The 144,179-nt window shown below is 38.8% G+C and overlaps 3 protein-coding genes, 1 long non-coding RNA gene and 1 pseudogene across 9 annotated transcripts in view; 3 read left to right on the plus strand and 2 right to left on the minus strand.

The window, feature by feature from the left end:
- Positions 1-19,061: 19,061 nt before the first annotated feature.
- LOC127500304 (neprilysin-like) lies at positions 19,062-86,828 on the minus strand. 2 transcript variants are annotated; one of them, XM_051871396.1, is made up of 24 exons: positions 86,680-86,828; positions 82,857-82,982; positions 70,220-70,390; positions 67,436-67,471; positions 65,896-66,057; positions 35,452-35,532; positions 35,124-35,219; positions 34,912-35,030; positions 34,505-34,570; positions 33,413-33,547; positions 31,312-31,413; positions 31,006-31,142; positions 27,106-27,199; positions 26,874-27,002; positions 24,290-24,388; positions 24,060-24,137; positions 23,326-23,429; positions 23,130-23,188; positions 22,901-23,020; positions 22,678-22,811; positions 22,146-22,211; positions 21,486-21,581; positions 20,887-20,963; positions 19,062-20,775 (listed from the first exon to the last, which is right to left on the minus strand). In XM_051871396.1, the coding sequence occupies exons 2-24, from the start codon at positions 82,915-82,917 to the stop codon at positions 20,676-20,678; spliced, it is 2,322 nt and encodes a 773-aa protein (XP_051727356.1). In that variant the 5' UTR covers positions 82,918-82,982; positions 86,680-86,828; the 3' UTR covers positions 19,062-20,675. The 2 variants fall into 2 exon arrangements, with proteins under 2 accessions (XP_051727356.1, XP_051727357.1); XM_051871397.1 differs by lacking the exons at positions 82,857-82,982; positions 86,680-86,828 and adding an exon at positions 70,517-70,680.
- Positions 86,829-87,025: 197 nt separating this feature from the next.
- On the plus strand, positions 87,026-99,572 carry LOC127500354 (uncharacterized). Of its 3 annotated transcripts, none has more exons than XR_007926313.1 (4): positions 87,026-87,375; positions 94,308-94,505; positions 95,467-95,560; positions 96,495-99,572. It is a non-coding gene; the product is annotated as an uncharacterized LOC127500354 (long non-coding RNA). The 3 variants fall into 3 exon arrangements; XR_007926312.1 differs by having other exon boundaries at positions 87,236-87,375; positions 95,477-95,560; XR_007926311.1 differs by having other exon boundaries at positions 94,308-95,560.
- An 8,755-nt stretch (positions 99,573-108,327) lies between these two features.
- LOC127500306 (probable G-protein coupled receptor 149) lies at positions 108,328-137,367 on the plus strand. Of its 3 annotated transcripts, none has more exons than XM_051871402.1 (4): positions 108,328-110,187; positions 115,211-115,394; positions 115,614-116,053; positions 132,885-137,367. In XM_051871402.1, the coding sequence occupies exons 2-4, from the start codon at positions 115,241-115,243 to the stop codon at positions 133,479-133,481; spliced, it is 1,191 nt and encodes a 396-aa protein (XP_051727362.1). In that variant the 5' UTR covers positions 108,328-110,187; positions 115,211-115,240; the 3' UTR covers positions 133,482-137,367. The 3 variants fall into 3 exon arrangements, with proteins under 3 accessions (XP_051727362.1, XP_051727360.1, XP_051727359.1); XM_051871400.1 differs by lacking the exon at positions 108,328-110,187 and adding an exon at positions 110,206-114,142 and having other exon boundaries at positions 115,750-116,053; positions 132,885-133,072; XM_051871399.1 differs by lacking the exon at positions 108,328-110,187 and adding an exon at positions 110,212-114,142.
- On the minus strand, positions 122,255-122,371 carry LOC127500370 (uncharacterized; annotated as a pseudogene).
- Positions 137,368-142,163: 4,796 nt separating the features above from the next.
- The window catches only part of dhx36 (DEAH (Asp-Glu-Ala-His) box polypeptide 36), a 45,140-nt gene continuing 43,124 nt past the window's right edge, over positions 142,164-144,179 (plus strand). The window contains exons 1-4 of the mRNA XM_051871374.1: positions 142,164-142,650; positions 143,118-143,257; positions 143,340-143,571; positions 143,670-143,708. Of these exons, the coding sequence (XP_051727334.1) occupies positions 142,354-142,650; positions 143,118-143,257; positions 143,340-143,571; positions 143,670-143,708 (708 nt within the window). The 5' untranslated portion in view covers positions 142,164-142,353. The remainder of the gene's footprint in view (positions 142,651-143,117; positions 143,258-143,339; positions 143,572-143,669; positions 143,709-144,179) is intronic.

Consider the following 144,179-nt stretch of genomic DNA (forward strand, 5'->3'; position numbering starts at 1 on the left):
TGACCTGCCGTGGCCGCCCAAGCCACCTGACCTGCCGTGGCCGCCCAAGCCACCTGACCTGCCGTGGTTGCCCAAGCCACCTGACCCGCCGTGGCCTCCCGACACTCCTGACCTGCCGTGGTTGCCCAAGCCACCTGACCCGCCGTGGCCTCCCGACACTCCTGACCCGCCGTGGCTGTCCGTGGCACCTGACCCGCCATGGCTGTCCGTGGAACCTGACCCGCCGTGGCTGCCCTTGGAACCTGACCCACCATGGCTATCCGTGGCACCTGACCCGCCGTGGCTGCCCGTGGCACCTGACCCCCCGTGGCTGCCCGAGTTCCTGGACCTGCATTGGAGACCCCGTTCCCGTCTGCCAACAGGTCTCCAATGCACCCACCCCCCCTCCCTATCTGTGCCATTTACGCCGCGAGGACGCGCCTTCCGGAAGGGGGCGTTATGTCACGATCACTGTCTGTATTGACTGATGAAACGTGAAGACAATGCGACAAGATATGGTTTGTGTGTTTTTCAAGCCATCTCAAGGTATTTATCGACAGTAAAGTATATAAATAATGCAGTGCTAATTGACAACCTTTTTAATGTTTTTGAAAAAAGTCTCTTATGCTCGCCAAGGCTGCCATTATTTAATAAAAAAATACAGTAAAAACAGTATTATTACAAATTAAAATAGATGTTTTCTATATGAATATATAGTGAACTGTAATTTATTCCTGTGATCAAAGCTGAATCAGCATCATTGCTCAGTCTTCAGTGTCACATGATCCTTCAGAAATCATTCTAATATGATGATTTGCTGCGAAACATTTCTGATTATTATCTGTGTTGAAAACAGTTGCTTAAAATTGTCGTGGAAACTATGATACATTTATTTTTTCTGGATTCTTTGATGAATAGAATGTTCAACGAACAGCATTTATTTGCATTTATTGTCACTGTCATTTTTTGATTTAATGCATCCCTGATGAATAAAAGTATTAATTTCTTTCTTTTTTTTAATCTTACCACAAATGTTTTAATGGTATCATGGTTTCCACAAAAATATGAAGCAGCACAACTATTTTCATTGATAATAATCAATGAACAATTGTAATGTTTCCAAACTTTTGAAAGATACTGTACTATATCTGCTTTATTCTGTGATCTTTTTTTTTTTTTTAACATTGTATAAAATCCATGAGGACTTAATGCACAAGTGTTTGTAGTACATAAACCAATCATAAAATTGTCATAAAATATAGGGAAAATATTAGATACTGGTTATTGTTCAACAGTGTATTTGATTTCTTATTAAAGCAAATTGATTTCAAATTAAAAGATGAGATAAAAAAAAATAAAATAAAATCTATCAATTAGACCAAGGTCAGATAAAAACTGGTATCACACCCAACATTTCTGTCCCCCTCACTTCTGAAATGATGGCTACGCCCCTGGGGTTCTCTGCCTTTGTTTAGCTGTTGTTTAGAATTTACTGTGCCAGCCTGGAGTTACAGTTTTCTGCCTTTGTTTTACTGTCCATTAAAGTTTTCTGCATTTAGATTACAGTGTAACCTGTGTACTGTCATACATATGTCATTGAAGCACTTCTAACACATAGGGTAAACGTACCTATTAAGCTCAAGTACCCATTAAGCATACTACCGTCTTTGAGCTCAGATTATAAAAAGAAAAAATAATGTATTATCCAACTTAATGTCTTAACCAATTGATGTGTTTGTTACTACACACCTCCTGTAATTTCAAGAAAATCAGACCATTGCACACTGAGATATGGGTATTCATGTGTTCACACTGTCTGGTGGCCATTTTGAAAGCTGTCTGAAAACTTTCACCAGAAGAGTAGCCCCTTAAATGTGCATTTTTAAGGTGGTTAAGCCTTTATTTTGGGTAAGTATAACTACTTACTGCAAAATTAAGAGATTAATGTTTAGACTTTTGCATATTATAACCTGGAACCTGGATATGGGAAATAATTACAGTTAGATCCAAAAGATAGTTTTAGCAACATAGCGCAGATGCTACAGATCATTGTTAGCTTACTAGTTGTATAAGATTGTTTGCTACACTAATATATTACTTTACAGACATTACTGGCTTGTACTGTTAAATCCATAATATTATAAATTTACAGTTTATTGATGGTCTGTGGTTTTACAATGCTGCAATTTTTAAAGAAATAATATTATTGTCAGGTGAGCTTAAAGGGTGCACTACTATGAAAATCACACAGCTTCAGTGTGACATCAATAAGAAAAAGTATTATTTCATAGATATTGTCCATAATATTTGTTCATATTAAAATATGTATAAACTTAATACATGATCTAGATTATTTATTTTGCAAAATACTGTCCTTTAAATTTCATGTAATATCTATTCATTAAAAATTATTGCTGCTCCAATTAAGCTCGGTGTGCTCCCTTTAAGCTCATCCACATTGAATGTCTATGTAAATACTTCATAAACAGACTTTAAATATTAACTGATGGTTAATAAACAATATTAAGTGATGGTTGTCACTTTAAATTAATCTTTATAAAATGATTAATAACTTATTTTCATAGCCTTAAAGGGTTAGTTCACCCAAAAATAAAAATTACCCCATGATTTACTCACCATTAAGCCATTATAGGTGTATATGACTTTCTTCTTTTTAGACGAATACAATTAGTTCTATTAAATAATGCCCTAGATTTTCCAAGCTTTATAATGACAATAAATAGAGGATGAGATTTTAAAGCCCAAAAAAGTGCAACCATCCATAGTAAAAGATAACCACACGGCTTCGGGGGGTTAATAAAAGGCCTTCTGAAGCTAAGCGATGTATTTGTTTAAGAAAAATATCCATATTTAAAAATTTAAAAACTAAAATAACTAGCTTCTGACAGACGGCTGTACACATCAATTTACGGCGAAATAGTGAACTCTGACCTGACACATGACGTAATGACGAATGCGGAAACGCAAAGGATAGAGCAAAACAAAACATCGGTCATGAATTAGAAGTCTAAAACAAGAATTTTTAAAGAGAAATGTCTGAGGATTTTGATACAAGAGAAGAGGAGCTTGAGTTTGTTGCCCAGCCCTATTTGTTTGAACAGCGAAAGGCGTCAAAGCTTACGCTACTATTATTTGATTTTTGAATGTGTTACATAGATGAACAAGGACTAGTCTAGATGTTGCAATATGTTTGAATGACACTTCACTATGAATATATAACTGATCAAATTGAATGCCTTGTTGCTTGATTTTAGTGTTCTGTTTTGTTTTTTTGTGATTGACTCTGTACTTTCAAGTAAAACATTTTTCAATTCTTTAAAAAAGTTGTTTAAAATAACAAGAATTTTTAATAAAACATGTTGTGAGCTTAATGGCAACAGGGGTGTGCTTAAAGGGTACAAAAATGTACCCATTAAGCACAGCCAGACTTTTTGCATCTAATGATGTACATCTTAATTGAAATGCTTTTGTCATTTAAAATAAAATTAAATATTATTGTGTGAGAGATTAATATTTTATTTTAACATAACTTTTTGTACTGAAACCAATATCCTGTGCACTAAAAATGTCTCAATGTAGATTTTGGTGAGCTTAATAGGTACGTTTACTGTTACATCCCTCTATTAATGTTGTTTAAAGTATATAAAAGAGTATGTAACGTGAAGGGCTTTTCCCAGAGCCTACCTGAATAAAAGTGTAGGTAAAACAAATAGTTGAGTGGTTGTTTTTCTAATAGCGTTTAAGGGTGGCCCATTGCTCTTGAAGGAAAATGATGGTTGAGATAGCTTTGAAACGCAGACATCAAGGTCCAGGTAAGAAATTGTTTAACACAAAAGATACATTAGACAAACAAATTAGATTTAAATCTACTTCTTTTAGCTAGCTAGCAGCCTATAGCATAAATAGACTAGTCAGCTGTCCAATGAATAGGCTACAAAACTGCTCCATATAACAAAGCAATTGTAAATCATCCAAAATAAATGCCATGATCACTAGATTTTATACAGGTGTTACTATAATGATTTTGTAAATGGTGATCAGCAACCAAATATTGATAATGTGGGAGTTATCGTCTGCCATTTGCCTTGGTGTGGCTTCTCACTTTTTGCAGACAGTACAAAGGCAGAGTACACTACAGTAACTTTAAAAAAGTGGTGAAAGTCAAGTTTGATCTCGTTCTTTTATGTAGATAAGTTTCATTACTAAAACATGTAATTGCCAGATTTCCAGTGTCCTACCTATAATTAATTTGTGGCTGGACAACTAAAAATCTTTAAAGTAATTTTTCTCAGTTCCACACTCTAGTGAGTTAAGGTCTTTTGCCTTTGTAATGCAGATTTGATGTTAGATTAAAAGCTTGTCAGGCATTAATTTGAAAAAGTGCACATTTTATAGCATTGTATTTATCTGCAATAATTTCTACAGCCACAAGATGTCGTTGTATCATCCCGTGTTGTGTACCCAGCTAGTGCAATTACATTTAATCCAAAGAGATTTACAAATGAGAAGTACAAGAAATTTATCACTCAAGAGGTAATAATAATATTAACAGTACTAAATTACTAAGGTATTGCTGAGTAAACCAGAAGAGTAAACCTAAAGCAGAAGTGTAAATGTGGAGATATTATAATATATTATTACAGTTTTTAATTAATGAAAATACAAGTTTATTGTAATGTTTTTCCAACAGGTTTTGTTATATGGGTCATTGACAAATAAAGCTTCAAAAAAAGGTATTTTTAAAAAATCTTTTAAAAACTGATGAAATGCATATTTTTTGAGTCATGAACAATGTTTAAACAAGTTTTAGTTGTTACATAACATTTCAAAGTGTTTAAAATATTTTTTTTTTTTTTTTTTTTTTTGGTCAGGTGGTACAACCAAATATTTGTAAATATATATTACAGGAACCAACCTACCTATACTTGAAATTAGCAGTTTTTATCAGTATTTGAGAGAGATCTACAAACCTTTTTACTCTGCCACACTGATCTATTGATTTCCTCTTGATGTTGCATTATCGGGCTTAATGTTATTACCTTGTTAACTCATATTAAACAGCCATATTTGCAGTTGTTCCACCCTGACATTTGAGAATATACAAATTGGCATGCAAACGTTTTCAATTATCTCAACTGCTTTAAAACTACTGATATTTAGAAGAAAAAAAAAGAAAAAAATTATCTAAATTCAAACATAAAATTATGCCAAAGTATTTTATGTTGAATTTCTTATAAATAAAACGCCATTTCCTTGCTCTTAAACTTGCACCTCTTTATTTTCCCCTTCTCTTGCATATCCTTACTCTTTTATTGCTCTATGTATTACTTCCCCTTTCATGCTTTCCCTGTCCTGTTACATTATGCAATTGTGATAAAATGTGTAAACTGAAGGAGGAAAACTGAATTTCCTGTGTTATGTGTATTATTAACTAAGTAGTTATCATTTTGGGGCAAATTGAAAACATAAGTGCATTTGATAATAGGACAAATTCCAGAGTTTTGTTTATTGTGTTATTGCTCTTGATATTGTAATAACAAAATGGTTATTCACACTGGGAATAAATTATATAAAGAAAGCGAGCAAAGAGCAAGGTCCATGACTTAAGTCTAACACCGTGTCCTAACCAGACGAGACGTGACGCCGCGATAAAAGGTATCTTTTCCATGTTAATTATGGCGCGGACTCCGTGCCTAAATCAAGCGTCCGAACGTCCGACCGATCGATCGAACATCAAACCGAACGTCTATGCGAACGTCTTGTACTTTGAGCGTCTAACTGAGCGGGTGACCCACGTGACGACCTGACGTGACGTCAGCGTCTTGAAATTAACTGGCTTTTAACCACGTAAGGAGCCAAGCTGATGTGTAAAGACTATAAATGGACATTACAGGCACTAAATACAGATATTTTATACCTAAATATTTAATCATGGACATTACAGGCAATACACACCTAAAACAACACTAACATATTTTTTCCTGAATCCATGTGCTTGTGAGTGTTTTACTTTCAAAAAGCAGACTGTCCATACAGACATTCCATATTCGTAATTTGACCTATATTATCATTCTAACTTGTTTTTTATTGTTAATTTTATTGCCTGCTGTACAATGTTCACAGTCCATGCAAGACACTCCAAATTAATAAATTGTTAATTATTGTAATTGCCTACTATAGTATACCATCAGACCAGTCTCTTTATCCTTTTTCCCAGGAAATCAACAGAATATCCAGGTGATATCATGTGAAGCCTCAGGGGAGCCTTTAAAATGTTTTTGAATTAATGTTTGACATTAAAATTCCTTTAGTGGACAGTTGCTACCCTCATGGTCTTTGGGATCTGTTTCCTTCATCTCAGTTGAATGAGATTTTGTGACAAAATTATCTGTAATTATCTGTAAAATTATCTACACACACAAATAAAAACTGGGATTGATTTAGTTGTTTTAAAGGTTTGTACCCCTCAAAAGTCAATATTGAGGAATGCTTTTTAGAAAATATATTATCTATATAACTTATATTTTACATTCTGTAGTGTGTGTTGCTGTGTTTTTATTTTATTATCAGACATGACCTCAAAAAATACATACTTTACAGAAACAATTACCAATCAGAGGGTTGCTATGTATACATACAATTTTAGGTGTGCAGTTTTACAGTTTTTCTCAGTCGCTTTGGAGCATTTGACAACTGAAATTCTCAAAACTACTTGTTCAACCTCCACATCATCTAGTCTTGTGTAGGCTACATCATAAAAGCAATTCCTCATTCTGTTGAACAAATTGAAAAATGCTTTGGTACATTCATGCAATTGATTATGTAAGTGTCTGCTGTTTCCTAATTGATCAATTGCTTATGTCATGTTGATCAAAATATATGATATGGTTCCCTGTTGAATAGTCTTACCCCTCAAAACATCTAGGCATTAGTTCCTTGCATGAGTCATTAAATGCAAAATGGTTGCCATAAACTGTCAAGCATGTTTTCTATACAGTTCTATTAGACATTTTTTTTTGTAAATGTGTCATGAATTGAAGAATTGCAGAGGTGAATTTTGAATTTCACAAATGAAGGGAAATGTAAAGGGCTAGATCAGAACATGATAGACAGTCACTTTTTTAAATGAAAGATCAAAATGATAAACAACAGATTTTATTTCCACAGCCTTGAGTTTTTGAACGGATCTCTTGAATGAATGATACAATGATACATCAAATACATTTTATCAGACACTTGTCGCCACCTAGCGGAATAACATCATATCATTATTTCATTTCAGTGTCGGGGCCTGCCCAGTGACGAAATAGTTCGCAAACGTCTCGTCAATAGGGGGCATCGACACATACCCATGTTGGCTCAATCCCTCCACATCAGCGAAATTCGCCCGCTGGTGCAGATGAATACGAGCCGAACATGGGTTCTTCCATGCCTTCTTGATCTCCACACGAAGATCAGGAAGGAATGGAAGGCACACAGGGGCTGCTTTGTTATGGCCAGAAAGGAACCGCTCGTCAAGCCGTCCGCGTGCGGCCCCTCTCTTAACGCGCTCCCATGGCAGCTGCAGTGTGAAAAGAGAGGAACAGAAGTGTGTTCCATAACTTCAAGCAGCTCCGCATACACAGGGCAGGGAGGCTTTGAAGTTTCAGCAGGCTATCTTAATTTGTGTTCCGAAGATCAACGAAGGTCTTACGGGTGTAAAATGGCACAAGGGTGAGTAATTAATGACAGAATTTTCATTTTTGGGTGAACTAACCCTTTAACAGTTAACATGATTATACGGGTCAAATTAGCAATGTCTGTACAGTTACATGCTCTTAGTAAAACACATACTTTCAAGCACAGGATTCAGTATTTAGTATTTAGTTATAAAATATCTGTATTTAGTGCCTGTAATGTCCATTTATAGTCTTTACACATCAGCTTGGCTCATTACATGGTTAAAAAAACAGTTAATTTCAAGACGCTGGCATCACGTCAGGTCGTCACGTGGGTCACTCGCTCAGTTAGATGCTCAAAGTACAAGACGTTCGCATAGACGTTCGGTTTGATGTTCGATCAATCGGTCGGTCGTTCGGACGCTTGATTTTGGCACGGAGTCCGCGCCATAGTTAATCAAATTTTTTGTCCTAACCAGCCGCGACGGCGACATGCCAATATTCTATTTTAGAAACAGTTTCTATTTCTCCGCAACGTCGCGGCTGGAACAACACAAAGTATGGCAATGATAATATCAGGTACTGTTTATGCGCTTTATTTAATGTTAAAAGTGTCTCGTGGGTTTGAATATCGTTCTGTGTTCCCAGCTTTTTAGCTGTAATGAAAACAACACTGGCTAATTCACCTCAGATCTTGAAAATAAATAAATGGGCACAAGAACGTTCAAACTGTCAACTCAATGCGAACAAACAAGTGAATTCTATGACAAAGATTGGTTCAGTCTCTCCGTATGTACTTTAAATGTTTAAATTGTGAAATATTTAAGAATTTTACTAAGTACTTGCCCATTTCATTGTGTCCACTGTGCTCTTGCCGAGAGAGCCCGCCCACACTCTCTTCTGATTGGCTGTGGTTTTTGATTGATTTTATCGCTTCTCATTTTCGCGTTGTGTCTAGTGTGGACAGTCAAATTGCTCGTCGCTAGAATCTTATCGCATCGCATCTGGTTAGGACACAGTGTAATGTGAGTTATGCACTTTCGCAAAAAAACACCTGTTATAATCACTGAAGCTGTCTACACTGCGAAATGAATCTCTTACTTACATCTTTCTGCACTTTGTTATCTATGATGATGAGAGAATTTGTGAATGTAGATTCAGAATTCAAATTCAAATCAAAACGCCTCAACAGTAACATTTGTGATTGGGTATAATGATCAACCCTGCTGACCATGCGTAAAAAGAAATACGATGCAATGTGAGCAAATATACTGTAAATGCAGGGCTGCCAACTTTTGAGTTAAGGTTGGAGTGAGAATTATGGATGTGGAGGGGGGGTCGATTCATAAGCTTGTGATTCAATTCTGATCTTGATCATGTTAAAATTAACAACAAATTCTTATATAATATATATAATATAATGTAGTTTTTATAATAATGTTAAAATATTTTAATGATATAAGAGTAAAAATATAATACATGTAATATAGTGCATATATTTAGCAAAATGCTCCTCTCTACAGTTCATTTCTAGCCAACTAACATGCTATATGGTCATTTGATGGCTTGACGTGACATAAGCTGTTGTCCACAAGCTGTTTTATTTACGTCTTTCTGCGGTTGAAACACTCATTGAATGATTACTTGAGACATGATTCATTTCAGTAAGCATTACTGTATCTTTCAACATACCTTCTGATATTCGTTCATGTTTATTTGGAGCTAGTAATAAAGTGAAAGACAGATAATTTCACATGCTGCTTGATCTGAGACACTACAGCGATCTGTCACTCCACATTAAAGAGCTCCAAAACTGCATTTATTGTTTGAATTTTGTAATAAAATTGACATAATTTAAAAGCTGAGACTTTGTTTCATATCAAAAGTGACCTGCTCTGTCTTGTCAGTGTCCTCTTTGCTCTGCAATATATTTTTTTACTGTGTGAGAAAATGGATGTGTATGTGGCTTGAGAGCTTCAGAACAGTGTCAATTGTTCAATTGAGGGTGAGTAAGTCATGGGATAATTTTCATTTTTGGGTGAACTATCCCTTTAAGCTCAGAAATACAAACATGGGATAGTAAAGTGTCCATTGGATGCGCACTTCTCGCAGGAATTAATAGGTCATCTAGGTACTATTTGTCTACTGTTTTATAAATACTGTGAATTCTGACATACTACATTTTTCACATATGTATTTCATCTACCCTATAGTAGGGAAATACAGTATGCATATTCGGATGCAGCCATAGTCTGTGTGAAACTCATAAACTCATGGTGGTTTTAGATTAGTGTACTGTAATCAGCCTTCCTACACCCTTAAAATTTTAAGATTCTTTACTGGCATCAATCATTTCATAAAGAACATTCATTCATTCATTCATTCATCCATCCGGACAATGTGACTGCGTGTGTGAGTGTCTTAAATAGTGCTGGTGATGAGTGAGCTGATGAGATGCAGGTGGCGGTGATAAGTACTCAGGAGAAGCTGTGCGCTGTGATTGGTTGATGCTGGAGCCTGGCGTGTCTGTGACAGTACCCCCCCCCTCCACGGCCCACGCCTGAGGGCCGAGGACCCCGACGTCGTGGTGGTCTTCCTCTTCCACGAGGGGCAGGTCTGTTGGGATGAGCAGCGTGGAAGGTGTCTAGCAGGTTGGGATCGAGAATGTTGTTACGTGGAATCCAGGAATGCTCCTCAGGACCGTAACCCTCCCAGTCCACGAGATACTCGAGTTGACCACCACGGCGTCGGGAGTCCAAGATCTCTCGCACCTCATATGCAGCTCCGTTGTCCAGTATGAGTGGAAGGGGGGGCTCGGCTTCGGTCACACCAGGCTCTGTGGAGAGAGGAACAGAAGGGTGGTGAGGTTTTAGAAGTGACACATGGAATGTGGGGTGAATGTGATACTCAGGTGGTAACTGGAGCTTGTAGGTGACCGGGTTGACCTGAATGGGCCAGTGAACCTGGGACTCAGCTTACGGCATGGTAGGCGCAAACGGATGTCCCTGGTGGACAGCCAGACCTTCTGTCCCGGTTGGTATGCAGGAGCTTCGGATCGGCGAAGGTCTGCTGCCATCCTGCGCCTACGGAGAGCACGTTGCAGCTGGTGATGAGCTGAGTCCCAGACCCTCTCGCTCTCTCGGAACCAGTAGTCTACAGATGGTACGTCCGATGGTTCCCCGGTCCAGGGGAACAGTGGGGGTTGGTAACCGAGTACGCACTGGAAGGGTGTAAGTCCGGTGGTCGGCTGGCGAAGGGAGTTCTGTGCGTACTCGGCCCGAACCAGGTACTGGTTCCAAGAGTCCTGGTGGCCATGACAGAAGGTACGGAGGAAGCGACCAATCTCTTGAATCTTCCGTTCCGTCTGCCCGTTGACGGTCACACCTAGGAGCGAGAGGAAAGCCTTCCAAAATCGGGAGATGAACTGCTGAACAAATGGTTAAACATGATTTCAGCAGTTTCCATGGCAGTGGGGAGTCCTTTCAGAGGGATGAGACGACAGGATTTAGAGAACCTGTCCACCACAACGAGTATGCAGGTACATCTATTGGAGGCTGGGAGGTCTGTGACGAAATCAACTCCTAGGTGTGACCAGGGTCGATTAGGAACGGGCAGAGGAAGAAGCTTGCCGGATGGTAGATGGCGTGGGCTCTTCGAGATGGCGCATTCCTTGCATCCCTGCACGTACCTTCTGACATCGGCTGCCATGTTGGGCCACCAGAAGCGCTCCTTCAGCAGCGAGAGGGTTTCATTGACACCCGGGTGGCCAGTGCCGAGTGAAGAGTGGGCAGAGTGAATAAGTGGAGTGCGCCATGTCCTGGTGACATACTGCAAGCCCGGTGGGCAACCCGGCGGAGTGTTGGTGGAGACATTGGAGGAGGGAAGGGTCTCGGGGGACCAGGTGATGGGGCTGACAATTATTTGCTCAGGGAGAATGGATTCAGGTTCTTCTGTGTTTTCTTCTGGCGCATGAAGTCTTGATAAGGCATCTGCTTTGATGTTTCGGGAGCCAGGTCGGTAGGATATGGTGAAGTTAAAGCGTGTGAAGAACAGTGCCCAACGGGCCTGTCTTGGGTTGAGTCTTTTAGCAGCTCGGAGGTACTCCAGATTTTTATGGTCAGTTAGTACCATGAACGGGTGTCTGGCTCCCTCCAACCACTGTCTCCACTCCTCGAGGGCCAACTTGACAGCAAGAAGTTCTCGGTTGCCGATATCATAGTTAACTTCCGCCGGGTTGAGCTTGCGGGAGAAGAAGGCACATGGATGGAGGCGGCTCGGATTCCCTTTGCTGCTGTGAGAGCACCGCTGCTACTCCTGTGGTGGAGGCGTCCACCTCCACAATGAAGGGTTTGTCTGGGTCAGGATGGACAAGGAGAGGAGCGGTGGTGAAGGCCTTCTTGTTGAATGCTTCTGTGGCAGCTGGAGTCCAGGACAGAGACTTGTGTTTATTGCGGAGGAGGCTGGTAAGCGGGCTGGTGATGGAGCTGTAGTTCTGGATAAAGCGTCTGTAGAAATTGGCGAAGCCGAGGAAACGTTGGAGTTCCTTCGCTGTGGTGGGTGTGGGCCAGTTCTTGATGGCTGCCACCTTCCCCTCGTCCATCGGGATGCCACTGTGATCGATGTTATATCCAAGGAACTGCACTGAGGATTGGTGGAAGGAACATTTCTCGGCTTTGAGGAAGAGCTGGAATTCTCTCAGGCGTTGCAGGACCTCCGCAACGTGACAGCGATGGTCGGCCATGCTCCAGGAGTAGATCAAGATGTCGTCGATGTAGACCAGCACAAACTTGTGGAGGAACTCCCGGAGCACCTCATGGATGAAGTCCTGGAATACGGAGGGGGCGTTGACCAGGCCATAATGCATCACCAGGTATTCGTAGTGGCCGGTGGGCGTGATGAAGGCGGTCTTCCACTCGTCCCCCTCGCGTATCCGGATGAGGTTGTACGCGCTGCGGAGGTCCAACTTGGTGAACACAGTGGCACCACAGAGATGTTCCAGGGCCGCTGGGACGAGAGGAAGGGGGTACCTGAACTTGACGGTGATGGAATTGAGTGCCCTGTAATCAATACATGGCCGCAAGCCTCTGTCCTTTTTTGCCACAGAGAAGAAGCTGGAAGCAGCAGGGGAAGTAGATGGTCAGATATAGCCTTAAGCCAGAGCCTCCTCGATGTATTCCACCATGGCCTTCTCCTCCGGGATGGATAGGGGATAGATATTACCCCTTGGCACTGACGCACCCGGAAGCATGGAATCCCATGGCCGGTGTGGAGGCAGCTTGGAGGCTCTCTTGGGGCAGAAAACGTCGCTGAAGGGGGCGTAACATGCTGGAATGTCCACAGAGCGTTTCTCGAGGGGGCTTTCAATGGAAGTGGCGCAGACAGGGAGAGACTTGGAACTTGGAGATCGTGGAACTGGCAGTGCAGAGAAACAGTTGGGAAAACAGGTGTCGCCCCACTTCGGGACTTCTCCCGTCTTCCAAAGAGGATGGGGTTGTGCTGCTCCAACCACGGGAGCCCTAGTATCACGTCAGCGGTGGAACCCTCCAGAACCAGCAGATGAATGTTCTCGACATGAAGTAGTCCAACTTGAAGTAGCAGTGGTCCAATACTTCGACTGGCATGTCTTCTACTCACAGGTTTGCCAGTTATTGAGTGGATCTGGTAGGTTGACGGCGTGGTCTTGGTCTTGAGATGAAGTTTCCGGCTGACCCAGAATCGAGGAGTGCGGATACTGGAATGGAAACATCAGCAGCAGTAAGTGTTACAGTAGTGGTGAGTGGTTTCATTGTCTGGAGAGTAGAGATGATGGCTCTCACCATGGGGCGTGGAGGACGTGTTGGGCATGCGGAGATTACATGCCCAGGAGAGCCACAATATAAACATAGGTTCTGGGTCAGCCTTCTCTGCCGTTCAGCGGGTGTTAGACATGTAGATTCCACTTGCATGGGTTCGGTGGCTGGTTCTGGAGTGCTGATGGAGTCTGTCCGGCAGAGGAAGGTGTTGAGCTGTGACTGACCCTGGTGCTCTTCGAGACACGACTGCATACGAGTGGCGAAACGGATTGACAGCTGGATGAATCTTTCTAGGCCGATGGTATCCTCGTATGCAGCGAGATGCAACCGCACACGAGGATCCAATCCCTGGCGATAAGAAGTTAGTAGCGCTTGTTCATTCCATCCGCTTCTGGCAGCGAGGGTTCTGAAGTGAAGAGCATATTCGTTAACAGACATTTTCCCTTGTTTCAGATTATAGAGTTTCTCACCAATGGAAGAGTCCCATGAGGGTTTTCCAAACACTTCCTTGAAGTGTTCAACGAAGCCGGAATGTGTCTGGATCACAGGGTTGTTTTGGGACCAGATGGAATCGGCCCACTGGAGAGCTTTGCCTGATAAATGTGAAATTAAAAACGCTACCTTTGAAGTGCGGTTGCATCTCCAGGGTCAGGGAGCATTGCAGGAGGAATCCGTTGCAATCCTCCGCCGAACCAGAGTAGGGCGCCGGTTTGGCCATGGGACTGGCGGTGAAGAAGAAGTGGCGGTGGATGCGGAAGTGATGGCTGGTGCTGGTGCTGCCGCTGGCGGTGGTGGAGGAATGAAGAAAGTGCGGCGAAATGCATCCACTAAGTCCTGGAATGGATCAGAGTGACTCATGCTTGTGTCCCGCTGTTATGGTCCGGTCTTCTGTTATAATATGTACCAGTCGGAGGCAGAAGATAACAGTAAAAGTGGTTTATTGGACACAAGCAGAGGTAACAGTGACAACAGGTGAGTAGATAGTGGTTGTAAAGGTGAATGATGAATGAATGGGTGATAATACTGTCCTTTTGTGGTTTGCAGGTTGGTAACGGTAGCAGACTGGAGACAATGCTGGCGGATGACACTCACACACAGACTTGGAGCACACGAGGTAGCACGGAGACACAGGAGACAGGTAAGTAGCAATGGGAGTCCTTGAGGTAAGCATAGAGGTAAGTACCTTGATGCGAACGAGACCGGACAATGTGACTGCGTGTGTGAGTGTCTTAAATAGTGCTGGTGATGAGTGAGCTGATGAGATGCAGGTGGCGGTGATTAGTACTCAGGAGAAGGTGTGCGCTGTAATTGGTTGATGCTGGAGCCTGGCGTGTCTGTGACACCATCCATCCATTCATTCTATTCTTCACACTAAGACTCACTGAAAGCTTCTTTAGGGAACCTAAAAAGGCAGTTTTGTATGGGTTCATGGCATGTTGAATGTATTTTTTTCTTTCATTTTACTTTTTTTTTTAAACTCTGAATAGTAATGACACTGCATGGTAAAGCAAGTGAGCTTGAACCTATTACAGTTTTTTTTAATTGCTTTGGTGCAATTTTCACAAGCAATTGGTACATTTTCAAAACTCTTAGTACTAATATCACAACAGATCATCAAAAGTGCACTTATTTCAAACATTTCAGCATGTTTTCAATTGTGTTAGTACAATACACAAAATCACAAAGTATCATTTTAACTACACAAAATAAATGTTTCATCTATATAAATGTTTCATTCAAAGTAACTGCCTTTCATAATGCTATTACTATCAAACTTTTGATTTGCATCTCTTTTCATTTAGTTGAGTACATTTGTCTATTATTTAATGCAACTGAACTTAATGGTTAATCAATTAATCATTTGGTACACCTATAGATTTCTATAGATATTGATTCTAGGCATAGTTTCTATAGAACTTGTTTGCAATTTCTGATATGGATAACCAAATGTAATGAATTCTTTTTACATTATAAGCAATTTATCTTAGATGATAACCACAATTTTTAAAGTGTGATGTCCCCACAAGGATGGTAATACCAGTAATTTTAGACCTTGTGGGGATTTGTTTTTTTTTTTTTTTTTTTTTTGTTTTGTTTTTTGTTTATTTTGTCCCTATGAGGAAAACAGCTTATAAATCATACAAAATTATATTTTTATAAAAGGTAAAAATGCAGAGAGTTTTCTGTGATGGGTAGGTTTAGGGGTAGGGGATAGAATATACAGTTTATACAGTTAAAATGCCCATGTGAGAGAGAGAGAGAGATTTGAAATTTGTGAACACAGAGCAGGATAGAGTACAGGGAAAAGAAACTGAATAACATCATTGATCAGAAGAAGGGAGACAGATGGCATCAAATACTGCATTTTGCATTATACAGTTTTTTTAATTATTATTATTTGCTTTGGTACTATTTTCATAAGTAAGGTGTATATTTTCAAAACTCTTAGTACAAAACTCCAAACTGATTACACTTGTAACACAGCTAGTCATTCTGTCAAAACTTGATTTCATGCTTTCATTCTAGTTGTACATATTTTCATTCTACATAATCATTGTTTCAAAACACAAGATCATTGTGATATGTAATGAGAACATTTGGTTTAATCACTGAAACACAACAGTATGTTCTTCTTTCAGTTTAGTACTTTTAACAATCGGTTCATTCAATAGCAAACAATACAAGATATATGTTTCAAATCACCCTTGTTGCTGAAATAAATTACACAGGCTACAGATGGCACAATTAGAAAATACACTTGCATTACCTAAATTACATAATTGACATAAAATCCATAATGTTTGTAATAGTATTTATTCAGTGTGTTATCAAAAGGTGTAAATTATGACACAGTCATGAGGTTTGTGTAGAACAGTTTGCTGCCAATACAGTAAATGTTCTCACTGTACCATATGACTGCATCTATACTGTAGTTTACATTTATAAGGGTGAGTTACAGTAATGTGGCAGTCTCTACCATGGTAATACCTCTGTTTATCATATCACATGGCAGACTATAATGTAAAATGATGCCATCTGTCTCCCCTCTGATGCATCTTTGATCAATCTGATGTTATACAGTCATTGACTGTTTCTTTTCCCTTGTACTCTGTCCTGCTCTGTGTTCACAAATTTCAAATCTCTCTCTCTCTCTCTCTCTCTCTCTCTCTCTCTCTCTCTCTCACACACACACACACACACACACACACACGCACACACACACACACGTTGGTTTTCCATGTTTTATGGGGACTTTCCATAGACATAATGATTTTTATACAGTATAAAAGGTATATTCTATCCCCTTTACCCCTAAACCTACCCATCACAGAAAATGTTTAAATTTTATAAAAATATAATTCCGTATGATGTATAAGCTGTTTTCCTCATGGGGACCAAAAAAATGTCCAAACAAGGTCTAAAATTACTGGTATTACCATCCTTGTTGGGGCATTTGGTTCACAACGCAGTAGGACCACACACACACACACACACACACACACACACACAAACACTTTGAAAATTGTGGTTATCATCTAAGATAAATTGCTTATAACGCAATAAAATGCTTATTATTTACCAATTGCTTGTGAAAATTGCACCAAAGCAATAAAAAAAACTGTATATGCCATGTGACACTGTAGACAGAGGCATTACCATGGCAGAGACTGCTACATTATTGTAACTCACCCTTCATCTGTAAAGATCAACTACAGTATAGATTCAGTCATATGGTACAGTTAGAACATTTACTGTATTGGCAACAAACTCTGTTCTAGCACAAAACCTCATGACATTATGGCTTTTATGTCAATTATGTAATGTAGGTAATGCAAGTTTATTTTCTAATATGGCATCTATAGCCTGTGTAACTGTAATTAATCCAGCAACAAGGGTGATTTGAAACATGTATCTTGCATTGTTTGTATTAACTGAATGTTAAAAGTACTAAACTGAAAGAAGAACATACTGTTGTGTTTCGAGGATTAAACCAAATGCTCTCATTACATATCACAATGATCTTGTGTTTTCAAACAATGATTATGTAGAATGAAAACTTGTAAAACTAGAATGAAAGCAGAGGTCAGGTTTTGAAAGAGTGACTAGCTGTGTTACAGGTGTGATCAGTTTGGAGTTTTGTACTAAGAGTTTTGAAAATAGACACCTTGCTTGTGAAAATAGTATCAAAGCAAATAAAAAAACCTGTAATGACCTATAACCACAGGGGTGATGGGACCAGAGAAACCTGTAATGTCTGTGTATGTGAGATGGTGTACTGATTAGTGTACTGATTTTTAGCTTTGCTTGGCATCAAAACTTATGACCCAATTTCAGAGCCAGGTGGGCTAATAAAAGTGCAAGTAACTCCCCAGTATTAAGGGTGAAATGATAGTTAGAATCATTAAATAGTTTTCTCAACAAGAGAAATTATGTGTTATAGTCGTTAAATGATCTTCTGCGGTGCAGACATTGAGGAGACAGTATTAGGCCTGCTCATTCACAAGCAAACATTCATGGTACTGGCCAAAAAGAGAGATTGTGTGATCATTTCTTTGCTTCCAAGTAATAACAAATATTGCTTTAGACATAGTTTAGAAAAATTGGTGGTCATGTAAATCCCCATGCAGTCACAAGGTGGTACAATTATACTAAGCTACACTGTCCAACTGTAGCAAATTGAAAACAGCAGAGAAACAGGACAGCAAATTTATTCTGTTTCAAGGCTGAAAACAAATTAATTTTGAACTCAAAATAAGCCTGAATTTTCTTTGTAAAACACAAAACCAAAAAATACAAACTTCTTATTTGTTAGTGTTTGGTTTTGATTTTATACAGTATGTGTGTGGGGGTCAGGCGTTGCCTACATGGTTGGAAACAGCCAATGGTCCCCAAGAGAAAAACAGATTAATAAACTTACTGAATGTTTTAATAAGTGAGGGTTAAGTATAGTGGCTTTGTATGAAGACAGTGGAAGTCAATGTAAAGTCATTATGATAAACAAGCCCATCCCCCAACCCCCACCCAAGAAAAAAAAAAAAAAAAAACGTGTCAGAATCAAACATCAGTACACGCTGAAGAGTGATTAGGAGGAGGGTGTGAAGAGGGTATCTCAGGCCTGCAGTTCAAGTTTCAGCCCTCACTGCAACTTGTCACCAATGAGCCAACAAATCTGTCTTTAATCAGGGGGGTGGCAGCATGAGGTATATTTAACTCATCTGCAAAGAGGCTGTAAAGATAGTGGACAGGACCTACAGGACTAATATGATGAAGTAAAGAGCAGAAAATCACTATGGTGATGCTTTACAATGGTCAGAAGATTGGGAGTGCGCACTGCAAAGGACTGTACATTCTGACTTTTGCAAGCCCCACGTGGGAGCAAGTACCCCGATGGAATCTGACCCAATGCAGTGTGAAGGCATGACATAGGGAAAAATAACAGTGTTTCTTTTCACTGGGCCGCTGATATTGTGCATTACAGTCTCCCAGAGCTTGTTTGCCTGCCAAAGAAAATGCCAGAGAGGTTGTCTGTTATTGAGGCCTGTTTTTGTTCCCCATTCAATGCTTTTCATCAAAGAAGCAGAGACCCTGAGAGAACAAAATACACAACAAAGAGATTTTTACATTAATTTATTAATAAAACATATTTCTCTTCTGAAGATGCTTATTACAAAGTATCTAAATACAGGCATCTGAGGTATATTTGTCTGTGGATTGGTTGAGATGGATTTTGGTGAACAGTATTTTATCAGAGAGGGGGAAGCAGTGTCCAGAGATGTAAAATGGTAAACCATACTTAGAAGAAAGACCCTAAGGGAACAAATAGACAGAAAAGAACAAAAATGTAAAGAAAGAAGAAGAAGAAGAAGAAGAGGAGAAAAAAAACAGTAGCAGTTGATGTTTATGTCTTTGTTGACACAGAACAGAGGAGCTTTCGGACAAAATTCCTTTGCGTTTACCAATGCCCACAAAAAATAAATATATCTTATACAGCTTAGGTAAAATACAGTTACTAATCTGATCACTAACAATATTACACATATAATCTTTTACATTTCCAAAAATGTGAAACAGAAAAAACAAAAAGTATTTTAGCAGTTTGTGTCATTGCTTATGAGGATGTAATGTATATGTTGGGAACAGCATTTCAGAAGCAATTATATCAGATATATAGAATATTTTTAGATTAAAAAAAAAGCAAGGGTACTTGTAAAAATCTTTGGCATTAACACTGTGTGCATGGATTGGTCTCAGTATGACTCAGTTAGCCTTCTACATCATATGAAAATATTGATAGATGGTGAAAACAATAGAATTAAACATTTTAAGGCTTTAATTCAATGATGCTTGACAGACTAGAGATCGTTTGCCACATGCACACCCATTCATACAAGCAAATGTCAAGGCCAGCACAATGAAGGAAGAAAAACAACACAAACACACACCAAACACATTGAAATAATAAAACCTTTGCATTTTAATGCGTCTATCCGTCTTCTCATGTTTTAGATTTTCAGATCAAACATTTGGCGTCTGATTTACTGTCAATTTATATTGTCCCAGTTAATCGTTTATGATATTATGCAAGTTTCTATGGAAAATGTATTCATTGACAAATTACAAATGAATCTACATATTTAAATTTACAATGTGCTGTGTACAAATTAGATCATTTGCTATTCAAACAAAGGAATACAGAGTTTAACAATTTTCTTATTCTCTGAAATATCTATCAAATCTCATTGTACTATACATAATATTCTTGGCATATTTGGGTAGCTTTAAAGTTTAACCTACTGAATCTACTCAGATTCACCAGTGGCAGTATAAGCAGTAAATGTATACTAGTATTGCTACAAATATACATAATGCTATTGTTATCTCCAATTCACAGTTTTACTTGATATTAACATAATGTGATCATTTTTACAGTATCTATATAATCTTTACTTTAGATTTGACAGTGTATAAAACAGTAAGAGCCGTGGATTGAGTAATGATCTCACAAACTGTAATCAAATAGAGTGGTTGTTGCTTGCAGGAGTGTACTGAGACAGCTCCCCCTCTCTGTATATAGCTCAAATACACTGGTGGAGTTGAGCATAGTGGCCATAGCTTACAGTATTTCTCAGCATCTGCCATAGTGGTCTACGAGTCAGCAGAGAGGTGAGAGGGTCTATGGACCACAGGCCCTCAATATAACCCTCATCTTCTGTTCCTTGAATAATCACCACACCCTGCAAATCTTCTCAGGCACCATGTAGTCATTTTTATGGCACTGGAAGGCTTTGGCAAACTCTGGAAAGTTCTGTAATGACCCAAGAACTCTGCACAAAGAAAAATGACAAAGTAGAGATCACCAGACAATCTAACATGACTGTAACAGTCTAAATGTATAAAGACAGAAATACATCACTGTCAGTGAAAGGTTAACATACCTAAACTTCCCTGGACTGTGGACATCAGTTTTGATGGAGTTGACAGCATGCTCAGGTCTATGTGTTCCACACCAAACCTTGAAAGCAAAATACAAATATTCAAGAAGCTTCATTGAGACATTCATATTCATTAGATTGGTCCCATGCAGAAGTTCAATACATTCAGTACTGGCATAATGTTGATTTTTCACACAAAAAGAAACATGCAGATTAAAAGCAGATATGTGAAGCTTAAAATAAAACTGCGATGTATTTAAGATGTCGTTTAATTTTTATTTGGAATTATATGTTGTCATGGCAATGAAGTTGTAAAATTTTATGCAACTTTACACAGAAATGGTTAAGTAATTTTTTTTTTACACTACAGTCACACATTTTGTTCACGTCTTATGGCTAACAATGAGTAATTTAATATTTATGAACTGGCCCCATTCACTTGTAAGTGCCTCACTGTAAGCCAGGTTTTTTTAAGGAGGGAAAAGTAGGGGAAAATGTGGTCATCAACACAATGTCACAAAGTGGTGTCAATTGATCTTAACTTGTACTGAACATGGAATATCCCTTTATGTTCTTAGTTATAAGAACAAAAAGAGTTTCACCTGTGCAAAGTTAAGGAAAAAGAGTTGCTCATGATTGAGATCAATTCCAGGCAGAGGAGCTTCTTTTCCATGTTTTTTCACATAGTTCTGGTAGGCCTGAAAAAGTCATAGCACAGTGATACTGATGAATCTTTGGAAGCAGTTACTGGAAACAAATTCTTTTCTCTCTCTGATTTCTAAATAATAATTAACATCAGACATGAAGTTTCATCTTACAGCCAAATGCTTTCTGAAAACAATGTGAATCACATGTGACCTGTGAATCAGTGATAGATTTGTGATTGTATCGTATATACTATAGACCATATTTGATGGTTCAGTGAGACCTAGTATTAAACACACTAAACTGTAGTCCATAATCCATTTCCCCCCCTTCAGCTTTTTTAAGTCTAAACTATTAAGCCGATTCCCTGTCATCACAGTCTGACAGAAATCCATCCACAGTGAAACAAACTGAGTTGCTTTCTCTGCTCAGCACATGAGAATCTATCATCAATTTATTTTATTTTTTTTAACCTTCAAACTAACTCTTTCACATGGGCTCAAATTAGATTCACAGTACAAAGTGATTGAATTGTTGGACCATTTTGCAAGTGAGAAAGTTCTGGCTGTAAAAAGGGATGTCAAAAGAGCTGCCCTGTCAAGATGCCCTGTCCTTACTTGATAAGACTGGCGAATGCCCCCGTTGTCAGCAATGTTCTCCCCAAGGGTATTATTCCCATTTAGCTGTTCACACAGAAGACAGAAGAAAGAGAGAAAGAAGAAAGGGGATGGAAAATAAGACCGTAATTTAGATGTCTTTCTACATCTCTAGAAAATCACAGCTTATTCTAGTTCCAACTATTTGTGTACAATAAGGTTCACAGTGCTGTTGCCAGACAGCTGTGAATAACCCATGACAGAGGCATGAAAGTCTTATGTGCCACATACGATAAACAGCCTAGCACAGTAGGGTAGATAGAACTGTAGTATTTTCTGTTAAACAACATTTGTGTTGCATATCAGCTTGAATATATTCTCCTCATTATGCTACATTACCTCATTGTTATATATATATATATATATATATATATATATATATATATATATATATATAAAAGAAATGGAATTTAAACTATGATCATTGTCTGATTAGACAGTTGTTGACTCTGTGAATTAGTGTGAATCAATGTGAAGACATCAGATGTTATACATTTTGTCCATTTGCCAAATCCCAAGAGTAGCTTCCATATTGGTCTACAATGCATTTGGAAAGCTCATGGAATTTCTGAGTCGAAGATGGAGTCCACCAGTCTTTGAGGTCACCATCTTTATCAAAATTACGTCCTAAACAAGAAAGGAAATGCATGGAGATTAAGCTTAAAAAAGCATTATGTGAAGAATTATTTAAGGGAGGTCTGTATCTATTGTGATACCATTGTCATCAAAGCCATGTGTGATCTCATGTCCAATGACCATCCCAATGCCTCCATAGTTCAGGGACCAGGGCTGACCTTTACCAAAGAATGGGGGCTGAAGAATACCTGCAGGAAATACTGAGAAATAGCAGATAATTCCGATGTATTAATAATTAGTTAATTGATCAGACATGCCTGATTTGTTTTGTTCAGTTACTGCTACATTGTGTAAATGCGTTTCAAGTACCTATTTGGTTTCTGCTAGATGAGTAAAATGCATTGACCACAGCAGCTCCTGTGATCCACCTTGAATTAGAGATGCATATCACTTTAATATTTAATGACAGATCTTTATTCCTTGGGGTTTTATAGCAGTTACTAAACTGGGAAATGACAGCTATTTTAGAGCTATTTTGGGGGAAAATTGTGGAAAGAGGTCTTACTCTTCTTTGTTCACTTTGACACGCAGTTTCTTCAGGCGTTTCTTCTGACCAAACTCCAAGTTCTTCAGGATGTTCTCAAAGTATTTTTCTGCATTATAGCTTAACTAATAAAAAATAAAGGTTTACACAACAGATTGGTCTTAAATGGTTTAAATCAGGGGTGTCCAAACCTACTTATGGAGGGCCACTGTCCTGCAGAGTTTAGCTCCATCTTGCCTCAAACCACCTGTCTGGAAATTTCTAGCATGCCTAAGCAATACCTTGATTAGCTGGTTCAGGTATGTTTAATTATGGTTGAAACTAAGGGGCTGTTTACACGCCACCATTTTCAACTAAAAACGGAAAACTTTTTATGCGTTTACACGACAACAGCGTTTTGGTGGCCTGAAAATGCAAACTTTTGAAAACGGTTTCAAAGTGCAAATTTTTGAAAACAGTCTCCGTGTAAACAACAAAAACGAAAAGCCCAAACGATGACGTCATGTGAAAATGATGACGTCATACACATGCGCATTACATGTTCAGTCTATAGTGTTTCATCGCCATCTAATGGCCTGCCAGCAGAATACAGCGTTTTTAGTCTTTTTCACAAATTCATATGAATGGGGATCGTTTTGACAATGGTGTCGTCTGTACGAGGAAAACTCAAAGGATTGGACACCCCTTGTTTAAATTAAAATGATCTTTTTGAACTCCTGACTCCTCAGTCTACTCTTTATCTTGTAGCCACTCACATCTTGGTACTCCTGGTCCAGATATGTGTTGTTCATGATATTTTCTGAGAAACCAATTCTTTCTCTGATTGCTCGGGCCTGTAGTGAGGAAGAATAAAGAAATAGCCTTTATTTATTTATTTTATTTTATTAAGTAGCTAATATATTTATTGGATCTTTATTTGATCAGCAGTGATTATACAGTGTTATTAAGCTTAAAATTGAAACAGAGAAATGAAAATAAGCCTCACCTTCTCCTCTGCAGCTTTCTTAGTTTCAGCGTCCATCCAGGCTAGATCTTCCAGATTGCTCACAAATACCTCTCTTATGTTAGTGATCATCTCATCCATCTGAGCAAATCACAGAGAAGGACATCATGAGACACCATTTCTCCACAGAAATTCCATACATAGGTTGTGCTTGTATTGTTTTTTTTAGATCTGAGTAATACATGTGGGCAATTTAGATTGCATTAGTACATCCAAAGGATAAACAGGCACTATTCAGTAAGTCTAGTATAAAGGGGCAATAAGATGTCTATACAATAATAAATAGCAACCACCTTTTGTAGGCTTTTATGGAATTTAGTACAAGCCCAAGCTTTCATGCAGTTTAGACAGGTAGCTAGTATGCAGGCCAAGATCCACAATGAGTGTTGTGAAGTGGAGTTTAGTGAAAGGTCTAATCTATGAGGAGGAAAGCAAATGTATCCTAACATTACTCAAAATTATGAACTGTTTTATATTCTTTATCACCCATTTAAAGCCAATAACCTGTCTGTAAAAAACAACAAAAATGTGTATATATTCTGTTTATCTTTGTCAATGATAAAGTTATGGAAAAATGGAAGAAGAATCAGCTATATGTAATCCATTTTCACACTCTGCATGATGAATTTGTTTTAACTGGAACTTACAAGATATCTTGTTCTCTCATTTATAAAACTGGCAGACTGAGAGACCACTGATAGCTCACTGAATGTTGTTCTCATTACTGCTAGATAGACTCCTGGACAGATAGACAGTGCTGTATCAGGCTAATTTTTGGCATATACTTCATGTGCATATCTGTAACGTTATCCTGGTGACCTCACTGGCATGACATGGATGTGAGGAGTGATTTGTGGGAGGGACTTGTAGCGGTCACCTGATCAGGCACACGCACCCACAAGTCCACATGCTAACGGTTGCTGTTATGCATGTGCTTATGCAGAAGAGTACGGTCATAAAACCAAATGCTGCTGACATGTGCCAAAAAAACAAACGTCATCAAGCAAGCTGATATTTATCGATGTGCACAGCACATCCTGTACATAAAATTATCTTACATTTAAGGTTATTACATTTAAAAATAAGACATCATACAACATCACTTAGAGGAAATAATCGTTTACACTTATTTTGATGGTCCACTTTAGACATTCTGCAACACTTTATATTAAGGGCCAGATTTACTACACAGGGCAAATTAGCGTCAATTTGCCCTGTTTAGTAAATCTGGCCCTTAATAAATGAGAGCGCAATTCCAAAAAAGCGCCGATGGGAGTGGAAAGTTCTGCATGTGATCTACTGATGACGCACAAATTAAAGAACACAGACACAGCCGGAACATTTCCCTAGTGACTAACGCAATCTACCAAGAGCAGCGCAAATTAGCTGGTTTAAGACATGCTTTTTTGGGGGCATTAAATAATGGTGCAAATACCAGTAAGCGCAAACCTTAGTAAATCACCTTGCATGATTAATTTAAATGCTCCCCTCCCATAAATTTTGTGTCTGAAAGGGAAACTCCTACAAATGCATATGCAGTAAGGTCAGCCACAAAAATAACATGTCAACTAACTCACATTAGAGTATTAGTAGACTGGTAGTAGATGGTTAGGTGTTAGGGTTTGGGTTAGTAGAACAAGTTGACATGCACAATAGTTTCAAAGTTACTTATAGTCTGTGAAAATTTATTATAATATATATATATATATATATATATATATATATATAAAACTATGTTAATCTAAACAAAGAGTCAAATAAATATAAACTTTTCAATATTTTTGAAAATATTTTTGTATCAAAAATTAGGCTGAACCACAGTTCGACTGTAATTTCCACTACAAGCAAACAAATTTGACCATATTGAAGTTTTATCAAATGTTAGTGTACTTGTTTACCAAGGAGAAGTCAGAGAACATATAAGATATGAAATATGAGACATATATTGTGTGAAAAGTTAAGTATAATTTGTGAACATAATAATGATATTGGTTGTCATTTCCAGTCAAATAGTAATTACATCAAATTATGCAACAAAAAAAAAAAAAAAAAAAAAAAAAAAAACCTGAAAATATTTTGATTTATTTAATTGTTTGTATTTAGACTACAAAAATGCTAACAAAGGACGTTTAAAAAGTCATTTCCGCCACAGAAACTGTGCTCATGAAACGTACATACTGTAGGTTGAAATATGATGGAAATATTCATGACAATGTTTTGGAAAAATGACTTATTGAGTATGAAAATTGTTTTAAGATTTTCCTTGAAACAATTTTCTTATTCCCAGTGGCCATAGTTGAAGTAACTACACACACATACATACACACACCGTACATGTGGTGGGCTTGAGGCCACTAGAGTCCAGTGATTAATGGAGTGTTAGAGAGTGTGTTTTATGACAGGTGGTACTGGTGCACTGTTCAGCTGTTCTTACATGCATACGAGGAAATGGACCCGACTCAAGCCATCACACACGGGACTGAGATTGTGTACAAACACACAAGCACATTTCCAGGAATCATTATAGGACCCACACAGACATACACTGAATGCACACACAGCTCACCATGTCTTTGCTATCTCCAGCAAAGGCCTCCTCTACATACAATCTCCCCACAGCATTCTCCATGTTGTTGTTCACATAGATGGCACACTGTCTCCAAATAGCTGCTTCAGATGTGGTCCCATAGATAGCCTGAGAGAGGTGGGAGAACGAGCATAAACATTTTTAAAATTATGACAGTTAATTCACTGTTTAGATCTATGTTTTTTTTTTTTTTTTTTTTTTTGGTCCTTACCTTTCTGAAAGCTTTTCTGGTTTCCCTGTATTGTCTGCTTAAACCAACCACCAGATTCATAACAAAACGCCACACCATGTAGTTCTGCATGTCCCTGCACACACAATCACATGGTTTATATGTATATACTGTAATTTTTTATTTGTGTAGTGAATTCAGGGAACCCAGTTATAGAAATAGTTCCCTTTTCAAGTGGAACTTAATGCTGCATTATGACATTGACATTATGGGAACGCTTCCGGTGTCTGAAGCATGTGTGGAAAACAAGCCAATCACATTGGCCAGAGAAAGGTCAGGTGATGTAACGTCAGTGCATCATGAAGTCCATAAATAGATCCCCGAAAAATGCATCATCAGCCTCTTTGTCTTCAGGAAGCCTTTTGTTTGCGTGTGTGTGTGTGGAAAGTCCACTGTGTGTGTTAGGAGTGAAAAAAAAAAAGAATCCAAGTTTGTCTAACATTTATGTTTTTAGTGAAAGATCAAGCCATGGCACCAGACAAGCAATTTAAGCAGTATGTTCCACCATGCCCTTACTAGGGGTGAAGAATATGATCTGTGTGTGATATGCTTGGGAGCAGAACATGCTAGATTATCTCTTGAGGGAGGCGATTGCCCTTACTGTGAAAAATTTACTTTGAGGAAGCTCTGCTCACGTCTGGCTCTCTTCTCGAGGGATGGGAGTCAGGTGTATATGCCCCGTGGTTTAGGTCCCACATCTGCTGAGGCAGCACATTGACTTAAATCATGGGCTTCACAGATGGATCTGGTGGATGAGTTTGAGCGGGCTCTGCCCTTTCTCTTGCTGCATCACCAGAATCTCAGGATCTCGTTCTGGATTCAGAAGCTCGCTTGGCGATTTCTTCTCGTGAAGTAAGCATATGAGGCAGCGGGTCAGGCTGGTGCGTTGCTGCACACAATGGAAATTCTTCAGGCCCAATATGAATATCTTCATTGATATTCCCGCTTCCTTCTCAAAAGAATTCTTTAGTGAGCCAAGAACCTGCCGGTACACTGTTTAAAGTTCTCAAACATTTAACCTCCTCAGTTCAAGCTGAAGTCGAAAATTAATCCTCTATCTCAGTATTTGACAGTGTGGAGGCTTCTGCTAAAATTGAATTTAACTTCAAGATGCAAGATAATTGTCAAAAAGAGTGTCCTCTCTCCAAGTCAGAGGACAACGTTTCCAGGAGTGTTGTGGGATTCGACCTCCATGTGGGTGCAAATTTAAAAATTCACATAAAAAACTTATGTGCTCAATTTAGTCAGATATATTTTGTATCTGTTAAGAAAGCATGCAGATTAGCTATGATGGAAACACATTTACCTCAAACACATTCCTTGATACGCATTAAAAAAAGTCATATGACTTTGTGTGATGGGACGGCATAACTGGACTAACCAGCGGACTGATCTCATTGTTGAAATGTTGTTTTGGTCATTCTGAAATGCCTGAGCAAAGTCTGTTGTCAAAGTGGTTTGGTATAATCACCTCCCAGAACTGTCTTACATGACTGCGTTCCCAAACAGCAGGCATTCACCTCCGAAAGCAAGATAGCATGACGTGTTTATTGAATTTCATCTGCATGCTCTGAAGCACAAGTAATTTATTATATACAAAATAATTAGGCTATATACATTGGCTTCTCCTACTTAGTGATATTTAGCATCAGGTTATTAGGAAGTGATGATATTGTTCTGTTCGACTTACTGGATGGAAATGATCCTTTATTAGTGCAAATGTTTTATGCAATTTTCCAATTTTGAGTTAAATTCGCAACTTTGGATGGAAACATAGCTAGTGACCACAGATGCCTCCCTTACGGGTTGGGGAGTGATCTTGGACGGTCGCCCAGTCCAGGGGGTTTGGGAAGGCCAACATCTCCTCTGGAACAAAAAACTGCCTAGAGATGAAGGTTGTATTCCTTTCTCTCAGGTATTTTCTTAAACACACCCCTTGTTTAAGTTGGTACAGCAGATCCCGTTCTGAGTGCAAGACTAACTGCTTTCTCTCAGAGCAGTTTACAATCCTGGGCATCTGAATGTGGGGGTAGACATCCTGTCGAGGCAGGAGCTGAGGCCCAGGAAGTGGAGACTCTGTCCCGAGATAGTGGAGCTAATTTGGAAGAGGTTCGGCCAGGAGGAAATGCATGAATGTGGCACTTCTGCAACTGGGCATTTGTGTACTCAATTATATCGACAACTGGCTGATTTTAACCTCTAGTCTCTCCTATGGATATTCTGACCAGGAGGGACCTTCTTTTTCCGGGGCACAGTGTTTCATCCTCAGCCTGAGATATGGAAGCTGTGGGTCTGGCCCCTGAGGGGGACCAGCTCATAAATCCCGGTCTCTCAACTGAGGTTGTTGATGCCATTTTAAAAGCTAGAGCTCCCTCTACCAGAAAACTTTATACCCTGAAGTGGCATCTCTTCAAATCATGGTGTGCACAGCATCATGCTGACCCAGTTCACTGCCCGATTGGTTCAGTGCTGGAATTTTTGCAAGAGCACCTTTCAGCAGGATTATCACCTGCTACACTTAAAAGTATATGTGGTTGCTATATCTGCTTGCCACAGTCATATTAATAGAGCCACTGTGGGGCGGAATCCCCTTTTGTCTCGTTTCCTCGTTTCCTCCAAAAGCGTTATCCTTCCAGGATGTCTGTGCTGTGGCAGGCTGGTTCTTTCCACACACATTCAAAAGGTTTTGTAGTCTGGATGTGGCTATGAGGTCTCAGGTCCTTTCAGGATATTTCAACTTTTCAGCCGTTAGGCCTAGTAATCTTTCTGGCTAGTTATGAGGCACGCGGTATGCTTTGTATGAAGTATTAATGTCACTGATTTTAAATTCTGAATTTTTTTAGGTCGCTTATCATTTGCGCTTGAGCATACCTTTGTCAGGCATTCCCTCAGTATGGCGACGTGGGTATTAATGCTCCCATAGCATTAAGATCATAACGCAGCATTGAGTTCCACTCGAAAGGGAACGTCTCAGGTTACGCATGTAACCCAGTTCCCTGAGAGGGAACGAGAAGTTGTATTGCCTTGCCATAATTCAACAGCCTGAAATGCCTCCCTTTAGACAATTATTATCTGATGACACATCTATTTATGGTCTTCGTGGCGCACTGATGTTACTTCACCTGACCTTTCTCTGGCCAATGTGATTGGCTTGTTTTCCACACATGCTTCAGACACCGGCTCACATAGAAGCAATCCCATAGTATTAATGTCATAACACAGTGTCTAGTTCCCTTTCAGGAAACCGAGTTAAGTCAAGAAACAGATGTTAAAGTCACAATGAAATCAAAATGGACAATTCTTAGTTTTTTTATGGAATGCTTCAGTGTTTATAAAAATTATTTATCCGCGCATATCATCATTATTATTATAATTTTTTTTTTTTATTAATGTGTACTTTTAATCCAAAATATTAACGTCTCATTTCCCTCGCAATAACATCTCTGATGACATGAACAAGGACTGGGCATTAAGGGCATCCAATAGCCAGATGAGTTTCAAAACCTCTCCTCTAGCAAACTGTCCCTTACATGTTACTGTCCCCCTATGGACAAAATCAAGTCGTCTCACTCGCATACATAAAAAATAGACAAGAAAAAAAAATCTTAATTTCCTTCCATGCTTACTTTAAAAAGCATTACAGATTGCTTCTAATTCATTTGTCAAGGTGAGCACATTGCATTGTAGGATACAGCATTTCACACAGTGTATCCTAAACATTTTGGAGATGTAGTAGCCAAAGCTGATATTCCATGTATAAAGAAAATTTGCAAGCACAGTATGCATATTGTATACTAGAAAAATAATATTAGTGTGGTCATATTCTATAGCAGCATTTTAATAGCACATTCTAGAGAGAAAATTGTGCATGTCGTGAACTACCTCTTTGTGTACTTGGCAAGGACAGGGTTGAGCCTCTTAAAGTAATTCGGGGCATACACAATAACCTCCTCACTGTCTGTAATAGGAACACCAACTGTATCCATGATCTTATTAGTGAAGAGCGTCCAGTTAAACACCTGAAGAGGAGCAGTGCAGTGCAAAATGAAAATCTGTTACTTTATGAGGATAAGATAATAATATTCAATAAAGATCAAATTATACATAAGTAAACTATATAGAGGTGTATGATAAGGCATTGTATGCAGTAGCATGGGAGGTGACACTTTTTTTTTTCTTTTTTTTTACCTTAGAATCAAAGTCCAGGGTGAAGTTGTTGTTTAGGGTCTCCAGAGGCACCTTGTTATAAAGCAGAACCGGGTTGTTTCTGTCCTCTGGTGTGTCTGTTGCCTGTGACAACAGGGAGAGCATGAATTTCAGTGCATTTCCTGGGATGTGAGAAGGAGATTCAACAGCTTTTTGTCTAGTTGTCCTCTGTCATTTTATATACACAGCAGCCCAATTCCCTTATTTTCTTTCTTTCTTTCTTTCTTTCTTTCTTTCTTTCCTGCCATTGCCTCAATAGAGAATTTAATCTAGAACATGTAAAATTTGCTGTGTACACTCCTCTGAACCAAATCCACCGCTGTTGCATGAATCCATATTGCACTGTTGTGATTTTTACTGAGTATGAACATTAAACAGTCTTATTTTGCTTAATGTTATGAACAGCACCTATGCTAATTATTCTCCATTTGCTTTTCCGTTTTACCTCGGGACGCCCGTCCCGAGGTGACTAGAGAGTACATTAGCTTCAGTTTGGATCCAGCCTCTTAAGAAGACCTCAGATGACCAACACTTTTGAAGAGACGGCGCCAACTCCTGCGAGGACTTCATAAGACGCAACATCTGGATCAACATGCACATTCCCAAATTTCTATATATCCTAATTATTGTTAATATGCAATTCATTTTTCCAGGAGCTCTTTGCTTCTACCTTCAATTAAATTGCTAACAGTGATTGTAAATTAATTGCCTAAATTAATACATTATTAGCTAACTGCATTCTCTAAATTGTGATGTTGACATGCACTCTCTGTAAAGCTGCTTTGAAACGATATGTATTGTGAAAAGTGCTATACAAATAAATGTGAATTGAATTGAATTGAATTATTACTGTCAAGAAAAAGGTCTCAGCAGCAGTGTGGGTCTGACTCAAGCCTCACCACAAATTACTAGGCCTGTAATCCATACTGTGTAAACTGAATAGGAATGAGCTCACTATCATAAAAGGTAAAAACATCACCAGGCAGGAACACTGAGGGAAACATGGCAGTGATATTTACCAAAGCTGTGCTGTACAGCTACTCTAGCAAATTGTTTCAGTGTGGAGCACAAACACAACATATGGGTTAAACAAAGAAACACTGTTCCTTGGGCAATGAATGTACAATAAAGTTTCAAGTAACTTCCAAGTATTTTTTTTTTCAAGTATCCAGATATAACTAAAAAAAAAAAAGGATGGAGCAGGAAGTTTGTGCTTTTTTCAAATGTTTAAAATTAGAAGTACACATAAGGTAGCGTAAATACCGAAATTAAAATATAAAACTCAAACTAATTTTATCAGTCCCTCTCTTTCTAGTAGAGTTTCATTCCAAGCCTTTGTAATAAGTGAACCCCAAAATTTGTGGACACCTGAACATCACATCTATATGTGCTGGTTGAACATTTCATTTCAAGACCTGCTTGCTGTAGTCTGCTGTGAAGCCTTCACTTGGATGTAGTGGCTGGGGTTATTTGCTCTGATTCAGACACAAGAACATCAGTGAGGTCAGGAACAGATTTTGTCAGCTCATCCCAAAGTTTGAGTAGACTTCAGGTTGAGTTCTTCAATACCAGACTCAGCAGACCATTTACATATTTAACATTGTACACAAGGACATTTCCATTCCTGAATAGAAAAGGTTTGCCTTATTTTACTAAACATATTTGTCTGAGGAGATTGCATGGCTATATATATATATATATATATATATATATATATATATATATATATATATATAATGTGAACATGAAACTAAATATAAAGATAACATTAAATATAAAATAAATATAAAATTAAATGGAAATCTACCCCTAATTTAACTCTAAATGTAGTGCTAAAAATTTGATTATTGATCTATACTATTAGTAATGAACAGCGTCAACCAGTGTATAAAGTATTACATTTAAGTTGATTAAAACTTGCCTTACATTTGCTAAAATGGAAACATTAGGCAGTTGCAGCATACATTAGCAAACATCTGGTGATATTCAAGTGCTGCAGTTACTATTATGCCTCTCAATAGTTTGAAAGGTGTTGATTACATACAGTGTATCAGGTCTGACACCAGAAAGTTTCCATGCTTACATTAGCAATTTCCTTTTCCATCATCATCACCCGGGCAACCTCTTGCCTGATATCAGTGTCATTAACTTTCAGATCCCGGTCAGTTCGGATAAGCTTCACCAAGTCAGTCATGAAGTTTTCATATGTCACACAGGCCTGAGAAGAAAAAAAAACACATTGAAAACACATGAGTGCTAAATTCAATACCTGTTGTTTCATATCGTGAGCTAACTGTCTCATCACATCTCTACCTGTTAGCATGAATATGTTCTTTATTTACAGTACAGTACGAGAGCACCTAGATCCTGGCTTTCCAGTTGTTTAGGATACATTTGTGCACTCTGTGAGAAACTATTCAAGCTAATTCTTTCTTTCCTCTCATCCTCTGCTTTCCTGCAAAAAGTTATATTAACATCACTGATAATCTTCAAAATGGAAACAAAAGACAAGCTCTTGGTCCAAGTGTTTCCATCTGTTTGTCTCATTCTGAGAAGATGAGGCTTCCCCACTTTCTTTGTTGCCTTTTTTTTTTTTTTCAAAGTAACCAATTCTGGAACATATTAAAGGCACATAGCACAACCTAAGTCTGACCTGAGTAACGATCAGTTGATGATAACTAACAGTTTGTGTCTGAACACTCCAAGAGAAATGAAATGGAAATTGATTAGCTTATTTTAAATAAGCAGACTGATATTTTAGGAGATGTAATTATCTTGCACTTCTAATTTGTGTGGTCTGGGCAAATCCAAGGTAAAGCTGGAGGCAAAACTTAACTTTTATTCTAAGAGTGGATTTACACTTTCTGATTGATGGCGCAATAATTTCAATCTACACAGCAAGAACTCAAGATATGAAAAAGGCCATAGGTTGCTTCAACTCATACATTTTGTAAATGTCATGAATATGGGCTTTTGTATTGGATAGAGAGTTAAAGAAAATGTTGGAGAGAGAGACAGACAGTTATACCAGTGTGAACCAGCATGAAAGTTAATCCTGGTCTAAGCTGGTCTTTTCTGTAGGGAGGAGTTAAGGAGGAAAAAGAAACAGAAAGAAAGAACCACAAAGATAAGTTTGACAAAATCCACCTGTTCCTGTTTAACAGGCCATTCTTACCTCCTCGTAGGGCCCGGTGCACACATAGTAGTCCCTTGAGGAGAGGCCAAGACTTGGCTGGTCGAACTGGCACAGAGAATAAAACCAAGAGACAATCAGCCTTTCATTCTTAATTGAAAATCCAATGCATCCACATGTAGTGCTGCCTCATTAAAACTGTATCAGTTATTCCAATTAAAATCCTCACAGACCCATAAACATTAATACTCTTTGTTTAAAGCAATTTTTATTGCTGGTCTTATTTTTATTTTAAGTCTTTAGATTGAAAGACTTCTTGGAGATAAAAGGTATAGGCATTTAGAGGAAGTTTTCTTTTTTCTGCGGTGGAGAAGTGTTTTAAACAAAAGTAAACATGCATTTGTGTTTGTATGCAAAAGACGAAGTTGTCTGTTGTTGCGCACACCTACATGAATGATGTGTGCATTGGAGTCTCGGTCATCTGTACCAATAAAAAAGCTAATTAGGACTTGCTTTCCATATTTCTCATTAAGTTTAGCTATGGCATCTTCTGCTCTCCAATTCATTCCTGTAGAGGAGAAGAGAGAAGAAAAATTAGGATACAATGTACATATGAGGTAATTAAGATTATATAAACATCTACTGAGAAATCTTCTCCTACCGTAGGTGGTGTCCCAATCATCTGTTGCTATAGGCCACTCAAAGACATCTGGCAGCATTGTGAGGAGAGGTGCCCCACCTCTCTGTTCAATGAGGCCTGTCAGGAGAATATTAGAGTAATACAGGCTTATTTAAGCAGCCAATGAATATTTAAATTGTAGTTTGTTTGTTTGTTTGAGAATCTCTGCATGTTTGGCTCATTTAAACAACTACATAATGATTTCATAATGACATTCTCCATGTATAATGTCATGACAGCATCTTTCTAACAATTTATAAAAATATATTAAGAGCCTATATAATTATATATCCAATCATGTTATACTCACTCTCATTGGTGCAAGACCTATAGAGGATCTTGGCTTTGGTCAGTGAGCTACTGCTTCCACTCTCTTCTCTCTCTAGCACTCCTATAGAAAAATAATATAAAGTGTCATTGCATTGGTTGGACAGTATAATATACTGCCTTGGAAACAGATTTAAAAATGTTAGTTTTGCATCATCATCATAGAGAGCTGCTAAACACGGTCCCAAATGAAAACCTCATGCGTCATGCTTCTGTGTATATTTTGCTTCTGTCTGCCTCTCCTTCAATAAGTGGACCAGCTGTTGCTCTAAATCTCATATCCTGTTTGCAGTACTTGTGTTTAGATTTTGTTTTAATTAGTGCCTGGGTCCCAGCATTTCCTGTGAAAGGGCACAGATCATGTGTGTGTGATTGGATTAGAGACCGCCTGGTGGCCATGTGGCATGAACCCCTATAGCTTTGAAACTCTGTCACTTCATCTCAATCTCTTTTTCTCCATCTATCTGACATGTGCAGATTACATGCATTTTTCTCTTCCCGTGTTATATGTAGACCTACTTTACAGAGAGAAAAAAAAAAAACTTGTTTCAGAAAGCATTGAAACACTTACAAAAATACAAATATCTGAGAAAAGAATTGACTAAGAATAAATTGTGCCCACTTATAGCATTTGCATGTGCTGTCTACATTGTTTTAGCAGCTGATCCACTTATATAGACAGATCATTCAAAATGAAAATTCTGTCATTATTTATTCACTTTCATGTTCTAAAAACCTGTAAAACCTTTCACAAAAGAAAATATTTTGAAAAATGTCTTCTTCAATCTTCTTTTGTGTTCCACTGATGAAGGAAAGTCATACAGGTTTGAAATTACATGAGGGTAAGTAAATAATTATAATTAAAAATAATTATAACAACAGGATCTTTTTATTTTTAGGTGAACTATCCCTTTAAAGTAAAATCAGATAACTCAGTGACTCCCAAAATTTTTAGAGTGGGGTAGCCCCAGAGGCATACTTCTATGTACCCCCTCTTTTCCACTTAGACTCAGAGGTGTAAAGAGTACCTGAAAACATCTTGGGTTATGACTGTAACCCTTGTTCCCCAAGAAGGGAACGCTGCATCAAGGATGCCTTAGGAACGCCTCTGAGTGATTGCATCTGAAGCACGTGTGTGAACTCAGTCCAATGGCATGACAATATGTCAATATATCCAATATGGCAGCGAGACACAGCGTCTCGTTCCCTTCTCAGGGAACAAGGGTTACAGTCATAACCCGAGACATTCCCTTTTGAGGGGAACTCGTGCTGCGTCAAGGACACTTTGGGAATGACAATATCCAAACGTCATGCTTACAAGTGCCTGTCTGTGTGAATCACTGCAAGGACCTGGGAACCTGGTGTAGAGCCCAGGTCCAGATTGTAAAATCCTATGAATGTGAGCAGAGAGTACCAGCCTGCCACATACCGCATCCTGTAGGGATACCCCTTATATAATAAGGCTTTCTAGCCGCCATACTGCCTGTCCTGGCTTCAAAGCACCACAGAGGAAATGTGTCACCTACAGGTTTCTCCCCAGGGATACACCACCCAAAGGGACATGGTAGGCATCTATGGCCACCACGTACACCTTCAGCATGGAAGGGGATAACCATGCGGAAAAATGATTCTGCAGTAACTCCCAGTTGAAAGACCTGAGTCTATGAGTTGGGCCCCCTCAGAGGCCAAACCCACAGGTTCCATAAGTCTGGGCGTGGATGAGGAATCGTGCCTCCCACCTGAGACAAAAGATACCTCCTGACCAGACTCTCCACCGAAGAGCCATCGAGGAGGGACTCGACGAACCACACTCGATTTGACCAGTACGGCGCTACCAGTAGCAGACTTATTCTATCCCTGTGGACCCTCTCCAGAACTCCTGGGAGCTTCGGCCATGTCTGTACCATGGAATCCAGCCCCAATGGAGCTGGGTGAGTGAGGGAGAACCAAAGTGGACAGTGTGTCATATCCTGAGACGCAAACAGATTCTGCTTGGCCATGCACTCCCCATATGAGCTCCACCACCTGGGGGTGAAGTCTTCATTCTCCGGGCCTCAGCCCCTGCTTCGACAGGATGTCTGCTCCTTTTTTTGGTACCCTGGAATGTATACTGCTCTCAGGGAGAACGGTTTTCCTTGGGACCACAGAAGGATCTGGTGTGCCAGTCTGCATAGCGAATGTGAACGCAGACCCCCCTGATGATTTATATAAGAGATCACTGATGTGTTGCCTGCAAACAAGCACATGATGGCCTCTCAGGTCTGGGAGGAAATGCTTCAAGGCTATGAAGACACAGCCATCATTTCCAGGCAATTTATGTCTTATGAGAGATGATGACTCCTCTACAGACCCTAAGCTGACATTGGGACAAGAACCAAGGTTTCCTCCATATCACCAATGTGCGTAGACACCTGCGCATAACCTTGATCATGCAGAGTGGGACTCTGTCTCGGGTGGAGGAACACATTCTATGGCCTCCTAGCCCAAGAGAGTTTTTAATTCCTGTTCCATTACCAGAGCCTGCTTGGGGCCCACCGCAGTGGTAAAACCCCATTGAAATAAGGCGTCCAAATTGGATTTTGTAGCCTTATTCTACATTCTTCAGGACCCATTGTGACACATTTGACAGAAGTTTCACGCTGCCAGATGGTCTACTAAGGGAACCACCCTCTGGAGACTGGCCTCTGGTGTTCTTTGAGTTGTCAACTTAGTACACTGAAGCAACAATCCACCCGGTCCTCAGATCCACCTTCTGCTTCAGAAGCTTCGGCTGAGAATGCCATCCTGGTCTCGTTAACAGTTAAGGTTGCTCCCGCCCAGCAGCCCCAGAGACCTGAGTCCAGAGAAGGAGAAATTCCAGGTCTCTCAGCAGGTCTGCCTGCTACTGTATATGCCTTACCCACCAGCACCACCTGGAGGGAAATGTCGGGGCCTTAAGGGACGGCGCCATGCCAGGGGACAGATAGCTCGCAAGCATCTGTTCTATTTTTGGCATCGCCCCATACCCATGCTCTTTCAGCCCCCTTATATTTGCATATATTTTTATTTGAGAACCGAAAAGCTGAGCTGAAAAGGGTTTAACCCTGCAATCTGCTGGATGCCGTGGGTATAGGCAGAGAAAAGGCAGACCCCGTTTCTAACCCCTCCACGATATCCATTGGCGCTCAGCCCTGCCACTATCATGCATGCTCAGCTCCCAAACAAACCATGAACAAATTGTGTGTATCCTTGCCCATGATGTAGCGAGGGCAAGGAGGAACACACATTTAAAATGCCTGTTTGCACACCATAATGTCAAGTCACAGAACTTGTTGACAGTGTTGACAGAACTGGGTTAATATGGTCATAATTACTGGTTCTAGTAAGAAGTCTAGCTGCTGCATTTTGTACAAGCTGTAGTTTGTTTATCAAGCGAGCAGGGCAACCACCCAGTAGAGCATTACGGTAATCTAGCCTTGAGGTCATGAACGCATAAACTAAAGGTTCTGCATTTGTCATTGAGAGCATATGTCGTAGTTTAGATATATTTTTAAGATGGAAGAATGCGGATTTACAAATGCTAGAAATGTGGCTTTCAAATGAAAGATTGGGATCAAAGAGCACATCCAGGTTCCTAACTGACGACGAAGACTTAACAGAGCAGCCATCAAGTGTTAGACAGTATTCTAGGTTTTTACATGAAGAGGTTTTTGGTCCAAAAATTAGAATCTCTGTTTTTTCTGAATTTAATAGTAGGAAATTACTGGTCATCCAATTTTTTTATCAACAGTGAAAACAGTGAAAACTAACAGTGAAAACTAACGCCATGCTTCCTAATGATATCTCCCAAGGGTAGCAAGTACAGAGTGAAAAGCAACAGTCCTAGTACTGAGCCTTGTGGTACTCCATATTGAACTTGTGATCAATATCTCTTCGTTTACTACTACAAACTGATAATGGTCAGATAAGTATGATTTGAACCATGCCAATGCAATTCCACTAATGCCAATATAATTTTTGAGTCTATTTAAAAGAATGTTGTGATCGATACTGTCAAATGCAGCAATAAGATCCAGCAACACTAATGGAGAGATAAAACCCCGATCTGATGATAAGAGCAAATCATTTGTAACTCTAATGAGAGCAGTCTCAGTACTATGGTACGGTCTAAATCCTGACTCTGATAGAAAATCAGCATATTCTTTGATAAAGTCTTTATGGTTCCCTGGTGGCCTGTATACAGTAGCCAGCACGAATTTCAAATGGGATTTGTAACTTACATTACATAATGTTACATAAAGTACCATCACTTCGAAGGAATTATATTTGAAAGACTTTTGCGTAATACTAAAAATATTACTATAAATTACATCAACACCTCTGCCTTTGCCTTTCCGACGCGGTTCGTGTCGATAATAGTAAATTTGAGGGATAGACTCAACTAAAAAAAATTTAATCATCTGGTTTTAGCCAGGTTTCTGTCAAACATAGCACATCTAGATTATTGCCTGTGATAATATCATTTACAATAAGTGCTTTTGAAGAAAGGGATCTAATATTCAGCAACCCAAGCTTTATAATTTGTTCATCAGTATTATATCTGTTTTTTATTTGTTGAACATCAATTAAATTTTTCCCTTAAATGGGTTTGGGAGTTTTTTGTATTTACTAATTCGGGGTACAGACACAGTCTCTATGTGATGATATCTAGGTAAAAGAGTTTCTGTGTGTTGGGATTTATCTGACTTCTGTGACGTGAGACAGCTAGCAGACTTGTGCTTGTGCTTTGTAACTTGGACAAACAACACTAATTCAGACAGACAATTCACACAGAGATCTTGCTGAGGCATAGAAGCTAATAATGTTTGGTCTGGGTGCACTTTATAGCTTCCTGGTCCTGACTTCTCCTCACCTGTGACGTTCTGTCATGCCACTAGACTGAGTTCACACACGTGCTTCAGATGCAATCACGCAGAAGCATTCCCAAAGCATCCTTGATGCAGCACGAGTTCCCTCGAAGGGGAACCATACTTGAGTAACAGTACAGATACCTTACAGCGAAAATGAGTCCATTACATGTTACAAGTCAACAATTCCAATATGACATGAGTAAAAGTCTTAGAGTATTTTAATAGTACTTAAGTATTTTACTCATACTGAATGTAGGCTCAAAGATGCAGTAGTCCTCAACACCTAAGAGACATGCCAGTGAAAAACAAGAAATAGTTTATTTGTGAGGAAAGCAATTATAAATTTATTTACTAAAATCAAAATAAAACTGAACACCTCAAAATTGCAATGAAAAAAGGTTGTCACAACAGCCTCTTAAACATCTTCACTCGAGTCTCAGTTTAGCTCAAGTGCTCTAAAAGGAGATATGTAAAACAATATCCTTCAAAAAGTTCTGTTTAATATAACAAATAAATAAAATAATGTTGAGTGCTGGTTTTGGTCTCATCACCGACTGCTAATGCACTCACATTTGTGTAAATTAGCCTTGTTGACAAGTTTGGGTGAGTAAGGACAAAGCACACATGATATAGTACCTTCAGTGCCCTGTAAATGGTGATATTGCTTCTTTTGTGGCTGAAATAAACTGCTGCAGAAGTTAGGTGACATGTAGTCTTGCGTAGCCAGACCTTCAGACTGACGGCAGAAGGTCTGGACTCTATCGCAGCTTTTATTGGCTACGGACCGCCCAAGAGGACGTTTGACTGATATGTAAAGTAACCAATCAGAGTTCGTTTTGTTCTACGTCATGTTTAGGGGCGTGAAAATGAAAGTCGATGACAGACCGGCGTGCATCTATAAATTATTCGTTCTAGAACATTGTGCAAGTTTACTGCAACAATGGAGCCGCAAACTTCACATTTTGAAAATCCAGCATTTATTTGATCCTGATAAGCGCTCGTTGTCACGGTTGTAAACATGGCGGCATTCTTCTACGAGGGGCTTTGGCGTCACAACATTTGTTTCCAAGCGGACCATTAAAGAATGCAACACACATGTCTCCCGGACATCCTGTAGAATTCAACCAACCAGATGACGACTTCGATACTGCTGAAGTGTTTCCAGATGAGTGTGCCATATGCATCAGACGTTCAACCAACGGTCCGTGGGCGTGACGTCTGAGGCTGAGGCTAGGTGACATGCAAAATGTAAGAGTACTTGCATTACTCATCACAAATATATTGGAGTAAAGAGTACATATACTTATTCAAAAATGTTGTCAAGTAGAGAGTAAAAGTTTCTAATATCTTTGATACTCATTAAAACTATCAAGTATCCAAAAAGATACTTAAGTACAGTAACTTATTACATTTACTCAAATACTTTACACCACTGCTTAGACTGCAGTCACACCTTTTCCATTAAGGGATGATATTTTCCCCCTTAAATTGATTTTCCAGGACATTTTTTTACCTTTATAAATACCTGTAAATAATGTTTTAAATAAAAAAATGCTTAACAGAGAAATAAATATGCAATGATGGTGAAAACGAAGGGATACTTTTAAATATTAAACTAAAAACCGCCAGTAGGTGGCGGTAAGTCACTGTCTTCATGAGTGAGCCATTGAGTCATTTGTTCATTCAGTAACAAAGCCAGTGGCTGTATTTATGAATGGGTCATTGAATCATTGACTCTCACGATTCATTCCAAGCTGCTGATCACGAAACAATGCTGTTTGTTACAGTTCTGCTGTGGCTTTTGTTGGATCTGTTGCAAAATAGAGCAAACAATACTGACAATACTGTGTTTAAAATGTACATCACTTAATATTACACATTTGTTTTATTGAACTGTTGTATAAAATAAATGTCACATTTGCAATCGTGTGGATATTTGGGAAAAATTGCATTCTTTCTCATATAATATATCTCATATAATATACTGATGTCAGGGTTATTTCATGTTTTTTCTGTGTTTTGAATTTTACCCTGAGTTGGTTTTGCTCTATTTTCTGTTTCCTCTGTTCATTGTTCCTGCTTCAGGTTAGTCACTTTGGTTACTCGTTGTTTGATTAGCAAGACACTATCTTGTGGAATTCTCTTTTTGAAATTCCAATTTTTTTCCAAAAGTACCACAAGTGTTTAGTGAATTTGCTCCAGACTATTGACTAAACACACCACAGATTTAGCCTTAGCAAATGTGAGGAATGGTCATTAGTTAGCCCACAAGTTTAAAAGCTTTAAATTAAACATTACTTTAATAGTCATGAAATATATATATATATATATATATATATATATATATTTAAACAGCACTGGATATCCAAAAACGCCCACTGAAGTGAAAATAAATGTATCTACAGTATATCTAAAAACATCTATATCAATCTATATCAAAGCTACTGTTTTTTTGTTTTTTTTTCTCTAGAATACAGCCCCATTGAAAGTTACTTTTTGATATTGAGATCAGCAGTAGCCTTATCTGACCCACATCTCCCGACAAAGCCCACTCTGTCCCGGCAGGAAACAGCCCTTCCCTCGAGCATCTCCTGCATGTATATGCATGAGTATTCTGCTGGCCCTGTTAAGAATGCTTTTCGTGTTTATGTACCATTTTCTTTCAGGTTGATCTGAATTATGCCTCTCACAGCCTATCATAGTGGTCTAAGTCTGCTAGAGACATGTTAACATTTACATATTAAGATCCATAATGTAGTGCATTTATCATTTTCTGTGCTGGCCAAATATCCTTGTTTGCAGGAATGAATTCATGCAAATGCACTGTCTGTAAAAAAAAAGGGAAAATAACAATGCAAACACCTCTGTTTTAAGTTTCATCATTTTCTTCCATTTCCTCTTCCTTTATCTCTCTGTTAGTTTCTATATTTCTTCCCTGACTTTTTACTTTTACACTCACTATAGGTCTTTTTAATTACACTGTAACTCAAGATTCAGCCCCGAAGCTGAATACCTTATTTCCAAATATACCAAATTCTATGGAATAAGTGGAAAAATATTCATCAGACACTCCTCATGTTTGCTGGATAACAGCTGAGCCAGGGGATAGTACGATATTATACATAAACCTATAAAATCACTACGTAATAATGAGTGTGTGAAGTGAATGTGTAGGCTCTATGAATGAAGTGAGAGCAAATCAAATAGCTGTGTTGTTGTTATATCAACCAAGATACTGAATCATACACATTTTCTACTTGACATGTCTATTTAAATGTTTTAACCTTGTACGATGTGATACACAATATGTGTCTCTATCTCACTTTCCTCTGGATCTAGCAAGCATGTATTATATATTATTTGTTTAGATTCGTTTTTGTATGCAAAAAAAGTTATTTTAGCAATTTTCAATTACCAAATATTTTCCTACAACTTCCATGTTCTCTAATCAGGTATTTTATCTACAGTCCTCTTATTTGAGATTGTGGATGATTATCCTAACATAACTTTAATATTTAGGGGCCAAGCACCGAAGATGCGAAGGTACCTATTGTATCCGTTGGCGTTCTTTTTCTTTTTTATTAGGGGCCAAGCACCGAAGGTGCGTAGGCACCTATTGTATCTGTTGGCGTTCTATTTTATTATTATTATTCTCCTTTTTTTTCTTCTTCCGCTCTTGAGTTTATGGCAGTCCATAGAACCGCTTGCGGGAAAGTTGTGATATTTGGCACACAGTTAGAGGACAGTCTGAACTGTGTCCATAGCAAATTTTGAGTCTCTAACTCGATCCTTCTAGCACCACCAGCTATCCAAATTTTCACTTATGTTTATGCTAATACAGCAGTTTTATTCAAGTGGAATTCAAGTGGATTTCTCAAACCATTTTTGAAATAGATATAAGGCTGTATCTCCACAACGCTTTATCATATTCAGACCAAACTTTGTACGTCATCACAAGCATGACCTGAGGCAACCTGCAGCGTTTCGGCGCAGCGCCACCTACTGGTCCGGAGATATGAAAAATGTTTTATTTTTGGTTATAACTTCTGATGGGTTTGTAATCATAAATTTGGTCTCGTTAGATTCGGGGCATCATGCCGAGTCGAATGATATCCAATTTTCCCAGATTGGCCATTTTGGCCATCAGCCATTTTGAATTTTGTGCTAAAATGCTGTATTTTTTATGAACACATTAGCGTATCGTTATGAAACTCGGTATGGGTCATCAGCACAAGGCCCTGAAGGAGCCTGAGAAGTTTCGGACCAGCACCACCTAGTGGAGAAAAAAATTTATATGCTTATAACTTTTGATGTGGTTCGCTTATTTTCACAGGAGTCCAACGATACCAAACATGCTAGGTTTCGACTTTCGACGCCGTTTCGATTTAGCGCTTAAAAAACGATTGAGAATATCTTCGAAACCGTCAGTCCGATCGAGACGAGCATAAGAAACACAGAACCTTAGCTGGTTAACAAAATGTGACAGCCCAAATGTCAAAATTTTGATAGGAAGTGGCAAAAAAATCAAAACAAAGTCATTCATGGGTCATTTTTTATGTTCTCATTCATATAAATGTCTATAACTCCAAAACGAAATTAGATATTTTCACCAAATTTGACACACACATGTATGGGTTCACTCTGAGGACACATAAAAAAAGTGGTGGGATTTTGCCTCTTGGTGGTGCTATAATTGAACAAAATACGAAATTGCCATTAACTACAATACTGTATTATGACAAAAATGCTATATTTTATGAATGCATTGATGTACCATTACGAAACTCAGGATGTGCCATCGGCACCATGCTCTGAAGGTACACAATAGGTTTTGAGAGAGCGCCTCCTTGTGGTCAAATGTTATAATTAAATTTTTAAAAAATGCTAATAGATTTATATAAATGTGGCCTTTTTTAATGAGACTGATCTTAACTAATTCCGTGGGTCATGCAGAGGACATTGATGCCGATTTTTTCTTTAAAAACACTTTTTCGAACTACTCCTAGACCGTTGGTCCAATTTTCACCAAAATCGAATCGTATCATCTTCAGACCATGCTGGTAAAATGTTATGGATTTCATGTTGATAGACGAAACCGTATTCATTTACCACAGCAACAAATTAGAGGCTTGATGCCACAATGACTCTTGAGGCTGTATCTCTGCAATGCTTTCACATATTGACACCAAACTTTGCGAGTGCCATTGTCACCTCACTCTGACCATACCTCATTAATTTAATCACAATGCCACCTATTGGTTGAAAGTGATAAACCAGTAAATCTTTATTATTGACTGTATTTGTGATTTTTCAGCTCTTTTGCCTAAAATTATCTTAATAGGTCTTTAATTGCTCACTGTTGCAGTTGGTCTGATGCTCCCAGCCATGTTGGCTGGCTACTTGTGCCTCTTTTGTGCTTGGCCCCGTAATTGCTGCTTGCAGCTATATTTAGTATTATTGTTGTTTTAATTAGAATATATTTAAAGAAATTGTGTTTTAAAATATTTCATCTTAAAAGGTGTTGATCTGTTTTGTGTTGTTCTCTTTCACCCTCCTGCAACTTATGCACAGCTAAATAAAAATTCAAAACCCACAAAGAACATTTGTGGAACAGTTCCCAAAGAAACGACCAAACTGGACTCATGGTCAGAACGTTTGCTTGGGATCAGTACAGTTCAATCTCCATTCAGACGCAGGCTGTGATGATACTGTACCTCCTCTTTCTGACTTCTTGAAAAGCCACACGTCATCACTTAACTGGCCTGAACACTAGTTGTGTATTTGATAGTAAGTTTATGATAAATAATGTGCTGAATTTAGTAAGTAGTTAACAATGAATTAATTATGTCTGGGCCCTCTCAAGTAAAGTTATTACAAAATAATGCATTAACAAGACATGAGTTGATGTTAGTGTATGGTTAGTTAATAATGAGTTAGTAATGATTGGGCCCCTCAAAGTAAAGTCATGACACTATGATGCACTAACAAAACATTAAATAAAATATGACTAAACATGCGGTAAGAGTGTCATTCTTATTCCTTTACACCACCAGTACAAAAAAACAGATGATAATGGTTATCTGGAGTTCTTTTATAATTTTTTGACATCAAACATATATGGACTCGAAAGAACATACCTATAATACAAGGGTTGTGTCTAAGACACATTTACAAACAAATATGGCGTGTCCACAAGCTAATGCTAATAAAACAGATACAATTAAACGACAAAACAATAATTATAGTACATAACTTCCTGAAAAAAAACAATACAAAACACATGCAGACATGACTCTAATTATCAATTCAGTTAACCAAAGCAGTCAACATTAATTAGATTAAAACGCAGTAATACCGTAGCAACTAACGTGCCGAGCGAGCAAGCAACTAGAGTGCGCCACTAATGCGCGTCCCACCAGAAACAAACCCTATATACTGAAGTCCCGGGAAGAAAAGTAGTTATGTCTAAGCATAAATGAACAATAAAACTCAGAAAACGGTTTAGATCAAATTAAATTTATTAGTGGTAGTGAATCAGGGTATTTTCTGTTCATTCGTTTTTGATTTAATATTGAAATCAGAAAAACGAGAAAACTGAACTTTTTTTCGTTTTTCATTTTTAAAAAGAAAATGAAAAAAAAAAAAAATGGCTTGATTTTTCGTTTTTTAGTTTTGGGATTGGAAACGAATAATCAGCTTGAATATTCGATCTCTACATGTGGGCGGGAATGAAAGACCTCTTTTCGCTGATTGGTCAACCAGACATCAAACATGTCGTCATCAGTTGTTCACCGGTTCCGCTCAACAGTATAAAAGTCCCTCGCTCTACAGCTATACGGATTCTTAACACATTTATTGCAACTACATTTCATCTCTTTCTCATAAATATTAGTTTACTTTGCAGCTGCACATAAACTACCCCCAGCCTACAACTTTGGCACACTGCCTGTTTTATTTAACTGACCAACTATAAAAATCTGTGTGGCAAAGCTGCTAGACGCACTGGGCAGCGCGGAGCTAATGTACAATACATTGCAGTAAAGCGCAAATCAGTGGCCTATCGATTTAAGTGTAAATATGCAGCAGTCAAAACTTTTGTTTTAGACAATACCCTGAGTTTTGGACATGGGATGAATTTGAAATATGATATGAAAACATATTACATGTTATTAGTTCCTCAAAGCGGTACTATTAGTTCAGAGATGGACTTTATTGCAATGTGAATTAGACGTCATGATTTGATGACGAAGGTGAACTCGTTTGAGATGCCAATTTGAAATATCACACATTTAAAAAAAAAAAAAGTAAAATAAATATATAAATAAAGGGGTAATGTTAAATAAATATAGTGTTAAATATAGCCATTATAGCGCTCTCTTAGTTATAAGAAGATATCAAAACCCTGAAATAACACTAACAATAATGAAATGAAGAGTATTTTTATAGCCTATTTATTGCCATCTGTTGGTGTCAGAAATTAACTTTACCATAAGGAGCAATTGATTTTCAATGATTTTGATTATAGGATTTTTTCCTAATCTTATTAAAATGTAGGTATGCCATCTTTAATGTTAAGTTCTTAAATTTAGTCAATTAAATTATAATAATATGACGCTATAGGTTGTTACCAATTAAATCAGTATCAACCAAAGGCTTGCAGAGGTGGCAAAGAAGCAGCATCTGAAGTTGCTTTTAGATCTGTTTAATGTGATGTAGATAATGTTGCTCAGAGAGGGCAGTAAATGTGTAGCAATTACAATAGCATAATGTAATGAGATTAATGTTTTAAATACAACATTTTGAATACAGAAATATTAAATGAATGACAAAATGAAACGATATTTGGATTATGAAATAAATGTCGCCAGTAGGTGGCGGCAAGTCATTGTGTTAATGAATGAGTCCTTTATTCAACCGATTTGTTCAAAACACTCATTCAGGAATAAATATCAAGTGGATCTATATAATCTATTGGGCCATTGAATCACTCAGTAAACTGATTCTTTCAAAGACTCCGATTCATTCAGGAATGAAACACTGCTCTGTGCGCTAGGAGTCAGTCGCACAACGGTTCTGATTTGCTGGGAATTTTTTTGTTTTTTCGTTTTCTTTTTAAAAATGAAAAACGAAAAAAAGTACCGTTTTCTAATTTTTCTGATTTCAATATTAGCCTAAATCAAAAAGATGATTGTAGTGGTCCGTGTATAATGCAGGGTATCTTTTGGTCATTCGTTTTTTGATTTAATATTGAAATCAGAAAATGAAAAACGGCACTTTTTTCATTTTTCATGTGGGCGGAAATGAAACACCCCTTTCCGCTTATTGGTCAAAAACGGTGCCGTCATCAGTTCTTCTGCTACGGAAGCCCTAAACGGCCATGGATTATTATTTTTTTCTATCTTGTTTTGTCGTGATCACGACTTAATTTTCTCGTGATCTCGAGATAACAAAAGTACGGAAGCCCTAAACGGCCATGGATTATTATTTTTTTCTATCTTGTTTTGTCGTGATCATGACTTATTTTCTCGTGATCTCGAGATAACAAAAGTTGTTTTGTCGTGATCACGACTTAATTTTCTCGTGATCTCGAGATAACAAAAGTTGTTTTGTCGTGATCACGACTTAATTTTCTCGTGATCTCAAGATAACAAAAGTTGTTTTGTCGTGATCACGACTTAATTTTCTCGTGATCTCGAGATAACAAAAGTTGTTTTCTCGTGATCACGACTTAATCTCTGCTGTAAATTACACAAATGTGCCAACAGGTGTCAGTATATTACCAAATATAACTGATGATGTGCGGTAAATTTCCACTTTACTGTATTAGTTCATATTGGCCCAGATTGTACGAGTTTCGGACAGAGTCTTCGTGATCGCTTTATTTTGTGCAGTATTGTGTGCGTTAAGTAATTAACTTAACTGTTAAATGCTTGAATATGATTATTTTGCTTGAAAGTGTATCTGTTATCGTTCTGACTAGTGCATGACTCACCACAGTTTCACGACCGCAATAGTTCGGTGTGATACTAAACTTATTGCTTATTAAAACTAATTTTGATGTCACTGTATAGTATTCTGTTTGCACCTTATTGTGTATCTTTAAGACGCCATTTTAATCATCGCAGTTTCAGTGTTCGTTTCACTCACTCAATGTATATTGATAAGAAATATGATTTATAGCCTATGTCATTTAATTCAGTGATAGTGTGTAACCTATTTTCTACATTTCTTTGTTGGAAACAACACACATACATAAACACTCTTCTCAAACAGCATCCCAAGATTGTTTTAGCCTATATCAACTGGATTAAAGTTTTGTTTTTTGGAAATCTGGAGTATTGCACCTCTTTTTAATGGAAACTGGAGGAAGACAGTTTAATCACAGCCTATCCTACATGACGAATAAAAATAAACACATTATGTAATATAATTTTATTTCAAACGAATGAGGAAAATAAAGTGGGTTTAATCGAATAATTTATAGAATTATAGAATAATCTGGCATCTTTCTGAAGGTATACTCTGGCTGCGCTTGAGATGTTGAATGCTCTGTTGATCATTAAACATGTTAATTACACAATTAAAATGTTTAGCATTTTATTGAACAGTGATTGATTAGCCTATATGTAGGCTATTTATTTATTGTAAACTTTAATATTAAGTGAAGTAAACATTTTGCTTAAATATCCACAAGATATAAGAGCGCATGATTTATCCGTCGATCAGATGCACGTGAAAGTTGTGTTCGTTACTATAGCAACAGTAGAATCCGGGTACAGTGTGTTTCAGAATCAATAACTGTAAAAAGAACTTTTATGTCGAGATGACGAGAAAACAACTTTTGTTATCTCGAGATCACGAGAAAATAAGTCGTGATCACGACAAAACAACTTTTGTTATCTCGAGATCACGAGAAAATTAAGTCGTGATCACGACAAAACAACGTCTCGGTTACAAAGGTAACCCTCGTTCCCTGAAGGAGGGAACGGAGACGTATGTCGGACAGACCGACGAATAGGAATCTCGCTAGAGAGGCCAATCTACTTCGAGTGTAACTACAACGAGCCAATGCACATTGGCATGCAATCATATGCATCAGCTGCTCGCCTCGCAGCGCGGGTATATAACGAGCAGCAGGTGCGTTGCATCTTCAGGTTTTCGCTGAGGAGCCGAACCGGATAGGCGGCAGCATCAGCGGGGTACAGCGACTGTGGCGACGGGACGTACGTCTCCGTTCCCTCCTTCAGGGAACGAGGGTTACCTTTGTAACCGAGACGTTCCCATTCAGTCGGTCACGTTCGACGTACGTCGGACAGACCGACGAATAGGAATCCCTACCAAAGCGCCACAGGGGCTGCCCTCTTCCAGCGCTCTGTTGTAAGCCACCTGAACCCCCTTGCCTACGGACGGTGGGACAGGGCTAACACAGAGAGTGTCAATCACTGCTGTTCCCCAAAACCCATTCAGTGAGACTATTGGATAACGCTGGGAAAGCGTACCCTTCCGCTGGGAAAGGAACGCTGCGGAAGCCACATCCTTCCCGAAGGAGTTAAGTGGAGAAGTACATATGGACTAACCCGTAGGCTGTACTACATATGGAAGAACTGGGGTGACTCCAACTCGATGAGAGGTGGGTTCTCCCAGAGGGAAAGACACAGGCTTCGTTTAGGAGCAACCGTGGAACTAGACATATGGGATCCCAGTAGGGTCACACATATGGTACCCAGCCTAAACCCGGTTCTCAAGGATACAACGGAGTATAGGCCTAGCGCCAGACGCTCCGCCACGTCGGCTGCCGAAGGGAGATCGGAGGACTCAACAGGGTCTGCCTTGTAGGGACTCTCTGGAGAAAAAAGCGCATGTAAGCGCAGCAAGCTGACACTAAGCCGGGGCCTCTCCGTGCCTCTGACCTGAGGTGAGAACACGGGAGGAGACCGGCTCGACACGAAGGCTATAGAATCTAGCGAACGTGTTAGGTGTCGCCCAGCCCGCAGCTCTACAGATGTCTGTAGCGAGGCGCCACGAGCCAGCGCCCAGGAAGATGCGACGCCTCTCGTGGAGTGCGCATGCAACCTGAGCGGGCAGGGCACGCCCTGAGCTTGGTAAGCCAGGGCGATGGCATCCACTATCCAGTGGGCCATCCTCTGCTTGGAGACAGCCTTTCCCTTCTGCTGGCCTCCGTAACAGACAAGAGCTGGTCTGAGGTCCTGAAGCTTTGAGTTCTGTCTATGTACAGTCGCAAAGCGCGAACTGGACAGAGCAAAGCCAGGGCTGGGTCTGCCTCCTCCGAGGGCAGCGCTTGCAGGCTCACTACCTGGTCCCTGAAGGGAGTGGTAGGAACCTTGGGCACAAGCCAGGCCGGGGTCTCAGTACCACATGGCCGTCACCCGGCCCGAACTCCAGGCACGATTCGTCGACCGAAAAAGACTGCAGGTCCCCTACCCTCTTGATGGAGGCCAATGCAACCAGCAGCAAAGTCTTCATAGACAGAATCTTTAAGTCTGCTGATTGCAAGGGCTCAAAGGGAGCAATCTGAAGTGCTCTCAGCACCAGAGCAAGGTCCCAAGAGGGTATGGAGGGAGGACGAGGAGGATTTAACCGCCTCGCCCCCCTAAGGAACCTGACGACCAGGTCGTGCTGACCAACAGATTTGCCATCTATGTGGTCATGATATGCGGAGATAGCAGCAGTATGGACTTTGAGGGTGGAGGGGGACAGCCTACGCTCCAACCCCTGCTGCAAGAAGGAAAGCACGACACCGATCGAGCATCTTCGGGGGTCCTCTCGACGAGAAGAACACCACTCGACGAACAGGTTCCACTTCAAGGCGTAAGCCCGTCTCGTAGACGGAGCACGTGCCGAAGCGATGGTGTTAAGTACCTCGGGGGGTAAGTCACCTAGAACCTCCGCGTCCCGTCCAGGGACCAGACATGGAGTTTCCAGAGGTCTGGACGCGGGTGCCAGAGAGTGCCCCGTCTCTGAGAAAGAAGGTCCTTCCTCAGAGGAATGGGCCAGGGAGGGGCTGTCGCGAGGAGTGAGAGTTCTGGGAACCAGGTCCGGTTGGGCCAATAGGGCGCAACTAGCAGAACCTGCTCCTCGTCCTCCCTGACTTTGCACAGGGTCTGTGCAAGTAGGCTCACTGGGGGAAACGCATATTTGCGAAGGCCCCGGGGCCAGCTGAGCGCCAGTGCGTCTGTTCCGAGTGTTCCCCGGACAGGGAGTAAAACAACCGGCAATGGGAGGTTTCTGGTGAGGCAAACAGGTCTACCTGAGCCTCTCCGAACTCTCTCCAAATCAGCTGGACCACCTGGGGGTGGAGTCGCCACTCTCCTGGCCGCGCAGCTCGTGATAGCTCGTGGGCCACACGGTTGAGCACACCGGGAATATGAATGGCACGAAGCGACCTCAGATGCTTCTGACTCCAGAGGAGGAGATGGCGGGCGAGTTGCGACATGCGACGGGAGCGTAGACCACCTTGACGGTTGATGTACGCAACGGTCGCAGTGTTGTCCGTCCGGACCAGTACATGCTTGCCCCGTAGCGGCCCTTTGAGGCGGCTCAGGGCAAGGCGTACCGCTAGCAACTCGAGGCAGTTGATGTGCCAATGCAGATGGGGGCCCGTCCAACCCCTGACACTGCATGCCCGTTGTACGTGGCACCCCAGCCTGTGGCAGAGGCATCCGTGAATACCACAGCATGCCGGGACACCTGCTCTAGGGGTACTCCAGCCCGAAGAAACAAGGGGTCCGACCACGGGCTGAAGGTTTGGCGGCACTCCTGAGTGATTGCCACCCGGAACGTGCCGCGTTGCCACGCCCATCTCGGGATCCGGCCGTGGAGCCAGTGTTGAAGCGGTCTCATATGAAGCAGACCGAGCGGGGTTACTGCCGCTGCGGCTGCCATATGCCCCAGGAGCCTCTGAAAAAATTTCAGTGGAACCGCTGTCCTGCCGTTGAACGTATTCAGGCAGTTCAACACCGACTGAGCACGTTCCTCTGTGAGGCGTGCTATCTGTTCGACCGAATCCAACTCCATACCGAGAAAAGAGATCCTCTGCACCGGGGCGAGTTTGCTCTTTTCCCAGTTGACCTGAAGACCCAACTGGCTGAGGTGTCTGAGCACCAAATCCCTGTGTTCGCACCACTGATCCCGGGACTGTGCCAGAATGAGCCAGTCGTCGAGATAGTTAAGGATGCGAACACCCTGTTCTCTCATGGGAACAAGGGCTCCCTCCACGACCTTCGTGAAGACGCGGGGAGACAGGGCCAGCCCGAAGGGTAAGACTCTGTACTGATATGCTTGACCTTCGAACGCAAAAATGCAGGAATGGCCTGTGTCGCGGAAGAATCGAACATGAAAGTACACGTCCTTCAGGTCGATCGCTGCAAACCAATCCTGGGGACGGATGCACTCGAAAATGCATTTCTGCGTGAGCATTTTGAACGGTAGCTTGTGAAGGCTCCGATTCAAAACTCGCAGATCCAGGATCGGTCGTAACCCACCGCTTTTCTTGGGTACAATGAAGTAGGGACTGTAGAACCCTGACCTCATATCGGCTGGAGGGACCGGCTCTATCGCGTCCTTCGCCAGTAGGACCGCGATCTCCGCACGCAAGACACGGGCATCGACAGCCTTCACTGCAGTGAGGTGGACACCCCTGAACTTGGGGGGACGCCGGGCGAACTGAATCGCATAGCCGAGCCCGATGGTCCGAATGAGCCAGCGAGACGGACTGGGGAGCGCTAACCAGGCTCACAGAGACCGTACAGGCGGGATCAAAGGGACCGCAGGCGTACCCGCAGTGAGGCAGCGAGGTGGAACACAGGGACGCAGCTCGAGAGGCTCTCTCTGCGAGGCGGCCCGAAGCGGGGTCAGAGTGTGCTGTGCAACACCTACCTGGTTCCACGGTTGGGCAGGGGGCGCAGGAGAGGCTTTGCTGCCTTCTCGACTGCACGCTGCTGCCCTCTGGCGAAGGAAGAGGGGGATGAGAGTGGTGAGGCTTTTCTCCTCCCACTGCTCTCCGAGCCCTCTTCAGACCCAGAGATGGAGGAACTGCTCTCTTTTTGAAAATTTGGGTACCGCTGGCTGTTGGACCAGCGGGAGAACAGAAACAAACCCAACCAACAGGATTTACCACCCGGCCCTCCTCCGGGGGGGGGAGAGCAGCCCCACCCGTCTCTGGGTCACCCGTCTCAGGGGTGATTTTTCACTAACCACTTAAACAGTAGCAGAGACGGGAGGTGTCATCTTCCTGCAGCGGACACAGTAGAGCAGACTGGGCCGGAGTTTTTTTTTTTTTTATTCTGCAGGGGACGACACCCTTGGCGACGAGCAGACTGAGGGCCCACGAGGAACTCAATGGTTTGTCGGGGGAGGCTCCCCGGTCTGCCACTAACTGAGGAGAACTGCTGGGCTCAGTCCCCGACAGTGTCACCGAAAAGGCCACCTTGTGAGATGGGAGTGTCGAGAAAGCGTTTAGCTTGACGACCTCTTGCACCTCAGCAAGGTAAGCCAGGGGGGCGCTTCTGGACCACTGAGGTGGACATCGTCTGGCCGAAGGCCTGCGCCGTGACTTTGATCACGGTTAGTCAACAAGCGCAGCTCAACCCCGGCTCAGAACTACCCTCATGCATAAAGAGTGCCTTGGCCTCACATGCAGGGTGGGTGTGGTCTGTGAACAGCCACCCCACCCATAAGGGTAGTGAGAGAGTAAAAACTTATGCAGATTTTGGCACTTTTGGCATTCCATATTTATGGCACCAATATAGCTCCATACTGCCAAGTTTTTCATGCACATCCGGAACACCCGGGAAAGCATGGCTGTAAACTCTGAATCTGAGTCAGCATAAGCACACACCATTACAGTGGGCAGCGTCACCCTCATTTCCAGAGCATAACAGCCCTCTCTCCGATGCTGCAATCGACATCTGACCCTCAGCTGGAGCCCTAAATGGAATGCTAGGTTCCCCTATGAAGAGGACCAGCAATCCAATCCAGAAGCTGCACAGCATGTAATGCGCTAGAGGGAGGGGCCCTAGGGGGTTGGTTCCCCGAAGGAACCCCTCAACCTCAAGACACCCAAGCCATTTCACCAAAGTAGACCTCTTCTGGTGCACCAGAGAGGGCGCTACAATGGAGATTAGGCAAGGAGACCGCGCATCTAGAGCGCCGAGCGAGCGCTGGGTTGCCGTGACAACCCGCGCTGCAGCCCGACAGCTCGACGGCACACGACACGCAGAGGAGCGAGAGGTTTGCTCTCGCTGATCTCCGCGGTCTCCCAGAGTGTCGGGCAGACCCGCGGCTGTGCTTTTACACACAAGCGGCAGCTGGCCAACAACAGAGGGGACTCAAGCTTCCCGGAGAAAGAAGAGTCACGACCGGCGTGTCGACGTGATCATGTTCTCATACGAAAACATGAACCACCCACGAACATCGTTTCAGCACGCGCCCAGACATGTGAAACAGTGATCGTGGCCGTCAGTGAGGACAGGAAACGACCGCATCCAGAAACACACAAATAGAATGTCATCTTTAAAAAGACGCAAGCTCTATTTGTGTAAGCTCTTTTAGGGACTTTACTCTTTTAGAGTGCTGAAGCACGCAGGGGAACGGCCGCCGCAACACAGACAGGGATTGTGTGCAGCCTGTCGTGTGCTCTTTCTCTCTTTGAAGGCGCTCACTCTTACCAGCCGTAAAAACGGCTTTCAGCGCTCGAAGCGCACCGTACCGGCCGTGAGAACAGCCTTCTGACGCTGTCAAAACAGCTATTTGCTCTATAACGACAAACGAAACAAAAAACAGAAAATAAAGAGAGGACTTCGACCCCGCTGCTGTGCTGTTCGCCCGCACTCGAAAAAAAAGAGAAGTTCAACCAAAAAGCTTGACTCGTCTTCTAGCAGACACTTGCTTGCAGAGAACAGGAACAACACCGTTCGGCTCCGAAGCGAAAAGCTGAAGATGCAACGCACCTGCTGCTCGTTATATACCCGCGCTGCGAGGCGAGCAGCTGATGCATATGATTGCATGCCAATGTGCATTGGCTCGTTGTAGTTACACTCGAAGTAGATTGGCCTCTCTAGCGAGATTCCTATTCGTCGGTCTGTCCGACGTACGTCGAACGTGACCGACTGAATGGGAACTTTTGTTATCTCGAGATCACGAGAAAATAAGTCGTGATCACGACAAAACAACTTTTGTTATCTCGAGATCACGAGAAAATTAAGTCGTGATCACGACAAAACAAGATAGAAAAAAATAATAATCCATGGCCGTTTAGGGCTTCCGTAATTCTTAATGCGTTTATTGCAACTACATTTAATCTCTTTCTCATCAAACAGCCAGACTAACGAATGGCTTGAGACAGGCTACCATATCGAGGCAGAGCCTAGACAAGCTTTCTTCTGTCTCCATAAATTCGGCAACCTACGTTTATCTCAGAAATATTATAATTATACTAGTTTATCTCAGAAATAACAATTTACTTAGCACCTGCACTCACAACTACCTAATAGCCAATCTGCGTGGGAACGGGACAGCACAGAGATATGGTAGTGAAACCCAGACCAGTATCAATTTAAGTCATCATACACAGATGTCATAACTTTTGTTTTAAGCAATACGCTGAGATTATTTTATTAATATTAAGTATTGGCCGGCTAACTGATGGCATACAGAGTTATTTTCTCTGCCAACTAAACTTCCAACGCAAATAAAGTCACAGAACCGTTTTGTCATTTCATATTTCTGAATACAAATGTTGTTTAAAATATTAATCTCATTATATTATACAGTTGTAATTGCTGTGTAAATGTATTTACTGTAAGTAGCTACATCTGAAAGCAACATTGGTAATAGCATATAGTGTCATATTATTCTAATTTCTTTGACTAAATTTAAGAATTTAACATTATAGATAGCATACATATTAAATAAGATTAGGAAAGAAATTCAATATAAAGGTAAAAGAAAAATACCCCTGAAAAGCATTTGTCCCATATGGGAAAGCTGATTTCTGACACTGGTAGATGGCATTTAAGATGAAAACCCTTCATCTCTGGTTTATTGTACAACGTCTTATTTCAGGGTTCCATTCATATAACTCAAACAAGTTCCCCTTAAAATCATTATGTCAAATTCATATTTCACTAAAGTCAATCACTGAAACAACCATTCTGTGGGATAACGACATTATGATATCCATCTGTGTGAAGTGCTGTATGAATAAAAATCATATAACTATAATAGATGTGCTGTGAACATAAACTACGATACGATGTCATTTCTTTTCATATCTGTCATATTATTTCAAGTTCCTCCATAGTCCATATCTCAGCGTATTGCCTAAAAAAAGTTATGACATCTGTATATGGTGACTTAAATTGATAGTGGTCTGGGCTTCACTACCATATCTCTGTGCTGTCCCAGATTTTGATAGATGACAGCAATAATAAAACAGGCAGTGTGCCAAAAGTGTTGGCTATTAGGTAGTTGTGAGTGCAGGTGCGAAGTAAATTATTATTTCTGAGATAAACTAGTATAATGATAATATTTCTGTGATAAACACGCGTAAGTTGCCGAATTTATGGACACACAGAAAAAAGCCTTGTCTAGGCTCTGCCTTGATATGGTATTTGTCAAGCCATTCGTTAGTCTGGCTGTTTGATGAAAAAGAGATTAAATGTAGTTGCAATAAACGCATTAAGAATCCATCGCAGCGAAGGACTATTCTGCTGCGCGGAACTGCGGAAGAACTGATGACGGCTCTGTGTATTGTTTGGTAGACCAATCAGCGGAAAGGGGTGTTCCATTCCCGCCCACATGTAGAGATTAAATATTGAAGTTGTTTATTCATTTTCTACCCCTGAACGAAAAACGAAAAATCAAGCCGAATCCTTGTTTTTCGTTTTGTTTGAAAAGAATGAAAAACGAAAAAGGTGCCGTTTTTTCATTTTCCGATTTCAATATTAAATCAAAAAAAGAATGACCAAAAGATACACGGTTGAGTTCTCAAACTTTTATACAAAGAACCCACATTTGTTTACTACAAATGGAACCAATTCAATCCTCTACAAGAATATCACAGACCTTGTGAGTTAATGTTAGATACATGGTGTTCCTTTGTTACAACCTACCCCATTACCGGGGTAGGATGTAACACATGCTGGGGTAGATTGTAACAATTAGACAAAAGAAGCAAAAACACATGCATACCATATGATATTGTTCAAAAACAGGTTTATTGAAATAAAAGAACAATGTCTTTTACTCTCTCTATGACTGTGTTGTGTGTGTGTGTGTGTGTGTGTGTGTGTGTGTGTGTATAAATTTGTCTACTAGAACAAACTTAAGTGCACTTAATAAAAACACTAGGCTACTACAATGTAGCCAATTAAAGAACATCTTTGTATGTCTTTAAGTCTAACAAAAATAACGTCCATGTGTGTGTGCGTGTGTGTCTATGTGTGCATATTCTCTATGTGTGCATATATAAAAGAAACTATTATTTAATCTAATATAAGTCATACAATTTTATCTGCATTAGTATACATACTAAACAAAATTTAGTCTTGGTCAAAATTTTTACTTTCTTACCTCAAAATCTGTTTGTTTTTTTTCCTCTATATATTCTGAATTTGCCTATTAAGGCTTGAAAATCAATATGTGGGATCGGAGAGAAAGTAGGAAAATACTCAAGTGATCAAATGACTCCTATCTTGTCCCTAATTGGTGGAATTGATTGTGTTACAACCATCCCCATGTTACAACCATCCCCGGTCTCCCCTAATACCATAATGCCTACAGCTTTGTGACAAATAATTAGAATGGTGCATGATTATTTTGCCATATTTACACAGATCCATCTAATATCTAATCAAGTGTGGAACATAGACTAATAACTACCACTAATAAATTGAATTTGATCTAAACTGCTTTCTGATTTTTATTGTTCATTTATGTTTAGAAATAACTAATTTTCTTCTCAGGACTACAGTATGTAGGCTTTGTTTCTGGTGGGACACTCAATAGTGGCGCAGTCTGGTGCTTGATCGGCGGGTTAGTTGTGGTGCTACGGTATTGATGCATTTTAATCTATTGAACGTTGTCTGCTTTGGTGAACTGAATTGATAATTAAAGTCATGTTTGCATGTGTTTTTTTTTTATTGGGAATTTTCAGGAAGTTATGAACTATAATTAACTGTATTGGTTTGTCATTTAATTGTATGCTTCGATTAGCATTAGCTTGTGGACGCGCCATATTTGATTGTAAACATTCCGTATATGCATTTACAGGTATGTTCTTTCGAGTCCATATATGTTTGATGTCAATAAATAATAAAAGAGATCCAGATAACCATTATCATCTGTTTTTTGTACTGGTGGTGTAAAGGAATGACACTCTTACTGCATGTTTAATCATATTTTATTTAATGTTTTGTTAGTGCATCATAGTGTCATGACTTTACTTTGAGGGGCCCAATCATTACTAACTCATTATTAACTAACATCAACTCATGCCTTGTTAAGGCACTATTTTGTCATGACTTTACTTGAGAGGGCCCATCATAATTAACTCATTATTAACTAACCATACACTAACATCAACTCATGTCTTGTTAATGCATTATTTTGTCATGACTTTACTTGAGAGGGCCCATCATAATTAACTCATTATTAACTAACCATACACTAACATCAACTCATGTCTTGTTAATGCATTATTTTGTAAAGACTTTACTTGAGAGGGCCCAGACATAATTAATCAAGTACAGTCTCTGCAGGACATTAATGATTGATGGGCGAGGCTATAAACAGAGGGGCGTTTTTGAGAGCTTTAACTGATTTGCCCATGTCAGAGTGTGGGTAGGGTTTAGGGGTGTTGTCAGGTAAAGGGGATCATTTTCATTGCATGATATATAAACACCCACCAGTTTGAAAACACCCACAAATACAGAAACACCCACTTTTGTTCTGCAGAGACCTCATACTCTAATTAATTCACTGTTAACAACTTACTAAATTCAGCAATTGATCATAAACTTACTATCAAATACACAACTAGTATTCAGGCCAGTTAAGTGATGACATGTGGCTTTTCAAGAAGTCAGAGAGGAGGTACAGTATCATCACAGCCTGCGTCTGAATGGAGATTGAACTGTTCTGATCCCAGCAAACGTTCTGACCATGATTCCAGTTTGGTCGTTTCTTTGGGAACTGTTTCACAAATGTTATTTGTGGATTTTGGATTTTTATTCAGCTGTGCATAAGTTGCAGGAGGGTGAGTTTGAAAGGAAAGAGAGCAACACAAAAAAGATAAACACCTTTTAAGATCAGTTATTAGTGTATTTAGTGTTTTCTACATTTAATGAGGATCGATTAATTTTGTGCTATTCAGTAATGTTTATGACAGAAGTTTAAACTCTGATAATATTATTTAAATTTGTTTCAAAGTCAGATTACTTCTTATTCCTTCTTAAAGAGGCTGTTTGATTTGGTTTAGCCATAAATGTTAATTAATGCATTAACTATCAAACATGTACTAACATGTAGTTAAGGCTGCCGTTATTCATGCATGAATCCATATGACTCCTGTTGTAGTTAAGGTTGTTCTTTGGTTCATGATTAGTTCGTGCTTTCAATAATCATTAGTTCATGCTGAATTAAGTATTAATTCAGCTATTAGTACATGATTATTCATGGACCCTTATTGTAAAGTGTTACCGAAGTATGTTCACCCTGATAGTCTTGTCTTTGTTTAATGTTTCCATGATTGTCTTGTGCCTAAGCACATGGCTCTGTCTTTGTTTGTGTTGGCCATGTGCTCTCTCGTCCCGCCTCCTTGTTTCCCATTACCATGCCCCCTTTTTCATTCCTTGTTTGCTTGATTGTTCACCTGACCCTCATGTGCTGTTCCCTTTATATTGTGCCACTTTCCCTCATGTCTTTTGTTCATTTGTGGTGTTTTCTTGTTCATGTTCCTGAAGTTAATATTCAATCTTGCTCTAGTCACTCATTTTGTTATCTTTTTTTGCAGTAACTGTGTATTCTAGTTGCTATTTTGTTTTCTCTAGTCCTGTTCTGCTTAGTTATGGCTTTTGTGCACTCTACTCCAGTTTGGTTTTTCTTTTTAATTTAAAACTTTATTTCTACTCCTTTTAGCTCATTATTCCCCATAAAGTGGTAGTCCTGTTGTTGTTGTTGTTTCTTTGTTATCCAAGTTTCTTATTTTTTAGGATTTTAGCTCTTTTGTTTATATCTTTTTATTTTCTTTCACTAGCTTTAGTAAAAGAAAATAAATCAATGACTAATCTCTAGTCATTGATCTTATCAGTGGTGTGTGTGGTGTTTCTCTCTCTCTCTCTCTCTCTCTCTCTCTCTCTCTCTCCCACTTCCGGTGTGATTGAGCGTGAGTGGACGGAGGAGTGCTGTGAGTGCGAGTGTGGTGCTGTGAATGAAAATTCTCTTTTTCTTTCTCATTGCTGCGTTCATCCTTATCTATAGTTGTCTACTTTTGTATCTTGCTGTTTTTTTAGGCCACGTGCTATCCGTTTTTTTGAGGAAGCATGTCAGCCCCACGCAGACAGGTTTTGAGTTCACTTACGCGGCGTCACGCTGTTAAAGTGGCGTCCACGGTGGGTGTGGAAGAATGCTGTTTGGCCATTGGAGAGGTTGTGGGACATGAGGGTGTGTTATCTGCCTCCAGAATAAATAGTGTCGTTGTAGTGTTCCTCAACAGTGTTGATAAAGCCAATGACTTGACTTGATAAAGCCAATGAGCGATGTCCTCTCTCTCTCTCTCTCTCTCTCTCTCTCTCTCTCAATTGTTACATTTGGTCTGTCTTGTTATCTTGTGTCTGTTCCTGCCCTGCCTGGTATCCTGAGTTCCCTGGCCAATGATTATCACTGCCTGGCAGCAAGACTGGTGCAGCTGTCTAACAAGCCTCTTGGTTCTGTGAGCTTCTACCTGGCAGCAAGACTGGGGCCACGTCTGAGATCTACTACAAGCTTTGAGTCCCGTGTGTTCCTGCTTAATCTGTCCCTTGGTGCTGCCTCTCCCATACTTCTTAGTCTGTTGCCAACTTGGTCCATTTCAGTGGTCATCCTTCCTGTCAGTCATTGTGTTATCTGCCTTACTGTTTGAACTGTTTCATGCCTCACTCTCCTTGCTGTCTCTAGTCTACAGTTTGTTTTTTAAATAAAAACCCATTGTCTGCTTATTTGCATCTGGGTCCAATCTCTTGCAGAGCCTTGACACTCATGCTGCTTTTAGGTAAATAAAGGTTGTATAATCGTTCATATGTGACAACATTTACAGTTGGCAGAGATCAAATTTAATCATTTGACAATGAAATATTGAAAAACCCATTATGGTCAAATGCTAATGTGAATATTAGAGTGGAACATGCCCATAGTGGTTACAGTCCCATATATAATGATACATGAGTTTTCATAAGCATTTAGTCTACAAATTAAACCCATATCTCAAAGTCCCAACAGTTAAAATACAATAGTGAGGTTGGGAAACCAAAGCATAGGCCCTGAACACTAATTTCATCAACGTTGCATTTGCATAAAATCTAATCAAACCTCTAAACAGACTCTTATTTTCCAATCAGAATTCCCTTTCATCCCTCAAAAGCTCAGCACACTGGAAATGCTAATGAGGAGATTGAGATTTCTCTGGGGAAGTCCCAATCCTCATTACTTCTTGATGACATTTTTATTTTACCTCTCAGTGTTTGTTCATTGATTAAGCAATGATTGTCAATTAATTAAACATTAAATAAGGTGAAAAATGTCATGGAAATTCTCATCAAGGTGATAATAATTGGCAACTAAAACACTACAATGTTGATTTTTGCCTGTTGTCATTGTAAATCAAGAACTCATTACCACTCTGAAAAGCTCGTGAAGCAAACACTGATTTACACAAACCATTCATTTTTAAAAAGTGGCACAGAGTGAAAGACTGTGGGAAAAAAAGGGCTGAGCGAGATATGTTTTGACAAGCGCTACTGTCAAGGTTAAGTGATGGCTCTGGTAGCATTTGACCCCCTGAATTTTGAGCTCCCCACAGGTTCAATAACATTTAACTCCACAATACATCCAGTAGCCTCTCTCTGTGCCCAGCCCTCAGCTCCTAACCTCTCCAGCCAAACCTCCTGCACTTATCAAGTCAAGCCTCCCTGCCTCTACCACCTGGAACATGATCATTAACACACATGCTATTATTCCTGGTCAGACAGAAGAGCTCTCATGGATCCAGGAGTTGAAGGTATTCAGATTGAGGCCTCCAATCATCCTAGAGCCATCCCCAAGTCATCAGTCTACAAGACACACTACAGGTCTTCAAGACACACTACAGTGCTGTCAGCATTTCCAGATGAAATTGTATTTGTCTGACAGGTCTCACTACTGTGTTATAAGGAACAAGAAGTACAGCTTTAAATTTTGCCATTAGAGCCTCAGGCATTGAGTCCCACTGAGCTTTAAATAGCTCACATCAGTCATAACTAAACAGTAACATGAATGAATTCTATCTGTTCTTAGGTGCTGTTTTAGTCAAGAAGCTCTAACTAAACTCATACTGTATCTGAAATTACATTTATAGAACTCAATTCTGGATGGCGTGCAAATTGCGCACACAGAAAGACGCCTTTCACGGCATACGAGGGCTGAATTGAGTTCTCTTTCGTGTCTTATCGCACTCGAAAGGACAAATACACACAAAACATACATCAAAGTGCCCGTTTTGGCGAGTATTCATTTAAACAGTTGGTTATGTCTTAAGTGAACGTAAACAGTTGGGAGAAAATCAGGATGTGTATCATTGGATCTGTGCATTAGTTCTTAAAGTGACAGTAGCCTAAACCCTCTGCTGTCCTTAATGTTAATTCAAACAACAAAAGATAATAGAGAAAATCACTCACTGCTCTTGACTGAGTAACTTCAGTAGCTTTATAAAGGGATTATACAAGGAAGACCATGCACTGTTATTTTATATTTGATTACTTTATTCAGTTTCTTTAGATAGTAGACAGCCCAGAGATGACAGCCCACGGTAGAGTTGAGGGAGGGAGGTGCCAAGGTGGCATGGAGGCTGATGTCAACTGGGGGACGACCGACAGAGGCAGAGCCGTTGGATCCCAGGGTGCAGATGGAGAGCCAATGGAAAAGAGCAACATCGCTGGCACAGGAGGCCTGGGCGATACCATGGCAACAATCGTCTGAGGTTGAGCCAGACTGCACGAGGACTAAAGCGACTCCAGTGTGATGGAGGACCGAAGCGAATCCGAAGGGAAAGAGGAGCCTGCTGCAGCCGTAGGGGTGGAGGAACAGAGCGTAGCGGAAGGTCCGCAAGTCCGTGGCGAAGGTGGAGTGACGACTGACCAAGGGGGAGTTTTTGTCAATGTCGTTGTCAATGTAAATCTGTCTCCTGTGTTTTCATGTTTGGATTATCTTTGTGTTTGTGAGCCTGGAATAAAGATTGCTTGCTAATAGAGCCTTAACTCTCCTCATCCCCACAGACCTATGCCAGTTCTATTGCATTTATTCGTTCTTATTTTTGTCTCTTATTTACTGACTGTTAGATTTTAGTTAACTAAATCTATTGTAGATTTAGTCAACTAAAATCATACACCGTGTCTACACTGGACGTGACCAATGTTGCATCGTGTTGCACCGCACCATGCCGCAACACCTATAAGCTGTTCACACTGGATGCGACAACTTATCAGGAAATAGAACAAGGTATCAGTTTACCATCGGGAATTTGTTTGTATTTGTAATCAATATAAAAAATATAAATAAATAAATAAATGTAAAAAAAATATAATAAATTATTTGTGGGGTGCTATGTTTTTTGCACAGGACATGTGGGGAAAAAACAAGATATTGTGGCCATGAATTAGGAATTCATTAATTCGGCTAATTAATTTGTTCCCCTGTTTTAGGTAAATCATGGCCATAATTTAACTAAATTAAAATAAAATTTATTGCATCATGGCTTTGTTTTACCTAAATGAGGGAATTAATTAGTACAATGCAGTAACAATTTACCTAAAATGACGCAACTAAATAAGTCGGAGCTAATTTTAAATTTTGGGCCGCATTGTTAGCTTAGCAACATGCTGACGCCAAACATTATGGAAATCAATTGTAAGTCAAGTTTCTGATGCACTTTATGTGAAGAGCACTAATTGTATTATGCTAATTGGATTTAAGTTTCTGCATTTGTACAAAATACTAAATCAGTTACTAAACTGGTAAGATTTTCCATTTCAGCTGCCTTAGTTGAGTGTACTAGATTTGCTTGCTTATTGTAGGAAGAAGACAGCATCACATTCTGGCTCGGTTCATTTGCCGAACCCACCCCCTTCTCCCTAGGATTTCCAGTAATTTCTCCACTATAATATTAAAACCAAAAAATATTCCCTTTTTTATTTTAAGTTGTCTTATTGGCTTATATTGCATGCATAATGTTTTTTCAGTGGCTGATAACTAACCCTACAGCCCATAACAGTAATAAGGTGTTGTTCTACCTTTGAGTACCACCTCCAGTTCATCTCTGAGGATGTCAAAGGTACTGTAACGTGAACTGGTCTCAGGTATGATGTTCTTCTTTAGCCAGCCACCACAGGCGTACTGATAGAAGTTGTCACAGGGGTTCACCGTGGGGTCCATGTTCTCAATAAGACGGGATGCTACAATGCCAGAGAACATTATGTTTGAACTTTCTGATTATGACAAAATTTAATGACAAATGTCTTTAAAGGGTCATGAAACCTTAAAACCATTTTTTTTTTGAGATGTTAACAGATATACCGTATGCACAAACAATAGCACTCATTATGTTTATTATAAAGGGAAAAGTGATTATTTTTTCATTTTTCTGGTTTAAAAAGCAAAGTTTGAACCAGCGTCAAAGTGAGGTATATGCATTAATTCGGAGTGGAGACTGGCTGTCGTGGCTGGAGAGTATGCGTATACACCATCAATTTCTTCATATTACTCATGAGAATAAACTCTTTTAATCCAATCACTGCGCTGTTATGAGATCGCATTACAGTGGAGAATTTAAATGTCACACCAGATCGGTTTGGCGCTATTCGTTCACCTCTGCCTGTTGAGCTTTGCGTTCGGATACACATGTCATAAGTGTGTCAGTAGCACAAACGTGTTGTTTGCATTTTCCTCGCAATGCAGTCACAGCTGGAGTACTTGGAAAAAAACACATGAAGCACGCATGATAGTAGTTTCTGCGTGAAACGCTGCAATGAGTTTAACAACACACACAATGCGGATAACATTTTACAAGCATGTTTCAAGATTTTATGGACATATTCCCATACTCTCCTGCTCCAAACATAAACCAGCACCATGTATGACTATGTGCACATATTTCATCATGTCTTCTTCAAATAAAATATCTATGTGCAAATAAGGACACCGATACAGCAGTAGGCCTACGTCTGATCATGAACACACTGACACGATGAATTATTCTGATACACAGAAGACGATGTAAATAAAAAAAAAATTCAAAAAATGGACAAAAAGTAACCATTCCTTTATTCTTTCTGTTAAACTTATGTGTCATTTGTTCAGAGTAGTGCTTGTAAATATTAAGACATTTTAAATGTTCTTCCTCATTTTTCATATAGACCAAAAGCTTTGCTATTGCTTATTTGTTGATATTACTAAAAATAATTTAACTTATTTGATTTGTTGTCTTTTGACAGTTTTTAGTAGTCTCTAATGATAAGATTTTACTGAGTTTGTTGTCATAGGGTTATATTTTTAAAATACATCAAGGTGCCTACAACTCTGTTGATTGTTTGTTTTCTTCACTCACAATTAAATATTCATTTGTCTGTATAATGAGTGTGTGTGTTGTAGGTCTGTTTTATTGGTGGTTGTCTCCCCTCTTCCCACCACTCTTTTTCAAATCTGAGGTGTAAAGAAGCAATGCTAAAACAGGGGGCTTTCATGACACGTTAATAGATGTGCAAGAAAGGCTATTAGTTGACTATTTGACATTGCAAGATTAATTGATATCAGTATGTTGTAAAATATCTTTACCTGATTGTGTGCAGTCAGCTGTTATACAGACTCCATCTACAAAGAAAAGAAGCACAATGGGTCAAAGGTCAAGAGCAAGTTAACACCATTAATCATTTATTTAATAATAAATCAAAACTCTATTTAAAAAAAAAAAAAAATCTTTCTCTGTATGTTCAGTTATATCTCCATAGAACATTCACTCTGTACATTTTATATCTGTCCATAGACATACGGTGTTATTTATGAAAATCTCTCACTGAACCAAGATTCATCAACAGGTTTCCGCTCTCCGACCATAGTCCCTACAGCCCTGCCCTCCCATCCAGACCCCTGTGGCTGAGAGGAAGAGCATGTGGAGATCATCTCTGTATTCAGCATTCTGTCTGCCTTTGTTGTTTAAACATTTATCCAGCACATTTAAGGGGTCATGACATGAGAAATCAAATTTTTCTTGGTCTTTTGGCCTTTGGTCTTTGTATCATTATTACATCCTGCAAGTTCCATAACTTAAAACGTCCTTGTCATCAATAAAAAAGCATTTATATAATCAATCTGTAAAAAAAAAGCATTGTTTGGAACAGAGGTGGCATGTAATGTCACAGGGGCACAATCATTTGCAAACGACTGTCTCTGGAGCAAGACAACAGCGTTTATTTTTACATCATCACATCGTTGTCCCAGCCCAATGATGTTCAGTCGATTAACAGCGAGTGGATCTAAAGTAGGCCTAGTTGTTTACGATAAAATTGTGATAATAACAAGATTGTGATGCCACGCAGATGTTGTGCTGTTCCTGGCTGTGGAAAAACATCATCTTTGCATAAGCTGCCGAAGGATCCTGATGTCAGAGAAAAATTGATTAAATTTTTAATGAACATTCTAGTCACGTCAGTGCTGACTTACATGTTTGTACTGTACATTTTACCAGCGACTGTTTTGAGAACAAACTTGTTCTCAAAAGAGTATTGTATTGCGACTTGTTGCAATACAATACTGGCTTTGCCAAAAAACTTTTTGTCAAACGTCAGGAATCAACTGTTCCTGAATCAGCAAGGACCTCGCAAACTGTAAGTAACATTACATTTTTAAACCGGTAATGGCAGTTAAATTCATAATGAATAATCCTAGTATTTTTACTTCAAAGAACACTCTCTATTCTCTGAAGCTGTCGATCACGCAGCACGAGTTTATCTGGACACTTGCCAAACTCCCGTTATAGTGACACTCTTACACTACACAGTGAATCTCTTACTGTATTTAAATTTGTAAATAATTTGTTTGCATTGTTATGGTGAAAGCATTTCGTGAGAGCGCAGACATTGCTTTGCATTGACGAGATCACTGCATTCACGCAATCAACAGACTGTCATCTGCTCAATGCTCATCACTGCAACCTTCCATGTGATAGGAATAGATTTAAATATAATGCATTAATCAACACTTTTCATGATTTGTTAATCTCGACAGCTGTAATAGTAAAAAATGTGGTAAAAGTATTCAAAATGATTTCACATGTAATACTTATTTCAATGGCAAAGATGTCAGCCAATCACAGCATTCGGTGTTTAAGGGTGTTTACACTGAAGTCTCACAGCATACCTGCCCCCTCAAACAGAGTGTTCAAATCCGAGGGCTAAAATCAGGGTAGAAAATAGCCATTTATTTCTAAATTATGACCATTTTTTGATGTAAAAATCATATTAACATTATAAGTGCACCTCAGGAAATATTATAAAATAATAATAATAAAACATTTCATGACCCCTTTAATGGCAGATGATCAGGGTATGAGAGGCAGGTTGCATTGAGACTCTATAAGCTCCATCTGCTGCTCGGAGGCCTAATGAGGAGGGAAGAGGGGCTTACATGGGTAGCCAGCCATTTTATGGGGTAGATATTATTTGGGGAAGCACCAGCATGTGCCAGCTTGATTCAAATAACCACAGAACCAATATAAGTTTTGGTAACACTTTACAATACGGGTGGACTAATAGGCATTTATTTGTGCTTAACTAATGCACAGATAATCATGACTTAATGTATGACTCAGAAAGAACTAAACCATTCATTAATCATTACCATATTAGTAACTAATAAAGAGTCTTTAGGAATAATAGATTAAGTCATATATGAGCTGCTATTAATTAAATGTATAATCATGTATTAATCCCGTATTAACTAACAGTGTAAATTAATGTATTAATTACCACAATCTTTCACTGCATATGATAATTCATACTCAGAAAGTAGAACTGAAATGACATTCATTACAAAATGATTAGTTAAAACATTTCAAATGCACCTGCAGAATTTTTTATGGTCGTGTATTCTTCATTGAGGATTTCTAAAAAACTACTGTGTAAAAATCTCATCTCGTTCTCGTGAGCTCAATCTCATGTCTTGTGAGCTAACTGTCTCGTCACACCCCAATTGATTATATATCACATATTACGAAAATAATTATATTTGAAACTTTATATTTCCACTATATTGTCCAGCTTTTCCATTAAGAATAGTCTTTCTTGTATGAGTTAGACTTGTTAAGACTCATATGTTGGTAACTTGATATTATTTTTTTGCGGTAACTTGACATTATTTGCTTGTGTAAAGTGACTCCAGCATTTAGTTCTCATAAAATATTATTTCACTGAGCATTTTAATAAAAAAAGAAATCAGTTTAGGAATTTTAGATTTTGCAATAATTTCTGGATTGACCTCAATGGAAAAATTAGCTCAAAAGCAGCTAGCACTGCCAGTAATTCAGTCACTCAACAACACAATGAATCTCATGCACTCACTCACCTTTGCTACTCTGTGTGATGAAGAGAATGATTAGGGCCACAATAATGACAAACAATAGAGATACAATTGTCAGGAGACCGATCTCCAGTGACGTCCAGCGGGGCTTCTTTTTCTGGGTGTTGTTGTCAGCCATGGTCTGCTCTCCCTCTGGGGCAGCCTGTAGAAACTCACCTGAAAAGAGTCAGAGTTTCGGTTCAGATTCAGTGTAAACCATGCACAGATAACTTCACAGTAAGTTTCTTTGACAAGTTTGGTCTCTCTAAACATATACCTTCTGTCATTTGTCACAGAACTTACCTGTTTTTACAGATTTAAAAAATGTACAGTCCACACTTTGAGCTGTTATTTATTGCAACATGGAATGAATCACTGATCCCGCTATGCAAAACACACACTCATCATTTACAGATACACAATGACTCTAATCATGAAGCATTCAGATGCACAAATGCACACAGACACACACACACAGAGTTACAAGCCGAGGCAGAGACCTGACTCAGCAGATGGGCAGCCCCTGCTGTGTTCTGGCTGAGAGGACCGCGACCTGGGGACAAAGTCTTAAAGTCTTCCTTTGAAGGAGGCTGACACTCTCTCACACACAAACACAAGAACACAACACAGGGAAAATACGCACAAACCTAAACTCAAATTCTTACTGGGGTACTTTACACACATGCACACTTGTCTCTTTCAATTTCTGTTGTATTTACGGATAATAAAAGTAAAGTCTCTTTAGCAACAAGGGGGCTGGTTTCCATTTGGGTAAAAGGAAGGAAAAATGTCAGGGCTAATTTGGCTAATGAGTCACTGTTGCCTAATTGTACTTCCAGGGGGCAGTGGCTCTTACGTTCGTCACATTGCAGCATCTACATCAGTTAGATCTGGACGATTAATCTTGTGGAATTTTAGAAGAAAAAAGTGTAACCATTTGATACAGGGGTCTGTTTAATAATTGCACTGAGGTTAACTAATACTTAAGCATGAATGATAAACAACTTGTAAAAATATAAGCTAGAGATAGACACACTTTTAATCACACACTTGATCAGAGCACATGCCCATGCACCCTCTGAAGAAACTGATCTTCTTTTTATGTGTAAGCTTTTGCATCTGCAGTCAACACTGTAATGGCTAGTTACCATTACTTGACAAGTTTCAATCTCCTCTTAAAATCCCTGCAGCCAATGTGATCTCATGTGTATTTGTATGTATTGCACATAAAATGAGGTTCTGCCATGCATACATTCACACACATGAATGTAGGCACTAAAACGTACAATACTGAAGTATTGACAGTGTAATGCTGGGTTAAATGAAAGCAGGATGCCACATGCAGATTAGGTTTATTAAAAAAAAAAAAAAAAAAAAAAAAACACGGGAAAATACAGAGCTTGAGCACACCAGGACTAACAAAACACACCTGGGGAGACTAATCAACATGAAAAACTACAAAGAACTACAGTACAGTACAGTACAGTATAATTTTATTTAATGCCATGTTAGCATCTGAGGCTATTTTCATGGCAAAAACTCAATTACAAAAATACAAATATCACATAAATACAAAAAAGAACAAGCAAACAAACAATTTTTTTAAATTAACATAAGAAAAATTCTAAAACCTTTTAAGGCAAAATCTTACTAAATAATTCCTTAAGTGAACTAACTTCATAAAAGAGCTTTCTACTTGCATTAAAACCAGGACAGTCCAATAGAATATGTTTAATAGAAAGGGAAGTCTTGCAGAACATGCATAGAGTTGGGTACAAAGAACTAGAAAACATGGCACAAGACAGGAAATAACAAAAGTCCTCACAAAGACAGGGGCACACAGGCTGGTATATTCCAGACACTTGTAGCAAATTAGCTCAAAAGGGAAATATGAATAATTAATCATAACTCGTTATAATTAATTATAAATATTTGGATCAGTTAATCAACTTAACTTCATGTAGCTGAATTAATATTACTATCAATTAATCTGTTCGGCCAGCGAACACTCAGTATTGATCGTCTATCAACTCTTCAGAAAGGATATTTTCCGTGGCAGCAGAAAAATAATGCTTTCTTAACATGTAGCTGTGATCAAAATTATTAAATTGACATTGGTTTATAAGCAGATCAGAATCAACTGGCAAGAATGTGCACAAAGGTTTTAACAAAATCACGAACACATAACTACTCTAACAGACAAATACACACAAATCATGCATACATAGGAAATGAGAAAGTGGAAGTGAATGAAACCGTAGCATAACAGAGGAATGGAGCTATGAAAAGAGTCATTTAACAAGCTGGAAGAACCATCAGTTTCTCACTATAAAGCACCTTTGTTAACAAAGGGGTTCACAACTTAATACTAAATCGCTGATTAGTGTTCAAATGTACGATACTTGCAAATGCCTTAGCTGTTGAAGAGCGTCTGGATATGCAGTCTAGGGAGAAATTCTTGATGGTTCGGTCTGAGGGTGTTGAAGCTGTAATCAATATCTTCTCTGTTGAATGGAGAAATGACAACGAACTTGAGCTGTTAATTTGACCCTGTTCTGGTTGAGAGTTGTGCATGGCTTGCTGATGAGGCCTGCTGGCGTGGCTGCGCAAGCTCTGGGCCAGGTGAGGTCTCACGTGAACAGAAATCAGTGGAAGCAGCAAGAGCTAGGAGGGAACTTTGTGTTGACTTGTAAGTTCCACAGAGGTCACACCTTTGAGTTTTGGCTTGACCAATGAGAAAGGTGCAATTTCCAAGCGGGAAAGTTACTTTGTTTGAAAGTGAACTAATTTGCATGAGGGGAGTAAGCTGACAGATTGTGTCCATTGATACTCTGATAAATATAACAAACACACATTGCATTCTATGAGAAGGTGATGTCCACCAAAGTGTGAGTCGGGAGTATTTTGATATGAGACACCACCTAGATGGGCTACATTATCTAGTAGTTCTATCATCAGGCATGCATAACACTATACAATATACAAACGAGCAATATACAAACAGTAATAATACACAAAATGTACTGGGGAAATGCATGTTCATTCATTTAAGAAGATTTGTCAATGAGCTAGTGGAAAGTATTCCATTTCTATGGACTGCATGTCTGATTCTTGTAGCCTGTACTTTTCTGAGCAGGCACTAACTCCCTAAGTGTCTTTGAAATGTATGAGGGGAGCAAATGGAGATAGTTCTCAGTGGGGAAACCAGACATCACGGAGTCTGCACGGGTGAGGGGTTATGAAGATTAACTTTTACAATTGTGTGTTTGATCAATCCAGTCGTTACATGCTCCACAGTAAACAACAGTCCAGGAGAGTGGTGAAATGGAGGCAGAACAGGGGGACAGGAAGGCGAGCAAGGTCCATGCATAGGGAAAAGGGATTGAAGACACAGGCAGGACAGGAACACAAGGCAAAGCAGAATGGGTAGAGGACCTGGGTGATGCAGGTTGGTCAGAAGGCCAGGATGGTACAGAGTAGGCAGATGACCAGGGTGGTGCAGACCTTGCAGATGACCAGGGTGGTGCAGACCAGGCAGATGACCAGGGTTATGCAGACTGGGCAGGTAGCCAGAATGGTGCAAGCCAAGCAGGTAGCCAGAGTGGTGCAGGCTGGACAGGTAGCCAGGGTGGTGCAAGCCAGGCAGGTAGCCCCCTCAGCGGAGCTTGAGACCCCCAGTGTAGACGAGTCTGAAGACCCCTACGGTGGAGCAGATGACCAACACAGTGTAGACTTGTTTGAAGAACCCCACGGCAGGGCAGACAACCACCACAGTGTAGACAAGTCCGAAATCCCCCACGGCAGTGCAGACGGGGCCGAAGTCCACCAAGGTGCCGCTAAGAGACACCAAGGTTGAGCCGAAGACACCCACAGTTGAAGGGGTAGAATTAGAGACCAGTGCAGTTGATCAGTCAAAACAGGAAGTTTGTGTACAACCTCTGTGTTAAGGCAGGCAGAGAGTTCAAATGCGACCTCTGCAGTCCTGTAGAGGCATGCAGGAAGTTCAGATATGACCTCTGCGGTCGTGTTGGACAGGTCGAAATCTCAGGGAAGACCTCCGTTGACATATCAAAGAAGACAGGAAAATCAGGAGTGACCTCCATGGTCGCATCAGGGCAAGCAGGAAGTTATTGGACAACCTCCGTGGCCGCAACAAGGCAAACAGGAAACTCTAGGACGACCTCCGTGGTCGCAACCAAGCAGACAAGAGGGACAAGGGAACAACCTCTGGGTTGGACAGCACAGGCACCGGTGGGCTAGAGAGTGCGGAGTCCGATGGGTTAGATGGCACTGGCCTAGAGATGCTGGCTGCTCGCACCGACATCAACGGTGTGTCCGCCAAACAGGAAGCCAGTCTCCAAAGCCTAGGAATCACCTTAGTAGCTTCAAATGCAACGTTCATGATGGCAGGCAACACTGACGTGGCCTCCATGATTGCTGAAGACTCTGGCATGGCATCCCTGATGGCTGGAGACTTTGGTGTGGTGTCCATGATGGCTGGAGACTCTGGCATGGCATGGCATCCATGATGGCTTTGAGACTCTGGCATGGCATGGCATCCATGACAGCTGGAGACTCTGATGTTACGGCCATGACGGCTTAAGACTCTGACTAATCAAGACTAATCAACATGAAAAACTACAAAGAACTACAAAACATGGCACAAGACAAAAAATAACAAAAGCCCTCACACAAGACAGGGGCACACAGGCTGGGATCATGACAGACAGCACCTAATACATAATTCAAATTTATGTATGAATAACATTACAGATGAAAAAATATTTAAAAATCCTAATTTAATCTATGAATATTTAATTCATTTAATTAATTGGAATTGATTCTATTGAATTTATGATCTAATGAGATTATGTTTTCAATTCCATTAATTAAATGCAATTGAAATTCAAACATTTTATTTTGTTCTTTGTCATTTCTGGTGCCAGCTCATTTCAAAGGATTACATAATTTTAAAGTTTTTATAAGTTTTTAAATCTTAAAATAAATAAAATTTCAGTAATTTTAGTAACCAATACTTATGCAATAGTGATTTTGCTCAATGGCAGTTTGCTGAGAATAAAATGAACATAATGTAGACCACAAATTGACCACAAAATTATCATAAGAAGATATTTTGAAGAATGTCGGTAACCAAGCAGTTGATGGGCCCCACTGACTTCCATAGTATTTTATTATTATTATTATGGAAGTCAGTGGGGTCCATCAGACCCCTGCAAGACCACTGGGTCAGATTATCTCTGAAATGGTAAGGCTTGTGGATCAGCAGTGGTGAGAATTTACCAACAGTGGTCCAAGGAGGAATAAACCACAAACCAGTGACAGGGTGTTGGGCACCCAAGACTCATCAATGCATGAGGGCAACAAAGGATATCCCATCTGGTCCAAGCCAACAGAAGGATTACTGTGGCACAAATCACACAAAATTTTAATAGAAGGAATGTGTCAACACACAGTGCATCAAATTCTTCTGCGTATGGGCTGTGTAGACACAGACCAATCAGAGTGCCTATGATGACCCCTTCCCACTGTCGAAAGCACCTGCAATGGGCACACAAGAGTCGGAGCTGGACCTTGGAACAGTGACAATACAATGGCAGAACACCTGCTAGGACACTTGCATGAACTTAAAAGGAAATACCTTCATACATCCAGCAAAACCTTGACACCAGATCTAGCTTCATTTATTGGCAGAGGCCACTATGTTTACATTTTTGCTGCAAATTCATACATACATATGAACACTGTTATTGCATGGTTACTTTTTCAAAAACATAGATTATAGGTGATAATGTATAAAACCTACTACCAATATTGCAAGCATCAAATAAAAGGTAGAGGTGAAGTGTTTTGTTGTTGTTTTTTTGGTAAAAGTAGTAAAGCAGAAATTACACACTTCACCTTTATGTGTACAGAACATGGCCATGGCTGAAAATGTAGTATATATGCTGTCAGACTGTAGTTTCCTCCACATGTGCTGATAATAGGCCATTAAAGAAACAGAGAGTGATGTACCCTGAGCTGGATAATTGAGAGGCTTAAATGGCCACAGAGTTGCTCCAGGGCTTCCCACTAAATGGGAGTTTTAAATTTTGCAGTTTTTCAGAGCTGATACAGTGAATGTACCTTTAAAAAAAATAAAAAATACTAGGTTCATAATTTTTGGTTGGTTGCTTAGAAAAGGGTTTCCCAACAGGGGGTTCTCAATATCACTGCAGGGAGTTTGTGAGATTGTGACAGGGTTAATTAAATTAAATTGTGGTAATCTTTGAGCTTAAAAAATATGTTCAGTTTTGCTAAACGTAATAGAATGAGTGCATTTTCCCCTCTTTTCATTTTGTTCTGTCTGATTTCTAAAGATTAACCAGTACATCACCATGGGAGATTCAATACTCTTACAGACACAGAGAACAATCAGTAAAAGGTGCAGGCTTACTAATGGATTACATGTGAAACAACTAATTTACTCTACTGTTCAAAAATTTGGGATTGGTAAGAATTTTTATTATTATTATTTGAAAGAAGCATCTTTTGCTGGATTTATTTGATCAAAAATACAGTAAAACAGGAATATTGTGAAATATTATTACTATGTAAAATGACTGTTTTCTATTTTAATATATTTCAAAATGTAATTTATCCCCTTGATGGCAAAGCTGTATTTCCAGTCTTCCTTGCCACATGATCCTTCAAAGAATCGTTCTAATATGCTGGTTTGATGCTCAATTTCTTCAAGCATTTTTTCCCTTTCAATATCTTACTGGCCCCAAACTTTTAACCAGTAATGTATTTCATGAGTTCACACTCACATATAATCGAATAGAGTAAAGAGTATGCATATTTGGCATGCTGTCCTGGGGGAGGGCTCCGAGCTCGGAATGTGGTTTGAACCAAGAGTACTCCCCTCGATCCCTGGCTGGGATGGGAACAGATAAGTGTGAGGAGTTGGGGTGGAGGAGGGATGCTGGAAAACTGTCGTGGGACAAAGGTGAGCCAGCTATTTATATATAGGCTTCCTTGCACTGATTCAGTTGATTATCTGAACATGTTCCTCCCGAACTTTGTTAATAAAACATCATATGGTGGAATATAATTATCATTGAAGCTCAATGAGTATGAAATAATTTGTACAAAAAGTAAAGAGATGACGAAGTCCAGCAGCAAAACATCTTTGCACCATTTGTATGATCAAGCTTCAGAATTTTATCATGAATTTATATTATTTTATTAAAGCATTGTACTTTGGCAACAATGTAATGCTAATAAAGAGGTTGAAATTGAAATGGAAATTGTTTGGGAACTTCTGGCTTGTGACTGATCTATTTTCTTTCTCTTCATATTTTGGTGAAACACACATAAACAGAAGATGACAGACAGGTAATTTTATTATTCACCACCTTTTGTCTATTCTTCATCTGCTCTGCAACTGCTGTGAAATGAATACCTGAAAATCTCACTATGTCAACAAAATTCTCTTATTTACTTCTCTATATTTTGAGGGAGATATTATCCTCCCTTTATTTATATTCTAAGACTAACTTATCCGCATCCAGAGATTTATCTGGTAGGTGATATCTTCACTAAATTTAGATAACATAAGGCACATCTGCAGTGATGAACAAAGACATGTATCTCTCCCTTGTCTGTGATATTAGCCTAAGTGGCTATGTGACAGCTTATCTATGTCCCCTGACTCCCCACTGAGGACATGATCAAAACTCAAGGCAGAGCTGTTACTTGTGACTGCGACAGGTCTGGAGAAAATCAGAACCAGGGGCGACTTCACCAGCTTTGACTTTCCAAATCCATCTAGGACACTCAGGCAGGGAGTAAAGTTAGATTATTGTAAAAGGGGAGGGAGCGTGCAAGAGATAGTGCCAGATGCATTACTTGCCACACCAGGCATAATCCTGACACACATGGAGAGTCCCAGGACCCCCGGATCAGATATCGTCTGACGTATGTGGATCGGCAGGGAACCAACCCGCCTTAGCAGGGGTACTGCATCTCCCTGAAGGACTTAGAAACAGGAAGACCTTTCAACCTAATCTCTTCCAGCACAGCCATGCTGGTTTGTTCACAAACCAAACTTATAGCTTACTAAATTTAAGAAATCATATTTTAAATACAAGAAGTTACAGCAGCTAAACAGCCTGTGCAATTAAAGGAGATATTTGTCATTTTTGTCATGTTAAAATACTTTCTCATATCCCAGATTAATATGCAGAGACTACTATACTAATTCAAAAACCAATCCAAAACAAATGGGTGAGTTATATAAAATATATATAATATATTTAGCACAACAATCATACATAATGAATATACATTTTACTGAAGTCTAAAATATTTTCTCAGGTAGAAATTATTAAGAAAAATATTTTTAAAAATCCTTTAACTTTATTCAGAAAATCACAAACAACAGGAAAAGTGATGGGGTCTTTGAATATTTTTGTGGACAATAGGGGCCTTGGAGTCAAAAAGGTTGAGAACCACTGCTTTAAAAGTAGCCATACATCTCCTTTGACAGCTGTGAAACAAAAATATCTTCATCACTGTTTGCTATACAATATAGCAAGCTTATGCTGAATATTGACAGGAAACATGGACGGCTTATAGGGTTTCTTCTAATTATAATATGCCACTAGTAATTATCACCCATCATCAGCTAGAGTAAGTGCTTTTTCCATGTTTTTTCAGAAACAAAGATCACAACATCTTAGTAATTAGTAGTAAACTGGCAAATCGCATAGATATTGCACATGCAGTGACAATCACCCTGAGGGTGGCCGAGACTTGAGAATCTAATTAGCAGTCTAATACTTAAGAGAAAGTTGCCTCGCACTAGCTTCAAAGATTCTAGGTTGGAGTGCAACTGTGAGGGTCATCCGTAATGCAAATTTAGTGCTTCAGTACAGCTTTTACTGTAAGAGCTTCTGTTTGATTCCTTATTGGCACTGCCATGGTGAATCACAGAGTTGGCTATAATATTTGCAGTCTGCTTTGCTTCTGGCACAGCAATGGTGAATCCTCTAAGCATGTCTTTTACGACAAAACACGCCATCATACCCTCCACATGACTTGTGTAATCAGTATAACAGCCCTCAGAAGCTGTTATGTTTGTACAGCTCATAGAGAATACATCTGTAGCTAAACCACACAGTATACACTTCCATCTTAAATGTCTTTGATCAGGCTCCTGAACTTTCGATGCTGTTAAACTCACCTAAGTAGCCCCAGTGCTTATGCTAGGCTTTTAATACTTTATAGACACAAACACTTTTTTTTTTTGTGAAAAGGTCTGTGGATACAAAAAAAAAAAAAAAAAAAAAACTCTTCAGAAGCTCCTTTTCTGTGGTTTTGCACTCTGGCTGAAGTTTGACAGGAATACATGACAAGGCATCCACAATTACATTCTGTTTACAAGTACACTTCAAACTCTGCCTGCTGGGACATATTTCTGCATCATTCTCCACTGCCATAGTCTCAATTTGTTTCCATGTTTGCTTGTGCTGCATTTTCAAAGCTTTCATTACATACCTTTGTATAAGGGAAATTGTTGCACAAAACATCTTAAGGACTGGTACAAAACTGTTAGAGTGCTATGAAATACTTTCCAGGAATGTCACATTTTGCATTTTTATTGAAACTAACCCAAACCACCAACCGTAACCTCAGCAATAAACTCTTTGAAGCAACATCAAAACACACTCTGTTGAAATAACTTGGTAGTTCTCTTGCTTGTTCGCTGACTAACATGAGTAAATAGAATTGGATTTTTAACAAAATGATTTTACGTTGCTTCTTGCATGTATTGCGGAACTTTCAAAGTGAAATGTCCAGTGTGGTGCTATAAGCACATTCAGTTTTATCAGAAAAAGATGATCTTCTACTACTACTTTACCTTCCTTCTACAAGTGTTTGTGCTCTTTTATTGTGACTCTGGTTTTACAGGAATCATACCTGAGTGCTCCGCATCCCAAGTGCAATGCTGTACCAGGTGAGCTACTGAGCAAGTTTACTATGTCAGAAAAGCCATATAGAGCTGGTTATGTGATGTAAACATCAAGATGTATCAGTTTACAAATCTTGCACTATGGTAAAAGTGTTTTGAGGTCGTAACATAGTACTGTGCAAGGAACCATGTGAAAACAGATCTTTATTAATAACAATAATCTGCCCATGTAATCATAATTTGTGTGAAAGGAATAAAAGTTGTTGGTGTTTCACTTTTTTTTTCTTTTCTTTTTTTAACAAAAAATATAGGTAGAGGTGTGTTTTTCCAATGAGCCTATGTTGATTTTATGAATTTGTATACTAAGAGTTTTTCAGAACTTCATGCTTGCTGTTGCATGCCATGTGGTGTGACACTATTCTTTTTTATTTTATTTTTATATTAAAATAATTGGTGCCATGTGGCAGGGGGTATGCAAAGGGGGCCCGAGATGACTTTAATAAGGCCACAAATATGGCCATCTGAACTAAACATAATATGTTGGGCAGTAAATCATTCTTTTCGACTTACTCATAGTTATTTCTAAATATTTAGTTTTAAGGAATATGTTAAATAGCTTTAAATATTTGTTTTGTTAAATATCTGAATGATTGTATAACATTCATGAACAGTTAAAATGCTTAGGGACACAGATTTTCTTTAAACATAAAATCTAATTATCAAATATCTTTAGTATGTAAAAGTATATTACAACTATATAATTTCCATGTTTAGTTGACTACAACTTCAACAAAAAGACGACTGAGTTTGTCAGGCCTCTTTTAATAATAACATCACTGTTTCTATAGTGCCTTTAAAGGAGCTTCTCAAAGCACTTTACAGTATAATACAATACATAAACAAAAAACAAAATAAATCAAAAACACAGGAGGATTAAAATAAACATACAAACAAATAAAAAAAAGAGCACATGAAGGATTAAAATAAACAAGAACCAGCAATGAATATCACAATCAACAATAAGCTAGCTTAAAAAATATGTTTTTAAATGCTTTTTAAAAATGACTGTGCTTCCCTGAATTTCAACTGGAAGTTGGTTCCACAACCTGGGAGCAGATATAGAAAAAGCTCTGTCACCCACACTAAAAAAAAAAAAAAATTACACAGTAAAATACCGTTTTCCATTGAAATATATTTGAAGTAGTATTTGCCTATAGGCTACTTTCTTGAAAATGACAAATAATATTACCCAGAATGCATTGTAATATACAGAAGTAATATATAGTAAAACAATGCATTCTGGGTAATATTTGTCATTTTCAAGAAAGTAGTCTATAGGTTTCTTTCTCAAAAACAACAAATACCATTACCCAGAATGCATTGTTTTTACCGTACATTACTGTTTCAATGGAAAACAGTATTTTACTGTGTAAATTAGTTTTTTTGTTTTTTTACAGTTATTTTTTATGGATTGTAACTGTGTTTGATGGATAACCAACAAAACCCTGCTGAGAAGAGCGAAGACTTCGATTTGGAATATAAGGTGTTAAAAGTTGAGATAAATACTTTGGGCCTGACCATGGAGGGCTTTGTATGTGAGCATAATAACTTTGAAATCAACTCCGTGACTTCAGAATGGGAGTAATATGATCTCTAGTTTTGGTCCTAGTTAAAATTCTAGCTGCAGAATTTTGAATGTACTGTAACTTACTTAAAGTATGAGTATTTAACACCTTTTAACATCTCTAAAATACATTCTTATTGAATAGCAAAACTATGATATCTTGTTTCGGTGTCACCACTGTTCTGTCTTACAAGTCATATACTTTTCTCCATTTCTATGTCCTCATGTTGCTTTAAAACATTTATCTGGGACAACCTGTGCATATCACATCAATGTTATATAAGGTCTCCAAATATGAAAAACATGACTGATGACTCATTCCTAAAAATTTACATTTACATTAATGCATGATAATTCAGCATTAGAGAACCTGAGTTGTAAAACCATCACTTTACTGAATTAGAAATGAGTTACAGGTCTGAAATCGAGGTAGAAATATTATGGTTGATTAAATGAAAATCTTCAACATCAATATACTTCTAAAGACTTCACAAAATCATTTTAAATGAATATGCTTTATATTTCCTATAGGCAATGTTTCCTGTGTGTTACACTAGTTTTTGTACTGTATCAACAGTACTCTTGGTGTTTCACATTTTATTTTGTGATATGTTAATACATTTCTGAGCAGTGCCAAAAAACAAAAAAAAAAAAAAAAAAAAACAAAAAAAAAAACACTACCAGATGTACAATATAGGTGACAGGTACTATATGTCACATAAATGAAATAAGTTAAATTTCTGAAGAACATGGACAATCATCAGCAGTTCTGATGTTAATTATGCATTTAATTTTAGATTTACTTTATATTTTCATTTATCTGAGATGCTATTCAAAGGCAGTAAAATACTTAAAAGCATTAAGTATGCAGTCCATACTTTCAGAGCAGTGCGCATCTTAATATATTATAAGGACAACAACTGTTAGGCTACTAATTAAAACCTGAGAATAACAACTTTTAGCATTTCCCAGCCAGTGCATTAATGAAATATCTTAGTCAGCACACCATGTTTCTAAGCCATGTGCAGCATGCGTAACAGACTCACCAGGTGTCTCTGGAAATTTGCGGTCGATGATATAAATGGGCATCACCAACCGATCAAGCATCCATCAAATCCGTGAGAAAGATACCCTCCTTCCAGATCGATGACTTTAAAGAGTATTCTGGGTTCCTAGGATATCAATAACAAATCATTGAGCGATATCAGTTCCCTTGGCTACCTGTTAACGTCGCGTCAGCAGGGTGTCCTTGTGTCAAACAGTTATTATTTGATGCGCATAAGAAAACACCTGGAAAATGCCTTAGGATTAATTCAGCGAAACGAACGATGTGAGACAACAACGAAGTACTTAAGTTCTCCCGGCGTCTAATGTTGCCTCCCACGAAAGGCGGTGTTTAGGATTGAGTGAGGCTGGCAGCAATGCCAGCGCGGTGTCGAGCGCGCAACTGTGCGCTGATATCGCACCAGTGAACTCTGGGTTCCGCTCAGATGCTTGAGTTTCATGGATAAACTCTTTTCTAGAATCGAGTGTGAAACTTATACAAAGACTTTAAAGGGGTTCCGACAGTCAGTAATTTTCGGTGCACATTATTTGGTATTCTTTTCGCGCAGTTGAAATTTACTTTTGGCTCTTGAACCGTCCAACGTCTAACCTTTTTGCTAACCGTCAACTATTTTAAAGATAGTTTTTTTTTTAAAGAAACCATTCAAGTTTTTTTGTAATGCTTTTATTTATTATACCAACAAGCGCTCGAGTAGCGTACTGTTGCTATAGCAACCTCTTCAGGCGACTTTTGTTCATGAGCCACAATTTAATTTACAATTTGTGGTTTTTGAACTGCTGTGTGAAAACAATTAAAATGCGCGTAGCCTATATTAATTATATAAAATGCGGGTAATTTCATTCCTTATTAAGGTCTACATTATATCTATTTGAAAAATATGATGATTATTATTTATAATCTGATTTATATTTGCAATTATTAATCAAATAATCTTCTTCCATAGGCAGATGTCATGCATTTTATTTTAAAGTATACTATGTCTAAGTTATCAGAATATTGTTTATTTTAATATTGAAAACTACAAGGTTTCATAATTGCAGCTGTGACAAATTAAACATTTGCATTCAATGTAGAAATAACTTGCTTGACCAGGCTGAAAATATTACTGTAAAATAGATTGATCATTCTTTTGCATTTCTTTGTGTTTTTACATGTTGGAAAGGAATTTTTGCCCTTTCGCAGACCTTGCTGGTTCCACGTATTACCATTTAACAGCAGAGGGTGTCAGTACAGCACAAAACCTGTGAGGTCAGCAAGATGCCACAAGTTTAACATGGTAGTGAAACTATAGGGCAATTTGACACCACTACTCTCTATGCAGCAGACTATGGTCACACTGTGGTTTAAATATGTTTTAGGCCCATGTGAGATTAAATATGGTTCAAAATGTTTATTTAAAGTGAATATTATTATAATGTGTTTCATACAATGGTATGTAACCTTTATGATTTGTTACAACAGAGATCACCTAAAGTTTATTTAAATTCTTTTCCAAGTCCTCTGTGTTTTATGTGTTTTTATATTTCACTCTAAATCAATTAGTGTTAGGCTACTCAATAAATAAATAAATAAATAAATAAAATATAAATAGAATCGCTGTGTCCAAAATTTCATTTAAACAAAGGCACTTGAAAAAACAATCTGTTCCACTGCAGCACAGTTCATATTACCATATGCAAGCACTCTGTTGTATTGTGTAAGGGGTTCATCGAGGAACCAACTTTCCTTTCACCGTCACTCAGAGCCCAGTGCACTTAATATAATGACGCACACCAGGACAGGATGTCTTTGGTGACTCCAGAGGTTATTTGAGATCTGAAATATTGTAGTGGTGTAATGCATTAGGAGTAACGAGGACCACTCTTATGTGGTTTGTTATCGGACTGTCCACAGGGAGTATAAAAGAGAGAAGGCCAGTTGGAAGGTAGTAAGCTAATAATTTCCCTTCGGCCATCATGAGATTTATTTCCTTTCCTGTAGAATGTTTGTTTCCTTTTCTCTTTCACCACATCCACCATTCACTTTAACTTTATCTGCTCCTTGTTTTCTTTTATGATATCTATCCATCTGTTTTGTGCACAATGAAATTGGCTATCTCTTGGAGATTATGTCATTCCAACAGTGCGGTCCTTGCTTTAGGGAGTTCCGGGATCAGGTCGTTGGCTGTATCTTCCCCTTCATTCCTATTCCTTTTTCTAGATGGTCAGTTTGGTATTGCTGGCATAAGCCCATCATTTCTCAGCATTTTTCCATTCCCCTGAAATCTCTATTGGCATTTATTAAGATTAATGCCAACACCAAATAAATTCTGTGCCCCTTGCAACAGTTCAATCTTTCAGCTGAAAACCACAATTATGGGTTGGACTCACAAGGGCGATTTACAGGAATAGACATGACTGTGTTTCCTATAAAATAGTTACAGTGTAGACAATTCTTTTTGAAGGAATGCTTTCTGTTGAGGGAAATAAATACAATTTAGTTTGCCAATTTAGTTCTCATAGCACAACATGTAAAATTATTCAAACATCCCCTACCAAAGGGGTATGGATGTATTAAGATTTAATTGCTTATTTTTTAATCCAAGACATTCCATAATAGCAACAATGTGAATTCAAATTAAATGACTTAATTCAATTAGCCTACAGGTTTTAATGAATAGCGAATGTGTCTAAAATGTATCTTTTTTATCTTTTTACTTAAAAATAAATACAAAATTTTTAACGCCACAAATCTAAAATATTAACGTGTCCACAAATTCCTCATTAACAAATAGACACACACACAAAAAAAAAAACTTTAATATTCAACATATTGTCAAAGATCACTATTTTCCAGAGACACATAACTAGTTTAACCTCAAAACTCTTCCAACTAAATCTCATCAATGTTAATATTAAGATAAAATGACAAAATTAAGAAGAGTATAGAAGAGTGAGATGAGATTTTGTGCCATTTATGGTCAAGCAACAACATCTTTTTCAACCAGTGTCATCTTGTGCTGATCATACCTTGTTTGATATGAAGCCATGTAAAAATGTCACCAGCTACTGCAAAATGTGCAGTAATATAATAAAATAGCACATTTTGTTATGGTAGCTCAAACTGTATGTGGATAAAAAGGTATTTGTGAACATGCTTCACATTTTACAAATGCTTTCAGCAAATTCCCTCTCTAAAGTGTTTAATGAATAATTGATGTTAGCATATGTCTGTTTTTGAGCAGTGTGTGTGATTATGTGTGCGAAGGGTGAATGAATTAGAGTTGTATGTATCTGTTTTAAATGTGGACACTGATGTTTTCACATTTAGAAACAAACTCTATGTTTTTATTGTAGGGCTGAATTAGTTTTAAGTGCTCCATAATGAGAAATAATCACAGGAGAGTGCACTCGCTAACACTTCACTCAAGGAATCCACACATTGCACAAAAAAACTATTATGCTAATGAGCAATAAAATATAATTCGAATCATTTATAAGGAGGGCGTGCAAATGTTAGAGATTTTACAAAAAGTTGTTTTGCTTTAATGAATGTAAACTTTATGGCATATATTATGTTTGTAGACTTAAACTCTTTTTACTCCATGGTGTTGTAATGTTTGGCAGTATTGTTACATATTTAACTGCATTACCCAAGATGCTAAGGGTGTTACCGGAAGTAAAAGGAGGTTAATAAAAAAGAAGGTTGTGCTCACGCACGGCAAGCACTGCACGTTGTATCTGAGTTGTGTCTATTATTATACATTTATCACGATAGAGTGAAAGACAAACAGTACATGGTGTCAGAGAAAATAAAGAACTCACACAGATGAGAAGATGGACTCCGCTGGTGTTCCGATGCCCAGGATGGACTGGGATTCCCTCGACTTGCCTGACACGTGGAGGAGATTCCGACAACACACCGAGCTGATGTTCAAAGGCCCCCTCCAGGAGGAACATTGCAGCTATCTCCTGTTGTGGGTAGGGGAGAAAGGCAGAGACATTTACAACACTTGGACACTGACTGCTGAGAACGCAAAAGTTTTAAGAACATATTATGATAGATTCGAAGTAGTGGTGTCGCAATATAACAGTATTGACGATAATCGTGATATTCAAAGCATGAAATATTGACATCGTGTTAATTTAGGGTGTGACAATATACCGGTATTGGCAATAACCACAATATTTAAAATGAATAGGACTCTTATGATATCATGACACGTAAATACTCCAGCGCCAGTACCTGGTTGACCTCTCAGGTGGCAGTATTGCACTTTAACGCTGATACCTGTCAAACAAGAAGAAGACGCAGTCCCAGCGGGAGAGTGAGAGGTTCGGTCCACACCCGAAAAAAGTAAGCTCGACAGTATGGGAGTTTTTCGGCTTCAAAGAAAACAGCTCCTTATAGCCCGATCTGCAGAATTTGCCTGGCTACAGTCAGTGCGAAGGGTGGCAACACCACCAACCTTTTTACCCACCTCCGTGTCCATCACCCTGCGGATTACGCCATTTTACAGAGTAAGTTGCGATTATTTTACTAATTATGGAATGGGAAATGTTATATTAACCTGTTAACAGTGATTTTGTGTGTTCATATATTTAAATAAAGGGTGATTCTTTTAATAAGTACCACGTTTTCTTTACTCATCTTACTCAGCGTGATGTAGCTATGCATGCAGTTATATGCCCTCAATATTCAAGATACACGGGCATTTTTGCCTCGAAGAGTTTTTGTCATTATATCATATGATATCATGTAATTGATAATATCACACAAGCAAGAGTGCCGTTTTCCCCAAATCAGCACAAATCCAATGTTCATTTAACTTATTGTTAAATGAACAATGTGAGTTACATTTTAGACACAGTATTGTTAATATTGTCGGTTTTTTTCTTTATTTCGCGAACGAAAATTTCAAAATTATGAACAGCAGAACAGAGTCCACTGAATCCGCGTTTTGAACGAATCAGTTTAATTAATGATTAAATTACCCATTCAATAAAGACGGTCACTTGCTTCCTTCCTGAATGAATCAGTTATTTGAACAAATCGGTTGAATGAATGACTCACTCACTCATTAAGACAGTGACTTGCTGCCACCTGCTGGCGGTTTAAAGTACATTTTAATTAAAAAGTTAAAATTAGAAATAATTCCATATTTAAATATTGAATTACATTTATTTAGACAAATTGTAAATGCTGTGTAAATATATTAATGCCACTTCTCATTCTGTGTCACCTCTGTATTGCAAAGATGGATTTTGTTGATAATGATTTCATTTGATTGGTAACAGCCCTAATGTATAGGCTACTAGGCTAGTATTAATTTTTATTTCTTCAGGCCTTAAAAAGCCTTAAATTTGACTTAAAAAAATGTGCAGCAACCCTGAAAAAGAAAAACTAAATAAACAAGGTAAAAATTATTTTGACTGATACATTTTTTCCCCCAAGGATTCTATAGATATTGCGATATATCGATATTGTGAATTCTTTTGGCCACAATAACAGTGGTGTGAAAAATCTAATATCTTGACAGCCCTAATTCGAAGCATATGTAATGCCGAAAAAGAACCACATCTTTGCACGGTACAAATTCCACAAAAAAGTACAAGCGGAAGGTGAGAGTTTTGACAATTTCATCTCAGAACTGATATTGTTAGTTAAACACTGTGGATATGTCAATATAGACAAGATGGTTAAAGACATTATAGTCTTCGCCATAAACTCCCCAAAAGTGAAAGAGAAATTGCTAAACTACGGACCAGACTTAACCCTTGAAAGAGCCATAGACATTGCACGATCTTACGAGATAGCACAGGGACAGCTAAAATCTATGGCCGAACAGCACAGTACAACTCACACGCAACAGATTGTGCATGCCGTGTTCAAACGAGGCAATAAACAGAACCGTGCGGACGATGCGTGCAGGTGCACAGAGACAAGGAAAAATGTCCAGCCATGGGTAGACAGTGCAAGAAGTACGGGAAACCAAACCATTTCGCGAAAGCTTGCAACTCACAACAGCCGTGGGAACAAAAAAGCGTGCATGCCGTGAATAATGAGATCGACCAAGTTTACGAACCACCCCAGGAATTCTTCATCGACACAATAACACAAGAGCACAGCAACGTGGTAAATGAACAGGCTTTTGCCAAAATTGAAGTAGGTTTAAAGCTACACAAGATGACACTGAGCCACAAGTAAATATAATCCCAGAAAATAAAAGAGATGTTATCGATGTCAGCCAACTAAACCCAGCAACACATAGACTGTCAGGATATGGCAGAAAACACTTATCCGTAAAAGGAATGTGCAGACTCCAATGCAAGCACAAACAGACCAAAGCCATACAAGAATTCTACATCATTGACACTCAAGCACCACCTATATTTCAGACAGGACCACTTTGGCAAGTTACTTTGAGTTTATCGAAACACAAGTCATCTTTGGCGGTATGGTTCCTTATAGGGGTTCTTTCTCCGAAATTAATTGAACACACAATAGCTTTAACATTAACCCTCCCCATGGAACCATCGGCTTGGAAATACATAGACAATTAAGACACTTTAGTAATGTCTTTAAAAGCGAACAGTGGTAATCGTGTAGATGTGGCAGTGAGACATCTATACTGTAGCTTGGTTATGAGGATGAGTGTCTCTCAGCAGAGAGGTCCATGCCAGCTAGGACTTGAAAACCTTGGTAATCTGAAACAAAAGAAGACGACAACCAGAAGGTGCACAGTAATATGCTCATGATTATAATGGGGAGGGAGGGTTGTGAGGAGTTTAAGCATACTTACCGAGCAGTAATGCCACGTATATATGTCCCCGGTCTAATAGGAGAATGGTAGTGATTGGAGCGATTTGACAGCTGACTGCGCCAGCTGGTCGCAGCACTATGCCTACGTGGCCTGACTGAACTAACGCTGCGCTCGATTAGGACTCAGAGCATATCTGGAAATGGATCTAATAAAACTGGTCCTCTCCGTGCAGACCAACACCAGACAAAGTGATGATCTGCTAAGCGAATTCGCTGGCATTTTCGAAGGAATTGGAGAATTGTAAAATACACATAGACCCCGCTGCAGTTCCAGTAGTATATCCTCCATGAAAAATTCCATTCACACTACGCGGATGCCTGAAGGAGGAATTAGATAGAATGGAGCGTCAAGGAATCATCGCAAAGGTAATCGAGCCAACAGATTGGGTCAACGTTTTAGTCATAGTAGAAAAACCCCGCAATGAAGCGCTTCGCATATGCCTCGACCTGCGTGACCTAAACAAGGTGATCAAAAGGCCACACTATCCACTAACAACCCTGGATGATGTGATCTCCAGACTCTCAGGTGCAAGGTACTTTAGTGTATTAGATGCCAGATCAGGATACTGGCAATTAAACTGACGGAGGAGTCATCTAAACTCACCACGTTCAACACGGTGGTCGGACGGTACCACTTCCTCCGTCTGCCTTTCGGAATAATCTCTGCACAGAATGAGTTCCAAAGGAAAATTGGAATAGCGGCAATTGTAGATGACATCCTAGTGTACGGTCGCCTGCGTGCAATGCTGGAAAGAACGAGAGCAAGAGGTGTCCATTTAAATCCTGAAAAAAAGCACAATCTGCCTGAGGTCTGCTATTTCAGATACAAACTCACACACGACGCATTAAACCAGACAAAGAGAAAATTAAAGCAATAAAGGAAATGGAACTGCCAAAAAACAAATCAGAACTGGAAACCATACTAGGCATGATCAACTACCTGTCCAGATTCGCCCCGAGATTGGCAGAGATAAATGCACTGCTGCGACAGATGCTGAAGCAAGGCAATGAGTTTACATGGGACGAGACGCACAACGCTGCTTTTCAACAGATCAAAGATTTGATCACGAGAGAGCCGGGACCTGTATTAGCATACTACAACCCTAACAAAGCACTGTGGCTGCAGGTTGATGCTTCTAAAAATGGTTTGGGCACGGTACTTTTACAAAAAGAAAAACCCATCGAATACGCATCCAAATCAGATCTGCTGGTACTGGAATATTGGAATCACAGAGACGAGATCTCTTTTGCCGACGGCATCTTACTAAAAGAGAAGATTGTGTCAGATAACGGTCCGCAATACAGCTCTCAGGAGTTCAGCACACTTTGCTAAACAATGGGACTTCGTGCACACAACAACAAGCCCACACTATGCCCAAAGTAATGGCCTCGCAGAAAAAAATGGTCCAAACGGCAAAGCATATACTCACAAAATCGTGTGAAGAAGGAAAGGATCTGTACCTGAGCATCCTGGAGCATAGAAATGCACCTGTTGATGATTTTAAATCACCGGCGCAGCTTCTCATGAGCAGACGGCTTGGCTCAATCATTCCCATCACTGGTTCTGCAACCGCAAACCTGCATACCTTTGTCAGTACAAGCTAAAAGAGAACAATGCCTAGCAAAACAGAAGTCGCATTATAACAGAGCCATGAAACCGCTCACCACACTGGAACAAGGAGTCAGCGTATATTCCCAGCAAAGTAACGGACAGTGGACACCTGCTGTTGTGTCGAGCACACTGGAGGATGGACACTCGTACATCATCCAAAACACCGAAATTCAGGAATATTGCCGGAATCGCAAACACCTGATGGATGTTAAGGGACAAAGTGTGACAGGTTCAGCACAACAAAGTTTCTGATGATAACTTGAGTTCCCAGGAAGCAAAAAATCAGCCTCACTATGGACTCAAATGCACCCACACCTACACCAAATGATGTTTTATTAACAAAGTTCGGGAGGAGCAGGTTCAGATAATTAACCTAATTAGCACAAGTGGAGAGCATTCAGTTAATCAACTCAACCAACGATAAGGGGTATAAATACAGCAGTCTTACCTCTGTTCATTTGACAGTTTATCAGCATCCCTCCTTCACCCCATCTCCTCACTTCTAGTTCTATCTATTTTTACCACAATTGGGGGGAGTGCTCTGGGTTCGGGCCAAAATTCCAAGCTCGGAGCCTTCCCCCTGGACAGCACGCCAAATACGCATAACTTTTACTCGATTTGATTATATGTAAATGTGAACTCGTGAACTGATCATTGTGTGATTACCAGGTCAGGTTGCAGAGTTAAGCTGAGACAAACACTTGACCTGTAAGTAAGTTGTCATGAGCTGATAGCATGTAATTGCATGTTTCAATGGTCATACATTTCCATTTCAAATGTGACCATTTAAAATACAAAACAAAAATTTGAAATTATGTTGTATTCCACAAACCTTTGCGATATGTCGTCTTGAAAAGCATTATATGATTGTTATAGCTTATGTTCAATGAGAGTTTGCTAGTTCAGCTGTTACAGTTATCTTGTGTAAATGGGGTACATAACCTTAGTGTTTTCTTTTATGCATGAGTATAGCTCAACTGAAGTTCAGTCATGACAACTCTCGGAGTGAATAGATTTCAGCCAGCATTTATTGGCATGGGGCATGGAATGTACACAGGCTTGATTTTGGTGGACAAGATCTGCTACGCTGCTGCTGCTGAGCAAATACATAATTTGTTCAGCTTAGTCAAAATAACAACAAAGGAAAGGCTGCTGCAAGATGATAGAACCCCCCGCAGCAGATCTCTACAGGTGGCGCTGGGGAGGAGGTGGGATAATAGAAGTTCTCATATCGTGCGGCATGCTGATCGCAGCTAGGATACAATATAAATAAAGCTACGTGGACCTCTGATTGATTGGCGTTGCAGTACTGGAAGAACCAATCATTTTTAGAGTTTCCTCATGGAGACAAAAAAAAATGTCCCTACAAGGTCAAAAAATACTGGTATTACTATCTTTGAGGGGACATTTGGTCCTCACAACATAGGGTATACCAGGACGACACACACACACACACACACACACACACACTCACTCACTACACACACTCCCCCTGTCTGCCCAGTCTGTAGCCTTGAGGCCTAAGGGACCGGGGTCAACATTTTATTTGCAATTTCCTCAGAATTTACATCTGCACTGTTGCTTTTACACGCATAAAGACAAATATAAACACATGTCATCAGGAGACTATAAAAAGAAATTTAAAATTTACCTTTGTCTTTGTCTACTACCCCAAAGCCTCACTACTCTGTGATGTAGTGACGTTATTTTTAGCATACAAACATAACAGGGTTGTCTGATATGTATGTGGCTGGAGTGGGCACAGGGTCAAAAGAAACCAGCAGGTTAGAGGGTTTGCGTATGTTAAGAAAACAAACACATATGGATATAAAGCAGCAATAGTGCTGGGCTTAGTTCAGCCAAACGTAATCTGTGTCTCAGATTCTTTGTCCATGCAGCTAAATGTTAGTGGTGCTGGTCTTTTAATTTTTAGATTAATCACTTTGTTTGAGCCTGTTGCAAATGTCTGTTATTATGGGTGCTTTAGTAACACTTTACAATAAGGTTCCACATTAGTTAACACCACATAAAAAAATAAATAAATAAATAAAAAAACACACACACATTAACTAACAATGAGCATACATTTGTTTAAATAATGCTAGTAAATGATAAAAAAAATAATAATAAAAAAAACTGTTCATTGTTTGTTTATGTTAGCTCAGGTCCATTTAATAATATTACAAGACACAACATTTAATTTTAATAATATATTATACAGTACATGTTTAAATCAACATTAACTAAGATTAATAAAAGCTTTAGAAATATTTTTTTTCATTGTTAGTTCATGTTAACTAAAGTAGTTAACTAATGTTAACAAATGAAACCTTATTGTAAAGTGTTACCAATGCTTTTTATGCTTTTTATGCTTTTTTTTTTTTTTTTTTTTTTTGCTCTGTAGAATTTTATTGATCTCTATATGGATATTGGGAATTAAAGATTATTAATTCCAATAGGATTATATCAGTATATATATATATATATATATATTGTGTGTATATATATATATATATATATATATATATATATATATGAATATTTTATGTTGCTCTCAGGGAAAGTTTCCTCATTATTACATGCACATTCAAGCAACTAAGCAAAGTGCGTTAGAAAAGGTATTGGCCAAGTATTCTATTAATAATATTATTAATTAGTATTAATTAGTCATAATATAATATAATATAATATATAAAGTCTGAAACCAGTAAATGCTAATAAACTTTTTTTTTAAAGCCTTTTATGACCATGAAGGCATGTGTGGCATCTCTTATTATTGTTGTATTCCTCATTGGAATACGAGGACAAAGAAAATAAACATCCCACACAAAGGCATATTTGTTGGTTTTTACATAATTTATTATAAAGTTCTTCAGCGTAAAGAGACTTTATATTCCACCCACCTAGCAACGCCACCTGTAATTTACTTCTCCTACATATTTATTTTGCTGCTAATGTGACATTAGGTTTTGAGTCTGTAGTTTGTTTTGATGGAACATTTTTGTGTGTTTTTATCAGTGTTGGTGTGTCCCAGGGACCCAAGCCACATTAGCGGGTGATCTGTCTTCACGGCAGGCATGTTAAGTAGGTTGATGAAAGCTATCTCTCTGCATTCCGTCTTTGACACTGCCACTCACAGATATCTGCGCCTATAATGAAGTGCTGATTTAGCTGACGAACCATGGATAGAGATCAGAGATGGAATGCAAAGATTGAGTAAGTAGACATACTCTCACAGCAAAACACACTTTTGTGCATCTGCATAAGTACGTCATTACGTCTGTTACTTTTGTCCTTTATGGAAAGTTGAAGTAAACGAGACAAAACAGAGAGAGATAAAACAACAGAAAAATATAAGACTTTTAGTACAGAGAGCTACCGTTGGCTACTGAACTGACTTCAGCTGAACAATGTCACTATTTTATTTTAGAGCTGCTGTATAGCCGAAATGAACTCTGTTTGCATCATTGAATCATTATTTTTCTGCGTATCACTGTAAAGCTTCTTTGAAACAATTTGTATTGTTTATAAGCACTATATAAACAAAGGTGATTTGACTACTGTTGAGAGAGGGGACATCAGACCCCCCCCCCACCTTTTTCATATTATTATTATTATTATTATTATCATATTTTTTTATATATTTCAAATAGTATTTATATTTGTATCATATGTGTATGTTTTCAGGAATATTAGTATATTAATATAAAAAATAGACAAAGACCAAATATATAACTAACCAAAACATAACTTTTAACACCCACTGAAAGTTGTTCATTGACAGTAAATGCAAAGCCATCGTAAACGTATAAATGTGAAGCTTATCTCACAGAATAATATTTCGCTTTTCATTTTATTTTCCCTTAAGTTATCTATGGATAACACACAGGAAAGATATGCTGCTTAGAAACATTTTTCAGAGGAGCAACTTTCATACTCCCAATAGTCCACACTGATTTTTGCTTTGCTTGAGTTGTCCCATCAAGGTTTCTCCATGTTCTGTTATTCTCCCATGTAATACTTGTATTGCAAAGCCACATCAGGCCTCAGCAGAAAAGATGTACTCATGGGCTGAGTTTTTTTCTAGCACTACAGGCCAGATTTAATCCATTTAAACTGATTTTATTTCTGATTTATCATATAAGAAACTGCACATTTCTGGCACTGTCACTGTTAGTGTTTTCCAGGCAGGCCAGTATTTCCAAGAAGCAAGAACACCACAGGCCCACATGGAGCTGACCATTCCACTGATTTACTGCCAAGAAATAACTGTGAGTGTGTGCATTTATGTATTTGCTTATATTTGTTTATTTGTTTGTGTATAAGAAAACAATATCTTGCAAAGTTCTCTTTTGACAACTTCATCATTTTAATCGATTTTATTGTTGTTTTTATTGCTGTAAAAAGCACAAACAAATCCACAAATCCATATTTCTCAAAACACACAACACACAAGAGGCATAATTGATCCTTCATATAGAAACCATGCAAAACTACTGCCCTCTAGTGTACAAAATCTGACATGTCTACAGTTCAATATAGAAAATGAACATAAAAATACAACTGGGAGAAAAAAATTATATACAATTAAATTTACAGAAACAAGTTCCAGATTACCAATGCAACCAATTCTCTTAGTTTTGCTCTCTCGATAAATACATTTAAATAATTATATTTTAGTAGCACGAGACGCTAGTGATGCCAAGGATGCGAGTTTGATTTCTAGAAAATGTGTATTAATAAAAACCATACACCTTTAATGCACTGTAAGTTGTTTATAATGTTAACGTCTTCAAAATATGATATTACTGCTAGTACTATTATACTTAGACCTACAGTAATGGCCTTAGGTGTGAAGTGTTTATATTACACAATACTCTCAGGATACGTATGTTTACACTTAGGGAGGTGATACACTCATATACACTACCTCGTATGCTTCGATGATTGTGGTTGTCAGGAGATCAAAGCACAACTCCCCAGTGTGCAGTTGTCAACTAATTAATTGTTTCCACTTCCCAGACTGCTAGCACACATGTACTCTCTCAAAGACACACGTACATACACAGAGAGAGAAAGAGATGGTCTTTTCATTAACCTCTGAATAAGATTGCTTTACCTGCATCAAATCACTCATCTATGACTCTCTTCTCCACCTTTTTACGTTCTCTGATGTAATCTCTTGGATCTGGGTTGTTTTTGCAGTGATTTGAGCTTTGAAGTGTCCAGATGGAAGGGTGTGAAAGACGTGGGAGTAAGCATGTGCACACATGATCCAGGCCATGCACAACTTGTACTTATACTTGGCCCGTTCCTTTGGTACTGGAAGTACAGGTAGTTCTCTTGGAGTTATCTTATATTCTGAACCGTTCTGTGTTGTTTATTGTTCTAGGTCCTTTCTTGGTAATTATTCAAATTATTTTTTATCATGCTAATTGATTCCACTAAGTACCGCAGGCTGCATCAATACATTACTCTGATTTGCACTTTGAGTGGATAACCATCTGAGATATAATTCTTATGTGGGTTTGTGACTGCTGTACTGGGGGCCTTTTCATTATGCAGATGTTCCCATCAATTTCATGTATCATAGATGTTTACTCACAGTTGTGGGTGTTTTGCTCTTTAATTAGCACTTTACTTTAATTAGTGCCTCTGTTCTGGCATTAGCTGTTTACTATTAACTTTCTACATTCCACTAAAAATATTTGAAAGTGTTTTTTTTTTTGTTGTTTGTTATTTTTTTCCCCGAAGGAAGGATGAAGCTGACATTTAGTCCAACAGGTCCATCTAGTGGCATAACCTTAAGATCGAGTCTCCACACATGAGAGATGTGGGGTCTGATTCTGCTAGTGTCTTTTGACTTCTGTAAATGCTTGAGAGAAGTGTCAGTAAGCAATCTGGACCGGAAGATGTGTGTTTGTACTGAGTCTGATAACAGAGCAACTACAAGGGTGTCCGTGTGAATGACTGTCAAGGAAATGACAAATCAAAGAGTAGGGGTGAGCAGGGCACAACGTGGGGCTAGTTGTAACACACATGGTTTAAAACTTTCCACACATGCCAGCATAACAAATGACAAAAAGTGGTGCATTTACTAGTTGCCATATCAACACTATATAGAGAAAAAAATTGCAGCAAAATTCAAAAATCTTTGGAAGATATCACTGAACATTTATTTAACCATAGCAAAAGTCAATTTCTTACTGAAATAATTTTTCTCAGTTTTTGTTCATATAAAATGAGACAAATCTGCAATTATTTTAATCTCCACTCTGTTATTTAGCAGTTTAGATAGTTCTTTAATGCTGATCTAACCAGCAGAAGGCACTAGCCGGGGTTTAAATCCCAGTTGTGCAGATAAGGCATGCTGTAACACTGAGTTACAATGTGTCACTATTAGAACTATGCAGTTCTATGATGTTAGTGACATAATTCACATTAAAAACTTTTTATTTTCTATTGAGAAACCATGAGAAAAAGGTAAATAAAAATGAGAGTCAATGTTCAGAAATGATTAATTATTATTATGTTTTGAACTATGCTGTATAACTGTGTTTTGGGGTGTGTTTGAAAATTAGCTTATTTTTAATTATTAAAAAATGCCATTATTTTATATGAAAAAGTTAATTGTATTTTATTGACAAAAATATTTTAGTTTGTCTTGTATATTTCTTTTTATTAGATCAGATAACATTTTAAGCTGTCATATGGTCATGTTAAAACGTGCCCCACCTACTCTGAAGTGGATTTACACAAATTGAGAAAGTCAAAAAGTGTTAGGCTGTGCCCCGCTCTCCTCTATTGAACAGAGGCATAGCCAAACCAACAGATCTACCTCAATTCAGTGGAAAAAATAAAAATAAAAAAATGTTTTAAAAAATGTTAGAATGTTTTAATTCTTCACTTTTGTTTTTTGTTTTTTTGTTTTCAAAATTCTCCACAAATTCTTCTAATTTCACACTCTGTGCACAGTGTTATTTTTAAGTTTCTATATTATAGATTTTATATATTACCTGATTTTAAATATTTTATTCATATTGTGAATTATTATTACAATTTATAATATCTGTTTACTATTTTCACAGCTGAACAGTGTCACATGGACCTTCAGAAATTATTCTAATATGCTGATTTGGTGCAAAAACATTTCTTCTTATTATCAGTGTTATATAAATATATATTCCTGATCATCATAGCTGTTCTAGCACATGTCCTCACTTTAATATTATCAGGCTCAGGAATCAGAACAAAGCAAAGCTAGCAAGGTGTTCCAGATCAGATTTCTGTCTTGTTTTTAACCTCATTTTTAACCAATTAGGATAGTATAACATGAAGTCTGCCTGATCTAACCATTAGGGTGAAGAGAAGACACATGAAAGTTTAGCGCCTCAGGACAACATTTCACAAGGCATGGATTTTCGAGCGCTGACCGCTGAAAAATTGGTCAAATTCATTAGCAGTTGCTTACACCGGCCTTGAAGTGTATGATAAAAATGATAGTTTCCATGGTAACTGATGGTGTTCCAAAACCAAGAGTAAGACAGGTTGCAAGTGGACCACTCTCGTTTATAAATGTGGAAAGGTTATGCTGTAGTAGCTGACATCCAAGCTTGATTATGGTTTTATTATTGTGCTTTGACCTCAAATGCTTTACATGAATAAGCTGGATAGGGCTGTGCCAGATGGCATATTCATTCATTTTTCTTATTAAATGAATGACGTGTCACCCATTCCCCACAATCAAACACTCCTATGTTTGCATTCAGTGACTTCACCGTATCCATAGAAACAAGTCATTGGTGTTAGGCAGGGTGTTAGGAGGCCCTCTTATATCACATGTCATTTAGAGTTTCACACTTCTAGAGTATGCACACACACACACACACACACACACACACACAAACAAACTACAGACGAGACAAGGTGGGCATGTGGTGAAGACATTTATTCCCTAAAAACTGAATTTTCACTACTGATTTCAAATAATGTTTTTAACCGTCATATCATTTGCCCCTAAAGGCCAGTTAGAATGTGCCTCTTAATCTTATCTGTGTGTGTCTGTTGAACTCACACGCAGTGCTTCAGAGAGACAAGGTCTGAAAGATACTAAAAGGTTTGTTTGAACATACTCAACTATACAGAAAGTACTGTTATAATGAACTGCATAGATATTCCAGCTACATGTTTAGAAAAAATAAAAACTTAATTTTATTTATAGTGCAATAAAAGGAAGAGCAGGTGGCTTTATGGAGGCTAAAGGGGGAGATTAAAGGGTTAGTTCACCCAAAAATGAAAATTCTGTCATTAATTACTCACCCTCATGTCGTTCCACACCCGTAAGACCTTTGTTCATCTTCGCATCTTCGGAACACAAATTAAGGTATTTTTGATAAAATCCGATGGCTGAGTGAGGCCTCCATTGCCAGAAAGATAATTAACACTTTCAGATGCCCAGAAAGCTACTAAAGACATACTTAAAACAGTTTTTGTCACTACAATGGTTCAACCTTAATGTTATGAAGCGTAGAGAATACTTTTTGTACGCCAAAAAAAACTCCAAAATGACAACTTTATCCAACAATATCTAGTGATGGGCAGTTTCAAAACACTGCTTCATGAAGCTTCTAAGCTTTACGAATCTTTTGTTTCTAATCATTGGTTTGGAGCATGTATCAAACTGCCAATGTCACGTGATTTTAGTAAACGAGGCTTCGTTACATCATAAGCATTTCGAAATTTCAATGGTTCACCACTGGGGGGCGTGACTTTGGCAGTTTGATACACGCTCCGATCCACTGATTCGAAACAAAAGATTCATAAAACTTCGAAGCTTCATGAAGCAGTGTTTTGAAATCGCCCATCACTAGATATTGTTGAATAAAGTCGTTATTTTGTTTTGTTTTGTTTTGTTTTTTTGGCGCACAAAAAGTATTCTTGTCACTTCATAACATTAAGGTTGAACCACAGTAGTCACATGAACTGTTTTAAATATGTCTTTAGTAGCTTTCTGGGAATCTGAAAGTGTTAATTATCTTGCTGGCAATGGAGGCCTCACTGAGCCATCGGATTTTATGAAAAATATCTTAATTTGTGTTCTGAAGTTGAATGAAGGTCTTATGGGTGTGGAACGACATGAGGGTGAGTAATTAATGACATAATTTTCATTTTTGGGTGAACTAACCCTTTAAAACCGAGGATTCATGGGAATGAAAATCAAAATGTACGTACACTAGCTACTGTTCAAAAGTTTGAGGTCGGTGAGTTTTTCTTTTTCTTAAAAAGTCTCTTGTGCTCAACCAAGGTTGCATTTAATTAAGCAAAAATATAAAATATTGAAAAAAATGTGAAATCTTATGATTATTATATTACATCAAAATGTGATTTGTCCCTGTGATAGCAAAATTTAAATTTTACTTCCAGTCTCTAGTGTCACATGTGTCTTCAGAAATCATTCTAATTGTAACATCATCCACCGAAGGTGAGCTTGAAGAACCCAAGTGCAGTTTATTACCCAAACATAAAACAAACAAAGACTTGGCATGGCTTGGCTACATGACTTGACTTGACTTAGACAGGAACACAACACTCACCAATAGTGGTTACAGGGAACAATACTAGACAAAGACGCATTGGACAAAGACACAAGGCTTGTTCGAGATGAACTACACTAGCCTGCCACCGGCTGGCGAGATCTGCCGGCTGCAGGCGGGGGAAGAGTACAGAGATAGCCATCAGGTCGGACACTTTGTGCTTTCCATAGTGTGCTGAACTAACGTCATTCATGGCAGACCATGCGATTTTTCGTTGATTGTTGCCGAAGAAGTGGATGTGATTGAAATTCCCATGTTTTGAATATCAGATATTCAATATCAAGATTGGTTAATCTTAATATTGAATATCTTTGCGATCTTTGTGGCACCGCATGAAGTTAAACAAGCCTACTCTTATGAACCTAATCAAAACAGTTAACCAATGACAACATAACACTTGAGACTTGGGAAGCACATGACATGATCACATGAGGACAAGGGAACCACATGACAAAGGGGAGCACATGGCAAAACAGGAAACATGACTGTGACTAAACTGCAAAATAAGACATGAAATATAAACATGAAACAAAAACAAAACTAGAAATACAGCACCATCACAAGACTCTTGTCAGGGGCTGAAGCCCTCTCTGGACTCTGGTCAGGGGCTGGAGTGGTTGCGTTTGTGGCCCACACACACAAGATAGCCGTGGCCACAATTGTCAGCACTGCACACTCTGAAGACTTTGAGGTTGGGGAATCTGGCATGGCGGCCATGGCATGATCAGGATCTGGCGTGGCGGCCATCTTGGCTAGAAGCTCTGGCGCGGCGGCAATGACGTGAAAAAGCTCAGGCTTGGTGGCCATGACGTGAAGAAGCTCAGGCTTGGTGGCCATGACGTGAAGAAGCTCAGGTTTTGCAGGCCTGACGTGAAGAGACTCAGGCTTGGCAGGCATGACGTGAACAGTCTCTGTAAAAGGTAAACTGGCCAGCAAAAGAGCATGGTCAATATATTTCATCAAAGTCCAGCTAATAAAACCTCTAGGCATCCTAGAGGAGACTAGTTCATTTAGACCAGCATGAAAAATGTCTTTGAGGGCAATGTCATTGAAGCCCACCTGGTTTGAAAGTCCACTGAACTCCTCAACATAGTCTTCAATGGGATGATTGCCCTGACAAAGGCGCAAAAGGCAAACTGCTGGGTCCATTGTTTTCGGTCTAGTATTCTGTAATATCATTCACTGAAGGTGAGCTTATAGAACCCAAGTGCAGTTTATTACCCAAACATAATCAAACATAAAACAAACAAAGACTATGCATGGCTTGACTTGACTTGACCAGGAACACAACAATCACCAATAGTGGTTACAGGGAACAATTCTAGACAAAGATGCATGGCAAACATGAGGGCTTAAATACACAAGGACTAGTGACTAAACAAGACACACTTGTGAACCTAATCAAGACAATTAACCAATGACTCCAGGGTTTTTTCAACTTCATGCAGCGCTGCACAGACCGATCAGCGTCTGACTTGAAGCAGTGCGTGCCGGTTAGAAATTTCGCCCGACTCGAGACAGCGGCGACGCCATGTGACTGTGACGAATGGCATCAAAATACTGCAAGATCAATTCGAGAGCAGCCGGCTGCAAGTGGCTACTCTTGCTGATCGCAAAACAGGAAACATGACTGTGACTAAACTGCAAAATAAGACATGAAACATTAACATGAAACAAAGCCAAAACTAGACATGACATTAATATGCTGATTCGGTGCTCAAGCAACATTTACAGTTGTGCTGACTAATAATTTGTGGCAATCATGATACATTTTTTAGGATTTTTTGATGAATAGAAAGTTAAAATAAACAATTTAAAATGAAAATCTTTTGTAATGTTATAAATGTCTTTACTGTTTTATTTGATCAATTTAATGCATTTTTGTTTAAACTTCTCTTTTTTGTAGGCAACATATAAATCACAAATATTATATCATACTAGTTGTTTTATCTGTGCAATGTTTTTTGTTATTGCTCTGCAGCAGCAGCATAGCAGGTCTATTCCGCCAAGACCAAATATGTCAACATTGTTCCTACCCATAAGCATGCCCAACACATGCCCAACACAACAGTTGTCATGACAGAAATAATATTAAACATTGTAAAAGACTATACCTTCCAGTGACAGAATGAATATTAATGAAAAATTATCTAAAATTAACAATTACATGATGTGTTCTCTGTGGGTGCTATAATGTGATCTACAGCTAGGTGAACGGATGTTTCGCATCATAAATACTGTTTTGTATTTTATTGTACAAAGAAATAAAAATGACAAAAAATTTAACATGAAAATAAAACAAAAATATTCCAACATTGTCTCATAATCTCATATACTGCACACATCAGAAATGTACTTAATACATGCATACAGTATATTAGACCAGGCCCATCTTATTTTTAGCTGAGTGGTCTTTTTATAGAACTCATACACACACATTCACACAAACTCACACATGGGCTGACGTTATAGTCCTAGTTCATCATGCTGTGCTGGCAGTGACGCAGCGTTTTCGCACTGGCCGACCTTAAACTATATAATGGCAGATGTCAGTCTGTGTCAGTGAACTTGTGGTCACTCGAATCTTTAAAGTGTTTTGGCATCTACGGTCTATGGTATTTAGTGCAGTCTCCGGGTGCCTCTTTTAATTTTATTCTTCTTTCAATTCACATTTTCCACAGTCACTACTTTCAGTGCAAACTTGACATTGTCCACTAAAAAATTTATGTCTGTTTATATTTCCTGTATACTTCAATAATTGATCTGCATGTTGGTGTTGCTGGATGTTCTCCAGTGAGCGTCACATAATTCTCTTCATCTATGGTGTTAAAGTTGCACACGGCAGAGGCTCTATGTGCTCCAAAACCATCTGTTTGGAAAGATATGTGTGTATGCGGTCTGCAAGACGTCGGCATGTGAAAGACTGCTAAGATGGTGAATATTTCATGTGGAGGACTGCCCTCTCTGCAAGCACATATGAGCCAAATGGACTACCTCTCCCACTCTCTGCATCGTGTGCAATGGCATATGTTACTGCTAGCATGCCAAGCTACCCAGTGGATTGTTAGTTGAACTTAACTATCCCCTTTAGGCCTTCGCTCATATGCACCACTGTGCACGACCACATGGGGGGGAATTGGGGTCTGCACAGGTGAATGATTTTTAGATGAGAATTGTGGCCCCATTTCAGGCTATAGGGCCAGAGAAACAGGAGACCACAAAATGTTTTTTGCCCCAGTGTCTCAAATTGAATTTGAGAACCAGAGGGATTTAAAAGACCCAGGGCACTGTGCTCATCAACCGGCTTCCCCTCACTCATGCTCCTTTGGCTGACCCACCAACTGTGATCCAGAATTTGATTAAGTGACTCCAAATGCAGCCAGGCAGCACATGTGAATCTGTTTCTTGAGTGATGTTGATTCTCTGTGTGAGTGTGTGCATGTGTGTGTGTGTCAGGTGCAGGCAGAGAGAGTGGAGAAATGGCATATAGATGATGAGTGTAAAAAGGTGTGATTTTTCTGATGCTACGTATCTCCAAAATCTCAGTTGCCAAGTCTTGTCCACACCAACACTTCGAATGAGGTAGAGAGAGAGAGAGATGAAGTGATGAAATACGATTATTGCGTGTTTCAGACATCTTCACATATTCAGTGGAGCAGTGACAGCTGTAAGTACTGCTGCTGAATACATAAAAGAAACATGAAACCAAGAGAGAGTGATAGCTAGGGAGAATCAGAGGTATGATTTCTCCATTGGAGATGCTTTTTTTCAAAAATATATGCTCATCCATGAGCATAAAATTTCAGGACCTTTATTATGCTGTCATTTAAGCTGTAGAGGTGTAGAGATCGAAGTAGAGATGTTCTGCACACTGGCACCCTCACACACTCTCCATGGAGAGACGTTGATGCACCTGAGGTTTAATTTCAGACCACTTTGTTCACATTGCTGTTTAAAAGAAAAGAGAATTATTTTACTGCAACCTGAAAGGAGTAAAACTTGACCTAGTTTTTATCCAACATAATCATTAGCAGATTGGTTATGGTTAACATGGCAGAGAAAGCTCCTAGAAACTGTTTGTTATTAATATTCCGGTGGGAAAAAAGGCTATCAAACTTAAATCAAAACAGTCCTTCCCCGCTCCTGCTTCAGTGTGCTGAAAGTTGTTTAATGTGAATTCTTATATCTCTTATTCAATATTCACTATCTGCTGTGCCTCCTGATTCACACGCACTGTCTGTAACCTTCAGAATGTTTTCCAGCAACAGGGACACTGGGTGTGAATCATGTTTGTGTGTGAGATGGTGTCTCTATGGCAGGGACAGCGCTGGGCCCTTTTACCTCCCCCCACAGACTTATCCTAGCCAGTAAATCACTCTGAAGTAAATTACGAAAATCCAAATTCACTTACATGTACATGAATCAAATATACTCTAAGGCAAATTAATTTTCCAAATGGACGAGGATAAGAACTAGTCTTCTTACAAAGTCAAGCCAATAGGATTTTAAGAAAGTACAAAGTAAAGCGGAGGCTGATGCTGCAGTGAAACAATCTTTTTTTTTTTTTTTTTTTTTTTAAGTAAAAAAATGTTAACCTAAAAATGTGCTTCATGTGGTACCACCCTTATATAAAAAAGTACACTTTAGCATACTTTTAAAAAATTATCGAAATAATATCTAATAAAAATATACTTATTAAGAATATTATTTATGTAGGATACAACGGGGTTAAAGGTGCACCGGAGTAAAAGGCACATTTGATTTTATTCTCCTCTATACCACTAGATGGCACAAAAACTTTCTGCAGCACTTTCTAAAACATCTGCTTTTCAATATGCATGTGGAAATTTGGCTGATGCTTGGCGTGATCGCAGCAACGCAAAGTTGATTCTGTGCTAATTTGATCTGATATTTGATGTTTTTAAAAATGTTGTAGATTTAAGTAGCAAATGTGAATCACTAAAATTATTGAATATATTTTGAGACAAATGTCTTGTTAATAATTTTCAGTTTTGTTCAATGTAATTAAAGCAAAAGTTTTTCAATAACAGAAGAATATGTAAATGTATGGTATTTGGGGTAAAAACCTGCTGTTGGGGCTAAAGGCAGCTGGCTTACTTTTCTATTTGTTGACATGACGTGGATTCAGTAAATATCTTATATTAAGTTGGGTGTCCATCTTAGAGATAATCACCATATTTATTATGAAGCCATCATATTTAAAAAAAAATATATATATAATATTAATCATATCATATAATACAATTTCATTTTTGTTACTATTGTAAATCTATATTAAGTTATTATGGGATCTCCTTCAAGGCTTTCAGAATCTTTACTTTTTAAAATAAGCTTGTTTCTATATTTTTAAAATTTATTTTTATATTAACATATTTATGACAGTGTATTTATTGAACAAAAATGAATTATTTTATCAAAATAAACAGAAAATAGTACAACCTTTGCTTGAGTTTGTAACATCGCTGCCACACCAGCTGGGTGGTGCGCTCCACCCCCTGGTGCCCATGCTGTTGGTGCAGTTGCGTCAATACTTCAGACTTCATGGCTGCTGGCAATAGCACTTGGAGAACCTACTCTCCACCATCCAGGTGAAACACACAACGATAAAGCACTCCCTCGTTCTCCACCAGGTGATCCCACTGCCGAAACAAAATCACCGCAGACCTGGAGAGTTTCTTACTCTCCTCAGAGCTGGGCAGCGACTTCTGCCTCCAAAACACCAACAGTTCCCTGATAACTGGATCTGCCTCCTGCTGAGCACACATATCACCAGTGGAATAACAAGGAAATGATACAATTTGATTTACCTGAGTCACCAATCCACCTTTGGCAGCTTGACGCAATGCCACTGGGGCACAAATCCTGTACTTCTTCCACCACAGGGAGATTTTGTCGTGACAAGGCGTCAGCATTGTGGTTGCTCTTTCCTGATCTATATTTGAGCTCAAAGTCAAAGGCTGGCAACTGAGCAGCCCAACGCTGTTCCATGGCACCTAACTTGGCCAAGGTCAGGTAGCTAAGAAGGTTATTATCGGTATAAACTACACACTTATGCCCCAGTAGGTATTCCTGGAACATCTCAGCCATGGCCCACTTGAGTGCAAGAAACTCATAGAACTGTAGTTAGATGTATTGTGCTCAGTGGGCCTAAGACCTTGCTACCATAAGTTATGGGATGCACCTTACCTTGCTGCTCCTGTGAGAGGATGGCCCCTAGCCCCCCATGGCTGGTGTCAACCTCCAGGTTAAAATGAAGTGAAAAATCAGCAAAGGCAAACACGGGGGCTGTGGTAAGTTTACCCTTTAACTCAGGGGTGTCAACTTGCCTCAACATACCTGACTGGAAGTTTCTAGTATGCCTAATAGACCTTGATTAGCTGGTTCAGGTGTGTTTAATTGGGGTTGGAGCAAAACTCTGCAGGATGGTGGCCCTCCAGGAGCAGGATTGGACACCCCTGCTTTAACTCCTCAAAGTTACTCTGACACTCAGTAGACCAGGCTTCAACAAACTCCCGGGGCTCATGCCTTGAGCGCTTTGGGGTTGCTAGCTCCACCACCAACATATGGGGCAGCTATCCTCACAAACCCCTCCACAAAACATTGGTAGTAGCTAACAAACCCCAGAAATGACCGCAACACCGCAACACTGGTTGGACGAGGCCACTGTGAAACTGCCTCAATCTTACTTGGGTCTGTGGAGACCACTTCTGATGAGATCACATGACCAAAGTACTGCACTTCATGTTTGAAAAAGGCACACTTGGACAACTTGGCCTTCAAACCTTCCCTGAGTAACCGGCTTAAGACGACCTCCATTCAAGCTAGGTGTTGGTCAATTGAAGAGGAAAACACAACAATGTCATCCAGGTATAAGAGAAGAGATTGGCACTGTTGGTCCCCAAACAACCGTTCCATCAATCGTTTGGAAGGCGTTGCAAAGCCCAAACGGCATCCTGTTCCATTCAAAGAGCTCGAATGGAGTACAAAAAGCAGTCTTAAGTCTATCTGCCTCGCTAACAGGGACCTGATTGTACCCGCTGGCAAGGTCCATGGTAGAAAACCAAAGTGCCCCCGCCAGCGAGTCCAATATCTACTCATTACGGGGTAGAGGGAACGCATCCTTCCTGGTCTTAGAATATAGATGACGGTAGTCAATGTTGTAAGGCCTGGAAACAGAAATAGGGGCCTGAAAACAACAGGTAAAATAAAAAGACTCGTGCCATGCTGGCCAAAGAGCTCCCGGTAACAGCGGCTCAGGACGTTCATTCCCAGAACCCCAGGAACCTGAGCACACAAACCACATGCAGGATCTCTGACCACCAGCACTCCGCAACCTAAGACCACTCGCTCACAAAGTTGTACATCAGCTTTACTACCTGCAAAGTTTAACTCCAACCATGATAAAACACACCTGAATCAGCTAATTAAGATCTTCAGGAGCACTTGAAAATTACAGACATGTGTGTTGAGCAGGGCTGGAGCTGAACTCTGCAGGAAGGTAGATCTCCAGGAACAGGGTTGGGCACCCCTGCTGTACATCAAACTCTAAATAGCCGATATAAGGATTTGAGAGGCCATTCGTGGCCCGGAGCTGTATCCAATGGCACAACCTAAGCTGTTCCTGACCCCAAAACCCAAAATTCGTCAAGAAACAACTCTCCGTAATGGTGGACACCATAGAACCAGTGTCCACCAGGCAACATTGACCCCACCCATACACACAACGAGTTGCGGACACGTTAACATAAAACGAGACATAAAATCTGCATCAATTAGAACACCCGAGCCTGTCTTTTCCCCTGACCAAGCTGTGGCCCTGCAGCTCGGCAGGAACTAGTGTTCCGACAGTTGCCCGGACTGTGACTGCACACCCCTTGTTAAAGCTGAATCTGCATGCGCTGGTGGGAAATGAGAGGGTCTCCGCTCCCCATCACAATCACCGCTGAAATGACCAGGCTGCTGTCATCTTCTGCAAATAATGGCTGGGGATTTTGAATTTGAGCCACACTTTGAGTCAGTTGATTCAATTGTTGTTGCTGCTTTTTCAGCATCTCGCAACTTGCTCATTTCAGAGGTCACTGAAATGCTACTACTCCCTGTGTGCTGAGGTCACTGTACCCCATACTGAATACCATAAGTGGTAGGCACAGATTGGCTTTCCTCCCTCGCCTCTCCCTCCAAATGATCAAACAAGAAAACTGCCTGATCAATAGTAGAGAGATGGCGAAGCCGCATGCAGGCATAAGCCTCTTCTACCCACTCATCGATCATAACGCCAGACCTACCATTACATTTCGGGTACTCCCGAGGAACAAAAACAAAATCGATCCATCGCCGATGCACCAGCACCAGTCAGTGGGGGTCTACAACTGCAGAAATGGGAGCACTAGATGGGCCAGGCTGTGCAACTGGCACTTGCACCTGTCGCAATCTTTCATTATCTGCCCTTTATTGGGCTACCAATTCTCTCAACTCACATAGTTCTTTGTCCATAATTGCAAACCACACAATCACTTACTACTACTGTTGAAAATACAAAACTCTTCACACTGACCCACAAAGGAAAAGACTGCTGCTGTCCAGTTTCTACAAAACAAAAATAATGACTTTATTCAACACTCTCTTCTCTTCCCTGTCAATATCCTTACATAGTTGCTAGAGTAAGCATAGTGAAGTGTTTACGTCCGAATGCTGGCTCAGTATTAGCCAAAGCTGATCACGTGAGCAGCACGTGATGCTAACACAGGAGCCAGCCAATAATGATGCTAACACAGGAGCCAGCCAATAATGAGTTGGCGTTCTGACGTAGAACCTGACGTTTTGTTTTTGAGCACAAAAAGTATTCTCGTCGCTTCATAAAAGTAAGGTTGCACCACTGCAATCACGTCGACTTTTTTAACAATTATCTTTCTGGACCTTGAAAGTGTCAGTTAAATTGCTGTCTATGGATGAGAATATACCTCTTGGATTTCATCAAAACTATCTTAATTTGTGTTCCGAAGATGAACGAAGGTCTTACGGGTGTGGAACATGAGGGTGAGTAATTAATGACAGAATTTTCAATTTTGGGTGAACTAACCCAAAATGTGTGTCTTCACAAGTTTGTTTGCCCATATAATCTTTAAGCTATTAAGGTTAAACGTATTTGGCTTGCTGTCTGCATTGGAGGGGCTCGAGGAAGAAACTTCCCCCCACTGGAACTACCAATGCTTGGAAGATGCCTAAATTATGTTGGTGGAGCTAAGGAGGTGGAGGGATGCCAAAACAGCTGATGCTGGTGCAAGGTGAGTGGCTGTTTATATGCTCCAGCAGTTAATTGAAAGATTAGATGGGTTCACTCCTCCCAAAATTACGCTTAGGAACTTCACTAAAAAACATAGTCATTAAAGTATACGCTATTTAAGTGGCCTTTTATTCAATTAATATCATATTTTCTGCAAATACAGTTTTATATATATATACTTTTAAGATTTGAAGTACACTACAAATACACATGCAGTACAACAAGCTTTTTCACAAGGGCATCTAAATTAATTGGTACATTTTCAAAATATTATTTAACACAACTGAATCGCCCTAAATACACTATTACACCAACCAAAAAAAATTAAATGTAAGGGGAGATCAAGTAGAAATAACTAGAAATAATCAGAAAAAACACTTTTCAGCCCAAAATTTTCAGGATTCCAAATTATCCTGAAATGCAAATGTATTGGCTGTTCACAAAGTCATGTTGTACATGAAATTTGAGACATGTAACATAAAATGTGAAAAGCATTTCTGGCACTTTCTTGTGTCTGGTCCTTTTTGCATGCTGCAAACAACAACCAAAAAGAAAAACCTTTACTGGAATAGAAGATTATTTTTTTTCACTAATCTCCAGGCATACAACAAAACAAAAGCAAGAGTAACTGAACATTCTAGCAGAGGGTGTGGAGAATATCACAAAACCATCAAAACAAAATATAGATTTCTCAAATAATATTAAATCAATGGAATTTTTATAATACTGTTGTATTATACTGTCATATTTTGTTATATCTCAATAAATAATTTGTTCAAAAAATCAGTAGACTTTTTAAAGTTGTTTCTTCTTTGAATGCTAAAAAAAACCCCTCATTGCTCACACTTAAGCCTTGAGCATGACAGAGGAGCATAACAGAGGACAAGGCCACACTTACACTTACACTTACACACACACACACACACACACACACACACACAGAAATTGCTGTTTATCCTTGAATACATAAACTCACCAAACTCATCATATGTCAGTCTGCTTTGACTGAACTGAATGGCAAAGTAACAGCAAATTCAATAATGATTAACTACTTTAGCTACTTAATGACAACATCTAATTAATTAAATCGTTCTCTTCCTTGCTTTCTCACATCCTCTCTTTGTACAAAAATAAATAAATAAATAATAATAATAAAAATAACACATTGGCTTTTTCCCATTGTGTTGGCCAAGGTTAGATTACGATCATACTCTGGTATTGTCTCATGCAGAATAGGTAAAAAATCAATCCAGTCAACATGTAGACACTTTCTAAGCAGAGCCGCTGATCAGTGCTGCCCTTTATTCCAGCTGTGTCTGTGGCCTGCCTCTAGAGCTCATTAAACTTGTTGCATACTGTTGCACATCCAAATTAGCATTAACCTCAATTCCAATATTACATTTATTGTGGATGAAATCACAGAACAAAACACATAGCGACTAAAATCAGCTTTAGGAAAGAAGGTATTTTTCCTGGCTCTCTCGCTGCCCTCTTTAAGCTGATTAAGGACTGATATAGGAGTCTGTTTTAAAAACAAAGTGATGGTTATTTGCAACAAGGACAAGTGCAAGTGGAGGTCCTTCAAATAGTTGTCTGAAGGAAACAGCCTCATTAATTTACTAATATTGTATGATTTGTTTGTCTTGAATTCTATGAGCATCACAGACATTAAATCACACTGATTTTATGATCCAATATATACTTTTTTAGATTGGCTATAATAATGCTGGTAATGTAGCTGCATAGAGGCCTACTGTATAGTAGTAAAGTATGTAGCTACATCTACTGAACCCTAAATCACATAGCTATATAAGCTAATGAATAGCTATCTTCATGTGAACAATAGCAAAAGACAGATTTTGTATGAATTACCTTATATTTGTGGTGAAAACATATGCAATTACTGTAGGTTATTGGCATGTATTTTCACAACATATTGTAAAAAAAAAAAAAAAAAAAATGTAATATTTAGTTTAAAAAAAAAAAAAAAAAAAACCTTACATAGAGTCTCCTTATCATTTATAAAAAAGGACATGCCCACAAGTCAGTTCATGACATCACTTTTTCTTATTATTTTTGTTACCATTTATGCATATTATGCTTTTTTTAGATTACATGTCATGCTGTTAATGTTTATTATTTTATGGTTGTGTATGTTATTCTGATTATCTATATTTTTGTAGCAACACTGTGCATTGCATACATGGTTATAGCTGCTGTTTATGGAAAGGCCTAATCTGATGATAATTTGATCATATGTATCATTATAGAGGTTACTAGTATATTTTAAAGTGAAAAGCAGATTTGGGGCATCAGTTATTACATATATTATCATGAATTGAACTGAAAAAATATACAGACACCCCCATGGCCTCCCCTAATTCTGAATATTTCTGGTAACCACAGCTGTCATATTTAATTTAACAGGATTATTTCATGGAATACATTATGTGTTCACACGATAGGCTACACAATGTAAGCCTACAATAAGTATTCTGTAATACTAATGACCTACACGTAGCCTCCCTATGATGTGTAATCATTTGTAGCGCAATACTATAATAATTTATTCTTATTCTGTATCTAACAAACGTAGTAGCTATACAATGTTAGTTTTTATACAAAGCGCACGTTCCTCGTCCAGCAGTGACAGATGAAGGAAGGTAGTGGCTCCACCCCTGTACTAACATCTCCCTTCTGAGAGCTCATTCATACTGATGAGATGTGGTGCACGAGCCACAATCAACCTACGCGCGCGACGCATCTTTCCACACATGATCTGAGAAGAACCCACAATGTCACAATCGTGCAAGTAGCTGTTTAAACGGGAAAATGGTTCCTTTATGCACTACATTTGTTGAGCACAAGTACATAAAGACTAACGGATGGGAAACTATATGCACTTCGTGGCGCGCTGTCGCTGGAGGAAACTTCCACGCGCTCGGTCTGATCATCGGATTCTCTTAGAGGGAATGAGACGAGTGAAGTCGGGAAAGTTAGACTGAAGGAAAATGTCGGCGACACATGCCTCACCTTTGCCGAACAAAACCAGCCAATATGAGGACGTGGACGTGGACGCGGTCGAGGGCAACTGGCACCTTCTCTTTGGTTTATCTTTCGCCATCGCCACTGTCACTTGCCTGGGAGGTTTGTACTCGCTTATGTCGTTGCTCAGGATGAGGAGTAAGTCTTCCCTCTGTCTGATAGTGGCTTCTTTATCCATAGACGACCTGATCAGCGTCGTGCCGCTTACACTGTTCATGATCTTACAATGGAGGAGCGGTGACGCGAACCGGTCGGGCGCTATGTGCACCCTGTCCGGACTCCTGTATGTTTTCCAAGGATTGTCAAGCAATATGAAAGCCTGTCTCATAGTTGCCTACACTTTTTACGTGACAAAGCGCTTTGGAGTGTATCAAACCCCTAACCGACCTCTCGGAGTGTTTGTGGCGGTGGTGGCGGTGTGGACGGTGAGTCTCGCGGTCAGCGTCCTGCCCGTGTGCGGCTGGGGTCGCATCGCCCCCGCTTCTCTCGGCTGTCTCCCAGAGAACGACAGCCTGTACGCACTGCTTCTGTTCTCTGTTTACTCACTGTGTTTCTGCGGGCTGGTAGTTTGTTCGGTTCCTCTCGTCTACCATCTCATGTGCTCCACGGAAGCCCTAAGAACATTTTACCCGGGCTATTTTGAAATTGCCGGGTCGGCGCCGCTGTGTGAGATACCCTCTCTGTCACGGGATAGCTTGGAGAAAAGTTTGGGAGCCTACAATGAATTAAACTCGAATGCTGGCAGTTTTAAGAACAGAACGGAGACGTATTCACTGTCATATTCTCCAGCAACTGGTCATTTCCAGAAAGATGGAGCTCAGAGTGCACGACATTCTCCTGTGTTTTTCTCTCAAAAGCGCTTCTCGATGATTCTTGCCATGGCTCGAATGGTTCTTTGGATGCCAATGATGGTGAGAGCTATAGAAGCAATGTTCAGACTTTTCACTTAAAAAAAAATCATTTAATTGACTTCAAAAGAGCCTCAATCAGACAAATATAGACCAAAATTGCAGTATATAGTGAATTATTGTTACACTGTCAAAACGAAAAGGTAGCCTACTTGAGGCCCCATTTTGGGTTCCTCCAGGCTAGACCGAATATTTTTTACCAATATTTTTAATGATATTCACACATAGTCAGATAGGTAGGGTAGGGTACTTATTTAACGTACTTATTCACTTATTTAATGTCTACATAAACAACTGAGACTTTTACATAGCAACCATTTAATTGTCACACTTAGACAAAAAGACAAAAAAAAAAAAAAAAATGCGACCATTTAGTTTGCACAACAGCTTTAAATAAATATAATGGAATAATAAATAATATTATTTTTATCAATGCATGTTATTGTTTATTATTGTAGTCTAATGATTGTTGATTATTGTGACGAAAAGCAGAAATGAAACAATATTTAAAAATTGGTTCTTCGTATCAGGTATTAGACAAAAAAACACCCTCACCCTCATTGGATTTCTACTTCAGACTGCCACACTGATGGAACCCTCTGGAGAACCTCAACCTAATGTATACTCAAGGAACTTCAATAAATATTTTAAGTGCCTCAGAGCTTTTACATGCCCCTTACAATGGAGTTACTGGAAGAACCATTGACAACTGTCTTTAGAGTTCTAGCAGGAACTTATGGGTTTCATCATGTAAGTTCCTTAGAGAACTGACCTTTTCAAGAGTGCCTTGAGATTCTCATAAAGGTTCTGCTAGTTGGGGAATCTGAGAAACCCCACTAAGTGCCTCAGATATCATTTCATATTTACAGTGTGTAAGAAAAACCTTGCTTACAAAGCTTACAATGTCTTGTTGAACTGTATTCATGGATATATTCTACAGTTTTAACCTGTCAGTGTAAATGTTAATTTTCATTTATTTTTCTCTCTTCATTATCATTTGGTTTGCTCAAACATCCTGGAGTGATTGATTATTCACCTTTATTTTTTTACTGGCATACATTGCCCTTGCAGACCCAGATCCTGGTGAGTCACGCTGTTCACATGCACAGCTCGTCCTTGGAGACTCTCTGTTTTTTCCTGACCTTGCTCTCCTCGGTGGTTACCCCTGTGTTTGTGCTTTCGGAACGCTGGATCCATCTGCCGTGTGGCTGCTTCATCAACTGTCGCCAAGGCTTAAGATCTGAGCTTTCCACCGGTTGGTAAACTGATAAAATACCCTATCAAGCCTGATGTAGGCCATGTAGGCCATTTGATTATATTTATTGGTTCATACAAAGAATGTGATGGTTTATTTTAAACAAACCATTTAAAAATGCCTTAGGTTGTACAAATTAATATCTTATTTATGTGCGTGTGAGAGACACAGCCAAATTACCTTTCCACACTGCCTTTATCATCTATGTGTTTATTACAGCAAAGAAAAGGAGATTTGAATTCAACCTCTCCTTCCAACAAAGCTATGGCATTTACAAGATCCCCCATGCCAAGTCACCATCCATCGAGAAACCCTCTTTTAACAGTTTATACAGCTGTGATTTCTCTGAAAGCAGAGTGGCAGTGCTGGACAGCGGTCAGATTGGTAAATTCAGCACCACAGCAGCAGAGGACAGCTCCCTCCACGGCGAGCTGCTGCTTGAGGAGAGAGTGGACAGCCAGCCTCAGAGCGCCACAGAAAGGGATAGGCCATGCAATGTCTCACCTCAGATTTCAAGCTGCGATCGTGAGGATCTTCACCTCGACAACTCGTCTGTATTTGACGGTCCTGAGAGGAGGCTGTCCCATGAGGAGTGTCGTAAAATCGAGTTGACTGACTGGGAGTGGTGCAGGAGTAAATCAGAAAGGACTCCTAGACAAGTAAGATGACACTTAATTTAATACAGTAAAGGGTGCAGTTACTTCATTTTGTTGTCAGGTAACAAGAAAACTATAGGAACAGGAAATGATATCACAGAGTGGACCTCTGAAATCCCCCATTCTTGAAAATATCAGATAATTTGACCAATGACATGGCAGAATATTTCAGGTTTTATTTATTTATTTTTTCTTTGATAGTAACACCACATTTTTAGACTCATTAAATCAAAACCTGAAGTGAGAATTGTTATGTTTTTCAAAACCATTAATACTTTAAAAAGTAATATTGCATAAGCATTTTAAGATAGATTATTAAATTTTTTTCTTCATCTCTGACATCCCAATTTTCTCAACATTGATGTAATTACTATTAATTGTCATCTAATTAATTAATTGTTGCCCTTACTTTATTAATTTTACAGTTAAATGTCATATGTGTTCAAAAGTTTAAAGTCTGCATGAAAATCTATTTTGTAAATGCATGTTATCCACATTTTTTAATGTAAGAGCAGATGCAGACATTTTTTTTAAATGAATGTACAAGGCTTCCAGTGTCAGCCATTTTTTTAATTATTATTTTAAAATTTTAAAATTCTCTGTATAATTAACAAACTATAAATAACAGCGACTGACCAATCAGAACTCAGTATTGTAATGCGCTGCGCACATTCACGCCAGAGCTCTAATTCATTTTGATTAATTTTTTCAATTCATTCGGAGTCATTTTTCGCGCTTGTTCAAAATGATCAGGAGAACAGTTCAAGCGCTTCTTTTGACACAAAGAAGAGAACAGAAGGTATGATATTACTTTGATTAGTGTTTTAAGATCATTCCCCTGACACATTAGAATGAATAACGAACATAGCTAAAGTGCATTGATGCCTTAAGGGATCATTGTCAAGGTGAATTATTGACAGTGAATGTCATCACAGAGGTGATAATGCACACATGCATATAGGCTATGTTAGCTGCATGTACGTGTGTTTATGTATTCTATTTAATAAAAAACTATTGGCTCTGTTCGTACTCTGCTGTTTAAAACTGCATGAACCATCTATTCAAGTCACAGATAACAAAGATTGTACCACGAATTGTTCGATATAAGAACTCAAGAACTCAAGAGTTGCATTTAATTCAGAAATAACTCTATTGTTTTTGTCCAAACTATCCAATGTTAGAGCTCTGGAGCACTGAAAAGTGTGGGACTCAAAAATAAGTGTCATTTAGAACTCATTTATAGAGTTATTTTTATTAAAAATATATGTTGATAATGATTAAACACTTCAGTGCCCTCCAAAGGCAACATTTTTGGTATATAAAGGGATGGAATGTGTGTGTGTGTGTGTGTGTGTGTGTGAGAGAGAGAGAGAGAGAGAGAGAGAGAGAGAGAGTCTGGTGATCACTTATCCAATACTACAATGTTAAAAATAATTTAATGAATAATGCCCCCACGACTTTTACACAGCTGTTTTGGCTATATCTCTTTTTTATTTAATGTTTGCAAGGGCAAATCATAAAACTCAGATACACACTGCTCTGCATGAGCTGAACAGAAAGGATTGTTAATATTGAGTGTTAATGGAGCTGATGAATTAATAATCGAAAATAAATGGCCCAATGCCTTCCAGAGCAGAGATATATCCAATCATAATTGAGCCATGCAAAAATAAGGCATTCAATTAACATTACAATAATGTTAATGACTATAAATCCCTCCAACTGGTCAAATTATTATGTAGGTTATTTTCATTACAACAAACAAACAAACAATTTCTGTGTATATTCACATTAACTGCATTGTCTTAGAAACACAATGCACACAGTAGAGACAGACAGAGGCTCTTAGTCAGAAACATTGACATGATTGACTGCTGTTTTGCTGAGAATTGCTTTGCTGGCTTGTTCAGACGTGGTCTCACCAGTTCACTTTTTCAGTATTGCTTCGCACTTACTTTCAGTATTGGTCAATTCCATTTTAAATGCAAATAGGTAGGGACAGTTCATTCAATAACTGATGCTACTTTGACACAGTCCTATGTATTAGAAGTTTATAGATCCACTAACATCCACTAACATCATTTTGATCACTGTATTGGCCTTGTGAGCACCTTGCAGGCACTCTCTTACATAAATTTATTTTTCCGCTTAAATGCATTTTTCATTGTGCATATTGGCTACTTGTGTGATATTGCTAATTTATAAAAGCAGTTCGTTCTGGTTCTCAAATCTGATTGGCTGAGAGTCTTTTTCAGCCATGTGATATTGTACCAGTATCACCACGGGAATAGTTTCACCGTTTGTATTACTCTGCTTGCAGCGTTTCTCACAGCGAGTGTCATGGCGGACAAGCAAACCCACTATAATTTTATAAATACGACTGTTGTTGTGTCACTGAATGTAGTTTTAAGAGATTTTTGGGAGAGAATGTAGTTAGTTAGACCTCATATATTTGACTTATATATAAACATAGTGCCTATTTGACTTTTTTTTTTTTAGACGTTTTTCGGAGATTCGAGCTCCAGGCCGTCAGCGGCCGTTCAGTGCTTGTACCTTCCAAGAACAGCTTTATCTTGGTCAGTCCTTCGGAAATTTGCCACAGGCTCATGTAGATAGTTATATTAGTAGATATGAGGTATAATTCATTTTGGGTATATCAAATGGCCAATCTTTAACGGCCGTAACTTTTTTTCATAACTTTATATTTTTTTAAAGGGTTAGTTCACCCAAAAATGAAAATTCTGTCATTAATTACTCGCCCTCATGTCGTTCCACACCCCTAAGACCTTCGTTTATCTTCGGAACACAAATTAAGATATTTTTGATGAGAGGTATCTGACTCATCCATAGACAGCAATTTAACCATCACTTTCAAGGTCCAGAAAGGTACTAAAGAGATCGTTAAAATAGTCGACGTGACTACAGTGGTTCAACCTTAATGTTTTGAAGTGACAAGAATACTTTTTGTGTGCAAAAACAAAACCAAAATAACAACTTTATTAAACAATTTCTTCTCTACTCTGTCAGTCTCGTACGCAGTTGATGCAGTGAATGCAGTTGTTTCTGTGTTTACGTCCGAAAGCCGACTCATTATTAGCTGGATCCTGCGTCAGCATCACACGCATGCGTCGGCCAATACTGAGCCGGCGTTCTGACGTAGAACCTGGAAGTGCTGAACGTAAACAGCGTGACACAGAAGTGAGGACATTGTTTAATAAAGTCATTATTTTCTGTTTTGTTTTTGTGCACAAATAGTATTCTCGTCCTTCGTAAAATTAAGGTTGAACCACTGCAGTCATGTGGACTATTTTAACGATGTCTTTAGTACTTTTCTGGACCTTGTAAGTGGTGGTTAAATTGCTGTCTATGGATGAGTCAGATACCTCTCGGATTTCATCAAAAATATCTTAATTTGTGTTCCGAATATGAACAAAGGTTTTACACGTGTGAATCGACATGAGAGTGAGTAATTATTGACAGAATTTTCATTTTTGAGTGAACTAACCATTTAACTGAAATCCTGTACAATAACTAGTGCTGTATAACTGTTTGTTTGTTTATTTCCTATTGTACAAACTGCTAATACTTTTATAATGGCTAATAATGTTTATTTAAATATTATTTTTCATTAAATAATATTTTATACAAATAATGTCGTATTTGGTATTTAGAAAGGGTCCATTAGTGATTGTGATTTCAACTTCAGTGAAAGTTAAATTATTGAGCCATTAGATGGCTGCAAAGACTGTCTTTATGAGTGAGTCAGTAGCAAAGACTTTTATATTGAAAGGGACTGAAACAAGGTTGTAAACAAGGACGTTGTTTTTACTTTAATCAAAGCAGGAGCTGATCTACAGGTGGGCCTAAGCAGTTTGCCCATCCTGTCAGATCCAAGGAAATACATTTTTTTTAAATAATACAATTTTCTAATGTTTAACAAATCTTCCATAATTATTTTAAATGTGATTTGTTTTGTCATGCATTAGAACTCTATCCTAATATTAATAAGAACATGCTAATTCTTCTTTTCAGTTATGTCACGCGAGTAGTAATGTTGGGCTTGTTCGAGATGCATCGGCGCTGCGCTGACCAATCAGCGTATGACATCAAAGTAACGCGAGAGCGATTCAAAAGCATAAGGACTCGTATGCTCTCCAATCGCTCTTGCGGTACTTTGATGTCATATGACGATCAGTCTGCGCAGCATATAAGATATTTATCGATCAGCAATAAATATCTTATATAATTTTCTTATATATATTACATTATATCTTATATAATTTCTTCTTATCATTTTGATTTAAGATATTTGTACTTGAAATAAGACAAAAATACCCAGTAAGAAAAGCATTTTGCAGCGTGAATGAATGAATGAAGTATTTAAACATCGCTGGAACTATATTGTTTGTTTGATGCAAATTATATAATAAAAAGAAAGACTGATTAAAACTAATCAGTCTGTGCTTGCAAAGATAACATGGATGTAAAAGTTTATTTTTATGTTTAGTGATTTTGCTTCCATGTCTGGGAAAAAAAAAAAAAAAAACGATGCGTGAGATGAGAATTGTATAAATCTACTCTCTAAAAAATGCTGGGTTAAAAACAACCCAAGTTGGGTTGTTTTTAACCCAGTGAATTAAATGTTTGCCCAACCTGCTGGGTAGATTTTTTTTTACCTCAATTATTGTTTAAAAATTACTGTATTGCTTGCTTAGTTATGGAATTTAATGTTGGAATTTAACATTTATTAATATGTTTAATAAATGAACATTTATTAATAAGTTAAATTAATATTAGTTAAAAAATAAACTCTAGTAATTATGTGTCTGATTTTTAATTTCCAACCTATTTTGGGTTAATTTGAAGGTAGCCATATAGGTTTTTTTAATGGTTTAGCCACATTAAGGTTTTTTAATGGTTTTGAAAGTACCTCCGTTTTTTTTTTGGAACTGAAAGTTAAGGTTATCCGCTTACTTACCCTTAAACATACCTAGGTATATCACATAACTTGCTTTCTGGAATACCCCACTGGAAACAGGAAGCATAACAAATGTGCAGGGACAAACACAGACAATATATTTTACATATATTAATGTATACTAAAATACATTTTCATTTAATTGCAATTAACATGCAGTTGTGTGTCCAACATTACATTCTGTGAGCACTTAAGTATATTCTTTTAAAGTATATAATTACTGTAATAAGTACTCTTTTTATAAGAAGCTAAAATATATGTTTCACAAGGGGTACATGCATACTCTTCATGCCAATGGAGCAAAAAGAAAGCTTCCTACCTTAGTCTCCTCTCCTCTTTTCTTTCCTCCATTCCAAGCAAAGAATTGGGCTGGAAATTGGCTGGCTCACCTGCTATTGATTGTATTCAACTCTGATTAGTGTAATTTTCCTAATCAAACCTGCTTATAGCTCTTACCTCTATTTGGAGAACCTTTATTTGATTAAGAGTGCTGCACTAGAGGCTGAAGGTGATTACTTAACTAATTGGTTTTGTCTTGTTTTTCACTGGAATTGTTAATGGCTACAAGGACAGCCATTTTAATTCACAATTTTAGGTTAATAATACATATAACTTGTAGTCAAATCAAATCAGCTTTATTTATATAGCGCTTTATACCATACAGATTGTTTCAAAACAGCTTTACTGTGACAATCACAGGCAATCAAAATAATGATTCAATGCAAACAGAATTCAATTCAATTCAAAGCAGCTCTAAAAAGACAATATGAATGAATGAGGCACTATATAGCGCTTTCATATATACTACTGTACATGCAAAGTGCTTTACAATCATATCTGGGGTCTCTCCTAAACCACCACCAATGTGCAGCATCCACTTGGATGATGCAACAGCAGCCACAGTACAATGGCGCCAGTGCTCTCACCACACACCAGCTATATGTGGAGAGGAGAGAGAGTGATAGAGCCAATTCAGTGGATGGGGATTATTTGGAGGCCATGATTGGTAAGGGTACAATGGAGGGAATTTGGCCAGGGTTACACCCCTTCTCTTGACAAGAAGCGCCATGGGATTTTTAATGACCACAGAGAGTCAGGACCTCGGTTTAATGTTTCAACCGAAGAACGGTTCTTGTTACAGTATAGTGTCCCCGTCACTATACTGGGGTGTTAGGACCCACACAGACCACAGGGTGAGCACCCCCTGCTGGCCTCACTAACACCTCTTCCAGCAGCAACCTTGTTTTCCCATGAGGTCTCCCATCCAGGTACTAACCAGGCTCAACCCTGCTTAGCTTCAGTGGGTAACCAGTCTTGGGCTACAGGGTGATATGGCTGCTGGACACAATAGTGTCATTATTCAGCTGAATTTAAATTGCATCAACTTCTATCAATGCAATGCTAGCTATGCACTCTTTTTACAGTAATACTGTATGACTGGATATAATTTTTAATTGAAATAGATTAAATATGAAACATGCTTCTGTAATATACAACAGCAGGTTTGAATATTATATAATTTGCACTGTTCCATCCTTGAGTAAACAGTAAACAATTATTGTTGATGGGCAAATGTGGTCGCTCATAAAATAGCCATTATTGCTGCTTAGTTGGTCATTCTGGTCTTTTTGTATTAGGGAACATACAATAAGTTTTTATAGTACATAGAACTTATTCATTTTAAAAGATCAGAGGAAAAAAAATACCTCATCATATGACCCCTTTAAACACATAAAGCTGATTTTCCTTCAGTAGTCCATGTTTTCTTCCCTTCTTTTGGTACCATTTGGTCTTGCAAGAAGTATAATGAAAACAAATTATTTTATTTTTTTCTTGTAAAAGCCTTTTTGCTATGAGAAATATAGTGTTTATGACAACAAAGGCAGTTCCTCCTCCTGCCCCGCTACATTGGGCTCTACTGCAAGCTATCACTTTGAAACAGCGGGTAATTGGGAGTTGCAAAAAAAAAAAAAATACAGTTGGGTTGCTTTAAAGTCTTATCGTGTTTGGTGCTGAAACAGCAGGTTTACGAAATACTCTCTTGTGACTTGGACAGACCCATTTCACGTATACTCTCCATCTGCCCAGTCATCTAATCAGAAACTACACTTCCCAGCATCCCTTCTGTCCCTCACCTGCACTCACTCAGCCATCACCCACACCTGTTTCCCATCAGCACCTAACAGTCACTCTTGGTCTGGGGTCGTATTTACAAAACATTTTATCTTACCACACAGAGTTCTTTTAAATAGCAGTAAAAGTTCTTAGGTAATCTATTCAGAAAGATCCTGAGACCTTTTCTAAAGCCCGGGATACACTGCACGATTTTAGCAATCCTATAAGTTCATTACAAATCACACTGTGCGACACGGATCTATTAAACTTGGGTACGACAAGTATGTAGACTGTACGATGATGACACCTATTGAGTCGGTTCTGCATATTTCCTTGACTAGGCTATGATGCAAGTTTCTATAAAAGAATAAAACTTCATCAGCATGCACTAGTGGTTAACAAAAAGACCATGTTGAATCACCCTTTGGCAGATGTAGTTTTTATGTGTGCTGAAATAAAAGGAAGCGGCGAAAGAAGAAGGGAAAAGAGCTTGAGGTAAGCAGTTTTAAATTTTAGCGCTGTGTCGCATTGATTTCATGTCGCATTTTTATTGGCTGGTTAGTAGACATAGGTCGTAGCAGCAAACACACTGTGCGATGATCATGCTGAATTTCTGACACTGTCAGAAAATTATCGTAGGCTATCTTTAGTCGCAAGACCGGGAAAACGGCCGTCTTTGAACCTCTCTCACTGTACGACATGGGACCACTGATTATGAGCCACAATCACAGAAATTGCCATGATTGTTTCACGATGTCAATCTTTCGTCTGGGACAGCCAAAAATCGTGCAGTGTATCCCGGGCTTAAGGAACAGAGAGAAATGTTAAGCTAAGAGAAAGGGTGGGGTTGATCTTGTTGCTATGGATGATGTCAACATGTTTACGAACTATATCCACAGTGATTGGCTGATAGGGGATGTGTCTCTGTCACTGATTTAATCATAGAAATATTGTAGAACAAGGTATCATGTTGCCATATTCAAATAAAGATTTTAAAATGTAGACTAAGTGTCACTAATTAAACAAGTATATGTTCAGTTAATTGTCAGCCTCTTACATGTCTGCATCTCTAGAGAATGCAGAATTCAAGCGACAAATGATATTATATAAACAAAGTTTGGGAGGAGCACGTTCAAATGGTCTATCTAATCAGGTTGAGAGGAGGCATATTCACTATATTGCCGAAAGTATTGGGACACCCCTTCAAATCATTGAATTCAGGTGTTCCAATCACTTCCATGGCCACAGATGTATAAAATCAAGCACCTAGGCATGCAGACTGCTTCTACAAACATTTGTGAAAGAATGAGTCACTCTCAGGAGCTCAGTGAATTCAAGCATGGTATTGTGATAGGTTGCCACCTGTGCAATAAGTCCATTCGTGAAATGTCCTCACTGCTAAATATTCCACGGTCAACTGTTAGTGGTATCATAAAGTGGAAGCAATTGGGAACAACAGCAACTCAGCCATGAAGTGGTTGGCCACATAAAATCACTGAGCGGGGTCAGCGCATGCTGAGGCGCAGAGTGTGCTGAAGTCATCAACTTTCTGCAGAGTCAATAGCTACAGACCTCCAAACTTCGTGTGGCCTTCAGATTAGCTCAAGAACAGTGCATAGAGAGCTTCATGGAATGGGTTTCCATGGCCGAGCAGCTGCATCCAAGCCTTAGGTAGCCTTACATCACCAAGTGAAATACAAAGCGTTGGATGCAGTGGTGGACTCTAGAGCATTGGAGACGTGTTTTCTGGAGTGACGAATCACGCTTCTCTGTCTGGCAAGCCGATGGACGAGTCTGGGTTTGGCGGTTGCCAGGAGAACGGTACTTGCCTGACTGCATTGTGCATAGTGTAAAGTTTGGTGGAGGGGGTATTATAGTGTGGGCTTGTTTTTGAGGGGTTGGGCTTAACCCCTTAGCTCCAGTGAAAGGAACTCTTAATGCTTCAGCATACCAAGATATTTTGGACAATTTCATGCTCCCAACTTTGTGGGAACACCTTTGGGATGAATTATCTAACATCAGTGCCTGACCTCACAAATGCACTTCTAGTAGGAATGGTCAAAAATTCCCATAAACACACTACTAAACCTTGTGGAAAGCCTTCCCAGAAGAGTTGAAGCTGTTATAGCTGCAAAGGGTGGGCCAACTCCATATTAAACCCTACGGATTAAGAATGGAATGTCATTAAAGTTCATGTGCACGTAAAGGCAGGCGTCCCAAAACTTTTGGCAGTAGTTTTCTGCATCCCCCCACCATCCTGAATCTTCACTCTCGGCTGATTCCTATAACTGGGGATACAGGGGAGTACTCTGGATTTGGACTAAATTTGGGCTAAAGCTCTCTTATTTTACTTGTTTACTCTATTCGATCATTTGTAAGTGTGAACTCATGAAAAGAACTGCCACAGGTAATTGGACATTATTTCCTTTTTTATTTATTTATTTTCAAAGATTTATTTTTGATGTTTTTGCCTTTTTATTATGATAGAACAGTGAGTAGACAGGAAGTGAAGTGGGAGAGAGAAGTTGATGTTTCTTCTGCACTGCTTTACTCTTGTGTGTCACATAACCAGAGTGTAATCGTAGCCTGTGCAGTTAAAATATCTTGTTTTATCATATTGCGATATTATCGCAAATGCAATTAATCGTTCAGCCCTACCCCGGAGCCAGAGCCTGCAGCCCTACTCGTCCAGAAGCTCAAGCCAGTCGTCATGTCTGACCAGGTGCAAAAGCCAGTATCCATGTATTCTATTCATCCATGCCCCCTTCCCTGATGTACATTTGCTGCCTACGAGCACGGTCAATATAATGGACTCCCTAGTTCCCTCCTATTCCCAAACTAAGTCTCCTGCATCTCCACTGGTCCCGCTTAGTTCCAAGTCTCCTGCGCCTCCTCTGGTCCCGCCCAGTTCCAAGTCTCCTGTGTCTCCAATGATCCCACCCAGCCTCCCCTTCCCACCTCCTTTAAAAAGACAGCCAGTCCTTTGGCCCAGCCTCCGCTGGCTCCCTCGGCTCCTTCTCAGTTGGTTCTAACCAGCAACTCTGATCTTCCTTGTTTCTTCCAGTCTCCAGATCCGAGGATCCCCTGGCTTCACCTCAGGCTGCCGAGCCCGAAACTTTGTCCCTCCACCCCTTTGGCTCCGTCAAGCTCTGCCTTCCTCTGGCTCTGCCTTGGTCCTCAGTCACACCGGCTTCGCCTCAGTCCTCTAGCACCCTGGCTCCAACTTGGTCTCTCGTCACCACACCTCCGCCTTGGCTTCCAGGACCTACGGTGTCATCTGGCCTCGTCAACTCTTCAGCTTCGCCTGGGTCTCCACCACCCATGGCTCCACCTCTGTCGGTCAGATCTCTGCCTCCATCCTGGTTCCGCCCTCCATCAGTTCCACTGTGTGTCCTCATCTTGGCTTTATTTTGGCTAGCTCTGTGGTGTTTGCCTTCAAACTCCTCCATTTGCCCAATCATCTACTCAGAAACTACATTTCCCAGCATCCCTCCTATACTTCACCTGCACCCGCTCGGCACTGATTTTCCATCAGCACTCCAATCTGCACCAGGATAAGAACACACACCTCACAGTCACTCTTGGTCTGGTCTCAACTATGGATCACAGACTACTTACCTGCTCTACTTACCTATTGGATCTCCTAGTGATTCTCGAGCGATCTCCATGTGATACTCCAGCAGTCTCCTGTAAGCTACTCTTTGGAATATTATACGTACGTGCAAGGCTTGACATTAACTTTTGTTCTCACCAGCCACTGTGGCTAAGTTTCAAAACACGAGTTGGACGTATGACAGAGTATTTCTGTGCCAAAAATACTCTTCCAAATCCTCATAAACTTTGCGGTCTTTTTTTCGAGTATGGGCCTGTGTGATGTCAACGGGGTCGGAATTCCTTGTACGGGCACTTCTCCCAGAAGAGTGTGCGCGCACATTTCGACCAGAGCGAGAGAGCAAGAGCACGCCTATCAATGCGCGTTCGGCTTTACAGAAGTCGTCGGCAGCGCTGCACAGGTCACAGGACTTAATGAAATCAACAATGTCACCAAAGAAGTGTGTTTTTGATTGTGAGGGAAAGATAACGTTGCTTTCCAAAGCGTTAAGTGGAGCTGAGAGTTTTGTGCTCACGCATTACATTGATGCGCTCTCGATATTTGTTATTAAAATAACCATAGAAACTGATAGTTGCAATCACTTTTTATTGGTTAAAATAAATGGAGAATATTTTGTGTTTTCCGTGGCTGCTCGAGCCCTCAGGATCGGTGCTCATGGTTTCATAAACAAGGCCCAGTTCTACGCTGGATTTACAGATCGTTTGAAACTGAAAGATGGAGCGGTCACAGCGGTAATGATCCCGGTCATGAGTCGGAACCACAGGTGGTGAGTAAAACTGCTTCAAATGTAAACAACACGAACGTAGTGAATTCATAAATTCATTATTCATTATTCACTATACGCTATATTCATTATAGTGATTCAAAAGTTATCCAGGGATAATGCGATGTTGTATTGTGTGTGTTTAAATACATTTGTTTAGCTGACCATTGATAGCTTGCAGACGATCGCTACGCAAAAGCTGCGCGTGCTTGTGACTCTTTAGCTCCGCTCACACGGCACGCCTCCAGGTGCTCGGCTGTTTTCAGAAAGACTCAGTACAGCGTATGTATCTTTTATAAATATGATAAAACTAAAGACTTTTTGTAGGTATGAAGGATGCACTACTACTCTATAGGTACTCGAGATTAACTGTGTGTGATACCCCCCTTTAAGACCTCACTCATGGATTCATTGTACCGTTACACATGCGTTTTCTGTCTTAACTGTTTACACTCTCTTAAAACATAACTGACTGTGTTTACAAAAATACTCACCAAGACCGGCATTTTGACGTTATTTTGTGTGTATCTGACTGTTTAAGCCCAATAAGCAGAGAAAAAGAACACAATTTAGTACTGAGAGGCAGCTTTATGTGCGTGCACTTTGGGTGTGAGCACGCCGAAATTCAAGCCCCGTAACACCAACAATAGTCATCTGGAGCAAATGAAACGAGTAAGTGAGGGGAGGCGGGTTTGTGTGTCAGTTTACTGTAGGAGAGATGAGAGAGCGAGAAAGCTCAGCTGGTATCGTGTATCTATTCTTCAGAAAATGAGTATTGAAAGCATTTCAGATATTTCGGTATCGATATGTATAGAAAAATCTATATTTTTGTCAACACTACATTACACTTAGTTTATTATTTCAGATGCCTTTTAAAAGATTACAATTGAAAAATGTATATATTATATATAAATCAACCTGTCAAAGAGACTGCGTTACACGCCACTACTGAAATCCACCCGCATTTGGCGGGTTGGCAGGTGTTAATGTCAAACCCTACCTGTCTACTCACCATAATCCTGTGAAGAGCTGTGTGCTCTCTCTACTATCACGCTCTAGTCATCATTGCTCCGCTGTCACACTGGTAAAGAAAAGAGACTCAGTTCATATTCATCTGCTCATTATTCTGTGCCAGTACTCATTTGGTTTCTCTTTAATTTATCACTGTCAATAAATAAATATTTGGGTTTAACCTAATCTCTGTCTCCGAGTCTGGTGTTCCCTGACAATTCACTGGGTTGCTGCAGCACAGAAGCCTACGACTGTGTTTCTGCCACTGAAAGCCGGAAGCTAGGTCAAGACTTAGACCTTCAGATCCTCTGGGGGTGATGACCTAGAGTAAGAGGAGAGGTCAGAACTGGCACTGATTAACTTGGGGCAGATTACTAATTCTGAGTAAACTGAGAACTCGGGTCATGCGCACATTTGCAAAAGGTCATTTGTGTAAGATAAATATGAGTTGCTCTGTAAATAGAGATCAGTCGTCTTCGTGAGTGAAGCAATATATGTATGTAGCTGTGATGCAAGATTAATGTGGTCGAGCGTCTACATCAACACTCCTCATTGCATATAGACCAACTCGCTGGAGAATTATGGGAAACTAGGTCACATGCACACATAATTATAAACATCATGAAAAGCCTGGGTCTTGTTTGCATTTGCCATTTTCTCTGTCTGCTTTCCTGCCACAACTGTGGTTATTATCCTTCATCGCACCAGCGCCTCTAACTCATCTGGTGGGTAAACTCACATGCAAGTCATACCCTTTTCCAGTCACATGGTGTCTATGACCTCTGATAAGCGTTATTTCATTTGAATGATACGCTGTGTTTTGGGCAAAGCCTGCTGGAGGCACACATCATATTGTTGACATATCATTCCTCATTCCTTTCTAATGTAACGAGAGAGAAGAAATGAAAGGAGGTAGGGAAAGATCCTTATCTATGGCTGCTGTGCTGAATGGTCAGATGAAATCAGATCAAAATGCTTGAATTATTCACAGTTCTCAGACAAGCATGGCATTTCAATCTATTATGCACAGGCTCCATGCCGATTGTCTCTCTTTATCGTGAAATGATAATGACAACTCCACTAAAATCAGTTTCTCTGTAGTGTGACTTTATATGACTGAAGATGCTGAACGGAGAAAGATGGCACAATGGAGCTATGGGTGTTTATGGTCCTTGACATAATTTGACCAGAGCTTTTGTGCTCAACGGGGCTGATATATACACAGGGCTCATTAACTCATGGCAAATGTCTGGCAAAATGGAATCACATTCATCAGCCTGCTTTTTAAATGTCATTGACTTTGTGTGCTTTTTGACCTTTGAAATTATTTTAATAATTGTATATGTCCCCAATGTTCAGCATAGTATCAGAGGTAGATTTATATACTCCTTAAACATCATTGCAATAGACCACATTAATAAAATATGTTGCTATATGCATTGACAATCTAAGAGCTGATTTAATAATAACCAGGGGCATCATGCACCTCCTTTTTGAGGGGGGCACCAGTGCCAATCCTGGCTTGATTGGTGCCTTTAGGCAAGCTGGAGAAAAGAGAAAAAAAACACTCTTCCATAGTTCTTTATATAAGTGTAAGGCAAGATAGAGGGCTAGTGTAAAATAGGTTTGCGCATGACGTCATTGCTGTGGCGTGAAATGCAGCTGGAGGGCAGGAAGTGTTTATTCTATATAGGAATCGCTATCACAAACTCAAAATTTGTATGTTTTGCGTCGTTTGTGGTTGCTCAAATTGATCAAACTGAGAAACCCCAAGGAGCTTTTATTGTTTATTACTTTTAGCATTTTTTAACTTTAAAAGTTGTCGCCTTTAATAGCGTTTTGCGTCTAATAATACTGAAATTAATATGGATACCTGCTTACCTATTTTGTTTTTGACTTGGTTAAATATTTACATTCTTCATGGTATCATTTGCAGGGAAGAGAAGATATTTTATCCCATTGCATGATCATTTGGTGTTTTCACTTAAGTTTTGTAGAATTCCGTTCACAATGTTGATCTGGTTACTGTGAAAACAGTGTTACGTGCTGGGCATGTGCTGCTGCTTCAGCCATCATATGGTAGAAAATGTCCAAATAAAAAAATGTGTTCAACAAGCTGACAGAAGCCGATCCATTTCTTTGTTGGAAGGGTGTAAATGTAACTGTAGTTTTAATGTTGTCTTTGTAAATATTCACTTTCCTATATGGAGGAGGAGAATCGGAGGGTCGCGTTCAGTGGAAACACACTGACACACTGTATTTTTTATTTTTTAAATTTATTTCAACAAATGACAATCAAAATCAAACCCATAGAAGCTCATGAACAGTTTTGAAGTGGCTGTGTGCAAGTTATGCTCATTCACAAGCCGAGTGAGAGTCATACTCGCAAATGTAATGTTAATTATTAAACCAAACAAAATACAAAATTTTCAAAACACTCAGCTATGTGATTTATTTTATTGAGTGATAGACAGTGGATTGTGACATTATTAGATTTGCTATATGGTGTCTTCCCGTCCCATCCTCGACCTGCTTCCTTTAGTGTTTTTACATGTAGAAAAGGCGAAAATTGTATTACACCGTCCTTTTTTTTCCCCCCTGAACGATTATGTGAGTTCTTATTGCAATTCTTGATTTAGCATGAATGACCTACAATGTTTCACAATCACGACAGAAAATCAACATACTGCCCTAAAATCACTAGCAGAAAGGCAGCACGGTATAAACAAACCAGACTAGAACTGAACACAACGTGCAGCTTCACATTCTCTATATCTACTGCCTTGATGGCAGGCAAGTCTTTCAATTCAGTAGAAAAATCGTTCCTTTTCATAACATAAGGATCACGTCTAACATATGTTGTGATTTTCTGTTTATACTTTTCTAAACCAGCACAGTACGGACTTTTCTCCATTTCGTCCATTCTAATTTTCACTTCCTGCCCTCCATCTGAATTCCGCGCATCATCAGAATCGCGTGATTGCAAACAAGCTATTGTATCTGGGTTGAAATCCCAAGTTTTCAATTTCTAATAAAACAAGCAAAATTATAATTGAACATGAACCAGGGATCACCATGTCTTTCACCATGTCTTTCCATTGAAAAAATGAAAAAGTTGAAAAAGTTTGGAGCAACATGAGTGTGGGTAGATAATGACAGAATTTAATAATGATCTGCAGAAGGTGCTACTTAATTGGACTATCCAAATTTAGACATGTGAATGGGTGACTTCTAACAAAAGAGTTTAAGACAACTTCTATAATTATAATTGTGCAGTTTACCGATTCATAAAACTTTAAAATAATTAGAAATTATGAATAATTATGTTTAAATAACAAATTATGTTAAAATGTAAATAATTTATGGCTCAAAACAACATATTTGCTTTCATCCATTTAACTTGTACTACTCAAATTTAAAGGATTAGTTTACTTTAAAATGAAAATTACCCCAAGCTTTATTCACCCTCAAGCCATCCTAGGTGTATATGACTTCCTTCTTTCTGATGAACACAATCAGAGTTATATTAATAAATTTCCTGACGCATCCAGGCTTTATAATGGCAGTGAACGGGATCAACGAGTATTATATATTATAAGTTGAAGAAAGTCCATCCATCCATCATAAATGTACTCCACACGGCTCCAGTGGGTTAATAAATGCCTTCTGAAGCAAAGTGATGCGTTTGTGTAAGAAAAATATCCATATTTAACAAGTTATAAAGTAAAATATCTAGCTTTCGCCAGACCGCCTTCCATATTTAACTTACTAAAAAATACTTTTTTCGTAAGCTGAATACGGTAGGCGTATAGAGAGGCATTACACTTTCTTCGTAAGTTGAATACGAAAGGCGGTCTGGCAGAAGGTAGATATTTTACTTTATAACGTGTTAAATATGGATATTTTTCTTACACAAATGCATTGCTTCACTTCAGAAGGCCTTTGTTTACCCCCCGGAGCCCTTTGGAGTTTTGCTTTGGATGGATGCACTTTCTTCAGCTTCATACTCGTTGGTCCCGTTCACTGTCATTATAAAGCATGGATGCGTCAGGATAGTAATATAACTCAGATTGTGTTCATCAGAAAGAAGAAAGTCATATACACCTAGAATGGCTTGAGGGTGAGTAAAGCTTGGGCTAATTTTCATTTTAAAGTGAACTAATCCTTTAAGTTTTCAGAGTTGATTTTCTTCAATATTAATTAAATGGATGACCTTATCACTGTAACATCTTATTCAATATTTTAATTATTTTGCATTTTTAAGCAGCCTTTAAACTTAAGTTTCCATTTTTTTATGTGCCTCACATTGTTTGACTCTTTAGTTGACATCATGTCTATTTGTCTTTTTATACAGAGATCCATGGCTGGGTTGGCCATTCCATTATGTGCCTTCCAGGGCACCGTTTCCCTCCATGCCCCCACAGGCAAAACACTGTCCCTCTCCACTTATGAAGTCAGCAGCGATGGCCTAAAGATCTCCCCCAACAATGCAAAGAAAGTTGAGGTGTATCGTTCCAAATCGGTGGGTCATGAACCTAGTGCAGAAGAGCCCAACTCCAGCACTGGGGGTGGGGGAGTTGGAGTCGCAGACACAAACGTAAAAATCCACCTGGAAGTTCTCGAGATCTGCGACAATGAGGAGGCCATGGACAGTGTCTCTATTGTCTCCAATATCAGCCAGTCATCCACACATGCTCGTTCGCCTTCACTACGCTACTCTCGCCGTGAGAACCGCTTTGTGTCATGTGACCTTGGCGAAACGGCCTCATACTCCCTGTTGATTCCCACGAGTAACCCGGACACGGACAACATCAACATCCACATTCCGGATACAGTAGAAGCACACAGACAGAACAGCCGGAGACAGCACCAGGAGGCTGGAGGTTACCAGGAAGAGATACAGCTGCTCAATGAAGCCTATAGGAGGCAGGCAGGTGATCAAGGGAACTGACATAACCAGATATACAAGGCTAAGCCAATAGGCTGAAAAGTCTCAAGGAAGAAGTATAGAATGTTTGGATGAAAGATTGTGACAAAAGCTCATAGAGTTGCAAGATCAGGGTAGATTAAAGCACGCAGACCTAAAAATCTGATCACCATCTAAGTACTAGCAGCAAAATCAGAGGTTGCAATGTGAAAATCTGGTTCAAGGAATCACAAGAGAGGCATTGATCTGCCAAGATGTCTTTAGTAAGCAATTGTGGGATAAAAAATAGGCTGTAAGCGTGATGAGATATGGTAAATGCTCTTACAATTAAAATTCAAAATTAGCATGCCGCATGGAGAGCTGGAGGTTTGGAGAGGGGAGTGATTTATTTGCCAAAGTGCAGCTATAATGTGGTCAGAGGTGCAATAAATCTCAAGATGAGACAGTTTTTTGGTTTGTTCAGATTTGCCCACAATTTCAAGCCTCAGTGAGGATAGATTAGGGGGTTACGGCGGTAATGGTGACTCTTGGATGGTTAGAAGTGGAGCTATCATGGTATGAATGAAGCACTGGAGAATAAGGCTGTAGTCCATGAGTGGTTGAAAGTGACGTGAAATAAAGGTTATTGGGTACAAAGGAGGAGGAATGGACTTCACTTGCTTCTCTGATGTTCTGTCATTTATTGAATACATATATTAAGTGCATAGACAGAGAAGCTTGATGAGAGGATTGAATAGAAAAAGATAAATAAATTATTTGTATGTGCATCTGTTGAGACAGACAAAGAATAGGTGTGCAAAGGGAGTGTGTGCAAGAAAAAAAGCTAAAGTAAATACATTTTAGTATTCTAGCTCAGGCAGAGACCATATGATATACTGAAATAAAACATGCCAAATGTGTACATCGCTAATCATTATATACATATATATATATATATATATTTTATTTTTTTTTAAATGTTGTTCTGCATAACAGTCAATGTGTATTTCCTCCGTTATCTAGTGTGTGTGACTGTTTAAAGGAATATTCTGGTTTAATACAAGTTAAGTGAAATCGACAGCACTTGTGGCATAATGTTGATTCACACATACACACACATACAAAAATAATAATTTCGACTTGTTCTTCCTTTTCTTTTAAAAAGCAAAAATCTGGATTACAGAGAGACTTGCAATCAAAGTGAACACTAAAATGTAATGTAAATTTTAAAATACTCAGCCATAAGATGTAAACAAAATGTGTGTTAGCATTATTTTAAAGCAGAGCAAGTTAAGCAGTGTGGAAAAAAAACACTAACCTCTTTTGTGTAAATTTATATCCAAATTTACAACTTTGTTTGCCATGACAACATAACTCTTAAAGTCCTGAAATGACCGCAAAAATTACAAGAACAACACAGAAGACATTTCTGCATCTAAATCCTCCAAAATTTGTCTCTATTCATTTCCACTGCAAGTGCCTCACAGTAACCTTATTTTAAAGAAAACTAGGAAAAAGTGGAAATTAATTAATTAATTAACATTATGCCAGAAATGCTGTCAAAAAAGTTTAATTTACATTAAGCCCGGAATATACCTTTAATTGCAATCTTAGTATGAGTGAATATGTAAATGCTGATAGCTGTATGTATGCTTGCTTCTGTATGTGGGTATTTGTTAAACTTTTTTGTAGTACTAAAGCCCTTAACTTAAGTTATGCTTTATATACATTCCCGACTTGATTGCTGAAAAAAAACAAGAGAGAGATTCTGTCAATGGAACATTCCACAAATGTAGACGTGAGTGTGATGCATGGGTCTATTTTAGGTGTTAATGTGTGTGCAAATGTGCTCATTTTTGAGCCACTTAGGAATCCTTTCCCCCCATTTTCAGTGCACTGCATTTGCAATCAGAAATGTGACCCTGGCCACTCGCTTTCATTTAATACTGGCATAAATTCAGCTCTGAAATGGAACATTCATGGATGATTCAGTAGATCCCAGTAAATTGTAGGCATGATTACGCTGCTTTTCATTTGAGCTCTGCCGTATCAGTATGTGAAACAACTATTTAAAAATGTAAAAATGAAATGCAAAGGCCATTCGTGGAGACTTGCGTAGCTCTAATAATTATTTATAATTTACTGTAGACATTATTTCTTGTTATTTTGAAATGTTAAATCAATGTTTTTAAATATATTTATTGTATATTCAGAATAGCTAGATTATTTGTCTTAGCCTTGTGTTATCAAGCAACAAAATAGCTTAGGCATAATGCTATAAACTATTTTCATCTATCCAGTGTTCTCATTAAAGATTTATTCAGTGAAAATAGCCTCATTTAAGTGTGTAGATGGGTTTATTCCCATTTGTATGCCACAGCTCTTCATTGAACTGACTCCCATGGTCTCTTTATAAATTATCCACATCTGCAAATGAAACAGAAAACCCCATGTCTGGATACTTGATGTTTTTGAGATAGCAAACGTCTCTTGCAAATTATAACTTACAGTTTATGTAAGGGCAGAAACAGCTTAATATCCACTAATGTCTTTAATTAATGTTTTTCATTTGAGATGTTATTTACCAAATACATTGCTCAGCATTATGGAAAACAAGTACATGTCTGGGACAAAGTGTTAATTCATGGAAAATAATAATTAAAGCAGAGAAAACAATTGTCATGTAAAGTGTTCAATTACTGTCTTCACATTATAGTAAAATTATTTACTATTTGCTGTATGTAGGGAAGACTGGGGCTAGCTGTCACACAGTCGATATCCCAGTAATTAAAAAGGTTTTCCCTTTTGAAAAAAAGAGTAGAACTTAATTGTATTAAATGTGCACTTTTATTGTACTTCAAATCTTAAAAGTGTATTTTAAAAAAACAGCACTTGCAGATAATATACTAATGAAATAAAAAGGCCACTTAAGTGTACACATTTATGTGAAACTACTTTTAAAAGGTGTACTTTGTAATAATGTCAAATTAACAGTTTTACTTTTAAGTACATTTAAAATAAAATAATATTCTTTAAAATTTTATAAAATAAAATTTTAAAGAAGTACAGCTATTTTGATGTGTTGACCAACATACTAATTATAATTGATCATAATTTTAACTGCATTGTGTTTAATATTGCATTTAAAGTTAATAAAGGTATATTTTAAATATACTAAATTGTAACTTCATTGTTACAAATGTGTAATTACAAATTTAAATACATGGCAATCACATTTGGCATTACTTTATATTTTAGTTTAGCATAATTGCTTCTCATTCGGCAGTACACTAAGCATATTTCAAAGACAATAAAAAATGATTATGAAATTACATAAAGATGTACTTAAGTGGGTCAAAACTAAAGCAATCTAAAGTTAAACTAATTGCATTTAGTTTTTTTTTTTTTTTCTTACACACTAAAAGTGGTACTTGAGGCCCCCTCCGTGAAACCATTCAATCATACCTAATCTTCAGACCAAGTCTGCAAAACTGCAAGCACATTATCTGCTTTACACTCAGTTTGCAATTGTAAAACAAACTTTTAGCAAAATGCTAAACACAGTTGTCTACAATAGACACACCATTCAAAACTAACAGCTCTTGTGTTTCATTTGGAAAACACTGCCATTCAAATGTATGTCATAGTTATGGACTCTTATTTTGATAGTGTGTTTTGTTTAGTTTAGTGAGTTCCTGTTTCCCTGCTCTGTTTAGTTTTGGTTTCCTTGGTTACTGATTATATCTTTGTTTGTTCATATGGTTACATATGATTTGCACCTGTCTGTCATTATATTTACTTGGCATTTGTACTCCCTATTTGGTTAAGTCCTTTGTCGGTTATCGTGCTTTATTTACGTGTGTAGTTTACTATACCCTCCTAGATGTCCTCCTGTGTTATTCTCCATGTTCATTAAAGACTTTGTTTGTTATCTCTGTGTCCCATGTATTGGACTGCTACACAACGTGACAATGCCACACTCATTTACGAATTACCTGACAAACTCCTGCACTCCTCTGCACACTGAAGAAGCAAAAGACAAAAGATAGTAGTGTTTTACATTTTACATATCCGTGTGTAGTTTGGCATATATGTGGCTAATGATGTTTGTGTGTAGAGCTGCTATACAAAAACACAATTTTTAGAGGGGTTAAAATAGTTTTGAAGTGTTTGCTTTTGCAAATGTGATGTTTTGCATGTTGTGCATGTGTTTCTATGTGTTCTAAAGTTTAGAGAAATGGAGCCATAGTTTGAGAAACTGTAATTAATAAAAATAAAATAAAAAAAAGAATATAAATTGAAGCTATAATAAATTTACATTTAATTGCAATTAAATGCATGAAGTGCCTGAAAACATTAAATTCCATTAAGTATATTCTTTCCCTAAGTATATTATTTCCCTAAAAAGTACTCTTTTTTTAAAAGCATGCTAAAGTGTACTTCTTTTTCATAAGGGTACTGCAAGTTCAGCTGCAATTTATTTTTAGAACTGTCTTAATTAGAATATTTTTGTGAATTCTGTTATCAAAACTATATTTTGAATAATCTGGGTAAGCACGTGAAGAAAAAAATACAAAAAAAAAACAACAACAACTTTGAGTAATATTTATAAAATGTGTGACATCTAGTCCTGCCCCCTATTTAATCTACTTATTTCCACATTCAGAATCCTTGACATTAATTGGATAGATTTCCCTGAAAGACTCAACTCTTTTACAAGTAACTTTATTATCCAAAGGACTATATTTCTGAATGTTTCTGAAAACATTCAGAAATACATTAAATATTATCACTTCTTAGAGGCACATTTTTTCCACCTCTTTTGCTCCTCCAGAGCACTGCATACTTCAGTTGCTGCAGCTGCAGGGCACTGGAGGGACTGAGGGCTGATTGTAGTGACCCATCACATGTTCACAGCAGAGCTGCTCTTAAGAAAATGAAAGCTCTCTATCCTCCATTTGTGTTTCATCTCAGCTACTGCTGTTTTGAAGACTGACACTCCCCGCAGTCCCTCCTCCCTCCCTTTCACAAACAAGGCAAGTTCTTTACAAGAGCCTGACATTCAGATTGCGTTTTATCGCAATTAACTGTGAGTTACATCTAAAGCTATCAGGAGATGTTGTGTAGTGAGTGAAAGATTGACAGGCTACTGAAAATGGGGGTGTTAAATCAGTAGAGAGTGACAGAGGTGGTGATTAAAGAGTAAAAGTGAGAACAAGATGCTCCTCAACATAAATAAAAAAAAAAATTTAAAAAAATTGTGGAACAACCTGTCATACTGATTGAGGGACAAGATGTGTTTATTAAAAAGGACACAAAGCGAAAATGGAAGGAATAAGAGATAGACAGATTAAAAACAACAATACTTTTTGTATTTGTTAAAGGGATTTGTGTAATTTCTTATGTGACGGCAAGTCGCAAGCTCCTATTACTTCCTGCTTCTTTACCAAATCTATCTTAAAATAACACCTTTTAATCCTTCACAGACAGACGTGTGAATGTAAGTGACACACACGTACACACTCTTCCCAGCCTGTCACATCCTGCCAAAGATATCAATATCAGATACCCCCAACTCCCTTGTCTGCTTAATTATGTAAAGACTTAAGCTTCAGAGTACCACCATAGGTCTGTGGGTGGAGTGTAAAGCTAGTTGGCCTGTGTATAAAGCTTTTCAATGAAGTTGGACTGGATTGAATTGGACTGGGAATGAAACTTTCACAGACTTCAACACACATTTGAAAATTTGAGGACAGGAATCCCCTCACCACCATCAGTTCTGCCCACCATGTTCCTTTAAAGTATGGCTTTTGTCACACCAAACACATGATAATATCTTAGTAATTCTACATGCTATCTTTTAGATCTTTTAAATTAAATTGGTAGCAACTGATGGTCAAGTCAAGTCACCTTTATTTATATACTGCTTTTTACAATGCAGATTGTGTCAAAGCAGATTTACAGTGAAAATAATTTGGTCAGCTAGCACACACTTTTTCTGTGAAATTGGTTCACCGGGGAAGACTAGCTGGTAAACATAGTGAAGACACCAGCATCCAAAACATAATAAAAGCTTTTGAGCAGCTATGGTAGTCTCCTTTGCAGGGACAGCACAGTTGCTACAGTGGTTCTCAACCAGGGGGTCAGGGCCCACTAGGGGGCCTCACTATGACTTAAAATGATAAATAATAAAATGATGACAAAATATTAAAAGCATTAAAATGAGCTAAAACAACTAAAATTAAGATGTTTCCATCATGTTAATTCACCTCATCAACAGTTCTTTTTGTTTTCTTTAAAGAACCATACAGAACCTGCGTATTGTGGTAGCCTATTAATAAAATCTTAAAGGGTTAGTTCACCTAAAAATGAAAATTCTGTCATCATTTATTCACCCTCATCATGTTATTCAGCACATGCTTCAGACACGCCCTCAGTCAAGCATTGATGATGACACCCTGTGTAATGAAGCGTAGCACGCTTCCTATAGAGACACACACTTAGGCATACGCATTAGCTTGATCCAGCCTGAAAAATGCAGTTTTTGTCATGATTCGAGTGTTTAGAAACAAACTTTATGAGACAGTTGTTGTCAGATTTCATTGGTGATTTCAAATATGAAATTTAATCGAAAGCTTGGTGAACAGCTTTGGAGAATTTGATGTTTCCCCATTCAAAGAGATAGGAGCTGTACTTGCATGCCTGAGAGGTGTTTCAAAGATGGCTGCCGAGCGAAATGACTTGTCTTAAAGGGACTTTGCAGTCCATGCAACTACCACTTTGACGCTTCAAATATTTCATAAGGAGATCGTAAAACTAATCCATATGAATTGAACAGTTTATTCCAAATTTTCTGAAGAGACAATAGATCGCTTTATATAATGAACAGATTTAATTATTCACATATAAACATTAATCAATGCACACATCAGTTATAGTAAATGGATGCTCAATCATGTTTGCTTGACGTGCAAGAACCAATGTTCATTCTCATGTGTCATGCAGCACGTTTGAGCTTCTGCAAGAACCAATGAGGTTTGCTCTCATGTGTCAAGACAAATATGGTTGAGCTTCTGTTTATATTCACTGATCAATGTTTATATGTGATTAAAACTTCTTTTTTTTAACCCTTTAAAACATCATGGGCATTTTTTTTTTTTTAATAAATAAAGAGTACATTTTTTATTGTTTATTATATTGTTGTGGACAATGTGGGGGCCTTGGAGTTCTATAACTATGTTTCAAAAAGATAATGCTATTTTTAAAGTTTACACATTTTTTGAAAACACAATTTAAGGTGTGAGTGTCTGTTTGTGGTAGAATGTGCGGACAGAATGAGAGAGAAAGAAGAAGAGAAAGAATGGTGGGTGTAGGTTCATTTAAAAATGAGGACTTGCTGTGATTGTAAAGACCTAATACATATTTCATAACAGGGTCTGGGAGCTTCTGCAGGATAAGTCCTCCGCACCTTCCCCACGCAGTTCTCCCATCACAACGCCACAGGGTTCTAATTATCTCCCTGCATTCTGTTAAAACAGTCGCTGTTTCAGCTTCCTGTTAATCCCTGCCTCTGCTCTGCTGCCTTTAAACAAGACACTAATGACAATATGAGCATAGGCCAATTAGAGTATAAGCATTACGACAATTGCCTGAAGTCTTGATGCTCAAAGGCAGTAAACACAGCTCCTTTTGTTGATACCATTTTTGCTGTGCAATACTGCAGGAAAGCAGGAGACAATAACTTATCTTAGACTTGGAAATGTATCTATTACACCACCAAAGGAGATGCTAAGTGAACATAATTAGTGTTCCTGGGTCTTGAGATGAACATTAAAATGATTCATGACACTCTGCCCTTTTCTGTGTGAGAAAACTCATTAGCATTTTTTTTTCTCCAGAAAAAGTTTTGTTTCTAGAGGTATACGTTTTTCCTTTATTTGGTTACATTATGTTTTGATTCTATTCCAGTTGATAGTGGAATAAAACATGGGATTTTTCAAGTATGTTTCTGTAAGGTGAGGCAGTCCTCCTGGATTCAGCCACTAAGACATTTACATGGGTGAGTGCAGCCACTGGACTCACTGAATTAAAAAGGAATAATTTGTTCCCTTTGTTGAGCATGTAACTCACTCACTCACTCACTCACTCACATAAATAAATAAATAAATAAATATTTTGTCATACATACATAGGCTATACAACATTGTCAGATCCATACTTATTTCAGTTATTGTCTTCTATGTTATATGATCATTATATGTTATATGTTATATGACTGCTTGTTCACTTTTTTGTTGTTGTTATTTGTCAATATTATGTAAAGTGACCTTTGGTTCTTGAAAGACGCTATATAAATAAAACGTATTATTATTATTATTGTTATTACCTGTTGTCTGTTTTTGGGTTGCTTTTCTGCTTGTCAGACTGGGAGACTCATTAAAACTAGCTAAAACCAGCAATGTTAGGCTGGATTAAGCTGTTTTTTGTTCCAGGTGAATAATATTAATAAGAAGAATATAATAAAGAATAGAGATTCTAAATAAAACAAGATCACGCATAATTTTTGTTTAATTAAATGTTTCTGTCATATCATATATTAAATCAATCCATGATTTGGTTAGGATTTGGAGAAGCGTCTCGCTTCGATTTGGGAGAGTTTAAAAAACAAACAAAAACAACTCACAGCGCATGCGCAGCCAGCACCAATCGCATACCATAGCGTCAATATTAGTCGCCTGGTTCGTCATATGTGTACGACATTTGAGATATTTGAGAAAATAACGTTATGGACTGTAGTACGTAATGATAAATGACAATCAGAGGCATTTTTAACACTTATCATCTTTAAACCGGCATCTGATTTGCAGCAGCTGTTCCGGTTCATATGATCACTGACCGGTGCTATTAGTCCGGCGGCATGAGTCATGGATATGGTAATAGACGCGGTCGGAGAGGAGGGGGTCGGCGGTTCGGAGATGGAGGGTCCAGGTGGGATGGAGGAGCTGGATCCAGTGGGGGTGCAGGATACCCGAGGAGCTCTGACTGGGACTCAAGGGAAGAGCAAGGACATGGAAGGGGACGAAAAGGAGGAGGAGGAGGAGGAGGAGGAGGAGGAGGAAGAGGCAAACATCCACCCCATTTGAAGGGTCGAGAAATAGGACTGTGGTATGCCAAATGGGGCGGCATTAAAAGATCTGAGGCAGAGAGGAAATCTGTGAGTAGTGGACGGTTACAAACATGTCAGATTGTTTGTTTATGAAATATAGTTGAATTATAGTACTTATAAATGTAGAATAAAGTGTACACACAATTTCAGAACTGAAATGAACACCTTTTTATTATTAACCTTATTTGATTATGGCTGATTTCCACCACCACTTGGTCAAAGTCATTCTAAAAAGTAAAAAGTTGTAATGAAGTTAAATTTTGTAAGAAATTCATCCTTGAGCACAATTTATCTTTGTCTACATAACAAATTTCCAGCATTTAAGCAGAAGTCTTGAGAAAATCAATTGTACCAAAATATTTGTTGGGTATATCAATATAAAGTTTATGAGTGGTACCATTTTGTGCATAAAATTCAAAACTTGGAAAACTTTTTCTTGGAAAATGTTTATTTGACAAATCAGTATCTATATAATTATGCATATTTTAAGACTGAGAATGGTTGTGTCATTTTAGAGGGCTGTTGTTCAGATGGATGAGTCTCGAGAGCAGCACATTACTCAGTTGCTGAATTCAGTCCAGAGAGATCCGGGCAGAGCCTCGCATCCCTCCACGTCTCAGAGCTGGAGGGTGAAGGAGGAGCCCAGCGGCCACAGGTGCAAATGCAATATTGTACAATCATCAGGGTCCACTTAGTTTTCCGGAATTATGCTTAAAGAAATTGTGTCTACATTCCAGTTACTTTGACGGAGATGAACCTCCAGAACCTCAGAACATTGTGAAAGTGCCAAAAATTGAGCCTAAAGAGGAGAAACAGGAAGATGAGCTGGGAGCAAATGTGAAAGAGGACCTTAATGATACTGACCTGGAATACTTATTCCAGGATGTTGTGCGGACACCCTCCCTGGATGAGGAGCTCAAGAAAGATCAGGAGAAGAAAAAAGATAACGCTAGATACATTGATATGCTGGTGAGACAGAAAAATATTTACCAAAACTTCATGTGTCAAAAAAAAAGAAATGCTCTTTTGCCCACAACTTTGTTTTAATGCGGCATTTCCTTTTTCAGAAATTCAGACAGAAGCTCCCTTCCTATGGGATGAGAGAGGTAAATGTCACCTTTTGTGATTCATATACAATTATATCACTGTAAAAAAATATCCCGTTATATTTACGGTAAAACAACTTATAACCATATATGTCATTAAGTGCTATAATGTTAACATAACTACTTTAACAAAATCTGCCTTTTTACCATAAATGTACCGATAAACACCAAAATAATACAGGTGTCACAATAGAAAGCCATATGATGAATCAAAGTTCATTGTAGAGCGGTCTGTTCATAAAATGTGGTCAAGACGGTGCACAGGGTCACACACGCAAAGACAAAAAAAAACATCAAAGCAACACACATGACACTAGAATGATGCAATAAACATGAACTAAATAACATAAAATGTAGCACAAAACACACTAATGTACATAACTTATAACAAAAATAAGAAAGGACAAAAGGGTTTATAAAAATGTAATCATATGTGATGTGTGAATCAGGGACTTCTGGGAATGTCCTTTT

This window comes from Ctenopharyngodon idella, chromosome 18 (assembly GCF_019924925.1).
Source record: "Ctenopharyngodon idella isolate HZGC_01 chromosome 18, HZGC01, whole genome shotgun sequence".
NCBI lineage: Eukaryota > Metazoa > Chordata > Actinopteri > Cypriniformes > Xenocyprididae > Ctenopharyngodon > Ctenopharyngodon idella.

Excerpts from the sequence above, each read along its gene's own strand:
- LOC127500306 (XM_051871399.1), top strand. The coding sequence starts at position 113,198 with ATGTCGGCGACACATGCCTCACCTTTGCCGAACAAAACCAGCCAATAT. Across the intron at positions 114,143-115,210 it reads TTCTTTGGATGCCAATGATG|ACCCAGATCCTGGTGAGTCA; the intron begins GTGAGAGCTATA and ends TTGCCCTTGCAG. Across the intron at positions 115,395-115,613 it reads AAGATCTGAGCTTTCCACCG|CAAAGAAAAGGAGATTTGAA; the intron begins GTTGGTAAACTG and ends TGTTTATTACAG.
- LOC127500304 (XM_051871396.1), bottom strand. The coding sequence starts at position 82,917 with ATGCTTGATCGGTTGGTGATGCCCATTTATATCATCGACCGCAAATTT. Across the intron at positions 24,389-26,873 it reads CTGGAGATAGCAAAGACATG|ATGGATGAGATGATCACTAA; the intron begins GTGAGCTGTGTG and ends TGATTTGCTCAG. Across the intron at positions 20,776-20,886 it reads CACAGTCCAGGGAAGTTTAG|AGTTCTTGGGTCATTACAGA; the intron begins GTATGTTAACCT and ends TTCTTTGTGCAG.